The 144,150-nt window shown below is 31.8% G+C and overlaps 1 protein-coding gene and 2 non-coding genes across 3 annotated transcripts; 1 reads left to right on the top strand and 2 right to left on the bottom strand.

Annotated features, from left to right (window-relative positions):
- The first annotated feature begins 24,597 nt into the window (after nt 1–24,597).
- On the top strand, nt 24,598–110,172 carry LOC123658458. Its single transcript, XM_045593879.1, has 5 exons — nt 24,598–24,701; nt 82,734–82,779; nt 90,082–90,208; nt 109,616–109,725; nt 109,813–110,172. The coding sequence occupies exons 1-5, from the start codon at nt 24,598–24,600 to the stop codon at nt 110,170–110,172; spliced, it is 747 nt and encodes a 248-aa protein (XP_045449835.1).
- A 27,825-nt stretch (nt 110,173–137,997) lies between these two features.
- Trnaf-gaa lies at nt 137,998–138,070 on the bottom strand. The gene has a single exon. It is a non-coding gene; the product is annotated as a tRNA-Phe (tRNA).
- Nucleotides 138,071–144,013: 5,943 nt separating this feature from the next.
- Nucleotides 144,014–144,086, bottom strand: Trnam-cau. Its single transcript has one exon. It is a non-coding gene; the product is annotated as a tRNA-Met (tRNA).
- Between the last annotated feature and the right edge of the window lie 64 nt (nt 144,087–144,150).

The raw sequence follows: 144,150 nt of genomic DNA, 5'->3' as shown, positions 1-144,150 counted from the left end.
ATGTGAAGTAAAAAGTTTGTACTCCTTTTACCGAAAATTGCGCGGACGGAGGAGTATGAAATTTCGCACACATATAGTATATAGAGAAGGAGTGCAGAATGCTAATCTATATTACATATAATAAAATTCAAAACAGTACATTACATATTTTTTTAAAAGAATATTTGGGGTGTGATCTACAATCGATACCGAAGCCAAAATATAGTTTTTAGAATTTTTGTCTGTTCGTCTGTATGTATGTCCGGGATAAACTCAAAAAGTACTGCATGGATTTACTTCAAATTTGGCACGAATATTATTAAGAAGTCGGGTCAACATATAGGCTACATAATATCACGCTATCACCTATGGGGAACGAGCACTGAACCTTTATTTCTTCAACGCTATTATGTTAATAACCATGCTATAAGTTAGCTTCACACTATAAATAAAGACATTCTGTAGTATATTTAGTATCAGCATTGCACCCGTGCGAAGCCGGGGAGGGTCGCTAGTATGTTTTTAAAATTATGCATAAAAATACATTAAATCAATGAAAAAAACATTACACATACTACCATGTATCTGACACACACACGGATATAAACACTTATGATTATTATTATAGAAGTATAGTTTTTGTCAACAGAACCTTAATAATGTTCAAACTTATAATTTAAATAAATTATAGTCGAATTTTGACTACAAGGCGACCACTGTAGTGAGTATAAATATACATACGTTATGTATCCTTATAAAATAGTAGGTTATCATACCGTTATGAATTATGTAAGTTATTTTACGTCACGTTAACATCAGAATATGTTTATATTACAATTCATACAATTTAATACAAGTTGAGCATATTTAACGTATCCTGGAGGCGACAAGTGGCGTGACTGGCGAAATAGAAGCACTCTCGTGTCGACGTAACGTGTTTTTAGATACAATTGCCATTACTTGTCAGTGCTGCTTTAAACCTGAGTGAGTGCATTTATTTTAACTGTTGATAATTTTAATAGTATTGATGTTCGTACTGTAGTGGTTGCGGTAACCGTTACAGAAAATATTAACTTGAATGAATAAGTCAATTATATTTATACGTTGAGCTGAATTGTACCGTGACAGCCTATAAATGTCTTATTATTAGGATTGGAACTTATGATGGCGGAACGTTTGAATGGACATCAGAACGATAAAAAAGAGATGGTTTTCCCTGGATATCTGGTTGATTAATTATTAAATCACCGTAGTTAACCTTATATTGATAAAACTTACAGATATAATCATCACTACGCGACTCATCAGACCGGAACAGTAGCCAAAAATGTACATGCTGTAAATGTAAGTTGTGCACTACAGCCGAATAAAATGTCTTTTATAGAAATATGCAATTGTTTTCATTTGACAATAGGTATCCAAGATAAAAAAAAAGAAGTTAAATAAAGTACTCAAATCATCTCTGAAATACGTGGTACATATACATCACTTTAAATTTATGTCATGTTCTCAGGTTTATAATTAAAATATCTTTATTAACGAAAGAAGAGAAGACTTCTTATTAATGCCTTATTAGAGTGAAAATTGCGACAAATATGTTTAGTTATAATTTATGTACGTTCATATTTATTTATTATGGTATTGATGTGTTCTAGTAATACACATAATAACATGCTGTTAAGGCATAATTAAAGTGTCTGTCTGCACTATTTCTCGCTTTCACTTATACCTTATCTCGACAACGTAATAAGCAAATAAATATACATTTACTATACGATACGAAAAATTCATAATAATGTATTGTGATTGTGATTACATAGTCGAGATGGTCTAATTAACAAAATACGCGGTTACTTTCCGTCGTGGTTCATATCTGATATAGTAGTGGTACCTAAATTTTTAAAAGTAAACTTATTTAATACTATTATGTATCGTGAATAATTATTAATTATAATATTGGGAGTAGAATGACGGATATCATCATCATCATCATCATTCCAGCCTATTGCAGTCCACCGCTGGACATAGGCCTCCACAAGTTCGCAATAAAAATGCGTGAACTCAAGTGTGTTGCCCATAGTCACCACGCTGAGCAGGCGGGTTGGTTACCGCAGGGCTGGCTTTGTCGCATCGAAGACGCTGCTTCCCGTCTTTGGCCTGTGTGTTTCAAAGCCAGCGGTTAGATGGTTATCCCGCCATCGGTCGGCTTCTTAAGTTACAAGGTGGTAGTGGAACCTTGTTATCCCTTAGTCGCCTCTTACGACACCCACGGGATGAGAGGGGGTAGCTATATTCTTTGGTGCCGTAGCCACACAGCACTGACGACGGATAACAATACACATTTTCATATCAGTGAAAGTGGCCTCTACCTAACAATGGTGGGGTGGTAGGTATATGAAAATTTAGTCATTTGCAGTAAATAAAACCTAATAATATGCTATAAATATAATAAGGTTTTTACTGTGTAGATGATTTATAGGTTTTATTTAAAAGCCGTATTGTATAAACATAGTACGCGGTTCATTTGTGGTTTAATACGAATGTGTACTGGTTTTTAAACTTCTATACAAAGTAATGAATGGTAATGAAGTATTACTGTAATTGCAGTGAGTATATTTATGTAAAATAAAAATAATAGTAGGAACTTTAAGTATATATAAAAATTATTATATAAATTATAATCTACCTGGATAACGAAATTCCCACGTTATTTACTTATTTAATACTTTTAAATTACGAATTTTCTTGATTAATGTATATATGTAGTAAAAATTAAACGATGATAGTGATTTTATATAAGAGATATAATTCAACATTTCGGCTGTGCGACATTCAGTCTGCGAGATAAGGTTTTTCCAGACACAACTTCACCGCTATATTACTGATAACAGTTGTACGGAAAAGTTTTAATTGTGATAGATGTTATCAGCGGTCTAAAATTTACTGTTAAAATAAAAAAAAATAATTTGTAAGTATTTAAAACTTCAAAAAATTAAAAATACTTGTATGATTTTGTAGCGTTTATGACAGATTACAAATCAACGAATTATTTAATTGTAAATTTGGCTAAAATGAAATGTATCCAAATATTATAAACAAATAAAAGAGACTAGTGTTGATAATAGTTTTTATTTACATTAAATTATTTGGGTAAAAATCTAAACTTTATTTAACACAACCCATTTTTCCGTTATTTTCCGTTCTAGGCGCATACGAGTGCACCCATGTATGTTTATATTATGCTTGCTTGTTTTACGTGTCGGCTATGGCCTCTGAGTAAAGCTACAAGTACACTAGTGATCTTTTTGACTTAAAAAAGGGAATATTTGTACTGAAATTAAATGTATAGTTCATTCATAAAAGAAACATCCATTATTGTCTTATTTTAATAATAAAGCGAATCTCAAAATATTCGCAGATAAAACGTACCAAAGTTATGAAAAAAAGACATTATCGGCTTTCTAAGTAATTCGAATTTAAATGAGTATGCCGTATAAGTGTTAAAGTACAGGACTATAACAGTTTTTGATTACTGCTGAGCGTGAGATGAATTTCAATTCAATCATTTGAAAACATCGATGACAAATTGAAATATACTTATTGTTCAGTCTAAAAAACCATTTTGGCTTACAATGAGTTTATTATTTATTATTTTACATTTACTAGGCGAAGGGAGTGTATACCTATCTTTAATCACCAAACAACCGTGATTGCGAAGTAAGGAAGTTTGCGTTTACAATTAGGGACATGACAATGAAAATATTTGACGACAAATAATGCTCTTTAATTTATTACAGAAAAACTGTTTCAGCCGACAACTATCTACTGTGTTTATGATTGTATATTATTTATTCCGACCCTCGTATTTTATATACTGTGATACATTGACATTTTTATTACCCTACATTTATGATGCAATTGAAATTTGTAAGCACATATATACATATATGTATATATATACATACTAGCTGACCCCGCAAACATTGTTTTGCCATATATGTTATTAACCCCCTTAAACCCCCCCATTATAAATTAGGGGTATGAAAAATAGATGACCTACCCGATATGCACACAAAATTTCATAAAAATCGGTCCAGCTATTTCGGAGGAGTATTGTAATAAACATTGTGACACGAGAATTTTATATATAAGATTAGCACATGACTTTACATAAGTTATATCTAAGAAAATAAAAATAAGACACAAAAATCTCGCACGAAAGCAATATTAAAAAAATAAAAATTAGTAGACTGCTATACCTATAAGAAATTAATATAAAACATATAGATTTTTATCTATATCTATTTAGGAAGGGAGCTAACAATGTAATTAATTAGCTACATGACTCCAGATTTTAATTACATGGATAGCCAGAGAAAAGCCAGTATTTTAATGAAATTTCTATTTTTTTTCTAGCTTTAAGGGAAAATAACAGCAAAATAAACTAACGAATGTTAATATAAAGTTATTTATTAGCAAATTTAGGAAATTTAAAATTATACAATTACTGATTGATAATTTATATCTTTGAATATGTAGTTGTTGTTGTGTTATTTAATTTATGCATATTTAATTAAATCGATTTAACAATTTAGTAACTTTCACATAATTCGTTAACTCTGGTGCAGTGACGTTATTTTGTAATAATTGTGTTTGCTCGCAAACGAAAAAAAACCGACTTCAATTACATCGACAAGTAATACAACGTAGATCGACGAAAAAATAGCCAAGCAACTACGCGTTATCAAAGATTACTCAAAAAGTAGTTATCAAATCTCGATAAAATTTATATGTGACCATATGATAAACATCAGCTTTCGATTAAATTAAAAATTATCAAAATCGGTACACCCAGTAAAAAGTTATTACGGATTTTCGAGAGTTTCCCTCGATTTCTCTGGGGGAAAAAAAAGAATTATCAAAATCGATACATCCAGTAGAAAGTTATGCGGTATAATACAACGTAGGTCGACGAAAAAAGCGTCAAGTAAAAACGCATTATTAGATATAACTCGAAAAGTAGTTGTTAGATCTCAAATAAATTTAAATGGAACCAATTGGCACACACCACCTTTCGATTAAAACAAAATTTGTCGAAATCGGTCTACCCGGTCAAAAGTTCTGATGTAACATACATAAAAAAAAATACAGTCGAATTGAGAACCTCCTCCTTTTTTGGAAGTCGGTTAAAAATTGAGAGTATTACTAACTGAGTGCCTTATTAAAAGAAGATTGTCTGTAAGAAGTTGTTAATTACTTATTTACTTTATAAACAAGAGATAGACATACATTAAAAAAAATAAGAGAAATACGTAACTGTGTCGTATCTTATGTATTCTACGTGACATTGGCGAAATCATCCGTAATATTTTAGCGCTATTGACTCGGAGCTATTAATCTAAATGAGACAAGATAATATAAGTGTTACTATTTTTTCTACAAATGACGGGCTAAATTTAGTTTTTGTGACTGAACCATTAAAATTTATAGGAAAAAAACAATAATTGCAAACTTTTCATACCTCAGCAGGCAGGCAGTATGTAAAGAAGATATGTTTGTGTGTAATTAGTCTGTGCAACTGTTGTTTGTCGAGGAGAATAAACAATCGAGTGTCAACACTTGAAGGAGCGATGACTCGCTGCGCGGCGCAATGTATGTACGGGTCGCCGCCTTGAACTGAACGTGGAAACGCATTTTTGTTTACTTATATTCAAGTTTAATTTTTAATATATGTATGTGAATTTGAAATCTATATTTTGATATTCGTATATGAAAAAAAACCATGGATTTTATTTATATACTTTTTTAAGTATTATAAAACCAACAGTTTTTTACAAAAGTGTGGAATATGAAAGCTATGTCATTAAAAAGTCACAAGCAGTAAATGATAATAATTGATATGAGATTAATTCAAATCAAGCTCTATAAAAGTCACTAAAAGCGACATTATTTCTTGACGCATACATATATTTCACACGATAAGCGTTGAACAAACAAACTTTTATTGAAATTTTCTACCAAATTGTGTATTTATATAAAAATTATGTGCGCTTCTATGATTCGTCGGATGATAATTCCGTTGTAATCACTAGATTATCACCGCCCACTAGGTTTCCTATAGAGTTCGATTGTAAGCGCCGTAAGCAAGCTATATACACGCATGAAAAAAAAAGATTTGTTCGAAATTCATTAGAATATGGAAAGTATACTCAGTATAAAGGAATGTGCGTGAGGTATTCGAAAGTGGCATGCTTTCGACCGAATTGATTAATTTTAATATCGGCTAAGTTCGAAATTAAGAAAAGGTGCGAGAGTCTTGATTGTATCCCTAAAAATTATTGAATCTATTAATTTTGTTGTTTTATTGCTTATCTAATATGTGAATCGTATATTAAACTAATAAATTCGTTTACTATGTGTTCACTGCATTCGATATCGTCTCCGCGTTACATCGGGCGCTTGTATTGAATAAATTATTGTCAATACGTTTTTATATTGTTTTATTGGTTTGAGAGTTCGAGTTATCTGTATTAACATTGTATCAGTGAGCTGCGACGCTTACGCTTATGACGTAACATAGCGTGTTCAGTGATACTATTTTTATTATATTTTATTTCTGTTGATTATTATCTCTCGCAACTAAAAAAAATGGAGATTAAACATTCATTTATATGATAAGAGTAAATTTAGTCATCATCATCATCATCATCATCATTTCAGCCGATCACAGTCCGAGTACGAGTTCACGCCATTTTTGGCGTGTTTTGCCCATAGTCACCACACTGGGCAGGCGGGTTGGTGACCGCAGGGCTGGCTTTGTCGCACCGAAGACGCTGCTGCAAGTCTTCGGCCTGTGTATTTAAAAGCCAGCAGTTAGATTGTTATCCCGCCATCGGTCGGCTATTATTTCACATGTTGTTCCATATTATGTGTTAGTAAAGTTAAAGTCATAGGTAATAGATAGATATACATAGGTAGATAAGAGAAAAAGCGAATTTCTCCGTTTCTGTATTTATATGTGTATGTTATCTATGTATCTACCTTTATATAGGTATGTATTTTTTCATTTGACACATTTACATTAATTTGATTCATAATCTTCGAGGTTATTGTTGTTGATCAACATCCCTGCAACCCTCTTGGTGTTGCTAATAACATACAGATATTTGGTTAATAAAAGTTCAGATAGAAATTTTTTGTCATCCAAATACTTCATATAAATAAATAAACTTCTTTAACGTACACACACGAATGTATGTTCCTAAAGTAAGCAACTCAATGCTTGTGTTTTAGGTAAGAGCTTACTGTTGTAGCTACATTTTTTTTCGATAGAAATACATATAGAAATTACATAAATATAAATAAATATATATATTACACTCAGACTCGAGGTGGATATCGAACCCACAACCCCCGGAGATGAAAGCAATTTACGAACGGAGCCAACGGTTTAGTCAATATGCTATCTAATGAAACAACTTTTTTCGGATTTTATCGCGGTTTATTTTTAACTTTTGATTCCCGACGTTTCGGATACTTTACAGCAACCATGGTGTAAAGTATCCGAAACGTCGGGAATCAAAAGTTAAAAATAAACCGCGATAAAATCCGAAAAAAAAAGTTGTTTCATTAAATGAGTAAAATTCGCGTAAACATTAGAAAACAATATGCTATCTGTTAAGGGTTAATAACTAGATTTAGATTTTTGATTCAAATTTTAATGCATTCGTCCACAGACAAAAAACGGAAAACAAAGATTTTAGTTAACCAAAGTAAAGCATTCGTACTATAGAATAATTAAGTAATTTTGTAAAAACTACCACACTCATATAAACAATTTTTCTTTTTATATTGTTATACACAATAGGTATCATATTCTTCAATGAAATAATATATAAGATATCTATATTAATTAACTTCGCGTATCATTTGTATAATTAAAATACTTACAAAAAACCTGCTACCATGTTTTTCATTTTATAAATAACAAAGATTTAAATAACATTTTGAGAACTATGGATGTGTCTCTTGATCTACCCATTGTCGAATCTTAAGCTCTGTTGTTATTTCACAATACATTTTATAGCGTTACGGCCTGTACGTTTATTGAGATTTTACTGATCTTTAATATTTACTATAAATGTTTAATTTATCTCTCAGTCACTAATGTACCATTTCATTCATTTTATGGTTGAACGTAGAAAATTTATATTTTAAGATTCGTCTGTAATTTGATTTCGTTGAATATGAAATCATAGAATGATTACATTTTTATTGTGTTTTGCATAATCTATAGAAACGGAGGGGAAATTGAAATGAATGTGTGAATACCGTATTTAAAATTTACAGTCCATTTTATTTATAAGGCCATGTAATAAATAATTTCGTATACAAAAAAAAAAAAAAAAATGTTTGAAGCAGAAGCCGAGAATTCCGGTCAAGTGAGTGTCAAGTCATGCGTCTAAGTAGCTTGTTATAGAGTGAAAATGTAAGCTTTTTTCTTTTCGTATTTTTTTTGATAGCTAAATTTCCAGTAAAATTTTAAACAAATAATAATTTATACTGATTAGAATGTACATAGTACATACTTACAATTAACTAGCTGACCTGACGAACTTCGTATCACCTTATTTTTTCTGAAATATAATAATAACATAATATATCAAAATAAAATATAGCCTATCTTTTAAGTTGGATCGAACTGCACATGGTGTGCGAATTTTATTATAATCGGTTAAGTGGTTTAGGAGTCCATTGAGGACAAACATTGTGACACGAGATTTATATATATTAAGATGTGTGACTTTAATGATAAAAATTTAAAATCGAGTCTCTATACATAAGTACATCAATGGTATTGATTATGTGCTCAAATATGAATACATTCTAAAAACTTACTATGGCGGTTTGTTCTATGTATTAGTTTGAATAGCACTAGTATTTAACTGTAATTTCTATCTTTCTGTTATCTGCGACAATATTTTTAATTCAGGGAGCTGTTTATTCATATCGTTGTGACCCTTGCCTTATGGTAATTCTACTTATGCCAATTAAAATGTTAACAATAGCTCGCTAAAGCCACTGTTCCATTGAATCGGACCGGTTCGGCACAAGCTTATTGCATCCTACATCTCTATCCAATTCAATACGATGCCTATTTAAACAGAAACCTTTTATAGTTTTTGTTTAACAATCTTAACACATTGTAATAAGCACTAAAATTGATTAATGTATTTTGAACTTTGCGTAGTTTTGCAGTTGTGACGCGTACGACACAATAAATATTTAAATATGCATTGCCTGTATGAAACCGAAAACTTTACTTACTGATACTATTGTCAAAAATATTATCTAATAATAATAGAAATATTATCTTACAGTTAGGACAATAAGGAACGTAAATTAAATTCGTTAACGATATTTGAAATCAAAGAAATTATGTTTAGGACCCGTGACAGTAAAGTGAAGTTAAAACTTTTGCACGTTTACAATGGAGGCGCGTCAATAAAATTTAATCTTTACAAAACCGTTTCGTTAACAAGTAACGATGAACATCAATCAAAAAAGTTTCAAAGTAAGACCCCGTTGTGGTGACAATGGGGAGTCGATACAAGATAGTGTGGGGAGGAAATAAAAACCAGTATCGCTTCCGATTTCACCCCTGGGCTTCCGAACGAATGCGATAATTTAGTATTAAAATCGATGATTTTTGGACCGTGACTATATGGAGCTGATTTGTGAAACCGTTATATGAACGAGTATTCGAATTGTCACATCTAAATTTATCGCTCCATTTTCTTTATAGATGTTTTTTGATTTCAACTTTATATTATTTGGATTATTGGAGCAAAAAAATATTCAATTATATGATCTTTTTATTTATTGTGACAACATTTATAAAATCATTAAGAAAAACTAATCAATATCATATATGATAATTAAACTTAACAATACACTAAAAACCATATTTAATCTATAAAATGAAAATATATATAGAATCGAACAGATGGTATTTAGAACTATAGAAGTATGTAGCTTAAATATTTCTTGAAAACAATATAAAAAACAAACGTTATTGCTTTCGCTTGACTTAATCGATTGCGCACTTTTAATTGACATTCTCGCCTTCATTAACGAGAGGTGGAAAAAAGATAAACATCACTGTTCAAGTGGCATAATGAACGCCATTAATTTGGCTGCTTTTTCTAAACCATCCATTCACCGAAACTTCTTAGCAATGCACATCATGATTACAAGTAATCGTTATATTATTGGTAAAAATATATTTGGATAACATTGTAAAGACTCTTTCGATTTAAATAATGTTGATGTAATGACGCGTGTGGTCCGTTGTAGTAACAAATCGTACGTGTTCGCAAATCAATTTGTTTTGCGTCAGCGAAATGATGAATCGAGCGCACGCGGCGCAACCCTTCACCATCGAGGGATTTGGGGCGTGAAGGGTAAATGAATAAATTAATAAAGGTTCCAAAATACTGCAGCTGTGTGCTTGCATCTGTAATGTGATTCTATATTGGTATTCCGCATTTGCAATTCAAGAGCAAATATTTTCTCGAACTTCTGTTAACAAGGAGTTGATATTGTAGTTGTAGTTTTTGTAACAAATACGTAGAACGTTTAAAAAAAGTAACTATACTTAAATAAACAAGAAAGTGTGTTTTCCATTTATAATTTGGTTTAAATATTCAATACAGTCGTCTTCGCACTGGCGGTAATATTTCAGGTAACCAAAGTCTCTACAAGAACAAGTAATACTACAAATAAATAAAAAGCGCAGTTGTTTTGGCGTAAGAGCCGCGAAGCGGGTAGTAAATAATAAAGCGAACGATCGTCTTATCAGAGATCTGTTTAAATGGTTGTCGTAGGCCAGGATATCGGATTTCTGTTTATTGCTGCAGACGGTAGCTAAGCTTGCCGGACGAGTGAGATGTTCGCGAGATCGTCTGATAACTGATCGTTTAGCTGTTGAATCGATGCGATGTTTGTCCGCAACGTGTTTTCGGGTTTCCTTAACATATTCAGTGCGAGGCGAATGTACTACTACTGGGTAATACTGTGAAATGTAGATGTAAAAGGTAATTTTGTTTCATTGTTAAATTCGTTTGGTTCTATTGATTTATTAGGAAATAGTTACTGGTGAAAGGAATAAGCTCCAACCCTTCCTCTATACTATATGCAGTTTGACCTTTATAAGGTATTTCAAATCGGTTAATTTCAGAAAAATTTCGAAGTTAAAACGTGTACCCGTTATAAAATTAAAACATCTATAAATCTATAAATGTCATAATTTTTAGTAATATTTCGTTAGAAGATAACTTGAGTTTTTAACGTTTGAATGATATTTATCATAATTTACATCAATACTAGCTGTGTATGCGATGATCGAGTCACATATCACGCGGAACAGACTTGCTGTCTAGTATGAAGTTAATAATCGTAAAGTTTTAAAATAATGTTTCGATATTGAATGCTTATAACTTGTCCGTATTTATGAAATTTCTGCGAGCGACTTTTACCTTATGTTTTTAAAATATTCTGTAGTGTAGTATATCTAAATGTCTCTTAGAGTGTGGGAAATATTTATATTACTGTGAAACATAATCATGGAATGGTTTTAGTAAAGTTGATAGAATTTTCATCAGTGAATCCCTAAAGAAAAACTAAAAAAAACATTTGTTAATTTGAGACAAATACATTTTTGGATTTTGATGAAGGAACTCCGTGATTGCAATATGAAAAAACAACAAAAAAAAATTCGTTTATTAAACTGACGGCGTCGCATAGCGGTCTGCACTGTTCAGTGGCTAAAATCTGAATCCCGATTGATTTCAGCATAATAAGTGTGGCAAACTTCATTGCATACACATTGTTAAGTATTTCAATCAAACAACGCGAATCAAAATTAGATGCTTTAAATAAAGGTAATAATTTTGATATTGAAATATATATAAATATAAATATATCGAACTTAAATACTACTAGCCCGTTGGCGCAGTTTGTAGTGACCCTGCTTTCTGCTCCGGGGGTTGTGGGTTCGATTCCCACCCCGAGTCTGGGTGTAATGTATATATTTATTTATATATTTATATATGTATTATTTATAAGTATGTTTATCAAAAAAAATGTAGCTATACCAGTCGGCTGTTACCTATAACACAAGCATTAAGTTGCTTACTTTAGGGACAGACGACCGTGTGTGTATTGTGTAGATATTTATTATTATTTATTTATTTAAATATAAACTTAAGTTTGATTTATGATTTTTTTATTTTCCCTTTTTTGGTGTTTTTATTCAATGCTAAATGTAACGTATGTAATGTAATTTTTTGTTACGTGAACGTGAATGTGAAATTGTAATCGTAATCTCGAGAACTATAAATGTTATTGTGTCACATCATCATATTTTATACTTAGATACTACTACCACAATGTTACTATTATTATGTAACATTTTATTGAATATTTGAAATTATATAAGGAAATACAATATTATAACTTTAAAGGTGTATAGACTATAGTGATCTCCTACAGACAACCTCCGAAAATAGAGAAACTTTTGTTAATTTAAACAATAATATATAGTACTAAAGAAATTAAATTCAAATAACTCAATATGTAATATGAATAAAATATAAAAGCGCTGGATGTCCAAAGTTCGATGATGTGTCCACAACTCCACGGTATCGCGACAGCAACATAGCTGGTTCCTGCGACCGGCGCAACATCCTGCCGTTTCCTACGGATCCTTGTTCTCGAACTAGGTTACCACAGTTGATACTAACTACATTTTGTAGCTTTTGTAACTATGTCAGCCACTATATATTGTTTTAAATACACCCTATCTATTTTTAATTTTGCTTAAAATAATATTTATTGTTCTAACGTATGGCGAACTTAGTTTATGCAAGATTTAATGAAGTCTTCAGTAGGTTAATCGATTAAAGATATGTATCATTTATTAAATTTTATTAATGTTATCTAACATATAATATTACACAGCGTTAACGTCTAAAACCTTTCCCAAGATTTAATATAAATATATGTATATTTGTATGTATGGCATTACGGTAATATACTGCATAAATCGTTAAAAAATTCTTATTCTATACATATAACATCTTTCATCTTAGACACAAATCTCTATGTGTTATATATATTTAATGTACTACTTTGTTCCCATAGCTGGTAGATAAAATATTTTAATTTAATGTTATAATGATATTAAAATTACATTGTACCTATTTGCTATTTGTACAAATATTATATAAATGTTCCAGCTATTGTTACATTGTTGACTGCTGACGCAAGTAATATCAATAGATGTACCAAGAATAACCAAAACGTTTTTCCTAATTTTATTACAGTCTCTACAAGAATAACAAGGAAATAAATAAATTAAGTTACAATAATTTCAATGATTCAGATTTTCGTAGTATGCAACGGAATTCTATCAATTTATCAATTGAATTGTTCGCATTTCGTGTAATTATTTATTGATTTAAAATGTCCTTGTACACGAATAGTATTATTATGATAGAAAATTATCCTTGTTTTTATTGATGTTGCGTTTACTATGTTCTAATTATACATACAGGTATGTATAATTAGAACTACTAAAGCGATATATTTTAATACATTTCATTTTTTGTTGTTATTTTTTTAAATTTATCATAACACGAGAATAATAAAAATAATCAGTTTGATAATAATTCAAATAAATATAGTACAAATTGACTACTCTATCATTAACACATCGTATTTCTTTTACTGTATATTAAATAGTAACAAAAAGGTCTCAGTACAATTACAATAATTTAACAAAAAGTATTCATTTCCATTCGGTCTTTATTAAGTTTATTTTTAATACTGACAATGCACTTCCTTTTGAAAAAGTAAATGATCTACATAACAATGTGCTTATTTAATTTCACACCAAAACAATGGTGCGTTCATGCAAAAATCCCTGCGTTAACAATATGCATTTATTGCTACGTAAGCAACCCCTTACGTAGTATCGATTCGTATTCAGATTGCAGTAAGCATATAATTCTACTTTAATTCGTTTAGATTATTAACCCTAGAGTGCTCGTGCTATGTCCATTTTGCCGCCCGTGGCAAAAAAATCGTGCTATTTTTTACACTGTGCATTTGTCAAGGTCAAGCGTGCCAGTAGCTGCCTCTTCGTATCACATCTTATTATTATTAAAATTAAAAAAAGGTTAGTGCACGTGTGACTGCAGGAGGGAACGATTGTTGTTAGTGTGTCGCGTTTGGCAGTTGCTCACCACGCGACTACTCATGTAAGTAATATTCGTTTAGTATATTAGTTTTTATTGCTTGAAACGTCTTTTTTATGTTTACATATCGTAATAACATTGAGTTATATTTGTTTTACATGACTTTTAGGTAAGCAATTCACGGTTTATAAAGAGTTAAGACAAAGGGTGAAAAATATCTGCGTGGTTGAAAGAGAACTCTGATTTTGAAAAAGCTGCTGAGCACAATTGATTGAAAGGGGCAACTAAAAGTACTAGAAAAAGTGAACATAGTGATCATAATATTCATATAGAACAATGAGCAGTAGAAATTAACTAGGCAGTGCCAAAAACGTCTCGAATCGACGTCGTAAAGTGAAAGGCCATAGCCATTCCAGAGTTCATCCCGATGTAACCGCGGACAAGGCAGTATCAAAAAATGCTATTGTTGATTCAACATCATTTTATACCAGCAATTTGGATTTGTATGTTAGTAAACAATTAGAAGAAGAGTTTAGCGTTTAGTCCAAGTGCATCGATGAAAAGATTATTGGAAAGTATTTTGAATACTGCCCCAAATATATAATGTATTTTACATCAATTCGTCTAGCTGATGATCACGTTACTAATCACCGAAACTCGAAATACTATAGAAACTATCGAAGAACTATAGAAACTAGAAATATACCATTAGGCAGAAAAAGTATATGCGCAGTGTGCCCGTACAAGAAAAATGAAAAGACAAAAAAAGAGTGCAATAGATGTGCAAAATTATTGTGCAACGAATATTGTATAAACATGAATCGGTACTTTTTTGATGCTAACATGTTTTACTGTTTTAAATGTCTTAGATGATGAAAACGTTTAATTCGGTAAAAAATTGTATTTTTTTACTTTTTATGTTGGTTTAGATAAAGATGTTAACATTGTTAAAATTCAGAAAAAAATACCCAAAATTTTTCAAATCATTTTTTTTTCTAATACTAGGTGATAAACTTTAATATAATGTGATGTGATTTCCGCCTAGTTTATCTTTTATTCTTTCCTATCAAAGTCATACTGTGTTATGTAAAAAATGGTATGGTATTTATAAAAAAAAATCATTTATTACATGGGCGACAATGTTCCATGCGCGATCACTCAGATTTTACGGAAAGACGCGACTACTCTAGGGTTAAAAAACTTAAAAATGGCAATTTATTCAACAAATCTTTTATAAGATTTGTTTAAATTCAAATATTTTAAAGAAAACAGTTATGCATTTATTTACACGTTTTTGTTAATACTAGGTTCGGATTTAAATAAACGATGTTATGGAAATATGAACTGAAAACAACCCTTGGTTACGAAAATCGTTTTGGGGTACATGAGCGAAAAATAAGTGCTAAGAGTGATGAATTAAACGTTCCTGGATGCGTCACCGATCGCTGGAGCTGTAGGGCGACCGGTCGGGGCGAAAGTCGGCTTCGGCCACACTGAACGAACGCGGTAATACTACAGTCTCATCTAAGCCACAGCTATGCGCACATCCTCCCCATCATAGCCGAAAATTCCCCGTTCAAGTTCCCGAGACGCGTGACGCGGCGCGAAAAACATCGCAAAGCACGATTTTTTTACTAAAATTTTTTTCTTCGAACTTTACGCGAACTGATTCAGAAGGTCCTGTTGGCGGCAAGCGGGTAAAGTTGAGTGTTTGTGTATGTAAAGTGCATTTCGCATACTGCTTCTAAGATTATTTTCATTTATGTGCAGTGTAACATTATGTTGATGTGAAGTGTTATTTTTTATTTGTGCATATTTTCATTTGGATTTTTTTGCTCCGGAATTTTTTGGTTTGTTTCTATTCATGTTATTTTTTTATATAATGTATTTTCTAATTCCTTAAATTTATATTATTAGTTATCACTTTATATATTACGTTTGCGTAACTATATACTATTCAAATTCAAAGTTTTTGTATCATAAAGCCTAACAAGAACGAAATTTTCTTTATAATATTATGCAAACTTATGTAAAACCATTGCTTCACTTTCAATTCAGTGCAAATAAGTAAAATAAGCACTGAATGATTGTGTATAATCAATCAGGAGTCCATTAATTTTCTTCGACAAATGCTATCATTTTGTATTAACGGGTTTCTGACGAGTTGGAAAATATTCATTGCGGGCGGTGAGCGGCGATACCTTGATTAATTTACTATGTAAAATTATCAAGGCGCCACTATTGTAAGTGTGGTTTATTTGCGTTTAACTTCTTAAGCCCTTATCTTATAATCGTTCCTGAATTTTAATATTTAAAATTAATATTAACTTTAGTACAAATAAATAATTATAATTACAAATAGTCCCATGCTCACTTTTCTGTACAATTTGCTTTCATATTTTACATTGTATGTATTTTAAAGTTTAATTTTATTTGCTATTTCGTTATAAAACCTGTAAAGATCATAGTCGATTTCTCGTGAATACAATTTAATATTCCTAATTGTGTAATATGATTCTACTATGAGATTACGATAAATATTAAAAGTATATATTATGTGTGTATAAATGAACCAAAATAATATGGAATAATGTTTCGTCATAAATTTAAAACAGACATTTAGAAATAAAAAAATTGCATTTTAAAACGTGACAATTTTAATTAGTCCATGATGATATTGTCGTAATATTTAAATTATCAATACTATGCTATTACTACATTTCGTAATTATTAATGAAAACCAAAGTATCAACAATTTCAAAGTGACTGTACATAAATAATACTCTTCATAAATAATATTTAATGAAATAACATTTTTTCTCATATTATTATATAGATATTTTATAAGTACCTATTTGTATTTACCTTATGATAATTGTAACTATTTGTAAAATTTAAATGTTTACTAGTATTACTTATTGTTTTATATTAAACATTTCTGAATTCTAGCATTCTAGAGTGTTCTAAAAGTTCATCCGAATGTAATCTATTGAATATTAGAAGCATGTGATTTTTTTTTTGTTTTTATACAAACGCGTTCCAACTTAAACATGAAAAATAACGAGATTGAGAAATTCGTTTATTGCTTATTATCGTATTGCAACTCTTAGCCCTTAAATATTTTGCTTTAAGAACTAATTGGCTTAATATTTTGAAACACTTCATCATTTATTAGTTTAAGAGAATCCATAATAACATCTACGTTACAGTAGAAATATTTTTTTTCAAGTAAATAGAATTATGAATTAAGTTTTCAAAATAATATTTTTAAGGATAAATTCTATTATAAACAACTTACGTAATTTTATCTAAATACTGAGTAGATTTTATGATTATTTGAATCAAGACATAATCGTTTTATATTTTACTTTAAATTATATACTCCTCTTGAATTGAGCCGTCGCTCGCGTCGGTTTCTATGAATACTTATTTAGTTCGACGGCGGTAACAGCGAGTGAATCAAATTCTTTCGTTCAGGATTTCTTTCCATCAGCTCAGTAGCTCTTCATCCAGGCATAAAATTATACGAAAATCCATACGGGTTTGCTCTTGCTAAGTTTAAATTATACTAAGCGATTGTTGTTATTTCTGTGAATTATAACGTCAATTTTTTTGTTAATAACCATTTATATACAAGTTCACAAATTCGTTTTATTTCATCTAATAGTTATTAGGATTGGTTTTGTCCAAAGGAATCGAAAAGAAAATTCTATAGCTTTACAATACTGTAGTTTGTTTAATATTTTATTTCTTACTTTCATTTATTAGAAATGACCAAACGTTGTAGCTGTGTGGCTACGGTACCAAAGAATATAGCCACCCCTTCTCTTCCTGTGGGTGTCGTAAGAGGCGACTAAGGGATAACAAGGTTCCACTACCACCTTGGAACTTAAGAAGCCGACCGATGGCGGAATAACCATCTAACCGCTGGCTTTGAAACACACAGGCCGAAGACGCCCGTCTTCGGCTTGTGTGTTTAGGCAGCGTCTTAGGTGCGACAAAGTCAGCCCTGCGGTCACCAACCCGCCTGCCCAGCGTGGTGACTATGGGCAACACACATGAGTTCGCGCATTTTTGGCGCAAACTTGTGGAGGCCTATGTCCAGCAGTGGACAGCAATAGGCTGGAATGATGATGATGATGAAAAGTTGTAGCTAATGCTCTTAATTTATAAAAAAATTAACAACTATTTTGAAATCAAGTAAGAAATTTACTGTTAACGGGTAGCAACGTCTCTTACGTAAGAATTCAATTTGTGTAGAAATGACTTTGTCGAGCCTAGGACTTATATACGATAAAGGCCGACTACGAAAATTGAAAATCTTGTATGCCAGAATTTAAATTCACGGCTTAGACGATATTTGATGATATGCTTATATAAAATTTTAATACGTATTATTTTAGGTGATTTTATAGCTATATTGTTAAGTAGGCATATTATACCTTTGTTTCACCAAATACTTTTAATGACTTTTAGTAAAAATTATTTCATTTTTGTCGAGAATTATTCAAAGTCGATTACTTTGGATAAAAAAATTGTGTCGATTAAGTGTTAAGATTTTAGTTGCTATTGTGATTTACAGATTTTTATCGTAGTTCGTATTTTTGTAGAATTTCTATTAAATAAACATTTCTTGTAAAACGCCACCGCAAAACGTAATTACATATAAATAAGTTATCTATACAAATAAATAAAATTGGAGTCTGTTTGTAATATTAAAATAACCACTTTTTACTAAATACATATGGATGTATACACGACACATATAGTAAAATATTATTTTTTACATTTTTTGTCTGACTGTCGGTCTGTCTTTTGGCTCCGGCTAATCTCTGAAACGGCTGGACCGATTTTGACGACTCTTACTGGCAGATAGCTGAAATAAAAAGGAGTAATTTAGGCTACTTTCATTTTAGAAATTTAATTTTTTTATAACTATGCGAACAGAAAAATAACTTTTTTGTTAAATTCCACGCGGACGAAGTCGCGGGCACAGCTAGTATCTAATAATGCGTATCTAGTTGACGGTTTTTTCGTCACTCTACGTTTTATTATACATACCTAATAAACAAATATTTGGTACATAATTCGTTAATTTGTTACCTACGTATTACTTATAATTACTTATATAAATGAGTATGTGCTTAACTATGCCGAGCCGTCTATCATTATTTAAACGTCATAATATGTAACACTAATAGAACAGATCTATAAATTTAGTTCTATTTGAAAATTGAATTTAAAATTTCTCCCCCATATATCCCGCGGAATGGTGTTATTGACTCGTAGAGAATAACTTTGTGAAACTGTCGCCATAGTTCTGGAGCGGATCTTCCGAACTGCGTTTGTTTGGAAACTTTAAAACTTACTGTACCTGCCCGTAAAATAAACATTCATACGCGTCACAGATAACTTAAAAGATATAGGTGCTATTGTGAGAAAGTTTCGACGGAGTGGAATGTAATTTTTAGTTTTGGTTATATGCATTTAATAAATAGCATTTTAATGGATGTTTCGCACTATTTTATTTGTATAAATACAAAATGTCTTTGCAGTTATTTTACGTGTTTTATTATTTCTAAACTTTACTATGGTGGTTTTACTGGGACTTGGAAAGCAAAAAATATATATTATTAAATAAATTATACCGCAAGTAGTTACAACGTGTGACAAGAATGCAACATATTTCCGGTGTACAACTAGTAAATCTATACTGTAAATTGTATGTAAAATGTACGTAATAGTTAAGGAGAGGAGGATTATACGCAGATTATACGCTAAACGATATTTTAAATATAGCAGTATGTCGAAGAATTTGATATTAGTGATATATATGTACGATTATAACTTATACTTCATGATAGAAAAAGTCACACTCTACTTAGTATATTTTTCAAAGTATTATGTATAAATCGCTTATAATCTACCTTCAAATCGTAAGTCATAATACATTATAAACATTCTTTTACGTATACGATGATATTTTTCTTTCGAATTTAAAATCGTTATTTTTAATCCGACGTTTTTGAAAATGTAATAATATGATTTGCTAAATATTTATTTTAAATTCATTCGGTTTACAGATTAAAAAATCGTCATACTTATACTATTGTAACTATATTTTGTGTAATATGCGAAAAAAAAATGTGTGCTCGTGTAAACAGCTACTTATCTATGTCAGAAATTTCGATTGTTTTGCCTATGAATATATCTTTAGCAATTAGCCTAGAACATTGCGGCTTGCCCGTCTACTGAATTAACACGTCTTTATAGGTATTTTCTAAATAGGCTTTCGTTCGTTTAGGCGGTTTTCGCACATAGTCCGACCGTCAGTTCGCAACAGCCTGCCAGACATTACACAGTATAATGTTGTACTAACATTTATAATTTCATACTTCGCTCAGCACTATATTAAGATCTTACTGCGATGTTCGGTACATAATTACTACTTGCTAGAGTGTGAAGTCGTATTGGGCCCAGAGGTATTTACATTTGCTTCTAGCAGGTAATTGATATGTGGGTTACAAAACATTTGATATAAATAAATAAGCTTTTGTATTATTGCCCACATAAAAAACTTTATTAAATTAATTATATAAATATATTTTTTTTTTACAACTCTTTTGCTGTAGAAGCGCGTGTGTCATGTGCGCGTCTAAACACCAGCGCTTTGTACGTTCAATTCCAGCTCGGCCAAAAAGAGGCCTATGCCCAGGAATGGGATGTTACAGGCTGAATCGTGTGATCGTTATTATCTTTTATTTTAAACATAAATCTATGTATGGAGTCCATTGAAGCTGAGTAGGAATAAAATCGAAATAAATAACTAGTTTACAACAAATTGTATTTATGGCTATTTTTCTATCGTTACAAGATTTTCTATTATCTATGATATTACTTTTAAATGTGAAATAAAAAAAGATTAACTATTAACCATTTTATCTCACATTAAAATTATGGAATTTCGCACGATTAGCATTTTAAATATTCCACAGAGTTGTAAGTTCTAACAATCCTCTCACATAGTAAAACAGCGTAATGGTCTATAAAGCACATAAAGGATCTAAAAATCATAAATATTTCAGGGTAAATTGTCCGCGTGTAGTGCACGGCGTTCGTTGCACCGTTTATGCGTTCAGAAACTTTCCGACGTCGGTATATATCAGACTTGCGAGTACGCAACTTTTCACAGTTCCAAAATAAAATGTCAGTTAAAACTTCAGTGATTTATGATTGGTTTGGATATTTTTACGGAAATGGCAAAGGTTGTTTTCGATGTTGAAGATGACTCGCTTCTTTGTGTAACTGTGTCATTGATTGATTTTGTATGCTCTTATAAATGTGTTGTTTGATGCTGAAATATTGGGATGGGATATTTGTAATTCGTTCCATGAAATAAAAAGTTGATAAATAAACGTGTTTCGGATAAAAGAATATATTAATAGTCGTTACATAGATAATAGACAATTAAAATATAGGTTATACTTTTATATTGTATATAAAGAAATATGTATTATGTTATATTTTATATTTATCAGCCGGTAGAAAATATGGTAGCACTTAGCTGCATTTCTTTTAGGTTCATACATATGTACCACAAAGCTTACTGAGCATAAGGCTTAGGAATAGGGTTTCATAAGAAGGGTAGGCCGCGCTGTTTCATTGAATATTGATTTATACATATATCTATCTCAAAATCTTTCACATTATAGGCCGGACTAGGACTAGCGAGTATACGGTTTTTTTTTATTACACCATCTTAGAGAAATTAATGTGTTTAAATTATAACCTAAAAAACTATATTTCTGAATAATTCTTGGTTTTCCTTATTATTTGAAACCTATAATTGGGTTGAGAAAAATAGAGAATTTTAAAATTGAATCAATAGTAAATGAGGTCTAGTTTACTTTTATTTTCGAGTATCGCGTTCGTTTCGAATGCATATTTTCTTTTGCATTCCAGTAATTAACAGGTCAAGTGGTTTTGAATCGTATTTCATTGAAAATTAAATCTTATAACCTGAAGTTAGGTTTGTTTTTCACTTAAAAGAGTATACATATGTACTATAGTTACTAAGAGAATCAACTCGTCTATGGTGCGTTGACGATAGAGTCACGGTCTTTAGAAGTGCAAGGTTTTCAGGTGCAATGTCGCCGCTTTTTTTATTTGACCTCTTTATATAACGATCATAAGTGTACCACGTAAAAAGGGTAGAAATTTTTATTTGAATTTCATTTAGATAGATTGTTTTGATTAATTATTAAAAATAGAATGTTTTAATTAATTATTTACTATTATTGAAAAATACTTTCATTTACTGTTATATTCTATATTGTATTTTTATATTAGTTAGCATGGTTTTTTTTGTGAACGTCTCATATGTATTTTCTTATATGATTGTGTGGTAATAAAAAAGAAAAAAAATGTAATTCAGCGATATTAAGAACATAGATATGAGATTATTAATTTAGTTTCTAGGTGTTTAAATTATGTGTAGATCGATACGTTCTTACGAATTTTTCTTACGTACATTTTCAGTAGGAAAATTCAGTCGAGTATAACTTTTCACGAAACACTACGACCGCCGCCGTTTCGTCTAATCGCTTGCTAACTTTGAATTACGTGTGGTCGGAACCACAACGATAATAACCATAAGAAGTGATGATGTGCTTCATAGAAGTGGCATAAACCTATAAACATTTTTATTTACAAAATAATGTTTAATTACAGATACAGTTGAAACCAGCATCGTCACTTATATTACAGAATTGAAATTGTACCATCCTTTTATTTGTTTACGCTTATATTAAATAATTCTAGTTATTGTATTAAATTTAAAGTAATCTTTCTTAACTTAATTTCAAATGCAAAAAATTATCATGTACCAACTCGTAATGTAGAGTTAGCGTATTTTACAAATGTGTCTTTCACCTTGCAAATTCTTTTAATCTTTATTTTAAATCAAACGTACCTGAGGTCTGTACAAAACCTTTATTTATGTATACTCAGACAGAAATCACCCTTTGCGTCGCCCGCTCGACGCATGGGAACCAAGAAAGCATTCAAAATGATTTATTGTAAATGGTTTTCTACTTTGTTGGCTAAAATAATAAGACCCGCGCCTGGATCGCTGTTCTAAATTCGATATTTTATTGTTACTTTTTTCCCTTGCCGCATACCGATACGCGCCACGAAATTTAATTTGCAATCCCTTTGTTGGCCCATTAGCTCAGCGATTGAATGAGTCAGCGATATGGCAATCAACCGCTAAAACGAAAGAGAAAAGTTAATTAGTGCCAATAGATTAAGTTAGGACCATAATACGATACAGAAGTGCGAACTGCGAACTGAATGAGACATCAGACACAACTACAAAAAAAATTGAAGCACAGTAGGAATTGCCGATCGCTTTGTGTGGCACGAACAATACAATTCGACGTCCGGCACATTGATGGTTTGACTTCTAAGGTGTCATAAGAATTAGTGGACTATTATTGCTCCATGGACTCTTTGGTCAGGTGAATAGGAGATAACAATAATTAGCTGGACGCAACAAAAAGTGACATAAATTCCGCATAATAAGTTCTCAGTAATGCAAAAAACGTCGTCCGTGTTTACCTGAAGTTCTACTTTTTTGCATGACTCGGAACGACCGTGGACCGATATAATAAACACCTCAATTCCTGGCAGAGGCACTATTTAATGATTTTCTGTTGTGATCTTGCACAATCCTCGATAGCTTGATTTTTTTACGTCAGGATTGCCAGAAAATAAAGGTTTTTGTATATCTTAGTAGCGATTAAACAAAGGGACAGGGGCTCGTGTAAAGGTGTGATTTATTTATTTTGCTTTAACAGTTCCCGCTTGACCGCCTTAAACTTTTTTACTGTGACGATAAAATCAGATTTCAATATGAGGCGTAAAGCAAATATTAATTTTATTCTTTATTGTTTCAGGTGCATAATGGAATGAAATTGGACATTATAATAGGATATTTGTAATTGATTTTTATGTCCAAAATTTTTATTTTTATTTCGCGATAAAATAAAGATGCTGGGGTGTGCTTTAAGGAAAGTGACTTCGATCTTCCTCTTTGCTATACAAATCCATTTGAGCTCGGCCGACAGCCGGTGCTTAGACAAGTAGACAAGTAAATGAATAGTTAATATTAATAATAATTCTATTATACATAACATTGACAATATTTGGCCTTATATAAGAAATACATTTAACTCAAAATTTAATAAAAATCTATCGCAAGTTAATTAAGCTAGTCAGTCACAATAGTAGCAATAGTAAGTTACCAATAGAGGAAGTTAAACTAAGGGGTAGTGTTCATTGGAAAGGCCACCACGGTGGTATGCTTTATATTGCACCTTGTATCGACTGCGCGCTGACTGGTCGCTACGTCACGTGGCTTCCCGGCGCGCGACTGCAGTGCTGGATGATACTAACTGTATACACGTGAGTACTGTTTTATTATATTTCTGTTTTGTTTTATGTAAATTTTAAATACATTTGTAATGTACTATTACCGTGACCCATGGTGACGAATTCGAAAGAAAATGTGAGTTTAAGGGCCTGTATCAAACACAAAGTATATGTTTATATTATTGTTATTATTATTGAATTCCATTTTATTTATGAGATAATTCTGAAGTTATTAATTGAGGACAGATAAAGTCCCAATGGACTGTTCTACTTCTTGGTCTTAAAGTATATTCGTAACTTATGTGCAGGATAAACGTTATCCATAACAGATGAAATCGGCACTTTAGAATTCATGAACTCCTAAAACTTAATGTATAAGTCTAGATAGCATCGCTTAAGTTTGAAGTGTTCATGATTCTCTATTATTTTTAAACTCTATAGCAAAGAAAAATATCGTAATTTAATTTATTTTAACATATCTGAAGAAAATCTATGACATGTATTTGTTTATTTTTGCCTTAGAACTTGGGTTATTTTAACTTAATTAGGGTCAGTAACATGCTTGTGACATTCCTGATGAAACTGGCGTCCATGGGCTATGATTGACACTTATCATCAGGCTGACCGTTGCTTTGCCACTGTACTGCCATCAATATGTAAATACTCATGCGCTTTGTATAACGTAGTGGCAGATTTACATTTTTATATGTCTGTTTTGATACGTATAATATCACAACAAATTTCCGATTAAGACAATTATGCGTAAAATATATTTAATAATTGGGCACACATGAGTTCACGCCATTTTTGGCGCGAACTTGTGGAGGCCTATGTCCAGCAGTGGACTGCGATAGGCTGAAGTGATGATGGAAATTTAATAATTACATCATACATATGTTTGATGCTAATCGACCGCCAACCCGCAGTGAAGCAACCCGTCAACCCGTTGTGGATCAGCGATCCATCTCCTACATGAAGATTAGATCCATGCCCAGTAGCGGGATGTTACTGACTGTGTGGCTATCGTAATACATGTTTTTAATTATCCTGTTACATTTTTGATTATAAAATTAGTAATATTATTCTAATAAATTACTTGTGTAATGGATTGGCTCATTTTTAAGCGCAAAAATTACTTTGAAAGCTTAACAATAAGCGTAATTTAGTTGTCATCACAATCTGTAAACATTTGATAATACAAGTAAGTGTTAACTATAACTGAAAAAATATACTGGATGTGATATGCAAAGGGTGAAATTTGTTTAAAGGTCATGTGATATTTTGTTAAGCGGTTTATAGCTTCAGTTTTATTGATTGTTATTCAAGGCCTTGGTAGGTATTTTTTACATTTAATTAGATTTTCTAATTTAGTGTGTATAATATAGGTTATTTTACATATACACACGTAAATATGTATACTGGTTAGTTGCCATAAATTAATTTTAATTTAAATTCTCGGTAATACAGTAAACTGAGGATCTTCTATTTTCTTCAAGAAAATTGCGTTTCATTTTGATTTTTTTCTCTTTTATAGTATTTTAACTTATTTATTGTTACTAAAGATATATATATATATATATATATATATATATATATATATATATATATATATATAAACAGATGATTGAGTACTCTTTAAGATAAAATCTTGTAATAAATATAATTAAAAATATATATTAAAGAACATATACAGGAAGGTTATTAATCATTGCAACAGTTTACTTTATATATTAATTCCATCAAAATAATTCATTGATAAATAAGACGACACCCCCTTCAGTAATTTTTATACATAATTATGCGCTTAGGTTATGCGTTAAACAAACAGTCATTGAAAATTTGACAACAACATAAAATGTTTGCGTTCTTGGTTTGTTTCAAAAATCGCGATTATGTGTTAAATTGTCTCGAATTTAACATTACTTGATAACAAACATTATTTTAGACGTCGTTAGATAGGATGAATTGTAATCGTTCGTTGTGCGCTTAAACGCGAGAACAGTAATTCTTGTTATGACTTTCTGCTTGTACATCACTTTGTTTCATACGTTTTGCATAAACCTATCAAAAATCGATGGAAATAGTTAGCGCACTTATACCTATAAAGTTGTTAAAAAAATGTATCATACATTATTTTTCATCGTTCATTTTTCATCACAAGACATTTTTCAAGTTATATATAAGAAAAAAATTGAAAGTTTGAGGTACATAATATAACTTGTCACATTTACATCTATGCCATAGAAATATTTATACCATAAAAATAAAATTTTATTGTTTTTCATAGATAGAATGAACACCTGTGTCTGTAATCTATAGCCGGTTACCTTATAGAGAATTTTTCTAACTTATGCTCCTGTCATAACACACATTTGAAAGGTCAAAATATAATTTTTTGGAGACTTTACATAAATATATTATAACCTTAACTAATAAGATCAGCCCACTCACTTTATTCAATTTGTACCAAATCAGGTCACAATGGCGGAATTTAATAACAACGATATCTGAGACGAAATATGATATTTTAGTTAATTTTACGACATTGAATACAAAGAGTCGTGCTAGATCAATCTACAAATATCTAATAATCGCAGCAGGAGTTTTTGTTAGAAGAAAAATACTCGAACGTCTGTACTTTGTCATGTAAATCATACATTTGCATATATAGTGGTTTTTTTTTTGCTACAGAATAAATATTCTTATTCAATTAGTCTAAAAGTCGAAGAAATGTTTTATAAATAAAAAAGAAGGGTCACGAAGCCGGGAAATTTATAAAACTGTCTCCAACTTAGAAGGGTCTTTAAGTTAAGCTAGCGAACATATAAAAAATATCAGTCAGAATATAACCAATTCTTAAACCATTGTTTTCTTTAAACTTTTCAATTTCAATATCACATTATTATTTTTCTTCGTTCCTACGCCTACTTTATACTAAGTAATAGACAAATCTACGGACTCTAATAGTTTCAACCTAATAAGTAGCAATATTTTAGCGTGGTGTCTTTAATAATAATAAAAATAATATATATATATATATATATATATGTATATGTATGTGTGTGTGTGTGTGTGTGTGTTTGTATACCGTACGTTTAACTATGTATGTATAAATCTCTTTGGAATATTTCGAAGTAATTTAAATCCTGTTTGCATCTTATTGCGAAGCAAATAATAATATGTTTGTATTTAGTTGCACTAAAGGATTGACTTCTGTTAAAATATAATAATACTATAGTAATAACATAGCGCGGTAACACGGTGTAGTGTATGATTACGTAATTCTAATCATAAATCGTCTGTGGTTCGTTTAAAACGAAATCGTGACCAACGATACGTATAAAGTATTTAAATGAAGATGCCTCGAAAACCAAATTAAATTAGCCAAAAAAATCAATTACAATTGTTGAGCAGTCGGTCGTGTTTCCTTACGTATTGTTTGAGATTTAAGTCACGTTTTATTATTTGATCTGTATATATAATAAAACTTTAGCGTTTACATATTTTTCATAACACACCAACTATGTGACTGTTGCTTATACAACCGTCAAAACAAAAACAAAGATAATTGTCAGTCAACGTAAGAGATACTTTAATGTATGTTTAACTAGATTTCTTTTGCAGTTTTATTCAAGTCGACTTTTAAAGCTGTGATCTTTTAAGATCACGCTACTACTGGATTATGTAGCTTTTGAATGGAAAGAATTATTAAAATCTGTTCAGTTGTTACGGAGCTAATCCATTACTAATGGTAAGACACGTGTTTTTACTCTTTGTAAGTGATCTACAGTAGGTATAAAGTCAAGCGGCTCATTAAAATTGTAACAAAATCTAAATATAAAAAAACCAAAGTGAGTCGCCTCACACCTCTACCACCTAGCTCGCCATTCGCGGATTAAGAAACGTCGTCGGCTCGAGACAATAATAAAACGAGTGGGCACTATTGTTTGAACGTACATGAGGTTTCATATTACTTATTACAACATAACCATGTAGACATTTTTTACTACTGTACTATACTTACTGTGTAGGTGTGTATTAAAAACGTATTAATCACTATTGGAATGCTTCCAGACACGTTATGCAACGGAATCAAATATTGATACTGGAAGTGACATTAACAGACGATCGTCTGGCTCAATACTTAGGTAGATACAGGGGACATCTCGTGTAGGGTCGAAGGTTCTTTTGATATTTACTATTTAAAAAATTAAAAATAGCACATACGTATAGAGAAATCTTTTATTAAACTTAATTAAATTTATTACATCGCATTTTATTTTATTAGTTATTAAAATAATCATTCAATATAAATACTAGATAATTTAATAAATACATATAAATAAATATGTCTTGCTTTCTTATTAATTAAATTCAATTATAAAACTTAGAAACTTCTTTAGATTAAATGAAATTGGTTAATTGATTAAATGCAAACCGCGGTAATTGTGATTAAATTTATTTATTATTGATAATTACTATAGTTATCATATTACTCGTATTTAGGTTTATAGTAAAAGTGTAAGTCATAATTATTATAAAACTAGCTGACCCGGCGAACTTCGTATCGCCTAACACAAACTTTATCGTATGATATTAAAGTTCAAATTGACTTTTAAGTATTATCACAAATCTTTTGTATGGGAGTATAGAAAAGTGTTGTTTTTAGACTTTTTCAGGAAATTAAATTTTTTTTTAGAATTTTTCTCCCCGTAAGAACCATCCTCGTACTTCAAGGAATATTTTAAAAAAATAATTAGCGAAATCGGTCCAACCGTTCTCAAGTTTTGCGCTTAGCAACACATTCAGCGACTCATTTTTATATTATAGTGATTAAATTTATTTATTATTGATAATTACTATAGTTATCATATTACTCGTATTTAGGTTTATAGTAAAAGTGTAAGTCATAATTATTATAAAATTCATTTTGGTACCAATTTTTTTGTAGTAATTGTTATACGTCAGTAATAAATATTCCTTTTCCATATTTGTTCATTGCCTTATAGGTGAATTTTTTTTATTCTTGCAAGTTGTTTTAAATATTGAAATTATTAAGTAATTAGTGTCAAATTATAATTACAACTATCATATAATACGAGACGCAATCATATAATTGATGCCAACACTATTTATTGGCGTTCAGGGTCAGTTTCTTATTACGACGGGAACTCGACTAAATAAATTTAAGAAAAAGTATAATATTTGAATTTACTAACTACAGAATCTACCAGTACGGTCTTCTCTAATATATTTTAATTATAATTATATACGAACGTTATAACTAATAAATACATAATAGTAATGCTATCTTTTGATACATTTAGATTAAAAAATGAATATTGTAACTGAAAATTTTTACTGTTAAATTTGTCTAACATTAACTTCAGCTTGTTTAGTGATTTTGATTCCGTGTAACAAATACCACACCCATTTTTATTGATTAAATTTAATTCATTGTTAACTAATTGGTAGAGCAATGATACTAAAACAATTTAATTCATATGTCATTCATATCAACACGTACTGACCATAGGTCTTATTAATTATTATTGAGTCTATTTAAGAGGAAGTTTCTTTTTAGTTAACTGTGTTTAAAGTGTGAACGTATTTTTTTGGAATAAATAATTTTTTTAATGTATGTTCGGGGGATAGCTTTGTCGTTTATGAACCGATTTTGATAATTCTTTTTTTGTTGGAAAGGAGATATCCCAGGTGTGGTACCATGATTAGAAAACCAGGATCTGATGATGGGATCTCAGAGAAATCGAGGGAAAGAGGGAAACCCTTGAAAATCCACATAACTTTTTACTGGGAGTACCAGTTTTGAAGACTTTTAGTTTAATCGAAAGCCGATGTTTATCATGTGGTTACATTTAAATTTTATCGAGATTTAATTAAAACTTTTGGAGTAATCTTTGATAATGCGTATTAACTTGACAATTTTTTCGTCTACCTACGTTGTACATACATTATTATTTTAAATTAAATAATATTTTGAAATTAGTAGTGCACTAACGGCAATTATTTGACTCAAAATTTTCATCTAGGAAGTTAAACTATTATTAATGATTTTAGTCGTTGAGGTATTCTAAATCTTTGAGGTAGGTTGGTTGACCTAAATCTGACTTAGATGTAGACGTCAGCTGATTTGTCTTTACGTCAAAATCACATTTTTTATGTTTGAATCTATACTTACCTTTAAAAAAGTAGAATGAATATTCCTAAGTCGTTAATAAATTTAAATTAAGCTTTCAAAATATATAATAGCGTGTTTGCCTATACACTTGGCCTTAATAAGTTTTATTGAATGTTAGAGAGGCGCGACGTGACGGTTGTCCAATATTAATTGACGGATTAGTTTTTTTAACTGATTGTGACCAGAGATGAATGGCTATCGTTACACAGTAATGCTTTGCTGTAATAATTTTAAATTGACCCTAACAATTTAAAATTATTAAAGTGAAGTAGCCGTGATTTCAACGATTATAAATTAGTAATACATGATGTGTTTATGTAACTTTTAAGTTGTGATATTAACTTCTCTATTTGTATCTATCATACTAATATAGTAAATGGAATTGATTGTTTGTTTGGTGGAACGCGTCAAACTATTCATCTATTGGAAGGATTTTAATTATTCTTTTTGTTTTACAAAGGCTGTCTATCAAGAAGTATATATTCTAATGCACAGGTCACTTGTACTGTTTTTTTTTTTTTTATTGTAATGAAAGCTAACAATTGATTTGCTTAGTAATAATTTAAATTTCTTGACCAATTTGAAACATTATTAATTTTTATGCAGGAAAAGTAGGGTTTCAGAGTAATAGCGAATGCGTTGCTAATACACTGTAAGCCAAAAAAGGCTTTAAATATATTACACTCATTTAAATAAAATCTAAAAGCTAGTACGAAACCGAAAACTTGACATTAGTTCAAAGATAATTAAATAATCTAAGGAATATATAATTATGCTTGTGCTTACCAGCTGAGGTGGATTGTTTAATTTCCGTATTCATAAATGTAACAAATTAATTTGTACGATATAATAAAACCGATTTGTTTGTTTTTGCACTACCAGTGCTAAAACTTCAAAAGCTAGATGTATTTTAAAATTTAAATCATATTGGATGATTTTAGAAAATATCGAAAAAAACGGAACATCGGAGGAAAAGCTGTATTCGCCTATCCGCAGCAGATAACGCAAGAGGTCGAGCAGATATGTACTTAGTAAAAGATTTCGTTGCCCAACAGTCGAATATCAAAAGGCATATAGGTACATACAAGTACTGTAAAATAATGGAAAATATTATAAAGCATTAGTTACAAAGTACAAAAACGTATCGTAAATATGTGTCAGGAAACATTCATAAACTGTTTCTAAGTTTAATATTATAATGCGTGAAAAGAAGTTACATTATTCGTTGAATTGTCACTTTATGGTCGCAGTACAATTGGAAAGCTACTTTTGCTCCACCGGGTGTGTAGGTGGGCGGCTTTATTTGGGACGACAAGGACAGTTGAACTTTTTCTTACGAATTTTAGTATTTTGTGATCTATAGCTTTACGCCTAATTTTTATGTAAATTATTTGTTTAGATATAATTTATAGCAGACGTTGTAGAATAATTTACCTTGATTTATTTTCTAAAGCGTGGTACATATTAAATTAAAGATGCTGATAATATTCTACATTCTCACAAAACTATTATTACAAAACTAGTTTTTTACTTATGAGATATATTACATAAATAAATAAAATGAGGGGTTAAAAATACTTTATTCTCAAAAAGAATACAATATCCACTTAAAAATAAAACACACGTTTTGTTCAGATATGAAGATCGAAAAAAATTAATTAATTAGCGTAACACTTTTAAAAGCAGCTGGGCATGACTGATGTCAGGTGGGCATCTCGAGATAAGAGGGATGCTGCTTTAAAGATGAAAGGGTATGATGATTGTTATCGCAAGATCATAGGAAATATTAATATGACAGCGGTTTACATCCTTTGTCATGTTTTATTGTTCCTTTGAATGATAAAATAATTTATGTATTGTATTAGAGAAAATTATTACAAATTATATTTTAAAAATATAATAAATACTAGCTCCCGGCCCCTGCTTTCGCCCGGGTTGATTTGAGGAAAAAATAGCCTGAAATTGAACAAAAAAATTACCTACCGTCAATCATGTTGACATTGTTTCAAAATTAAAGCTGTCATATATATAATTTTAATAATTAATTAATTTACAAAAACAAAAGCTATAATATTTTTTAACTTGTGTATACCGGTAGAGCAAGCAGTTATCTATAAAATGATATATAATTTATGTGGAGTAATAGTGAGGTTTTTTCTAGAAAGGGAGGCAAACATCTTAACCTTAGCGTATTAATATATATGATGTTAAATTAATTTCAATAGCAAAAGCGTGTACATCTAGCTCTAAAATATTTTGTTATATATTATTACACTACACGATTACAGTACACTACAGTAAATCTAATAATATGAAAGCAAATATTCTTTTGCAAATTAAAACATACCTAATCTATTTCAAAACTATCTTCGATCCTCTTTGATGTATCTACGAGTATATATCCATATCTATTCTTTTTACAATTGTGTTTTAATGCCATGGCGTCATGAGATCGAGTCACAGCTGAAGAAGTTATTCCACACGAGAAAAATTAAAATAAAGATTGAGAACTATATTTTTCCCGATTTCGGTTAAAAATCACAAATTTCTGATACGATATATTTGAAATCATCAAAATAAACAGAATTGAATTAATCGAAGCAGCCTCTACAGTAGACACCTTTTCAATTTATTAATTCGATATTGCGATCAGATTACAGGATTAATTAACATTGAAATGAAATTCTACGTTATTAAGAAATTAATTCTGAGGATAATAATGGAATCGAAATTATTTTAATTAAATAGAACGTATCCTCGAGCCTGACACCTCGTAATAAAGTTTCCAAGTAAAATTAAACGTTCATATTGATTTCGTGTACTTATAATAGCTGAGCGCCGGTCCTTTTGATGTGATCCTCCAATATGCGTAATTGTGGGTTTAGTGTTCATACACCGGCGCAAGTGACCAGTGGTGGCGTTGTTTGAAGATTCAGCGAAAATGTCCGCCCACCGGAGCCGACCTTAATAGCAGAGGTGCGGCCGTTAACATTTTAACATGCAAGGCTGTTTCTAAGTAAACAAAAATACTGTTAGTGAAGTTTGTACTAGCTTTGTTTTAATTATTTTGAAATTAAACATACGGGTATATCTCTATCTGTTTATATTGGTGTATAACAACAGAAGAGTGTCCTTGGGCATTTAAATAAGAAAAGAAGAACTGACTATTTGTACGACTTAAAATTGTTTGAAACCATAGATTTATATTCATGAAAGATGTATAAATATCTTATCAATTCAATTTGTAGACTCCTATTTTGAATTTGATATTGAGTCATAATTTATTTTTTTATTTTTTATTATTTTATAATTAATTTCAATGTCCAACCTATTTGGCTGAGTTTAGAGAGGGCACGAAATGTAACCGTCTAATAGTGGACCATGGTAATGGTGCCACGTCTATCGGGTGCAAGCGAAGTAGTTCTCATCGGAGATGTTAACAAATTGCATTTTAGACCTTACCTAACAACCAACATTTCACACGAGTTGTCCTGCACATACCAGAGCCCCATGGATCTTGTATATGCCACCTGCGAGGTTTACACAAATATGCTCATCCAACTCCACCACCCACTTCCTAAGAATGAATATCTATTCTATCATTGAATGGTGATTCTTGGTATTACCAAGATTTTTGCTGAAAACCCTATACTTGGTCTATACGCAGAAAAAAAAACCTAATGGACTGGGGATACAGGATCGGCGAAAGAACGCGCGTCATGATCATCCATGAACAAAAGGTGCCCTTTACTTTCGGCGAGGTCGTTATCATCCAGACGAAGACCGAGAGACTCCAAATACAAAACAGTATACCTTATGGGGTAGTAGTGGTGACAAGACACTAACACCTATGTCTACTATGCTGAAGACAGTGATGACGCAATCGGCAGGTTCCCGAATATGATCTTCTTGCACAACCTGAAAAAATTCTGAAGCACCTACAAGTGCGACATGTCGCTGGCACGGGCATTGCTCAAGATACAAAGGGCAAGCATAGGGAGAACATTAACCTATAGGTATAGTAAAAAGTGTGTATGTAAAGAAATAAATAATTATATATTGTAATAGAATAATTCCAACAGTTTTGGACAACGTCCTATCTTTACTAGCCCGTGGATGTCAATTTAAAGTAAATAAATAAAAAATCTATGAGGCTAAATATAATGGAACTATGTGGAGAATTGTAATCAGATCTTCGAAAATGGAACCAACTTAATATGGATAGACGATTAAGCAAAATCGACACATTTGATGGTGTGTGAGTACAAGACAACTTTTCCTTTCTTTCTCTTTTAATATTTAAACTATTGTAGCATAACACTTTGATTCACTAACGCTTCGCCTCTAACTTGAACGGTGTTATCACTACTCTCATTTTTCCGTGGCGCAAGTGTTTTTAATGAATAGACATTATATTTAATCGGGGGCTGAATTTTTCCGATAAACCTTTGATGTCTTATTAATGATGCCCATCCAACAGGCTACGATTAATCATAAGATATATTTAATCGTTAAACTTTTAATTACGTATAAAAAATGAATCTCACCTCTACTATAAACAGGCTAATGTACCTTTCGTCCTACTTATTTTGCAAGCTTTTTAATATTAACGAAAGTAAAGACTACACAATATTCATAATCATGTACAAAAAAAAAACAAAATTGTGAAAAGTCTTCACTGTTTAATAATTATATATTGATACTTATTACGGTTGAGACTGCAAAACAAAATAAAACCGAAAAAAAATAAGAAGTGATCCCGAAATGGGTTTTTGTGTATGTTTATATTACGTTGAATAACTTTCACACAATACCTCTGTCGAACCAATAAAAACTGGTGATTGATTGAGCATCCGTGTTTAACAGAAACGAATGAACATTATGAATATTAAAAAGACTATCGTTTTTTAATCGTGTAGGGCGTTAAGAATTTAGTTTATAAATTAACTATCGATTATAGTATAACGTTATAAGTTGTGTCGGAATACTTTAGTTGCCGCAACGGTTTTGAACCAAGCCGGGGCGTAAACGAAATACATTTCTCTATTCGATAGTACGAGAGTACTATCAATTTCATAGAGCAACTTGACATAAAATTTACAATAATTAAACATATTTTATTACTATTCACAAACATTAAAAAGATTTTTTATAGTTTGTCGTTTTAACCATATGCGTAAAGTCACGATAGTCGTAAACGCACTCAGTTAAAATTTAAAGATTAAGAATCATTCGAGTTTAACCGAAAGACTATAAAAACACGTAATATCTGCATATTGATGATATGTAGCACACGCTTCAAGTACTCTATCTGTGTGTTTATTTTATGATTATATATTACTCGAAGTTTCACTAGTGTTGAGTTTTGATATAATTGCATGCTTTTCCGTTTCGATGACTCGTGGCTTACTTTAGGGCCTTATATATTAGGACCTTTACGAAACTAGTTAAAAAAAAAAGTGCGCGTCAGTTCCGACGCATGACTGGAATTTACTGCTTCAGATCGAGTGTCTAAATAGGCACAAAAAAGGCTTACTAGTCTAAGAAAAAGATTAATACCATATCAAATGGTAAATAAACTAATCAAATAACGCCATATTAACGTCATATTATAATTAATTGGAGATTACTTGTCCAATTTTAACTATTACGCAAACAAAATTTTTATTATCAAATATAAAATGTACGTATTGAAACATATTGAACCGGAAACTTTAATTAAAATTATATTTAATGAATATTATTTAAGTGTTGAGAATACGATATTGTCCTAAAATAAAATTTCATATTCATATTCTAGCAAGTGAGGAGTTATAAAGAGCGTGCAAATAATATAGTAGGCAATAACATAAATGTAGTAGGAATATAATATGTAAGATTATGAATGTTTGATTTCATTTTGCGAGGAACGACAAAACACAAATGGGCGTATTTAGGCGGAGTTCGCTTCAAAGCGTAAGCGTAAAGGTAGACAATACCCACACGAGAAACTCCTTTGTTGATCCCGTATATATAGTTTTTTTTTTACAACTAGGTCGGTAAATAAGCGTACGGCTCACTTGATGATAAGCGCTTGCCATAGCTGGCATTTGCTTATAGACGCCTGCAACACTAGAATCATCGCAAGCATGTAGCCGACCCTACATAGTATTACATTTTTTGATTTTATTTCGTCACTAAGCAGCAAGATTTATTATCTACCGTTAAATAAATATGACCAACTCTCAAAAGTTGTCCTCCAAAAAGTTTCTGTAAGTATATATACAATACTGGACGTGGACACTGACGAAGGGACTGATCCACAAGTTCGCTCACCGTGCAATGGAACGGGCTATGCTTGGGGTTTCTCTCAAAGATAGGATTAGAAAAGAGACTATCCGCGAGAGAACGAAAGTATTCGACATAGCCCACAGAAGTAGGAAGTTGAAGTGGCAGTGAGTTGGTCATCTGTGTCACAGGACCGATGGCCGTTGGAGCAGACGTATCCTGGAGTGGAGACTGCGTCTTGGCAAACGCAGTGTAGGACGTCTTCCGGCCCGCTGGACCGATGATCTACGTAAGATTGTCGGTGTAGCCTGGATGAGGATTGCGGAAAACAGGAACGTCTGTCTCGAACTTGGGAAGACCTATGCCCCGCAGTGGACTGCAATAGGCTGAACTGATATATTCAATATATAGATAATCCAACCAAATCAAACTAACTAGATATTTATAGGCAGTCTTAGTGCTGTTGATCTTATAGTCTAGTATAAAGCGCACGTAGAGATAAGTGGAATAATAACTAAGAGTCGGTTGACTAACTTAATAAAAAACACAAGTCTAATGAAGAAAAGTTATATTATTATTATTATTTTTTTAATTTACGATATAATAGCACCGAGTTGCATTTTGTTCCATCGATCTATTAAGGAGAAATTTCGAGTATATCAAAAACACTTTTACGATTATTAAACCCTTCGATTGACAACCGGGAAGGCATTCTCGTCGTTCCCATATTTTTATTGCGTGTAAACTCGTCGGCGCGTTTTTATATCATCTCTTTTAAGTGACATAAATTCTAATACAAAGTCCATTTGTGTATCTGGGACGTCTTAAAAGGTATACGGATAATCGTTTTTCTGCTTTTTACAAGGAACAGATTTCAATTATCGGGTGATTTGATGGGTATAAAACGCGCTGGTATGTGTCGGATGGTGGCGCCCAACGGCGGCTGGTGGGACGCCGAACTTTTTAATTTTTAATTCGTAGATGCTAATTTAATTATAGAATCCCTGTTTTAATGTTATACGCAGCTGTATCCTGCCGCCTCGTAATTTTTGGTCAACGGTGGTTTTGACTGCATTTTATAGTTTCGGCATTTCTTTAGTTATTTTCTTACTGCGTTTTATTAAGGATTTACTTTCGTATTTTAATTAGTAAATTCATACAGAATACATATTTACTGAAAACGAATACATATAAAAGCATCAGATTTAAATTTTATGATTCTGTGAGTTTTTTATTAAACGTGTAAATAAAAATGTTAACTTTTTATTGCCGATATTTATTTTTGTAAACTGTGTGTAGATTTATCTCGTTGATTTGACGCGGGATGTGAGATTAATATTAAATAACTCCAAATGGACTTTGATGTAATGCGACATATTATTTACTATAGAAACGGATTTTGAAGTTGTACAAAGAAATAGACACGGCAATGCGTTTTTGGACTTATGCTTGCTTTTGTACTGTACAAAATTAGCTTATAATTAATTATATATAATTATGTACAAACAACCAACCCGCATGCCCAGCGTGGTGACTATGGGCAAAGCACATGAGTTCACGTTATTTTTGGCGTAAACTTGTGGAGGCCTATGTCCAGCAGTGGACTGTATAGGCTGTAATGATGATGATGATGATGTACAATGTTATATACCTAGGATTGAAATCTATAATGTACATAGAAATAATAAACATATATTTATAATAAATTTTCAATATAGCTCCTTGTTTCGGGATGATGCAGAAATTATAATTGAATAAAAATTGTGTTAATTTTTTTTTTAAATTTAATATATCGAAGTAAATACACCATTAGTGTTTTCTAACTAATATTTATTACGTTGTCATATCTGTGCTTTACTGTGCCTTTACTAATTGAGTATCTTGAAAGGTCGTGACAAGGGAAGAATAATTCCAAGCGACGAGTGTTACTGATACAAAACTGGAAATAAATTAATTGTCTTTTTCTTTTTTAATCCTTAGGAATGTTTAGATTGTACCGTTAAAAGCTTCTATATTATACGTTCGACTATCGAATGGATTTAATAACCGAACATATTACAGCTTACCCTTTCTAAATGTTGGCACCATTTGACTTAACTATAAATTTGTGTTTAATGCTATTTGGTTGGTTTAGTTTGTAAGGTTGGGTACCCAAACCCAAGGTTAATCTCCACTGCCGCAGCGTCGTGCTGTAAGGTTATTCCACTAAGGAAACGAACTAGTACGGTCCGTCTGGCGCCCGATGGTAAGCGAATGTACCATGGAAGTCTCCAACGCCAGGAGAATCGCAAGTGCGTTGCCGACCCCACTCTTGCTGCCAATACAGCGTGTCTCCAGGATCTTTTGCTAATTTACTCACAACAGTAAGTAACACAACAATACTTGAGAACAGCATTGTTTTGCCTTGATGTTCTTAGGTTAAAGTACTTACCTAAGCGGATTGTAGTAAACTTTGAGCAAGATATTTATTAAATTTTTGCATACGCTCCATTTATATTCTTTTTATAAATATGCTTTCTAATAGTAACTAATATTTGAGATTTATAATTAGAAAAATATAATTAAAATAAAGTTTTCGCGAACCAAGCAAGCAATAAATTAATGTCAACTTTTTAAACTATTCTCACGCTCTTCGACTTATTTATGCTGTAAACAAACATCAAAGCCTAAAAAAAGAAAGTAAAAACAAAACAATATATCACTCACACGCTTTATATCAAATTAAGCTTTCCACTGTCCACTGTGGACCACCGAAAGATAGATGGGACCTAGTTATATTATAACAAGGTAGAACAAGGCTACAGTGCGTGGATTCAACGCATTATCGTTTCTATTGCTAATGTGTTAAAGGTATTCGGAAATATTACATACAGGTGCACAGTACAGCGATTCATCAAGAAGTTGTCAATTATTATTCTGGTAGACGCGGTCATCTTGAGAATGTTCGCTTTAATTAAAATTTATTCGATAGCAGTGGTCAAGCTCGAATGTTCATAGCTTCAAGTGCAATGAGACAAATATTCCGGATTCGCTGTAAATTTTTAACATATATTTTTGAAGAGAAGAAAAAAAAAGAATAAAGGAAAAAAAAAACATATAATTTACATACTTACAATTGGCGTTTTATGGGAAGATTCAACTGATATACTGATATAACTGATATATTACGTGCTCTATATTTTAAATAAAGTTGTTAAGTAAAGTTAAATATTTATTTAAAAATAAGAGATTTCAGAAAGTGAATAACGTTATTAAAACTTTATTATAATATTTTTCAATAGATTAAGAAATTTCTATTTCACTAAATACATTTCCTACGTTAACAGTATTTTTTTTAATGAATTACTCAAGATGTCCGTATCACACACATAACATGTCTACCTTGTGGTAATTTATTTCTATCATTAAAATATTAGACCAATTAATTAATACCGATCACGAATTTATCTACTTACATAGAAGATTAGTACGTTTATAGGTTTCAGTAACAAAACGCCTTCGAGAAGGGTATTAATCATCCGGCCTTTAATGTAAGCCTATCAATTAGCCCCAATGACTGGTAATTAACACCAAACTGTATAATTTTCTTCGCTCAACGTCTAACTTTCAAAATTTATCAGTGGCTTATGTTCGTAACACGAGGAAGATCGATTTAATGTTATCACGTTTAGTTTATACCTTAAATCTAACAAAGTTACATAATTACCCTTTTCATTTGGTCTGTGCATGAATTTACCTACCCTTCTTTTTGAAAAAGTAATATTAAATACGCAATAAAAATAATATTTTCGATTATTCAAGATTTTATTATAAACACATATTACACATACAAGTTTATATACACCATAGAAATATATCCATTCATTTCATGTACATTTTCAAAAATATTTGTTGGATGTTGCTCAGTAGGGGTGACAACTGACAATAATCATTATCATGTGTCAGTTGATAATTTCTTAACATAGCTTTCTCCTTAAATATACAGTATTAACTGTACTGTATGTGTGTGTGTGTCTTTGTATACCACTATATTGGTATATATAACGTATATTTTATAAATTTAGTGTGAATTGTTTTAACAAAAATAATTATAAATTAGAGGCACGCAAGGCCGATAAAAAAGTTCTTTACTTTACTATATGCATATTTCATTAAAGCCCTGACCCGATTCAAGTGCTCAGGCCACTCTATCTAGGCACCTATCTGAGCTAGATTTTTATCGTATTCGTCGAGTCTGGGACTTTATGTAACTACTTCAAGTTCAGACCGATCTTTATCGGTTTCAATATCTGTTATTAACCCATTTTAATTTCGTTTTAGACGAAAAGTATCTAACCATTTACGAAATTGCTTTCTTCGTTGCCTTGGTATAAAAATTTAGCTGAAATGTTGATAATAAATTTGAATTAGCACAATTAGCTATAGGTTTCAATCTGGAATCTCATCGATTAAATTTTTATGTGATAAAAATGTCGAGGTTGCCTGGCAGAGATCGCTGTACGATAATTAGCGATAAGGATGCCGGTTGCTAGTTGTATTTTCCTAACGTCATGTATAGTTGCAACTTTGTAATGATATGCGAAAGTATAAATAAATAAATTATGACATTAAGGCTCGTGTCCGAAAAAATCTGAACGTTTCAGATGAAATTCTGAGACATTAACTATTTTCGTAAGTCTAGTGGGGTGTAGCGCTGTAGAATAAGTGCTGTGAAATGGGTTTCTCATTTACACAGAATGAGTGTGTATTGCAAGTTATCAGGTTGTTACAAAGGTACAGTACATTTAACCTCAAGACACATTGTGTATAAATACGTAAATATCACCACAAATAATTCTCTGTATCTGTTCGTAGGCAATAACCTATCTGAAGTGAGATAAAACGAGTAAAATCCTATCTTATACTTGACTCGTAATACCAGTAACCAATTAGCAATCTGAATTTTATTTTGATAAAGTTGTACAGTAGCTTTGTAAGCATATGTTATCCGTGTTTAAGATAAGAATACGAAGTCGTAATTGGCATTAAGTAGGCATGAGATACGATGAAAGAAAAATTCTTTCGGATTCATTTACATCGACCATTGGTTTAATCTTTTTGACGCGCTTGGATTAAAGAAGTATTGATTTAATTATAGTAAACCGTTAGTTTGATAGCGTTGAGGTAATTTAAATACGACGAATCGATTTAAATGGATTTTAAATTCCTAAATGCAAAATGATTAGTCTACACATTTTATAACAAACTAGTTAACCTGACGAACTTTGACCGCCATATTTTTTTTTCGTAAAAATTTCAATTTTTTTTTTATTTTATACAAACTTTGACATTAGAATAACGAACATAACAATAAAATTATTATTTAGTTTCATGCAGTCGCTAAGAAGTTATGCAGACACGCATATTTTGGCGAATCATCTTTATATTATACTAACTACTCTGCGCGCATTGCTACGCTACTTACTATATTTATTTTTTGGTTGTACCAACTCAGAAACTTTTGTGGGCTCATACACAACACTTTGCAGAAGATCATGAAATGATCAAATGCATAGTTTACGACTCTATAAAGAACATACAGACAAACATGTATATATATATATATATATATTAAAACTGAAATATCATAGCTTATATGTAGAAAAAAAGTTTTTAGAAATCTTATAGAAATATAACAATAACTACGTGCTCATTCTAGGTAAAGCTTAAAATAAATGTTATTACAGAAAAAACTTTTAAATGTCTCTTTATAAATAGCGCCAGCTCACTCTATAACAAATGATATATTATGGACATGAATTAATTCGCAATCAATTTGTAAATGTTGATTCAATGAAACAAGTATTCGATTAAATGATAATAAAAAGGAATATTTATGTCCATATAGGTTACAATTAAAACGAATAATGATGGGATTATAAAATAAGGTTTTTAATAACATTTTTATTGCTGAATTATTTGTAGTTGGTTAATTGAAAAGGTTTTATTGTTACATTAGCTGTTCTCGGCAGTTTTGTTCGCGTAACAAATTAAAAAAAAAAAAAAACTGAAATTCTTTTATCCCAGAGTTTTTAATTTTTTTCTTTTTAAATTTTAGTAATGCTTTGTCTGGGTGTTGATGATTATTTGGTCGTTAAGGGGTTGTTATTTTATAAAAAAATGTTTTCTGTTTCTAAAAGGAAGTTAAATGTGATTCAGTATTCAGCGAAGGAATAATGTGTATTCATTAACAATAACAAATTAAATCTCAGTCAATACTTTGTCGAACCATTCAACTAAAGTGGGCCAGACAGTTCGTAGCTCGAATCAAATTTAAGCTGAAGACAGTAAATTGATAACGCCTCGTCTTTGGTTAAATGCGTGTTTTGTAATGTTAATGTGAATCTGCATAGTAATAGATGCTCGAGATATTAATAATTAAAACTCATTCAGCAAATGTAAACGTTTTAAATGTAATTTTAATTGAATATTAATTGAATTAAAATGAAAATTGTTACTTTTTCAATGTTATGATATTTTTAATAGAAAAATGTTTGTGAATGCAAATTAGTATAACTATAAACAAACTGAAATCATTTTTACGAGATTGTTGTTATTTATTATTCAGACGCAAACCGCTTTTGTCGTGAGCTTTTATAATCAGAATGACTAAATAAATCTTTGTATTTATTAGAATTAATAGCGAATAAACCAAATTGCTGTTTTAATTTGTGGTTAAGATAATATTCAAATTTTATTACGTCATGCGTGGCATTCTTTGTATTTCGTTTGTAATAAAGTAAACTTAATGCTTTATTTAAAATATCTATTAATGATTAAAATACGGGATTTTTCCTACTACCCAAACACTTTTTTATATTACTGTGTTTTTATTTTACTACAATATTGATGTAGTTTTTATTAGACTATACTAAATATGTAATTAGATATTGTCCTAATTTAAATGTTATATGTGTGTACATTACAACTTTTCTTTGATAATAACTTGCGCACAGCATTCGACTAAATTATCGACATCATGCTGAAAAAAATCATAAAAGAGATTATTACAATCGAATAATCTTAAGTGGTACAAAGCAATAATCATTGATCATTATCGAATCGGTTTGTTGAAAACAAAAAAACAAGTGTTCAAAGTCAATATCGACCGAACATGAACAGGTAATGCGGAAGTGGGCAATCAATATCAGAGTCAATCTGTAATTCTGTAGTAATGACCGCGTGTCAAACAAATGATTTTGAAACTAATATTAAGGATTCCTGTACAAGTTAAGGTAGTTTTGTCTGAGAAATGATATCAGGTTATCAAGTAATTAACATATAATTTTTTTAACGTAATTTTATGAATTTGTTACTAAATGCTCATTAAAGATATTCGACTAAAATACATGTTTTATTTTCAGTTCAAACATTTGAACGTTTGTATATCAAATTGATATCGAAGAGAAAAATTCCCTTAAACTATTTATATACATTGGTATTGATTTCATAAAGTTTTCTTATATTTGTGTCATTATAATAACAAACGTTTAATATAGTGTATGCCGTTGCGTTTAAGCAGCGCGTCTGTTTTGTCTTGACGTTGAAAGAATATGTCTAGCGTCGAGATTATCTCGACTGTTTCTCGGTATACAAGCTTTAGATGCAAGTTTAGCGGTGCAGTCACGGTTTGACAGACAACACTCATTAGCATTGTTTATTTTGAAGACATTCTATACATTTATATTTAAGATGTTGTGTAATTGTTTGTTACAAATATCGATTGCATACTTTTGTAACCTTAAAGATATATCGTCGTATTTAATTTTTTTGTTCAACACAGAAAAAGACAGCTTGTCTCAGTAGTAGAACCAGTATTTAGCAGTTATTTTTAACTGACTTCAAAAAAAGAAAAAGGTTTTCAATTCGACTGTATTTTTTTACATATCAGAATAGAACCTTAGAATGTTTAACTGGGTGGACAGATTTCGATTTTTTTATCGAAAGGTGGTGCATGCTATGTGGTCCAATTTAAATTTAATTGAGATCCATTTACTTGACTATTTTTCGCCGACCTACGTTGTATTATACCGCATTGCTTTTCATTGGGTTTACCGATTTTGATGATTCTTATTTTAATCGAAAGCTAATTAGCATTTGATCGAGATCTGATGACTAGTGACTACATTTTAAGTAATCTTTTGATAACGCGTATTTACTTGACTATTTTGTCGTCTACTTACGTTGATTTACTTGTCGATGTAATTGAAGTCCGTTTTATTTATAATTTGCGAGCAAACATAATTATTTTTCTTTTTGTTATTGTAATTATCTATTGTGTTCTATTGTGACACATACATTTCACATAAAAGTCGTATAGCTTTAGGTATTTTGTAGAGAAAATAAAACGCTTAGTTTTAACCCACTCAGTAAACATAAAATTAACTGAACAAAGAGTCTTTAATCTTTAACAATACATATTTTGTTATTAACTGTGTGCAAAAACATATAAGCAGTAAATATTTTATAGCACATTTATAAACATGCAAAATTCCACCTTTTACATAAAGATGTCAGGTCTGTTTGTTTCTAATTTCATCGATATACTATTGGCTTTTGAGATTAAACTAAACGTTGATAGTACATAAAATGGCCTATCGAAAATATCCTCATCCAGTTAAATATCTTTAAGATGCATGTACAATACGTAAAGGCGTATTTGAACGTTACTACTCAAGTTTAAGGACCAACCAACGGTATGGTCGAGATGTTTGGTAGTAACAATAATACTCTTGATAGTCAGGCATATACTTACATTTCTTAGAAAGCTATCAATTTTATGGTACCTATCCTATTTATACAGTGACAATGGAAGCTTAAGAATGGTAAATGAATATTGGGTATTCTCTCTTTAATGGAAAACGAAAATTGCCACTTCTGCCGAGACCCGTCATTATACTTATCCGTTTTACAACTTTAAAATTTTTACGTTCGTCCAATCCAGTGCGGTTTATTGGCGCGGTTATTTATAACTTAATTTTGTAAAGTACCCCCTTTCTTTTATTACCGTCGGTTACAATACGGGCAGATATTTTATCACATTCGTGATTTTTTGTCACGTTCAATTTGGTAATACTTTTGCAAGACTTATATCGTATTAAGTTTGGTGGGCGTGCTTTCCAATACAAATTCTGGATCGTAAATCCATGGTTGTAAAGTCGTTGTTGAGTGCAACTAAACACAGTTACATGCTTGACCTTTACTCGATTTCTTTATAACTGTTTGGGACATTTTTTTTAGTAAAAATTGCTTAATAATTTTTTTATTTCTTATTAAATCTTTACACTAATTAATACGTAATTTTTGCAAGTTCTAAATATCATGTAGAGCATGATTTTTATATGTATCTCATGTTTGCATCATGATTTGATCGGTAAAATATTTTATAGTCTTAGCAGGTTCCATAAATTAAGTAGGTAACTAGTCTTATATCGTTATGAAGCTTAATGACATAGATCTCAAAGGTGGCACGTCTTATCAGAATTAAATCTTAATCGATCCCACTATGAATTCATAAAACACTTTAATTGTTATATTTTGCATAAAAAGCATTGAAAATAAATTATATTCGATGAGAGAATGCAGTGAGATGACGTGGGATGTGGCCAGCATCCGTCCGCGCAATGAAATGTCACTTGGCAACTTGTTAAACAATATTTATTCAATAGCACACCGACTTAAAAAGATGACCACTCGAAACCCTTGTGCGGGAAACGTTAATGACATTCAGTTCTTGGGTACACAACGTGCCAAGTAATCGTCGAGTGTGTTAATATTTCCTCAATATGCTCCATCGCGTCGAGTCATTGGTTACCGTGATCAATTAATTTAATAAAAAGTTTGACAAATTATGCGAGTCGGAACGGCGGTCTCGGAAAAAGCTGCGACGGCGAGAAAAAACTTGATACAGTTAAAATGTGATTGATGGATTCGGTCTTGATTGCACACTTGCCAACGAGCGGCAATTGAATTATAAGACAAAAACCGTTTCCCCATTATCCATTGTCACATTTTAGTTATACGATATAGAGTTGAAATTAGGACGCAATGTCTCGTCAGGTAAATTCGTTCGGCATCCTTTTGAATGTCGGCGAGTGTTTAATTAAGGCGGGTGTTTCAGTAGAGAGTTTGATCATTAATTTGTAACGACTTTGCAAAAGCTTGTGCATGATATGCAAAACAATCGAGATACGGTGAATTAAGAACGCACAATGTTAGGATGGTGACACACATGGTGTCATAAGTTTAAAACAATCAAAACTGTTATTTATTCAAAATACACCTGTAGTTTCAAACTCTTATACACAAGAAGACTGTAACTTGTACTTAGGTTCCGTTAAAGATTAATCCGCCACAACAGAACTCCATATTTTTTCTACGTCGAGTTAGAACCAATAGTTTTTTTTAAGTTTTTCTTAAAATACTTCTCTTTTAAGACAAACTCAAGGCTTTAACATTTAGATCATTATAACCTGAATTGATCTTACGACCGCTGGTATCAGGTGAATTTATTTCCGATTGCGACTCTTCTGAAGTCTCTTATTAATGTGTTATGTTATATATATTAATAAAATGTTAATCATACGTTTATGGTTATAAACAGACAGTACAATAAACAATATACAATCTTGTTAGTTATAAAACAGTTTTCGAAGTATGAAATACTTTATTTACCTTTAGTGTGTCCACGTCTACGCAGAGTCCGCGGTGATGGTCAAAGCCTCTGGTATAACAAGTTAGTGGCGTTGAGTGCTCTACGAAGTTTATATCTCGTAATTTTGTCGTGTTTATTGAAGGTATTGTGTATCATATTTATTTTACTTATTTACTTAATTTTAGTTATAACATTCATGCATACATATTATATATAATATGTATACACATACAAAAATACATTGTACAGACAGTACGTATACAATAGTCTAATATATAATTTTCAAATTTTTAGTAATACAATAAAGTTTAATATTATCTATACAATTAAATAAAATTTGAGTGTCTGTTTGTTATATTTAAATAAACACTTTTTACTAAATGCATATGGTTGTATACACACCAAAATAATAATTTATATAATTTTTGTCTGTCTGTCTGTCTGTTTGTTCCGGCTAATCTCTGAAACGCCTGGACCGATTTTGACGGGACTTTCACTAGCAGGTAGCTGATGTATTAAGGAGTAACTTAGGCTAATTTTGTTTTAGAAATTTATTTATTTTATAACTGCAAACTGAACAATATTTATTTGTTAAATACCACGGTGACAAAGTCGCGGTTACAGCTAGTTTAAAATATAAATAGCAACATCGACACTATTGTATTAAAATAAATAATTCTATACCACGTAACTGGAGCTTCATCTATAGTATTTAATTTTTTTTAATATCATTACTTTAGGTTGAATGAAATATTTCACAATGCGATCGCTATTTTTATAAAAAAAAAAAAAAACAAATATTGAAACTTTCGAGAAGGGAATCGAGGGAGTATTGTAGAAGAAGTAAAAAGCAAAATTTTTTCGAATATGAAAGTATTAATACTTTTAATTATATTACTTATGTCGTATAATTTATTTTTAAATTTATGTATTAGCACCTCACTTAACGATCATCACTAGGATGTGAATTTTGTTTCGGGGACCCGGAAACGCCTTGGCCATAACAACAAAAATTTGTTACATATGACCTAAACAAATATTTGTTTTGTGTTTGGATCTAACCCGTGACCACGTGCACATTAGCCAAAAGCTATGTGTATGATTACTGTATCAAAGTTTCAATTATAATTCCAGATTTACAATTTCAAGTATTTTCTATGTAGTATACAACACTTCACAAGTATTTAAATTATATTCTATTTTTGACTAGCCCGTTGGCGCAGTTTGTAGTGACACTGCTTTCTTCTTCGAGGTTTGTGGGTTCGATTCCCACCCCGAGTCTGGGTGTAATATAAATATTTATTTACTTATACTTTATTACACAATACATTAAAGAATTGTACAAAAGGAGGGCTTAATATTAAAAGCTTCTCTACCAGCTAACCTTAGGACGTACAAGAGCATACGTTTGTAGGTGTGCAAAATTGAGTATTAGTAAAATTCACATTAAGAAGAAAAAAAGGGAGGAAATATAAGGTAATGGTAATGGCAATCGTCATATTATATACACGAGCAAATAATTCATATATATACCATAAAAATATATACATTTATTTATATATTTATATATGTATTGTTTATAAGTATGTTTATCGAAAAAAAATGTAGCTATATATATATGTCGGTTGTTACCTATAACACAAGCATTAAGTTGCTTACTTTAGGAACAGACGACCGTGTGTGTATTGTGTAGATATTTATTTATTTATTTGGCATTAAAACATGAGGTTGAAATACTTTGTGGCATTGATAATTAATCGTTATATTGATTGAAAAATCATTGGCATTTGATTTTATAGGGTGAATGAATATTGACATCATTAGTATTCAAAGCGTAGATGTAACTACAATTTGATATCGGTACTAAATCGATACGAGTGTTAAACGCATACTAATTCGAACACACCAGGTGTTGCCTCTTCATGAATACAAATAGACGGGATTTTCGAAACAGTTTATTGTTACTGTGAAGTTTGGTAATTATTTTTTATTTGTGTACACATATACATTGATTTTTTTAGTTATTGAAATTGTTTGCGTTATTTTTTATATTAAATATACAAACTTTACACCAATTAAAGTTATCGAACTAATCAGTATTTTTTTAAACTTGCATTTGTACATTAAAAATAATGCTTGGCAGTATTTTTTTATTATAAAAAAGTATTATATGGTGAAGAAGTCATAGCGTTTGTCTATTAACTACAAAATGGTGTCCTACAATAAAATTAATACCATTTCAATATTAAAGCAACATAGCAATTCGTTTTATTTCAAGTCTATAAAATTAATCAAATATTAATATTATAAACATTTATATGATATTAATTAAACATTAAAAAAGTAAACAAGCTTTAAAAGACCAATAAGACACATATACGGCTATAACATATGAATATTAATGTTTAAAATCCATCAATCCATTTTAATATGATATATAGCGACAGCTATATTAAAATCTGTTGCAAATTTAAATAGTTAATTATGTCTTATGTCTTAATAATATTTGATAATAAAGACACGGATATAATGTAAAGTCAAATGCTATATTACCAATAGAGGAGTAAAATCGATAAAAAAAGAAATTAAGAAAAAGCAACACGAAAAAATTTAGCTATTATTGTTACTTACAAAAAAGAAACATCGATACAGTAATATTGTTGCCATGTCCACGGAAGCTTACGTTCCATATATGAACATTCCTGTCACGCGAAATACAATCTGAATGTAATAAAATCACAATAATTGACTAAAACGAGTAACGTATTGATTGTAAATTTGCCAATTTGCATGTCATTTATAAGTACAATTGAATTTTCCATATTTATTGTATCAGCCACACGCGTCTCAATAATTTAACGTGGAAAATACGTCATTCGAATTTAGGAAATTTGAATATGAATTGATTTTTTTGTCTGTTGGTGTTTTGTGATTGACGAATTGATAAATTATATTCACTTACTAATTGAGTTGTTTAATTATCACATCAGTCTTTTAAAGTAATAAAAGTTAAAGATGTTTATGTGAAAAATGATAAATTACGTTGTATGTTATTTATGATATATTCTGCTGTCTTGTTTCATTGTTTCATAAAACATAACTATACAAATTTATGAAAATTGTTATGTCAACATAATAGAAATTAGTACCTACAGTGAAATATCTCTCCAGTAGTTTATATTATAATTGTTTTTATAATTAATGTTACAGTAATTGGTTATTTATTACGTTTATGTATGTATGTACACAGAGTGTCTAAAGCAATGAAGTCATGAACGATAACTAGTTAATATTTATAAGAATGTATGATACCGAATGGAATTTAAAATTTAAACAATAAAAATACTAATGAAAATTCCATAAAACCAGCTCATGTCGCCTACTAGTCTTCGCATTAACATAAATAGGTAATAAATTATCATTTCGACAAATAGTTATTGAGTAACATAGTCTCAGATTAAAATCTATGGAATTTGCAGTAATATGTCAACCGTAATTAATTATTAACATCTTTGTTTCGCTTCGATCCATAAGATAAAATGGACTGCGCACACTTACAGCAGACTACTTAAATATATTAGCGGCAAAACTTTTGTGTATTATCAACCTGTCTATTGAAGTTAAACGAATGCGAAATGGTAGAAGTAGCTCATCAGTCATGTTAGTCGTATGTCTGCGTATGCTTTTATGTTTCTAAAATACTCGAACCTGATTCCGGATATTAAATTTATGACACAGTGATAAATTTTAATTTTTGTTTAAACATTTTATTAATTCTTTTATTTGTATTGTTTGTCTATAAAGCTTTGTGCTGAGGGAATTTTATTATAATAGTATTTTTGCTTTTATATTTGAATTGATGTTGTTTTTGTATTGTTATTGTCACTATTAAGTGGGAATTATAATAAAACAAACATAATTCACAACAAAAGGTGCTATTAAATTACCGAATATATAATAAATACGAATACATTTTTAACAGTATAAAATCGTGTGGATGCTTTTTTTTAAATTACTTGCTGTTTCAACCAACTTTAAAAAAGGAAGTTATCAATTCGACTGTATTTTTTATTTTTATTTTATGTGTGCTACCTAATAACTTCGTAATGGCTGTACCAATTTCGATTATTCTTTTTTAAAACGATAGCTGGTACTTTTCACATAGTCACATTTAAATTTGATTGAAACCTGACGAGAACTTATTGACTTATCTCTAATAATGTTTTTTTATATATTATACTCGTATACAGGTCGATGCAGCAAACACAATTATTATCAAATTAAATTTGCACATAACTTTTTGCGCTTATATTAAGCTTAAGCCTTAATAACGGCGTGTGCCTATTTGATAAAACTGGTGTATCATGTTTAATAGTCAAAGAAAGTGAACTCTGTTCTTGAAAAGTAGTTGTAACTTTAGAGATCCTAAGCCATATTAGAGTTATTTTAATAGTATTTCGTTAATTTGTTTTTAACGCACGCGTATCGATTACCAACTGTTATATGACTTTAGTTTACATTTGGTCGACAATATTTATTTTCATCAATATTTTATACGTGGCAACGTAATGAGATGTAATTTCACAGTGGGATCTAATCTGGAAAGTATTTATTGACTTCTTAGACTCGTATGTTATTAAAAATATTTTGAGTGTTATTAAAATAATAGTCATTTATTTTTTCTAAAAATATTAATTGAAATATTATACATATTTCAATTCACAACTTAAAAAATAAATATTTACAGATAGTTGTGGTGCAAATTATGGTCATTTATTAAACTTAAAAGTTTTGTTAATATTTTAATATAGATATGTCGTGTAATAATGAATAAAAGTAAATATTTTTTAATTAGTTACATTTGTTGATATAGATGATCGAAGCAAACGTGCAAGACAAATATTTTCCTCGAATCTTTTCAATCTTTTCCATCCTAATATTTTTCCATTGAATTTTCGCATAATATTACACCGCTAATAATATGGGTAAAATATTTAAAATGTTAATTCCTAAGAATGTATTTTCATACAGAGATATGGCGAATATACAGCATTGTAGTAAAATCTATTGGACAAGACCTACAATTTTAACTTTTTATCATCTTTAATTTGAACATAATTCAGTTCGAAAATTAAAAAATAATAATAAAACTAGTTTAAACAAAAATAAAAATAAGAAAAGGGTAGTAAGTAGTAAGTAAGTAAAACATGCAACAAAAATGTTACTTTGTAATTAAATTACTGTAGTAAAATAATAAATATAATATAAATATCTTGTAACATACACACACGGTCGTCTGTTCCTATGTACTGTTATAGCTAAAGACATTTTTTTTTTAATAATTATACATATAAATATATAAATACACATAATAATAATACAAGAGTACGTACATACAACGCTATACAAGCAAAAAAACTCTGGTTTTATTTTATTATATTTTGAGTTAAGTTTTTATAATGTCGAAAACAATAATTTAAAAAAATATGTTTACATCGGCTATTACAGAATGTCTCAAAATGCACCAAGATTAAAAGTAAAGTTAAAAGATTAAAAGTAAGTAAGTTCCATAAGTCGTAAGTTTTGTTATTTCAAAAATTTGCTCACTTACGGTCGTCAACGTAAAATATATTTTCATATCGCATGATCTCAGAATTTTTAGGTGATAACTCATTAATTACATCTACTATCACATCTTTAAAGATTTTCTCAGATTAGTTTTATTACGTTTTCTACGAAGATTAAAATTAATCAAGATAATCTTGTTTATAATGATGATTAATATTTAAAATATTTTTGACTAAGTCTTTCAAATAAGATTATTTACCTTATGAATGAGGTTATTAAATATTTTAGATAACCGTGTTATATAAAATCCAGTATAAAACAATCAATTATTATCAAGCTCTCTAGAATTATCAATCAATATAATTAAATAATTAATTATTTTATATTTTAATTGTTATCATTATCAACATCATCATCATCATTTCAGCCTAATACAGTCCACAGATATAGGCTTCCACAAGTTGGCGCCAAAAATGGCGTGAACTCATGTGTTTTGCCCATAGTCATTACGCTGGGCAGGCGGGTTGGAGGCCGCAGGGCTGGCTTTGTCGAAGACGTTGCTGCCTGTCTTCGGCCCGTGTATTCAAAGCCAGCTGTTGGGTGGTTATCCTGCCATTTAATTGTTATACTAACTATTTACATTGTTAAACTAACTGTGATTTTCAAGTACATATATTTATTTATACGACACTGAAACACAATCAATTGATTTTAATTTTTTTGTCTTTCTCTTTGTCTGTCTTTTTGTTTTGTCCGGGCTAATCTTAAAAACGGCTTAGGAAATTTTAGCTGAATGTTGGTTAATCCATCAGGTAGCTAATAATTCAAGCTTACAAACGAAACTGCGAACATCGCAAGTTAATATTAAAACTACAGTTTTTCAATTGAAGTAGTAAGGAATGCATTCATTGGCTTGAAATAATACAATAAGTTTTTCAGTACGTATGATGGATATGAGCTTGGTAATTGTGAAATGGTAAAACTAAGCGGTATTACGGTCGGCGTTACTGAATAAATCCAATTGATACATGAAGCCTGTTAAAGTTTACCTACTGAATTGCTGCCGTTCAAAGTAATACATGTTCGTTACTTGTTCATGGATTGAATTGATTTGAGAACGTAATGTCATGTAACTTGTAACTGAAACTAGTAACTTTTTGGGTGTAACCTACTTGTTATATTTTGACATCCGACTATTGTAATTTTATGAAACAAAACATTTTTTTTTAAATTTTAAATGGCTATCAAATAACGTTTAAAATCGAAAATGCTCTTGTGGTGCCGTACCGTGCACTCTTTTGATTCTAACGTTCCTAGCGGTTTTATCGGCACCGTAAGTCTGAATAAGCGTATAATTATAAAATATAGAGTCTTAGAAAGTTAACATTGTTTTAAAATATTAAGATATAAAATTAATTTTTAAGTTTCAAATGATTCAATGCACTTGCGCTCCGCTATCGACCTATATAGAAAGAGGCTGGCGTTAATTAATGTCTTCTCTTCGAGTTATCTTTGAATTGAGACGTATCTAAGAAAAGCATTAGTCTGGCCACTACGGTCAGTTACGAATATTTTAGTACAAGTATGTTTTTGTTAATTTTTAACAATTCAAAATATTTTATAATAATGAGTTGGGTGATTTTGTATATTTTAAATATTTTTAAACATTTATCGTAGTTTTAGTTAGTAACTACTGTTCCGGTTTTTCTGTATCTCATGAAAAAAAAAATGTTAATTGCCTTTCAGTAGTCGTCAGGTTTATTGATTGGAAACGAAAAAATCTTCCACAGTGGGCTGTGAAATCGATGGAATTGCATCAAATTGTGTGATAGGGAGGTGTAATCTACCCAAAGCTGTCTATCGCTGCGTCGGAAGCCATCTTTAATCTTTTAGATTAAAACAGATTTGGCGAAAACGTCATCTGCAACGTAACCTTTGGTGTGGTGACGAAAGTCATTTCAGAGATGACTTGGTCAATCCCAACGTAATGCTAAACTGACTGACTTTGACAAATAATGTCAATAGGTGGTTCTATAAATGAACAAAACCAAAACCTAATCTAAGACTGTGTCTGATGCTCGTATTTCGCTAGGTTTATAATCTTTAACTTACCTACACTCGAACATCAGTTTTACAGGACATATAGTCACGAATCTCGAGTTTGGTCAGATCTAATTTGTAAGCGATGTGAGCCGCTTGATTTAGTACTACTGGTTCGAGACTTATACTTACTAATAGGTCTTTCCGCTTAGCTGTCCTAATCGCTTGAACAGAAACAGTACATGTTACCAGTAATGAATATCATTCTGAAAGAACTGTAGATAGGTTTTTAATATAACTATACCGTATAAAAAAGCTTAAGGTCTACTCAGAGGATGATAAGGACAGTTGTGGTGTCGTCGTAGCCACGTTGTACTGTCTCTATATCGTCAAAATAACGGAGAAGAACTGTGGTATCCGATTGTAGATTTAACCGTTATGAAGCTGAAATGGTAATAGCTGTCGGCTTCTGTTCGGATTGAAGCCACGAAAGTTACATATATCTATGTAGGCGACCTATGTCCAGTAACAGTCAATTGGGATGAAGATTAAGGATTAAAGTGTGAGAGAGAGAGGGAGAGAGATAGAGAGAGAGAGAAAGATAAAAGTGTTTACTCTTTATTCCAATATCAGCTTTTATTCTTAAAGATATTGTTGGTAACACTAGCCAAAGGAAAAATATATAAAAAAGTCTCAATACTTGTACATTCAAATGTTTTTATTAGTTATTAATAGTTGTAATTCTTTAAGCACTAATTATAAATATACATTTTTTATAAATTTCTGTACAGTAAGATGTCGAAAATTGTTTTGGTTAATTTCTTATTTGCTTTTTTTATGTCGATTGTACTTTATTTGAACAATGCCTTGTATATAGTAAGATAAAGTGACTATGTTGTAATCGTTTTCTGAAAAACAGCGCATAACTAGGTATGTTCCATGAAGTGACTTATCGGTGACGACTATCGAGACTGATGAACATTCATTTAAAAACATTCGTATTATTACTACACAATATTTATTTAGAATGTTTCTTAATGTTTCAGTTCTTATTTTAATTTATTTTGACAAAGCGGCAAAGATTTAATCAATATTTTAGTACGTATATATTAATGTATGTGAAAAAATTCCCATATTTAGAACGTATTATTAAAATCTAAATGATATACGAATGTATTAAGCAATTTAAAATTAGCGTTTACATTTTTGTTATAAAAGATAATATAACTTGTATCATGCAATAAGTTAATGTAAACTAACCCACTTACCTATGACAGTTAAAGGCAATATTTATAAGGAAGCTTTAAAACTTACATATACAAGACAATTAATAGAATAATTATTTTAAAACACGATTTTCGAAGAAGCGAAGTTTTAATCTGAGTAAATTTAAATTTGTCAAGATTTTCTCTTTTTATATTCTTAGTTTTATATCTGGCATTGAAGTAATCTTATATATAAAATTCTCGTGTCACAATGTTAGTTAAGATACTCCCCCAAAACGGTTGGACCGATTTTTATGAAATTTTGTGTGCATATTGGGTAGGTCTGAGAATCGGCCAGTATCTATTTTACATACCCCTAAGTTATAAGTGGACGGAGTTAAGGCGGTTAATAACATATATGACAAAACAATGTTTGCGGGGTTAGCTACTAATACTATAGGTAATAATTATCGTTTCTTGTTTCCACAATGGATAATTTAGTTTAATAACAAAAATCTGGAATAAAAATTTATATGTCTATCAATTTTCAAACAAATATTTGTTGGAATTTTATTAACTACAAAGAAATTAACTTATAATCTTTAAATTTTTCAAACATGAATATGTGATATAACGCATAACATTAAACGCCTACAATTCTAATCGATACTAAATGTTTATGTTTTATTTGACTTTTGATCGCACCCACGGTTATAATGGAATTCTAATGGAATTAATTTTCACTTTTATTAGTATTTGTAGAAAGAAATGTGTTTTAAGTTATGTTCTTTTCGACAATGTTACACGCATTTATTATTAGTTTAGGCTTTATTTGCTATTACTATCCAATCTATATTGAAATATTCCAAGATGCAATGAAATCTCTTCCATAAAATAGTTACCTTTTTTAAGTATATTTTATCACAAAAAAAAGACAAAGTATGATTTATCTTATACATAAAATTCTCGTGTCACAATGTTAGTTACGAGTACAATACTCCTCCGAAACAGCTGCACCGATTTTTATGAAATTTTGTGTGCATATCGGGTAGGTGTGAGAATCGGCCAACATCTATTTTTCATACCCCTAATTTATAATGGGGGGGGGGGGTTTAAGGGGGTTAATAACATATATGGCAAAACAACGTTTGCGGGGTAGCTACTATATTTTACATAAACCTTTGTTTGAGACGGATAAAGTATTGTTATAAGTTAAATAATGTTATAAGTAAGAGAATAAACATGTAGTTAGATAGAAATATAGTGTGTTTAAATTTAAATTGGAGATTATCAATTGCTACATTAAAATATCTTTGTAAGGAAACTTGCGAGTGTGATATGGATTAATGTGATACGATTTCTGGCCTGTTACTATTCACTATCGACATAGACACTGGAAATATAATTTTTGGGATGTGAAAGTAGTTTTTAATTTTCTATAAATTAAAAAGTAAGAACATATTTCTAACAGTTAGTTGATAAATGAACTATTTTGAATTTGTAATGTGGATACATAATTAGTTTAGTTATTTCATATAACGCTATGAGTTTATATCATACATTTACGAGCTTTTTGGATTACCCTTTGAATTATATCGATTGGGTAATTGTACCATTGAAGGTTACCAAGCGAATAAATAGGTGAATAATCTTAATTAAAATGTGTATTTAAGAGGCTCCTAATTATTTTGCCTGTTAGTGGACTGGAAGAATAACACATGAGTGAAATGAGTCTATGAAATTATTTTACTAAAGAATCACTGTTGTGATTTCATAGGGAAATTATGAAGAATACGGAAAATACGGATAATTCTTTACTACCATCTCACAGGAATAATTCATATCATAAATGTCAAACAATTATTTAAGTTTTAAACTGTATGTATAATTTTGTATTTTTCATTGAATCAAATGTTAATATAATGTTGTCCTTTGTTTTTGTCCTTCTCCGACATGAAAGGCCTATGCTTAATAGTGGGATATTATAGGGTGAAGTGTATAATGTTGTCGTAGAATTCTATTTTAATAAAAATAGTTATTAAATTATACAAGATCACTGATTCATACAAAGATTTCAAAATCTTATATTAGCTTCTCGAAACAGTGAATGTTAGAATTATGAAACATAGAAAAACCCTCCGACGTAAACGTATATAATTTCATACAGAGTTTTATAACTCCGCAATAATTCCATATTAGTGTAGATTGCTTAGTGACTCAAAATTAAATACTTATTGCATACATAGAAATTGTATTCTATTTTCTTGAAAATATAAAATGTCACGGAAAATAAAATTCTGAATATTTATCATTACAATAGTACTTAGCTTAGTAATTTTCCGTTGTGTATGTTTTTATTGAATTTTGAACGCGTGGGTGGTCCTTTACTGAAGGTTAAATATGTCACTGTATAATACAACCTCAGGCGGCGTGAATAAATTTAACACTCCGTGAAAAAATTTAGTTTAGTTTAGTCGCTTTAGATACTTCAATACTGACGAATATTTAATTTTAAAACTGCAAAAATGAGATTCAAAATCTCAATAAATACTATTGGTAATAATACAGTTGAATAAGAAGCAAATGGGGCATTTTATTTTGGTATCACATACCCGCCTCGTACGAGATGGGAGTTTTAGTCACTTCGTATCTGGAGGGTTAAATCGTTAAAAATGTGGAACGATGATTGTGTTTTTATTTTTAAGAATACGCGTCTTATACTGAAATGTTTCCGAAGTTCAAAAATGAGCACTATTTATATTGTAGTATATAATTTTCTTTACTTTAATTAGGTTCAAAAAATATTAAGAAAACATCGGACAGAATTTGCAGGAAAATACATGCTATCGGCGAAGCCTTCAGCTAGCCATCACTTTTGAGTTGGCAAGGTTCCTATTAACTGATTCGCGAGTAATTTTATGTGAATATACACTGTAGTGTTGACTCGTATCATGTTCGTATTACCTCACACATGCATCCATGTTTATAAATCTCGGAATCCAAGCTAGAGTTTGCGGTTTTTGCTTAAAACCTAGAAGTAATTGTTCTGGCGTGCGGTTGCGCGGTGCCATCCTAATAATCATATTTTCTTCCTCAGATACTTGAGCCTTGATTGTGTCGGGTAAATGGCACGTTTTATTGCGCAATAGCATTACTGCGATTAGCATGTTTGAACTTACAACACTAAATTCTCTCTTAATCAAATCCAAGAGGAGGATTACTTGCGGAATTCCGTGTTTATAGCTTGACATTTTTTTTCGAAAGACAAAGTTTCTTCTATTTGCCCGCCATCACGGAATATTTGACTCGAGTTTTCTGCAAATTGGATTTAAAGTATACGTAATGATACACTTCAGTGGCGCTACATCCGGAAGGATCTAGTAGGAATACTAAAAATTTAGTCATGATTTTATCTGTTTTGAAAATTCCAATTAACATCAAGTGACAAACAATATGTGTATAGAAACATATTGTATAGTCAAGTTTCTGGTAAATGAGATTGACATAAATAAATGGCTTGTTTAAACATGTTAAACATAATTGGGAAAATATTTCTTATGTACTAATTGACATCACATAATGTAGATTTCGCTTATCGTAATATTTGCATAGCAATTACAAAAACAAATTCTACATAGGTGGCGTACGAAAATTGTATATTATGAGCATTTTAACGTTGCGAGCGTGCGTTCGCATTAATTAGATGGCTAAGGTCTAACAACAAATACTTGTAAATAGCCGGGAAAATTCCAGATCACTGTTGAAATGAACGACGAATATCACTCGACACACAAAGCTATGATGTATGTGTTTATAGAAAAAATAAGAATTATAATCCGTCATTCTTAATGAAACTCTGTTGCGTAGGAACCACTCGATCGTGCCTCTTTTATAGCTAAAGCTCGCAATATCCCTCAATAACGCGTATAATAATCAATACCTGGAATCTATTATCGGAAGAGTTTATAATGACTACGACGACAAAAAACAAGGAACTCTTCAAGTGTTTGTTTATTAAAGTGTATGTATAATTAATTTATATAATATTATACCGAGAAAACATTTATAATTTCTATGTAAATTGTTTACGTACTTATGACATCTCCGTGAATTTTATTAATATCTGTATGTATCAATTAAAATACATATAAAAATAACACAAAAAGTAATTGAATATTGTTAATATCCATTATTTTAGGGGAAAGTAAATATTTCAAGAGCGATTGCGCAAACAGCTTTTTACTTATTAACATAACTTGATTATTCCATTATTCATTCATACAAAAATGCATTTCTGAATTTACGTCAATTTCAATTTTTCGTGTAGATATTATGATGATTTTAAATTAGTAGAACATTCTTTTGAATTATTTATTTTATTTTTATTTGTTGTAGGTAGTATAAATGTATATTATAAAAAATTATTAATCATTTCATAGTGTCAATATCAGGCCTATTTATCTATAATTGATAAATGTGGTGCTGTGTGGCTACGGGATCAAAGAATATAGCCACCCCCTCTCTTCCCGTAGGTGTCGTAAGAGGCGACTATGGGATAGCATAGTTCCTCTACCACCTTGGAATTTATAAAGCCGACCGATGGCGGGATAACCATCTAACTGCTGGCTTTGAAATAAACACAAAGACAGACAGAGAAAAAGACAAAAAAATTAAAATCAATTGATTGTGTTTCAGTGTCGTATAAATATAAATATGTACTTGAAAATCACAGTTAGTTTAACAATATAAATAGTTAGTATAACAATTAAATGGCGGGATAACCACCCAACAGCTGGCTTTGAAATACACAGGCCGAAGACGGGCAGCACCGTCTTAGGTGCGACAAAGCCAGCCCTGCGGTCACCAACCCGCCTGCCCAGCTTGGTGACTATGGGCAAAACACCTAGGAGGCCTATGTCCAGCAGTGGACTGCAATAGGCTGAAATGATAATGATGATGATGATGATAAATGTGACTTTAGTATAAAGCTAGTCCACCTATAGCATTTTATAGTCAACTGCTAGACATAGGCTCCCCCTAATGTTCATTACTCCATCCGATCTTGTGTCATCTGAATCCGGCAATATAAAATTAGTTTTCCATAATTTTTACCAGCAAAAGTGAATGAATTAGAATGATATCTCCAACCCAGCTTTTATAAGTAGTCTGAGACTGCTGGTTTTTAAATTTAATGTAGCCGTCTAGGCAAGTACTTCAAACTTACAGAAGATCACAGCTAAATAATTCTCTCGAGTAGTGTGTTCCTGTGTTGAGTAAGTTGGCCAGAGCTCCCGGGGAGGGTCAGGGGTAGGGATGACAACGCGCTTGCAATGCTTTTGGTGTTGCAGGCGCCTATAGGGTACGGTAACCGCTTACAATCAGGTGGGCCGTACACGTATTCACCTTAGACTTAGTCGTATAAAAAACAATTAAAGAGTTATGTATTTTTTTGTACGTAAAATCTCATACTTCTAGACCTCTCTACTTAGTTAGTCAGGCATTAGATTTTTTTTAATAAGTCGCATGTGTATATAGGGACATGAGTTCACGCCATTTTCTAAGTGAACTTGTGGAGGCCTATGTCCTACAAAAGGCTGATGTGATGTTTATAGGGACATATAAATAAAATAAATACCTATAACATACACACATGGTCGTTTGTTACTAAGGTAAGCAACTTAATGCTCCTGTTATGGATAATAGCCGACTGATTTAGCTGCATTTTTTTTCGATACACATACTTACTAATAATACACACACACACACACACACACACACACACACACATATATATATATATATATTACATCCAGACTCGAAGTAGGAACCAACAAATGGACCGAGGAGACCAGAGAGCATGGTTGATGTAGATTATAGTAATAACTGCACCAACGGAGTACGCTGATAAATTAATGACATTCTAAGACATAAATAAAAACAGTACCTCTTAATTTTAAAACATACACATAGAACGAAAAGATGCATTTATGTATGTCAGTCATTGAACGGTTTGTTTGTATGTCTGTGAGTTTGCAGAGTGGTTTTGCAGCGTTGCCAAGGCACGCACTTTGCAAACAATCTTTAAGTATGACTTATATACATATTGAGTTTTTTGTCCAAGTTTGTATAAATGTGTAAAAATAATATTCTGAATGACACTCATAATATGGGTACGATACATTTTTAATATAAATATATCGTCTTTAATAAATTATAGATAAAATTGTAATAGAAATAGTTACGATATGGGATTATTTCGTAATTGTGAACATTATTTAGTATTTAATATGATTTTTAAAATAAAGAAAATATTATAATTTTTCTCGGATTGAGCTCGAACAACATAAGAGATTAATTAAGAATCGTATTTGTTAAATTATTGTTTTAAGCAAATGAAAACAAATCATCGAAGTTCCGTTGTATTATATTTTTTTACAAACAAACTCCTAGACCTCCAGCACGCTGCAGCGGTCCGCTCTTGACCTCATAACAAGCAAAACACTTCAGCATTGATCAGGCCCACATGCTAATAAGATTACAGTTTTCCGATCAACACTGAGCAATTGCTATGACTAAGCAATGTTGATATGGAATTTTGCTTCCTTATAGGCTAAATTATTAAACGTTTCAAATGTATTCAGGTTCCATAATTTGTGTGAGAATTGTACAAAATATAATTAATACAATAAGTCAAGATTTTTTTTTAATTTTGACAAAAATTTGCCGTTTTTTTTAAATTCGAGGCTTAGGAAGTACTTACCCATTTCTGATAATAAAGTAGGGTAAGACGTGTAATAAATTAAAATAATATCTTAAAACTTACTTCTAAGAATTGATTACTATGTATTTGGTTTTATACATCTAATACGTAATCGGTTTCTCTTAAAAAAAAGTTTATTAAGAATTTAAATCTTATAAGGTTTTTATAAAACGATTCCATCAATTTGTACATCAACAATATTGACATTTATCAAAGACTTTTCCTTATTCACAGTTTACATTCATTTAATTATACAAAGTATTTTATTTGTTTGTATAAATTTTGTTACAATACGAAGTCAAACAGTAAATTTGTTTTTATAGGTTCGTCCTCATCAACGTTTAAGGAAAATTTATGATAATCGTAACTTTATTGCTATACTAAATCAACAATAGAATAAAAATAATATATCTTGATAATGACAATACAGAATTTTTAAATCTTTACTAAATATAATGTACTCATATTTAATCGCTGTGTGGTTACGACAGTAAAGAATATATCCACCCCCTCGCTTCCTGTGGGTGTTGTAAGACGCGACTAAGCCGACCGATGGCGGGATAACTATCTAACTGTTGGCTTTAAAATACACAGGCCGTAGACGGGTAGCAGCGTCTTCGTTGCGACAAAGCCAGCCCCGCTGTCACTAAACCGTCTGCTCCGCGTGGTCAAAACACATGACTTCACGCCATAATTTCTGGCGCGAACTTGGGAGGGCCTATGTTCAGCAGTGGACTGCTGTACTTATATATGTATATATTGTATAGCATTGGTTAGGCAGCAATTTTGATAAAATAATTTTATTTTATTAATGACTAAAACTGAAGCAGTAAAGTTCGGTTTTAGTTATCGATATCGATATGGTTTTAAATCAAAAGTTATTAAATGTGTAACCCGATCAAAATATATTTTCTTTACTATAATACCAACAAAATTAGTACTAGCTAAAACCAACACGTGCGAATTGTCAATAGGCGACAGACGTATCATATCTAAGCTTACGATTTAGCGGTCGTTCTAAAATCCACTTGGTTAAAATAAGTAGGGTTTCGTACAACTGTAATATTAAACGTTTGTTTGTTCAAATCGAGTTTTAAAATTTACTAACTACCAACGGAAACATGTTTTTTGTATTGAACTTCTTAATTTTAAGTTTACTTTTTTTATTGCTGCCGCCGTCGAAAATTTTTTAAAGTCTATTTAACGACGACGAGTACGAGTGTTAAATATCTTTCGTGTTACGTATGTATTACCCTGTGTCCTGTTCATTTTTTTCAGCAGAGAAACTGATGAATATATATCAAAGTATCAAGTATAGTCTTTTCTTGGAACCCTTTGTATACGGAACCCTAAAAACGATTAGATACGTTAAGTAACGTTTTAAAATATACAGTGACTTAACGCAATTAGCTAACGCATTCGTCAATTTTCAATGACTGTTGGATCTTTCTAATGACTCACTAATTTATAAATGGAAATAAGAAATTACTCAAGTTTGTTCTGATACAAATATTTATGGCGCAATATTTATATGTATACTGTACACGTGCGTAAAATATTTAAAGAAAGTCTGGTAAGATTGTAACTATTTTTCTTTTTATAAATTGCAAGTACAAATAGCACTCACAAGTGTAAGCGCAAATTTTCCCATCCTTGAATTCAGAATTACGTAAATTAAAAATTCTATAATTATTCGTGACCTATTAATATTTTTTTTTTATAAATGTCAAAATGTAACCTAAGTTATGGCTAATATGAAATTTTACCAACTTTTCATTATTATAAGCTTGATCATATATTTTGACTTACCACCCAACCAGTTAGTAAATACATAATATATTTGGTATATTGGCGTTTTAAATATCTTCTTTATTTCATTGGATTTCATTATAATTATACATTTGCAAATTGCTGAAAAAAATTTAATATTCTTTAGTTCAAGTCTTGACTTACTTTCTCAATTTATTGTTTTGTTTTTTAAAGAAAATAAAAAAAATGGATTTTCCTATTTTGGACTATAGTTGCCTACTTACAAAACGGTGTGACTATTCGATATTTTAATCTCAAACGTCCTACTTACGCGTTATCAGGCACTCTTTTGATTGAATATTAATATGCAATCATTTAATCTTTACTTCAGTGAAATATATATTTAATATTTCCGTTTCATTTTAATATTTAGGTATTCCTCCCAGGAGCTCTAGTCATCTTACTCACCAACAGGAATATCACACCGCTTGAAAGCAGTATTATTTAGTGTGATCTTCTGTAAGGTCGAGTACTACCCCGCAAACCTACCTACCTACTAAACCTACCGCCGAAATTTCCCGCTTTGCCCTACCTCAGTTATCAGTCAGTGTATCAGCGTTTTTGATATAATACTAAAAAAGAAAATTAAACGTCATCTGGTTACCAAGCAGGTCCTCGTCATTGCTATAGACATAAAAAAGGTAAGGAGTCAAAACTTTTGCATTTGCCTTCCCAATAATTACAAAAATAAAAAAAAAATCTCAATGTCAAAAAAAATGTATTTCCCTTAGCACATATAATTGTGCCTAAGTATACATTTCAAATTATACTACTTGTTTCCTCTTCCTACTAATATTAATAATATAGCACACTCAAAATTAGGATAACTGTAAAAGGTCGTTGACTTTTTAATGGTTGATTACATGTCTGTCAATGTCGTCATACAGTGTATGGTTTTCTTAATGAGTATTACATTGCAATTACATGTATAAATAATTGTCGAACCTAATATCGTATGAGATACATAATAGTTCTCTTTTTTAATATGTATCAATTTTAAAAATTATTAAATTGACATAAATAAAAATAGTAAGAAGAACAATTATAATTTTTATTTGCTTACCATTGAATTGCGTATATAATATGAGTATGTTATTCAGTAGAAGCTACTCCGGCGCTTGAAACGTCCGTTGGTTGGTGGTAACATAATATGACCCCTCTACCCATCTATTGATTATTAGTTTTAAAAAGTAAAAAAATGGAAAGATTAACGATGTGTGGTCGTGGTTGCAGTGTTGATATTGCGAAGTGGCGCCATGCATGATAAAATGCGTATCGATTTATGTCGGGTGATAAAAATGATAACAAGCCGTGTTACAATGCTTTAATTATATTAACGACTTAAGCAATAAACATTGTCATAGAATATTTTGAATCGTAATTTAGTTTTTTTTTTAATTATAAAAACTAGATTCTATTTTTATTATATGTTGCAACAACAGTCTTAAATATTTTTTGGGTGAATTCTTCCTCTATGTTAAAAATAAATATATAAGAACTAGCTGTGCCCGCGACTTTGTTCGCGTGGAATTTAACTAAAAAATTATTGTTCAGTTCGCAATTAAACAATAAATAAATTTCTAAAATAAGAGTAGCCTAAGTTTTTCCTGGGTTAGGTTTCTTCTAGGTCTCCTTTCTAGTTTTCTCCAAAGTTAGCCGGAACAAACAGACAGAAGAGAGTCAAAAATTGTAAAAAACGTAATTTTTTTTATATGTACCGTGTATAATGCATTGCATACGCATTTAGTAAAAAAAACGGTTATTTTAATATTACAAACATACACTCCAATTTTATTTATTTGTATTGATCTATAAGGGTGTTATTAATTAAATTAGTTATTAATATTTTTAATATTTTTTTCTCCCTAAATTACATATTATTTTTGTTTCTTTATTGCCACGTTTAATTAATTACAATATTCATGACAATTTCTTACTAATTATTGAATTATTGCTACCAAAACATAAGTAATAGGTTTGTTGCCTCCCGTCCAGTAAGTAGAGTTTTTCAAGAAAGGCAGCAATAAGTTATCACTTCGTTGCCATAAATGTATTGATTCCATGGGTAATTACTTTGAATAATAAAAATAAAAAATATAGAATAAAAGTGTGTTAATTTATTTTATGAAAAACGGCAATTTCATAGGTAAACTAAAATACTGATATAATAACTCTTGCGAGAAATGAATGCTTTTGTTATATTTCTCCAGTGTCCGGGGCTGGAAACACACACAATACACAAGCACAAACGACCAGACCACAACAACATCTATGTATGTATGGCCTATACAAATGTTTTTCATGTGCGGGGATCGAAGTAGCGACCACTAGCGCAACAACCAGCGCTGTGTTCTGTGCACAATGCTTTGTATACGCTTCAGACTGTAATATCCCACTACTGGGCATAGGCCTCTTTCCCCATGTAGGAGAATGATCAGAGCTTAATCCACGCTGCTCCAATGCGGGTTGGCGGATATATTCCCTACTATGAGTAACGATCGCTATCAGGTGTACATGATAACAACCGGGACCGACGAATTAACGTGCTCTCCGAGGCACGGTGGGGAGACCCAGAAGGACTGCATGCTTTGTATACATGATATGATTTTATTAGTATCTGTACAAAATCGTTGTTCCGCAGGATTTAATTTTAGGTCCTACGTTGTTATTATTATATTTAAATAGGTATTATTCTGATTTATGTAATAAGTAACTTACACATTGTCAGATATTTAAATTGTCAGATAATTAATACAGACAAAAAAATTATAATTACGAAAACAACACATTATCCTGAATAAGTGATTGATTTACCGTAAAGAAATAACAAAAAATCGTATAAATTTAATTTATTGTGTGTATAAATTATATCTTAATACTAAATACAAAAGAAGAATTTCATTATTAGTATTAGAATAGTTTCCTTAGGAATAACGGTAAATTCTATTATTAGTGGAATTCTTGTATCTACTAAAAAACTCAGTTTCAAGTTGCTAAGAACATTTACAATTACGACGACATAGAAAACATTATTGTAATTATTTTTACAAAATCGTTATTTATTATATGAGGTTATATGATTTTAAAATAAATATTAATTTTAAAAAATATATTATAATGTGTACATGTAATTTATTTTCATTAATTATATAAAGCTGTTATCAGTATTTTAATATTGGAGCTTGAGATTCTTTACGCATACAATAAAACTGCGACGCGCGATTATGCTAAGCAATCAAAAGTTTTTACAAAAGTAATTAAAAAAAAAAAAAAAACAAGAAATACTTGTAGTTGCAGTCTGAGGCGAAAGTATTAAAAGTTTTCTGTTTATACTAACATAAGTATCATACTTACATTCAGGTCATCTCTACCCGTAGAGTTCCTTAAAACGTTATATACGATCTTGTACACCCATTATCGGCTTTTAACTTTTAAGGTTCGATACACACGTAGAGATTAATCTCTGTCCATTTTTTAATTAATTTTTTTTTTGTATTTCATGTATCTTAAATAACAATCATACGAATTTATTAAAACATCAGTAACTTAGTTGATAATAAACTACGCATTCATTTACTTCACAATTGTATTTATGGATTCATAGAATACTTCACTCATTTTATGTACAATTTATTTTTTTCTTTTACACGTGTAAATATTTACGTCACTCTTTAATATGTCTGTATATTTTTAAAATAAATAAATAAAATATCTATTTGTGTACGTCAAAATATTAACTACAAGATTAAATTAATTTGAAATCAACTTATGGATGTGTAGAACCACAGGCAGTAACGTGTTAATAATAATTGCTCGTTATTATTATTGATAGCACCTACATGTAATAATTAATAACCATTTTATTGCTATATCAATATTGCGTCTAGTGCCTTGCACTTCAAAGTGGTTTTAGTTTCATTAACAACTACGAGACGTGATAAAACGCCAATCATATATTCATAGCTATGGTTTATATCGGTAATATTGTCACGTTCTCTGATAAGATATATCACTTAACATAAATAAGCATCAACAGAAAACATATTTCTGTTGCGACAGTAACGTAGCATTCAATATGTCATTTTTTTTAAGTTTCAATTAAAACGCTTTGTGAGTAGACACCCTAATCAAATCATACAACCAGTTCAACGTAGTCTTTAGTAAGGGACAACATGCTTCATCAATACATATATAAGTTTACCGTAGTTATATTTGTCGACTGGCGCCTCGTATATGTAATTGTTCGTACAAACAGATATAAGCGTCGGGACGCCTGATTTACTAATGTATCAAGTTTTAGCACTTACACAATGTCGGATAATCTATGAAAACATTCAAAGCCTAGTTTATTCACGCTACTCACGAAAATTGCTTTATTTTTTTATTTTAGTACATTAGTGAATGAAAAAAAATATGTTGGTAATGGATTAGCGTTTTCATTACATATTACACATAATGAGGCGTATTTTTTCCTATTTACGTTATTGCTAGTAAAACTGGAAAAATTTATTTTTTAATACATTTAGTTATGTTCTTACCCGAATTTTTGTAACGAATACGTAAGCACCGCATCACATTTCTTCTTACCAATAAAAACTTATGAAAAATATACTCTCTAAAATATATTTATGTTTTATGTAAATAGAATGAATCTCAGTATCCGTTTATAATACAAATATTTATTTTATCGAATATGTAAAATAGATAAAAATTCTATACGTTTGTAGTGTTATTTCTTCGACGCAGATATTCGAAGAGGAAAACGCGTATTGAAGAGCTAACGGTGTGGATTGGGTTGGGTACAGTGGTTTGTAGGTCTTGTTGACGCGTGCGTCATAGGTGAAGTTTGCTTTGACGTACAATATTACTTAAAATGTGTCTGTTCATATGTTTATGGACAACTTTATATTTTTTTTATATGTACAATGCAAAAAAATATTCATGTGTTAGAATAGAGCAATTATTTTTACGCCAACTAAGATAATGTCAATGTGATTTGTTTCAAAATAATTTTAATATGAAACGTCGAAAAAAGTCGGCTACGCCGATATTCTGCAAATTGGCAGGAAACTAGTAAAAATTTGCTGACAAAATTTGAAATACAAATTTGACACGAGGTACTTATTACTTGTTACTATTATTACAAAGATCCAGTTGAAATAAAAGCCTTTAAATTTAATGAAAGTTCTCCTGAAATAATTACGCGTAATTTTTAAGGTTATCTATTACAGCTGTTAGTCCCGAGTGCGTAACTTTAGGCACTAAGTGTGACATCTGATTGTAGTTCAAGACCTAAGTGGGTAACGTTTTGATAACGGCTAGCCAAGGCTAAGCAAATGTGGACCAGATGGAGTTTAATGACTTTCAAGAATGTATGTACGAGTCATACATATATTGCTAGAAGTCTCTCGTGGTTTCATCTCTGTCGAATGTCGAAATGATACTAAATTAAAAAATTCATATTCAAGTCAGTTTTGTTTTGGGGGTAGACTTAAAAACGACTTCAACTTCAGATGGTGAAAAGACTTAAATGAAATTCAGTTACTCTAAGTAACGATTTATGTCTAATATTACTCTTAGTTACGTTGATTATGAATATTATATAAATTTTCTAGAACGAAAAGGTGCAGTAGTGATCTTTATAAACTGATTACAAGAGTCAGTGACATCATTGTATGTGACAAAATCTAATCCTTGATAATTTATTTTATATATAAAATTCGTAGAAACATAATGAGGGTAAAACATAATCTGATGATATAATTTAGAATTTTTATGATTATTAAAGATCATTTTCCTTAATGATTCATTTGTAATATGAATAATGAAACATTTTATAATTTTTTCAGTGTATAATAAAAGCACGGTACAATGCATTTTAGACGTAATCTAAAGCTAATAATTTAATATTTAAATTGATTTATGGTTAGTTGACAAATTTGGAAATTTATTTTTTGTTACGTAAATAGATTGAGTTAACGACGTTAAAAAAACTTTTAAACACCTTTCTGCGAATTTTTCATGAAAAATAATTTATTTCTATAAAACTGTAATTATTTGTAATTAACAGGGTACACGCTGCACGCGTTGCACTTTACTTACTGCGCTTTACTTTTTGGGGTCGTACCAACTCAGAAACATTTGTGGGCTCACGCACAATACTTCGCTGAAGACCATGACATGATAAAATGCATAGTTTACGATTCTACAAAGGACATACAGACAAAAAATTATTAATATATATATATAAATAATATATAAATTATTAATATATATATATAGATTAATAATAAATATCTATAATATACACAAACGATTGTCTGTTCCTAAGGTAAGCAACTTAAGGCTTGTGTTATAGGTAACAGTCGACTGATATAGCTACATATATTTTTTTTATAAATACATTTAAATAATACTTACATAAATAAATACATAGATCACAGGCAGACTCGAGGCGGGAATCGAACTCATAACCCCCATAGCAGAAAGGAAAGTCACTGCATATTGTGCCAACGGGCTAGTCAAAAATTTAAAAATTTAGATATATCAAGGATACCTACCTATATGAGAATTGAAAAAACCTAAATATTTATTGAAACATTGTTAAACTCAGTGTAGATAACAAGATAGTGATGACGAACCCTCGTATATTTATTTGTTTTTAAATTTATAAATGTGAGGTTCTTTTTTTCAATTTGACAAGTATGAGAAGAATAAGACACAAGAATTGATTTTAAATAGCACAGTATCTTAAAGTGATTTGGTTACTTATATTTATGACGTTATGTTTACAAAAACTGCTTGACATCATGTTTTAAAGTTTCTTTTTAAATCATTTTACGCTTATGACATATTCTGTTAAAGTAAAATAGTATATAATTCAAAGATATAAAATTGAAAGTGAATATCGATAGGATTTAAGAATACAATTTTAGTGAAGATCTTGACCTAAGCTGGGATGGGCGTGATCAAATCAATCACATGTTTGCGTCACTATTTCGTTAATATTGCAATGTTATTGAAGAATAACCATTTCCGTATATTGTTAGTGTGTCCTCAATAATTTGTTACAGCCATGCTTTATTGATATAAGCAAAACAAGAACTTAAGAACAATTGACTAACAATAAGAAACTCATTCCGTATCTTAAAAGTGACAAATATTTTTTCATACATATTGATAGAATATTTATCGGGTATTTTCAATGAATAAATTCTACGGTCTGCTCACAATACTAGTCTTAACAATGGCGCCAGAATAATGAAAAATAGGAAAAACTGTAAATATTTAAATTTGGCGATAAGTTAGTTAAAGTTGCTAAAAATGGGATCGATTTAATCTTAAAATGATTATTAGCGGTAATGCATGCAACTTCTATTTTTTTTTCCTATCATTTGTCAAATTAAAACCCCGTATTGGTGTGCGAAAGTGTAAATAAATAAATAAATAAATAAAGTAAATAATCATGATAAACAAGTAATGGAAGTTAATATACAATTAATTGTTGCAATAAACATGTTAAAAATATTGAAATAATAAGAAAAATATATAACATAAATCACCATGACATTAAGAAAATGTAATAACGAGAGTCAGTCATCAAGATGATATGTTAAAATGAATGTCGCCGACATGGCAAAAAAACCTCGGGGATGTACTGATATTTAATCAAATCCGATTGATCTGAAATCTGAAATGCTATTTTTCTAACAAATATGTGTTTAAAATAATAGCTTAGAATTTTAAAGTAATACTGACACTACACCATTGAAATAATTTTATAATCGATACTCACATAAATAAATTATTTAAGAAATAGAAGGATTAACAGCCGGGATTCATTTAAATTTTATCGTTTTCTTTGATGATATTTGATTGGTTTAAGAGTGGCTACATATAAACAGATAGAGTAATAAATACATTAACCTCCTTTGCGTTGCGCAGTCGGGTAAAAAGAAGACTTGACGAGTAAAAGTATAAGTTTAAGAACGTCGTATGAATTGTCCTTGTACAATTTCTTTATATATTCTATTTTGGAATTCTTAATAGTAATTTGCACTTATAAGTTTATGCTCGAACACTTACGAGTGTGATATAGTCATGTGGTAATGTCATATGATCATTTGTACGTGGAATAAAAATCAACGAATGAGTAGTAAAAATATCAATATTTTAGAAAGTGCTTCTCATAATAGATTTTAAATATTTAGCTTACGTCGAAGTTAGTAAAACTAGTTACTACATGAATAAGTATCCAACTTAAGGAGAAAATCATCCTCAAAATTCTTTGTACCAAAGGAACATTGTTTAAGTGAGAGTACCTACTTTAAGTTGTCTCTTTGCGCGTGAGCATAAATTATCAGAATAGTTGACTGTTCTTTAGACTTTGTTGTAGGTAATAAACCTGGAGTAAGATGTCAGTGTTGAAGGCTCCTTTTATTAATGTTGTAAGTAAAGGTTAGGATAAGCACTTACTCTTTTAAGTGTACGGCGTCGTATTCATTCTTCTTTACGTCCCCTTATTATTTTGTTGAAATAATATATATAATGTAGTTACAGTGACATGTATATTTTTAATATAATGATGAATATTGACAAATACAGTATCGGATCGCTATCTTAAAAAAATACATCATTGATGACAGACATCAAATATTATTGAGTACTTTATTGAAATTTAAAAAATATTAAATATTAGGAACCTTTCGTTTATTTAATTCATTCTATTAACAGAGATTCGTGTCATAATTTTCTGCATATGCTGAAACACTTTGTACATGATTTTTCAACTGCTTAAATTAAAAAAGACAATATACATAAAATGAAAGGTCAAGCGATCGACGGTCGGAATCAAGGAGGTCAAGGTGAAGTCCGAATCATATTTCTTGAAAAACATTTAACCATACACTAAACAAGGAAGAACAAAAAAAAAAACGTTACACCGACTCCGGAAAAAGGAAATGTCAATTTCGTTCAGTTAGAACCGATTGAATCTACACTATTTATATTGTGTATGTGTGTGGAATGTATTATAATACTTTTTACGTTTTACATAATGTATATTCTATACGATAAAAAAAATTGTCTTTTATTTATGTTATTGTTTTGTTTCCAAATAGAACTACTTTCTCGTCGAAATGTTTGCTTTTACGAATTTGTTTTTAGATACAAAATTCGATTTAATAGATCGATTATGAAACTCCTTATTAAGTTGAAGGACCGTTTTATTAAGGAGGACTAAAACAGTCATATCAATAAAATATAAGAGTTTAGTTACGATAGAGCTAAAACCTTAAATAAATATAAACAAATACTTGGCGTGGGTGGAGACTGTACTCATGTATGCTTCAAGCATAAAAATTCAAACTATTAAGCATTCAAACAAGCCTTGTTTTCTAAATACACATTATAAACAAAAAATAAACGACGATACGACATAGACATCTGAAAAACTTAAGACAGCACGCGCACTTATCTATCGTGCAAATAAAAACTCGTACACATCTTAATGGCAAAACTGTTTTCAAAGCAATTACCCATCTAATTGGTATTTGTTACAACGTGCAAGTTACTATGAGTCGTATGTTGTATAATCAAGTGTCTGTGGAGTCTCTTACCATACTCCACACACGCCCCGAACAAGAAAGTTTGCGGATGTGACAAGATCATTTCTAAGACTGTTAAGATGTGAGCTAAAAATTTAAATACTTGAAATGTGAAATATGTGTATATACTGTAACGTGAATATAATGTCTTTATTAAGAAATCATTTTGTTTCAGTTTGTGAAATAATATTAATCGAAATTAACATTAAGAATATAACTTGAATATAATATTCGTTAAGTGAAGTTGATTTAAAAAAAAAAAAATAGAATAAAACAAAAATTGGTTGATTTCAACACAATAATGATTAAAATCTTCACAATTGATTATATCTAAAAATGCTACTGTGATACCAAACACATAAATTTTTAACTTTACTAGTAATAATGATTAAATTAATGCTTTATCTCATAATCTATCCCTTAATCATGATTATAATCTTGTCTCTAGCAGAAACCTCTGTTTTTTTCAATTGACTATATCTTCCTCACGGTCTCACCAGCGAATTATGATAATTTTACAATAAATTGATATTAGCGGCGTAAGAGTATAATTTTATATTTTCTTTTTTACAATGAATAAAAGAATGCAAAACAAGCAACGGTGAAGACTTTTAAATAAGAAAACAAACTCTTATGAGCTTATTCTATTAATATAAATAAAAGGTAGTTATAATTTGAATAACTAATTGGAAAATACTAATAAAAACGTTGTTGTATTGTGGCAGAATAATTAGTTACTCCTCCCCGGTGTACAATGGACCCCGAAGTTAATAAAAACTTCAATAGAAGTTGAACTATTCGCTCATAATTTTGTTGTCTGTAATATTAAAGTGTCAAGGACATTTAGCTAATTAGCAACTATTGTAAAGTCGTGGCAAGTTGTCACATATTGTAGTCAAAAAAGACATTCAGACTATTCTTCGAATAATGACAAACGCTGTATTATCAGCATTTTCTTAACTGGATAAACAACGCAAACTATCTTTTATTTTATTTATTTTTCAAATTTCTATGATTTCACGGAAGTACAAAAAAATAAAAAATAAAAATTATTTCTTATTACATTACATTTATAAAACGAAGACGGTAATGTATAATGAGCAGTAATATCACAACTAACAACTATCTATCGAAATGAATACAGTTGAAACAGCGATGGAGTCTAATATCGAGATATTTGTTCAAATACAAGAACCAGATTTCGGTAGTATTTCTGTTTAAGTTTGATTTATGAACAGTTGCAGTTGCATATTCTAAAACTGTGTTTAAAAAGCGTGGGATTGCAACTGAACAAACTAACGAATAGGCGTGCAATATTTACTGTAGAAATAATTGGTTCTCAATGAGCAGAAGTAAAAGATATGCTTACTTTTTAAAATAACTACAGTAAATCGTAAATTAAATATTAAAATTAGCTATTTTTAATACTAATGTAACAATTGAATGTACAGTTTTGAAAATACATAGAATATGGGATTAAAAAATATGGGAATTAAGTATTACTTGTGCGATATGTGTGTGTTTTTAACCGACTACCTACATCGAAGGAGGATCTCAATTCATTTCTTTAATTTTTTTATGTATGTTACCTCAGAACTTTAGATTGTGTGGCCCGCTTTCGATGATTTTTGTTTTAATCAAAAGATGGTTTGTGTCATGTGGTCGCATTTAAATTTAATTGCGATCTAACAAATAATTTTCAAGTTGAATCTAATAATGCGTATTTACTTGACTATTTTTTCGTTGACTTACGTTGTATTATACCGCATAACTTTTCACTCGGTGTACCGATTTTTATGATTCTTATTTTAATCAAAAGCTGATGTGATTTTTTTTTGTGGTACTAATTAAATTTGATTAAGATCTGATTACCACTTTTTGGGTAATATTTGATATCGCGTATTTACTTGACTATGTTTTTGTCTTCCTACGTTGTGTTACTTGTCGATGTATTTAAAGTCGTTTTTTCTTCGTTTGCGAGCAAACACAATTATATAATATTTGCCAGTTAATCAATATGCGTAACTTCTACACGTGTACAATTTATTTTCGCTGTCCTTGAGAGAAGTTCATACCTAATTTACACTGCTGTACAGTACTAATAATGTCACCTCCACATAGAACATAAAAAAGTAATTTATTTAAAACAAAACGGTGTTATCGCACGGGTGAAGGATTTCTCAGCGAAATAAAAAGGATTGAAGTACGAGTAGTTACGCGTATTGTGGCCCATTTTGATAAAGCCGGACAGAGATTACGTCCACTCAAGCACTCAGGTGCATATATCGTATTTTGTGACCGTAAAGAACTTCACCTTTGTTTGTTTTGCATTCTTTTAACGTCTCATAGATAGTTTTACTAATATAAAAATAGCTTATAGGCTTTTTACTTACTAAGTATTTGCGATAAGACTTTTTTTATTTCTTTTTAATTATTACTCAAAGGAAAAATTTTCAATAAAACATTCCAGGGAAAACTCCAAAGGGTCAAAAACAAAAGTCTCGGCTACACACATCTCAAACGCACGCACACAAATAAAAAAGTTTAGCTTATAAGTTTATAATCAAGCGACGTTTTTATCTCGTAGTCGTTGGCCGCCCGCCGAGCAGCGCGCATGTTACCCGTCAGCGCTGAAGCCTTATAGTCATAAATACGCGCGTGAAAATACCTAGGCGTATATAATATTAAAAAATAAAAAAATACTTCCCCTATTAGTCAAAGGCGTCTCGAGCGTCAAAGGCGTCAGACGAGCGTAAAGTATAGCGCTAAAAACCGCGTACGATTATTCGGGAAAATATGAAAGTGGTGTGGAACATTGCGGTGTTTCCCTTCAGTTGCGTTCAGCGGTTAACTTAGTTTTTTTTTGTGACTACAAAGCCTATTGTTTGAACGCTTATTAAAACGTGTAAATATGATATTTTGAGTGTTTTGCCATTGAATGCGAGTTGTGTTTAATTGTTACATAAAAGTGGATTGTTCAGTTTTAGTAAAGGAAAAGCGGCAGAGAAATTCAGTTAGATGTATGTTCAACATAATATACAACGGGACAAAACATGACGGCAAAGTTCGGCTATGTAAGTGCGAGTTAAAAATTTTAATTTTCTTTTTATATCATCATGAAACATTTTCATTTCCGCCGTTTGTTATCGCATGCCTTAATCTCGGATAGATTATATTTATAGTAAGGTTTTCTGAACATGAATGAAAAGAAATTATTAGTGACGTACGTACGTATATTATTGATATTCACGTGGAATGTATTAAGTATATATTTGCATCAATGGACACTAGAGTGTAATATATAATATAAACACTTAAATTAGGAAATAATTAAATAATTGTTTTATCTTTTAAGTACGTATACTCGATTTTAAACTATCATTACGATCGACGTATGTGAAATAATATTATTAAATGGAATTTCTAGCGAATGAAGTGCTATTTATTTTCAATGTACAAAATGATTTAGGGTCCTAGCACAGTGTATGTCAGCCTTCATTAAGTTTTCTTCTAGGAAATCTACAGGATGTGAAACCCTTACTATCGCATTACGATTGACCGATACGTGCGGTTACTCACGAGGAAATGGTATTGTATTAGAAATTGATACGTAAATGTTATTTTATATAAGAAGCCTTTCTTTATAACCGCCTGATAGCTATTGAATTCGTTAGTATATCAACTTTGATAATTAAATTTTTCGTTCAGTTCAATACAAATATAAAGCTTCTATAAATAATATTGAAAATTACACAAATCTTAGAATCGAAGAGAACGACTGGATTTTAAATATATATATAGACTATAGATTATAATCAACAGTCTTCAACAATTGTTAAGTTCAATAATTGTTATTGAATTTAAATTAATTATTATAATTACAACGTTACGATAATATACGAGGAGATAAAATACGTCGATTTTAACCTTACTTCGTACTTCGTGGGTTCAAGTTCGGACGAACACCTCGTATTTCTTCACGTGTTGTACTTGTGATAACTAATTATTGAAAACCTATAAAGAAATAACACTAAAAAAAAATTGAAAAAAATAAATTAGTTCTTGATTTCACCATATTACAGACTAATTTTCAGCCATGGAGTGTGGTTGAACCTAATTTCCGGTTACTAAAACTGCTATAAATTATAACCTATACTAAGAATTGAAACCTTATGATTCCTTATAAAAGTACACCCGTTCCTAAATGTAATTTCGAATTAGGTAACGTGAGATTATACTGAAAATAAGAATGTAAAATAATTACATAATAACAATATATTATAAGATTACAACATTTAAGTCGATTTATGACGATCATAATTTTAATGATAGAGTTGTATGAAAATAATCATCGACATCATTAATGTATATTAAAATCGTGTACGTATTAACATAAGACACGATCCTAGTAATTACACTTCCATTTTCTCCTGTAAATAAAGGGTTCTTGACACTACAAACACAACGATGTGCCACCTCGCAGGCAACACAAGTGTTTGTATTAACGTCATTTACAAAATGCAATAGATATATTTAGGTACAAGATTGTTAATTTTTGTGTAACTGAAAAAGGTTTTATTTTTTATTTCCCTAAAAATCGAATAAAATTTATTTTACGAAAAAATAAAATAATAAATGACTACATTTATTATTAGGGACGAATATATATGACACATAAAAATTACGAATAAAGTTTGAAAAACTTTAAAATATACCGTGTTACCGGGCAATATATTCGCTATTTTAATAGATAATGTTAGTGTATGTACGTTTTGACTGTCAATTTACGATCATAATTTAGAACTTATTATATTTATTCCAGTTCGACTTAAGTAAATTTAGAATAAAAATGTAGAGCAATAGAGTGTTGAAGCGTGTGTAGCACTCAACTCAGTGTTGCAGTTATAATAAAATAAGCGCTGAACATTAATGCTTAGATGCTATACTGTAACGTAGCTAAATGTCCCATTGTTGGAAAAAAAGTCTCTTTTCCAATTAAAGATAAATATTGTAATTCGCCTCACTTTTCCACAAAAGTTTAGCTCTTACGACATAAAATATATGTATTTCTCGAGTCATGTACGTTTAGTACTAGTATTTTTCTTTACCACCAAATACTTAAAAACTATAAATGCTGATCTGAATTTAACTCAGTCCTTTGATTACGATCTACCTGTCCTATCTACTGGAATCCACTTAGGACCATGTCTTGTTCAACCAGACGAGTGTATATCTATTGACGTTATAAATAATATATAATCGATAAATATTGATAAAGGAGTGTCTAAAACCTAATATTTAAATATCACATTTATGTTTTAAATACTTGTCCAGTCTATATAAACCAGACCTTTGAACAATTGTGGAGTGCATATTTCAAGAACATCTCGTAGTATTTACGTTACGCTCGTCTAGGCGTTTCCGACGTAAATATGACATACAAGTCACGCAAGTGTTGATATAGTGCATAGTAGGTTACATCCACTCGGGTTAACCATAATAATTATTTATTACAGGTGAATTTTAATACCCCTATAATCACGATACGGATTTAAGATACTCCTCTCATAGAGTGAATAAAAAATAGCGCACAATTCGCTCCGAAGTTTTATATGCAAATGAATCTATCATCCGCCTCTGTATCTCAAGGAATATCGTAAAATGCACGATAGCGCATAAAAATATCAATTTATGCGTCATTATATAATAAAATTGATACATAATATTATTTAAACATTGAAGTATAAATACGCTATATACAATGCTAAATATGCAAAAAACAAAGATAATCAAATAAATAATAATATTTACTGGTGTCCGATGAAACTCATTAACATGTTTTATGTAAATAATATCCATTTTTTATTTGATAATAAATCAAAATCATTAAAGACCGTTTATTATAGTCATAATAATTCTAGTTTAAAAGAGGTGACATTTTTATTATAATTTATTTATTGCGCAATATTAATATTTAAAATACGAAATTAAATATTTCATCTTTGATTTTTATGTAAAACAATTAAGATTAGGTAAATTTTATCATTTATAAGAATAAAATAATAGTGTACAAAAAAAGTAATGAAAAATTGGTTTACAAAAGTAATGATTTTTTGTCGAAAGACAAATTAGTAAATACAAGTTAGTAAGGAGTAGAGTTAAGCACGTAGAAGCACCGTATAGCAAGGCTATTAATTCGTAAATAAATATACACGTCTGTGTTTAATTAGTCTGATCATCACAGCGGGCTCAAGTATTTAATTTTATTATATTTCTCGTATACTGGGCTATGTTATAAGTGGCACTTGTAATTCTGCATTAATGAGTATTCGAAAAGAATGTTTTTCGTAAAGGACATGTTCAGTTTATTTATTTTTCGATTCGGTTTCAAGTTAACAGTCTAATAATTAAATTCTATATTCTGGTTACGATCTGTGAGATAATAGATAAAAATTATATGATATTAAAGTAAGACAACATTTCTCAGGCACAGTTAAAAGACATACCTATACTGAATCAATTTCATCATAGGTTCAATCACCGTCTATTACCATTGGGTCTTCACAACTGAAATTTATTTAAAATTATTTTAGGTAGTGCAATATTGGAAAGAAAATGACAAGCATGTGCTTCTTTTCTCTGCAACATCATTGCTAATTATACTCCAATGCGCTTTAATAAGATCTATTCATCATTAGGGTCATAAAATAAAATTTCCTGCAAAAAGTTTTTATCTTGAAGCCACTTAATTTACTACATACGATATCGGTGACGTTTATAAAATAAATTTATACAATTAATGGTCACGTCATTAATCGTCGATTAATACGACGGGATAATATTATACTTTAAACGCCGCGTTGGCGCAACGGTCTCTAGCTATGGATTGTGCCGGTTGCGTTGGCGGTTGCGGGTTCGAACCCCGCACGTGACATACATTTGTATTAACCATAAAGGTGTTTGCCATGGTCTGGGTGTTTGTGCAGTCCTTGTGGGTCTCCCCACCGTGCCTCGGAGAGCACGTTAAGCCGTCGGTCCCGGTTGTTATCATGTACACCTGATAGCGATCGTTACTCATAGTAGGGAATATATCCGCCAACCCGCATTGGATCAGTGTGGTGGATTAAGCTCTGATCCTTCTCCTACATGGGGAAAGAGGCCTATGCCCAACAGTGGGATATTACATGCTGAAGCGATACTTTATAGCAAGGTGTTAAAGAAAAATAATATTTGTACTATAGTTATTACGCTATCAGCTAAAGAACTGGATATAAAAAAGGCTTAACCTACATTCTATCTAGAGAATCATTTTTTTCAAAACATGAAGGCAAAATTTCTGATTTGCAAACTTTTTAGATTATGCAATGGTGGTATTTTTCATCCCCTGTTTAATTAAATAAACGTTTCACAGAAAGCAGTTTACCCCTGCAAAGACTTTAATCAAATTACCTAGCTATAATTATAAAGTTAACGAGGGTGAATTTTAAATGTTTGATTCTACTAGATTATGTAGGCAAAATTGTAATACCTTGATTCTAAAATAACCCTTACTTTAAACAAGTAATGACTATATTCGCATACTTAAATATAGAGTAATGTCACGCGGAGCGATGTATTTTAGAATTCCTAAGTAATTTCAATTTCTTATTCATGTTGTACCCTTACATAGCTGTTGATAGTTTTATGGCTTAACTAAATTTAAGTTACCTTTTACTTCATTTACTTGAAATAATTTATTAATTTTTGTAAAGGATTAATAAATAAAAAATTAATTTCTTAATACGTTGCGATGATATTCAAAATATAACTAGGAAAAAAGTGTATAAAAATAAAAATAAAAAAACACTAAGATGACAAATCGACTCTTTAGATTTAAGTGCAAAAACAATTCATACCTAAAAATTGTTATTTTTTTTCAGGTTACCACAGCTTGCCGTCTCTGCGAAGATATTGTGCCTCCTGATGGTAAGTAACGCTATCTTATTTTTATACAACTAGGTCGGCAATTAAGTGTACGGCTCACCTGATGATAAGCGATTACCGTAGCTCATAGACGCTTGCAACACTACAATCATCTTCAGCGCGTTGCTGACCTTAACCCTAATCCCTCCCAGGAGCTCTGGTCACCTTAGTCACCTTTACCACAGGAACACGATATTGCTTGAAAAAGCAGTATTATTTAGTTGTGATCTTCTGTAAGGTCGAGGTATTTCCCCAGTCGGGCTGCTCTAGATTTTGACTAAGATATTTCTTGCTGTGCCCTACCTTCAGTTCAATACTGATATTACAAAATTGTCGAGTTTATTTGCAAAAAAATAAACTGTATAAAATTGCTTGTAAGATGTTATTAGCAGCAAAATATGTCTACAATATAGAAAGTGTAAGGTAATTCTGTACGGGACAATCTAGTCTATCATAATTCTATTCTTTCTTTAACCTTAATTTTATTTATTATTTCAATTTTAATTAAAAATAATTTCTCTGAAATGGTAATTATTATGATAACAATCACACTATTAATTTTAGTTTATTTAATATTTTCTTTGTCGCAAGTTACGTTTTTAATTTTATCATAATTAGTAATCATGATTGTTTAGTAAATATTGCTTTTCTTTGACTACTTTCGGATATGTGTGCCGGAAGGCGTAATATCCTCAAGATTGAGATATATTTATTAAAATGTAGGTATTTTTTTAACAATAAAACAGAATTTCTGTTCAATTATATAATTGTTCTATTTAATCTCATAAGTATACCGTAATTAATTTAGAAATGAAATTTTCAAACACAATATACAAAGGATATTAAAAATAAATGTAACGTTTGTGGATATTACTATAATTTACATTTTATTTTTGTACGGTCTTTTCTATCACTTCAAACAAGGCAATTTTTCTTCACAAATTAAGATAATCAAAAATTCAATATTATCATTTGAAATAATATTTCAACAAATTATTTTTAGTTCATTTACTGAGATTTCATAACCTGTACTGCCTGACCTGCATTTTTAAATTTATTAGTACAATTTACAGCAGTATAGGTTGAAAATTAAGTAGTAAGGTATTTGTTGTTAAAGTATTTAATAGAGCCAGTAATGATTCATTATAAACTAGAAGATATCGCAAGATCTTAATAAAACAATTTACGTAACAAGTAAAAAAGGTCACTTAACCGGTATAAAAGGATTAGTAATTTCAATTGCGACTATCATTTTATTCGCATTAACCAAGTTTAATAGGAAAACGTCTGCGTCGTCTACTCACGGCACTTATCAATGTAGAGAGTGCATACTCACATATATTTTTGACATTCAATATATTTATAGTATAATATAATATTATAAATAATTTTTATTTGCACGTATTGTTTATATAGTTGTGTGAATTAAAATAGAGTAATTATACTCTCTAGTACTTTTACTCGTATAAAAAGATCGTAGCGAGAATTGCTTAGGGGTATAAATTATAATAATATTAAATTCATTCAGTACTATTGTCTTGTATCACTAATATGTTATATTTCATTATTAAATTGCACTATAGTTTCGTGAACAGAGAATGCAACGCAAGGCGCAAATAACTACTATGTTAATAAAACAAAATATCACTGGTCTTTAGCGACCACCTATCATTTGCAATGATTACCCCTCATTTCCACGGTCGATGAAGAAATTTGCTTTTAGAAATCAAGACATGCCACTCATGTTAATAACATATGATTTTTCTAAATAAACATCTCTTTTACGTTTATTATATTTTACCTTAATTTAAAAAAAAATAACGTATTAGTACGTGCTTAAGAATTATTTTTAACGAAGGCGTTCTACTAGCTTGATAAGTAAATGAGATTTTTCTCAGAATTCACGTCATTCTACGTCAGCATTACTCTGTACTGAATAAGCATTGCGTTACGCTATTACAATTACACCTTTAAACATTTCTGATTATACGTCTTTGACAAAACACGGTACAAAATAATACAAGCTTAGAATTAAATATTTTGATTCATTGATTCAGCTTGTAACATCCCATTGCTGGACATAGTCTTTCATTCTCATGCCAGTCAGTCAGTCAGTCAGTGAGTCAGTTCAGCCTATTGTTGTCCACTGCTGGATATAGGCCTCCCCAAGTTCGTCCCAGAAATCGCGCTTTTCCGCAATCCTGTGTAGGCTAGATGACCAGCCTACACCTGCAATCTTACGTAGATCGTCGGTCGTAGACGTCCCACACTGCGTTTGCTAAGGCGGGGTCTCCACTCCAGGGCACGTCTGCTCCAAGAGTCCTGCCACACAGGTGACCATCCCACTGCTACTTTAATTTGCTAATGTTGTGGTCTACTTCGGTACTTTCGTTTTCTCGCGCACAGTTTCGTTTCTAATTGTATAATAATCATCAAAAGAAACATCAAAAATAGCCCTTTCCATTACACTGTGAGTGACTTTAAGCTTCTGGAACAGTTTCTTCGTCAGTTTCCACGTCTCGGCTCCGTATGTTGACAGAGGCAGGACGCATAGCTCGAAGACTTTGTCTTCAAGCATCGCGGAATCTTCGAAGCGAAGACTCGACGAAGCCTACCAAACGCCACCTAGACCAACCAATTTCTCCTATTGGTCTTCTTCTCGAAATTGTTTTCGGCTTAGTTGGATGGTATGGCCTAGGTAAACATAATTCTGAACAACTTCGAGAAGGGTACCATCGACCGATACCGGTCTCGGTTTGACTTGGTAGTTAAAAATAACTTACGCTTTGTACAAGTTCATACCGAGATCGACTCGTCGGGAGGTCTCGTTAAGGCCGCCCAGCATTTGGCCTAGCTAATCAAAAGTCCTCCACAAAGATGAAGATATCGTCGGCGAAACGAAGGTGAGAGATTTATTCGCCGTTGACGTTGATGACTCGTCTCCCCCAATCCAACATCTTGAAGATATTATTTATTTATTTATTTATGTCTTTCATATTATGTAATATGCTAATAAATATTTGAGAACAATAATAGTATAATCACATTTTGAAAACGATTTCATATATATGCTGTACAGTATATATGTCATAGAAGTGACGTTTGAACCTCATAATGTAAAACAAATTAAACTGACTCATTTGAATTTACTATCGATATGTGGAATGTTATTAACAAATTGAGGGAAATCGGATAAGGCAAAACGATGTTGGCGCCGGCGCTACGTATATACATATTTTAACAAAATTTCCTAGAAATCGAATTCTAAACGAAATAAAAGTCTCGTTTTTCCTGACAACATCACACCGTTGTTAGAGACAAACAACATTATTATGCTTACGAACGTGGGCATAATAAGGTTGTCCTTTAAAAATATCTGTCTCAGTCGACTTGAGTTCTACGTCCAAATATTTCATCTAGGTCAATATAGTGTGAAAAATAAGTAGTATGTACTGTATGTATATAAAGAAAAAGTGAGACAACGATTTGTCTTTTTACTTTTATACATATATCGCTTTTTTAACTAAGTTTTTGTTATAAGTAAAATAAAACGTTTACGTTCAACTTTTTACTTTTGATTTTTTTTTCGAGAATTTGTACTGTTATTATAGAAGCATTTACAATATATAAACATAGTAATTTATATATTATAAAATTTTTTCGTTTAAACTTTTTTTCATAAATTCTTAGTTAATGTTAATTTTTTTATCTCTCTTCATATATCTTTTTTAATAAAATAATCGTAAACTATTCATAGCCAACTTTCTAAAGTCCGAAATCCAATTTTATGGATTCTATCGTCGCCTATTACGTGATCGATCGTTTAGCACTCAACAATATATTTGCCTTCGATCTATTGTTGAAAGGCCTGCAAACTCAAGTCTAAGAAGTTGTTGGTTGTGAATTGAGTCAAAAATGTATGATAATCCGACCGGTCAATATTGATAACTATTTTAACCTTGTATCAAGGATAGGTTGTTTGATGTAGAGACTGAACTTACGCATTGTTAGGCGAGAGTCTTTCGCCTGCTTTTGTATGAAGTTTGACTAATACTTGATGGATACGCATATTATACAATATGAACAAATTATTCTTAAATCTAAGTAATAACTTTAGCAGTGCTTACTATGAGGACAAGCTAATATTTCTAACATAGACTTTTAGACCATTGTCGATTTAAAGTCTGCATTTTTTTATTTCACCTGTAATGTTAATAGTCGGTCAAACAATAAAAATTTGCTGAATTTCATTTTTATGTAGACAAAAAACGAAGTATGAAGACAGTTTAAAATCTTTAAAAACAAACTTGTGCATACCATTGCGTTCAAATTTTATTGACGCGTTATGATTCATATGGTACAGAGGTTGAAGTGTGTTATGTCAATTACGTTTTACGATCCAGATGGTAATTATTATCTTTCTAAAATACATGCCGCGTAAATACAATAAATAAAACAAGGACAGCTGTAATAAACCGTAACTGCAAAAAAAACCAACTACCTCTTAATGTTAGCAGTTCTCAAGAGTGACAAAATATAAATCAACCCAAAGTTGTTATTTAACATGACATTTCCTAGTAGTTTTGTCTCTATTATCTTTTCAAAACAATTATTACGTTTATGTTATCATGCGCGTGTGTGGCCAAACTAATCCTTCGAATAAGGTAGTCTAAAGATAAGGAGTTAATATGCTACGAAACTGGACGTCACGAACGTTTAGCTCAATTTCAGGCTATCGCAGCATTTATCAAATGGAAAAAGGATAACGTCGGTATCCAATTACATGTTATTGAGTTCTTCGAATTGAAGTAATTTGATTGCTTTGCTTTGTGTGCTACTAGTAATAGTAAAACTATTTGAAATATTCTTACTAAATTTCTATGGTCTACCAAATACCATAAATATTTGCGCAGTCAATAATTTAAATTATGAAATTCTGATGTATGAGACTTCAATGTCAAAATTTATCTTAAAAATAATAGCATCATTATCGAAAGACTTAAGTTCAACGTCCAATTAATATGAAAATTTCCAATACAAAAGTGTATTCTAGATAGGTTTAAGCTACTACACAATGGTTATATGTGTGTAGCTTTGGTGAGATAAGCTCCGTCACACTAATCGCGTTGACCTCCTGTGATCATATTGGGCTGAATGATTTCTAGGGCAGTGTTGTATTGGAATTAATGAAATATACAAGAGTTGCTTGCAACTGAACTGAACCTGTAACTGCTATGCTCTGTAGTTAATTCTTGAGCTTGGATATCGTGTAGAGAGATATTACACGCTTTTTTGTTTTATTTTTTTATAAATAAAATTATATATTTTCGAAAAATTATAAATCTATTAACTTATAATATGAGAATATTGTGATAATAATGATCTCTCAATAACTTTACGTAATTTAATAAAGTTGTTATGAAAACAAATCATTTAGATTTGTAATATTGCTGCTATTGCTAATTGAAACAAGAATATTATGTTAATTTCAAATGTTATTAATTGTTATGATTCGAATTAGCTTTACTAACTATACTAGTACAAGATATTTGTTGTCTTTTGTTAATTATTAATATAAAGCGCAATTTATTTACTGATATTATAAAGGTATGAATTATATAATTAATAATTTTAATTTCGTTTTTTAATACGAGCGACTATTTAAAATATTACTTGTTTTGACGTGTTAACGGTTATAGCGCTGGTTTGTACCCACCCATTTTTAACTAATGAATGTGTCATAATAATGATACTTAAAATTATTAAAGCTTGTATTAGCATAAACTTTTTAGCTATTTCTTAATCTCATATACAAAATTCTCGTGTCACAATGTTAGTTACAATACTCCTCCGAAACAGCTAGAACGATTTTTATGAAATTTTGTGTGCCTATCGGGTAGGTCTGAGAATCAACCAACATCTATTTTTCATACCCCTAGGTTATAAGGAGTTAGAAGTTATAGAGATATTAATGGGGTTAATAGCATATTTATGGCAAAACAACGTTTGCGGGATCAGCTAGTAAACTATAAAACTTAAGCTGATGAAATATGAATTCGCATTTTGTTGAACTCTTATTTAAATTCAGTCCTAAATAGTAATACTTAAAACTTTCGTTTCACAAAAGCCCTCTTGAAACGCAATATGGCTGAATGGTGACCGCTGCGCGGTAGCCTAAGCTTTCCCACCTGAATATGACACCGAGTTTCTACAACTTAAGGTCTTAGAACAAATACAGATAGGAATGAGAAAAGAACTCAAACATACTCTAAATAGAACTTAAAATTGCCTAAACAGATTTGATTTGAACCCCCAGTTAGACGGATTAGCTGAGCACGGTTGACCTATTAAAACGATCGATTGTTTCCTTATTGTAGCAATCGTAATAGTTGGTTGTAGTAATTATTATAAAATTGTATTTCAAAAATTTCAGTACATTATTTATATTATTATATAAGCATAATTAAGATACACCGCATGTTGAAAAATAAAACAGATCCATCTCGGTAGCAACAAGTCATTGTTATCAAATAGATGAAAATGAAAAATTTATATTCAGATAAAATTAATCAATACTATTCCTTGGTATCAAAATTTAATCAGACAACTTCGATAACAATGTTTTTAACATATCTGTTTAAAAAAATAGTAATTAATGCCGTATTGTTAAGGTGATATGTGCTGTTAGTGAAGATCAATTATTACATAATGACGCCTTGATGCAGGTTATAATTAATATAACGTCAGTGAAAGTTCTGTTTAACAAGGAAACTCATTTAAATTGTTCGACATATGCCCACTAATCCATTATAGAATGAAAACAGACAACACGTACTAGCGTAACGAAATAATTAAGCACATTATAAGTCATTCCTTCTACAGTGACTTAACATTTAAAATGTTCCAAGCAGAAAACATTTCAGATTTTATTTTTTATATTTTTAAACTATTTTATTAATTTTCCGTCGAAACCGGTAGTCGGCAGAAGTTATCACAGTGTCATATAAATATAAACATTTATCGTAGGTAATTGAATTGAAAGGTCAAATAAGTTTTACGATAATACGATTTTGTCAATAGGCAAGATAAGCTAAAAAATATAATAACAAAAAATACTGTATTATTAAAATATCTTACAAAAATAAATATAGCTTTATTTTTATAGGTTCATGATCAACAAACTTTTATTAAATTTTGGAGATATTTTCGATATTGTGTATTTAATTGTTGAATGATGTAAATATATGAAAGTAACACACATTTAGTCACATTATAGTCATTAAGTAAGTCGTATAACGTTTTCAGGTGGTGATCTGCGGTGCGGTGCCGTCGATGGTTCGGTCGGTTCGCCTCTACAGCCAATGCTCTCACATGTACGTCAACGTGTTCCCAAACGGCACTGTTATGGCCCGCTCCGGTGGAAACGACCAGCGTAAGTAATTGATCCGTCTCTATGCCTATTTAAAATTAAAACATTTGTGTTCTCTATTATTTATTAATTTTCTAGATGTTTCTAATTTGAAAGGCCTTGATAAAAATAATATTTTAAGCATATAGGCTCACGGTGGTCACGTCATTAGTACATAATTATGGTGAAATGGTCTAGCAACATTGATAAAGTTTAGGACGTAATTTTATTGTTAAAGCAATTAAATAATAAATATACATATAAAAAATAAAGTGTTAAGTATTGTTTAATGGAATAAATACTGACTAATTAATTCGTTTATAATTAACGAGTTCTTAGCGTCAGATGAAATAAACGAAGGAATTTCGAAGGCATACGTTTGTAAAGGCATAGCAAACTCACTGTAATCATGGCGGGAGCTAGACGTGAGAAACTATAGGAATATGTCAATACTTGAAGGGTCATTGGCCAGGTGCTGCAAGGTAAAGTCCGCTTTGCAATACAGTTACGGTTAATGTTGTTTTTTAATTATTTAAAAAAGTCAAGGGTTGTAAATTTTTCATTATATTTTTTTAACATTACAAAACTTGAAAAATTTTAATTATTTTTTATATTATAGTATTTACATAATCTTGAAATAAAAACTCATTTAGGTACTAGACAGTGTACGTACTTAGTAGAAGATAAATATTTATCTCGTATTAGTTTTTGTTATTACATTAGTAAGGCATCATAAAAATCTTTGGAATCTCGACTTTTATTACTTGTCTAACGAGCATTAAGTTTGAGGAGACAAAAGCGGAGTAACTGTACATTGTCTTGTCCAGTGAAAGAATTCCAAGCATTGGCAAATATGTAATATATTGTCATCATTACTCAATGTTTGCTGTAAATACGCGCAACTTTTTAGCATAGTCTACTCTCTAAATAAAAAGTACTTTCACCTCGCATTATTTCGTGAGCGCTTTGTGGTTTGCACAAGAATTATCGCAGGCTCTTTTACTGGCACCGGGCGGTAGACGCGAAGGACCTTTTTATTTGAAAATAAATAAAGGAATTCGCCTTTGTCCTTTTCGTTGTAATCTTAAAAGCAAGACATGGAATGTTTACGTTAGGGTCATGTAATTGTAAGCCTTGATACTTCAAAGAGTTTTAAGATTCACTCTTAAAATACGTTTTGTTTTAGAATTCATTTTGTTTAACTCTTTTAAAAAACATAGAAAAAGTTACGTAGGTACAAGTATTTTAACGTTTTACTTTTTCATACATGAAACATCTTCTTCTTCTTTACTGTAAATTGCTTTCATTATTCTCAAATTAGCACAGATGATTTCGCCAATGTCACGTAGAAATGAAACACGTTAACAATTCATTTCTATTTGTCATATCTTGTCAGTAAACATATTGACGAAAAAGTCGATTAAACGGTTAGACTGGGGCGTAATTGTTCATTAATAAATATCACAAAATTTATGCCTCTAAATGTTTTAATTAATGCTTGTGATACATACATTAATCATAAATTATTTTGTGATAATATTCAAAAGACATAAATGTAGGTCTGACCTAATAGGTGTAGGTCTGATACCGCATTCCATTAGACATTAGACGCTAAATTAGATGTTAGCAGAAATTTGATTTGTTTGTATCGGAATATTACATCAACTGAATTTGAACTCTGTAAACAGGTTCAGATCGCTTCGCTTTATCGGCAAATTTATTGAAATATCATTCGTCGCTAAATTTCAAAGATTAATACTACGTCGAGACAATTATGATATTGGAACTATTTCAATTATTAAATGTAGATTATATTTTCCGATCGTTGACTTTATTTTAAGTGTTTGTATTATTCGCTGACTTATATTCTTTTTAATTAGATTTATTTTCTAACGTGTTGAAAAGTGTTGTTACACCGAAAAAGTAATATTTATGAAAAAAAAAAAAAAAAACGTTTTATATAATGTGAAATACTAAAATTGCTTCAATAAACTTGAACTGAGTTGAGTTTTGAAGTTTTTTGATATTATAAGATAAGACACCTGAAACTTTTAATTTAAAAGTAAATTAAATAAAGTTTACGTAACGACATATTTCGTTTCGTTCGCCTTTTTTATACTATTATAAAATTTTATATTTTGATCGTGATAAATTAATCGCGTGAGAATAATCATTAATACTATAAAAACACTTGAGTACAGTGTGCGTCAGTAAGGAGGCAATAAAAGAAACCACGGCCAATATTAAAGTTAACGAAATAATATTAAATTGCCACTATCAGAAGGTCCGTTCTTGTCATACCTCATACGTATAATTCATCTCAGGTGGGAGATCACGCCGCGTTGGTCGGTTAGCATCGCCGGACGCGTTGCACCGCCCCCCGCCGAATATCGCATAATATATGTGACGCTTTTTAATTAAAATTAGATTTGAATGCGCTGATAAAGAAATTCAATAATTCATAAACAGTTAGGAAGAGTTAAACAGTGCAAGTGTTTGAAGTGCCGACGCCTCGGGGTAATAAAAATAACTACTTGGATTTAAGTACCTTTGCTTACATAATATAAATTGTATAAATATCAAAATACTCAAGAGTCATCAAAGCTTTATATGTTTTTTAAATATAAATACTTAATGATAATTGAGTTTTTTAGCTGGTATACCGCGTTGAAAATATTTTCGATGTATATTTTAACAATACACATTTTACACTTATAAATTAATCTCGAATTTATAAAGATAAAACAGATGAGTTCGTACATTACTAATGACATTAAAGTTATATGCAAATTTTATTAGGCGTATTTTGTTGAAATACAAAATATCAATTATCGTGTTTTGACAAAATATCTTGTTTAACTTAAAAAACAAAAAATATCTTAAAAAGTTGAAATATACTTTAACCACTTAATCAAAAGCCGACCCAAAGGGGTGTAAAAAATATTTGAAAAACCAAAATAAAATTATAACTTTTAGGCTTTACGCTTCTTAAATATTTTTTGTGCTGATTCTTCGAAACATGATTGTCGGTCCGCAAATTATACGAAATCAATCGACGGAGGCGGTGCGGCGCCTTCTCAAATTAAGTCGTTACACTTAAAAAGTATAATAATAAAATGCCCTTAATACCCTCAGTTTCGCAAAAAACCATACCACACGCATTCAAACCTATTACGTCTTTAATCTAATAAAAGACGCAATATGTGCGCGAGAGAAACTAATGGGGTTACGATTTTGATTTTATTTCAGAGTTCCCAGAAATTTATTGTTCGTGTTAGGGAGCACTCTTAAGTAACGAAATAGAATTCAAGTTGTTTGTGTTCGAACTTTGGATAACTTCAATAATTGGTCGATAAAAAATGTTTACCGTATTCCAATTATTTATCGTTTTTGTTTATGTTTTGTAACTCTGGCTTCGTGCTAAATATGTTTTGTTAGGTTATTGTGATACAAACGCGACTGGTATTTTTAAGTAATTCGTGGCTATGAGTTTATTTAAATACACGACAAAAATTTATTTAGTAAATATTATAATGAATACTACAAGCACTTAATCCACCAAATATTTAAAAAAAATGTTTAGCACCTATAAGTGACTACAGGATATTCTCGATGGATTATGTACATTCTAATATATAAAATTCTCGTGTCATGGTGTTAAACATTGAACTCCTCCGAAACGGCTCGACCGATTTTATATTTTGTGGGCATATCGGGTAGGTCTGAGAATCGGCCAACATCTATTTTTCATACCCCTAAGTTATAAGGGGGAGGGGGATTAAGCGGGTTAATAACATATATGTCAAAGAAACGTTTGCGGGGTCAGCTAGTATGAAATAAAATTTAAAATATTGTGATACACGACGCAGTATATTTATTTATTTATTTAGTAAATATTTTTATCGTTTATCATTTGATAAAACAAATAAAATTGTCGATAAAACATTATTTATTTAAATTTCTATCATACTTATCAATGTTATTGCTTTATAGTATAACATCTGTTAGTAACAATTACACGTTGGGTGGTCGTCTGTCGATCCAGACTGTTGTCGCGGATAAAAAATAACACACGTTGTTTAGTAAACACATTACATTGTAATAAAAATCGAAATTAGGTTGTTTAATGAACGACTGGTGCGATATTTTTAAGTTTTAATAAGCGTTTGCTTTCTCTGAAGTGCTTGCACGTTGCTTTTACGTGTTTATATTTTAAATAAATTCCTTTATTACACATTTAAATTTTATTCTAAAACAATTTTGCCGTTGTATATTTTAGATTTCAAACGAGGCTAAATGTTGGGGATCTTTTTAAATGTATTCTTTAGAGGACTTAAAAGAATTTTAGTTAAAAAAAATTAACAAATACACAGTGATTGAATGAGTGATGTAATAATAAAAACTTTAACATTAACTAGAAGGTAATTCGACGGCGGGTAATTTAAATCAAAAGTATAATGTATCGAAATCATTCATTACATTTTTTTATAATCACATCTTTTATATCTAAATCACCAAAAGAAAAGGATACCTTACAATTTTCTGTTAGTTTTAAAGTCAGTCAGAAATCCAAGGTATATAAAACAGTCTAAGTAATCTATCCCTTGAGAAATAGAAGGCAGCAGTCTCGATTTATATTATCGATTGTGATGTCTGCACGTAGTTATCGAAATATATATTGACCCGATTTCCGATGTTGTGACAATTCCTATTCAATCATATCATTCGATAAGAGCAGCGCCGTGTTTCACTCTTTCGACTATCAAAATAAAAATGTTCGGTCAGATTATCATTGCAACTCCGTGTAAGTAACAGAGTGACACATTTTAGGTTCGACATGTTAGGTTCACCGACTTTTTGTTAAGTAGGTACTTAGATTACAAAAGATGTGACTAAATGATCGAATCAAGTGTCAAGTTAGTTCTGAATGTATTGGAAGGTCGATGTTCTCAAGATACACAATTAACTTATTTTAGAAATAGTGAAATAATTTAAGCGCAAAGTTTTTGTTTTGTACACTGTTTCAATTTTATATTGTATTTTTTTCAAGTAATGCTAGCATTGTTAAAAACGTTTAATTTTTTCTTAATTACATCATCCTTTTTATGCTAAGCGATTTTATTTTTTCGTCTTTATTGAACAAATAAACCTAAACTAATATTATGAAGCTGAAGAATTCGTTTGTTTGTTTCAACGCGCTAATTTCAGCAACTACTGGTCCGATTTGAAAAATTCTTTCAGTGTTAGATAGCCCATTTATCGAGGAAGGCTATAGTTTATATATCATAGCGCTAAGACCAATAGGAGCGGAGCACCAATTAAGAACGTTCCATAATCGGATTTTTTTTCCTTTTGAGAGCTTCCGCTGCGTGCCCTGCGTAAACAGTAAAAGTTTTGCAAAAATCATGTGTGATAGAATTCTTCCTATTCCTCGCGGACGAAGTTGCAGGCAGAAACTAGTTATTAAATACTTTTCAACTTAGTCATGATTTTAAATATTATTGGGAAGGAACGAATGTCATCTTATAACATCTTCACTAAGGCTGGACATGTGCTGTTAAAAACAAGTTGTTATATGTGTTAAGTAACAATTTTAAATCGCCATCTCCATGCAGTTAGACGTCGATCGTTTTATACAACATTCCATGAATGCATTATTTCAAATAATTTCGCAGATTCGCACGATGACCTTTACTTAATTTGCAATGATATAGAATATATTTGCATTCAGTAATATGTTCGGATAGCAGAATAGTGTGTATTAGTGTCAATGCCACATTGTTTGTGGTCACATGTCTGGTCTGACTAGACAGCTATCCGATATAGTAGGCTAATGCATTTATTGATACCGTAGAAAAAGATTAGATACAGGAGAACGACACGAATTCCACGACAAACTTTTATCACTTGTGGACTTTCAAAAGCAACTTAGAATTTCAGATAATTCTATATCCTTAAAAAAATAATAAAATGGGTTGGGTTGTCTGGATAAAATCGCTAATTAGTCATAAGTCCACCCATTGTACTTCACTGTCTGTAACTATCTTTATGCTTTGTTTTTAATATATTTGTTGTGTACAATAAAGTACAAAATCAATAAATAATAAAAAACGCCGTTGACAAAAAAATCAATATTTGATCTTTAAAGAAAGCTTTCTAGGAATAAATTTATTTATACACTGACATTGTATGAATAAAAAAATGTATATATTTTTCACTATTATAAATAATATATTTTTGTGTCACAAAATTTTTCATTGAAACAATTTTAAAGATACACAGAAATCTATAACAGTCGATCAGTGATTAAAATGCTGATAAACATATAATTAATATGTACTACATTATGATTGAACTGAGATTAGTAAGAATTTGTTATAATTTATCACCATCACATTTTTGGTATATTGTAATGTAATTATTTAATACATATATGTATTTACACACTAATAACAAAAAAATATATCCCAGTTGTGAAGTTATCGTTTGTTTTTTCTTATAAAAAGTGTTTTTGAGGAATACCATATACATGTAAAAAGTTGAAGAACATTTTTAGGTCCATTAAATTAAAATAAATAATTTCATAAACATATTTTTTATTATTAGAATTTTATATAGTAATTTGAAGAAACTATTTACTAAAGTTACTTTTCTGGTAATTTTATGAATAAGCAACGGCAAAATTTAGCAGTTTCATCATGATTACATCTTCAAATTATTGGTAGATTTTTTTATTAGCGTATGAATTTTATAAAACCACGTAAATATAAGACTCAAAAACTGTTCTCAACGCTTACATTACTATTAGTTCAATAGTGTTTTAACTCTACTTAATGTAGTTTGGTATCAACGCCCGATTTCTTCTGTTCTAAAATTCTAAGTGATAAATCAACGGCACTTCCACAACCCAACAGAAAAACGATTATCATTGTAACAAGTGCGTGTACGCAATTAATTATCTGTAACGAATATTTTACATAGATCGAAAGTAACACATTTGAAAGATGGCTGGTAACTTTCGTAGCTTGTCGGTTGTAACTGGTTGTTGGAAGTGGATAGACGCTCGATTATAATTTCATAATGCTAATGAGTAAGACATCTAATAATATAACTTTTATATAACCGATATGAGAAATAATTTACATTGCTCGTACTTTACAAGTGAAATGCTTGTTTTATTTATAATGATTAAAATATTTATTGTAATTTATAGTACGATATAACTTGTTTTTTTTTATAAGTAAAGATACTAATCGTATGATATACTATTTGATATTTTCTTTAATTGCTCAACATAAAAATAAATCGTGAAACAAGTATGTGTTATGTAATAATGTTACCAAATATACATTTTATATATCATTTGTTTAATAGAGCGATATAATAGAAATATCAAGTGAAGATTTGTCTCGTTGCTTAAGGATTAACTTCAAACCAGAATTAATGATAAAACTTTGACGATTGTTATCTCGGATTAAGACTGTACTAACAGCTTTAATGTATAACACGGTGTTTCGACTCCACCTTTTTGTTTTATAGTAGCGAAAGTGCGTTTTCATTTCCTTATGACATAAAATGTAATAAAATAGTGATTAGTGGTTTTTAAAGCAAATTTTAACTTTAATTTTGTACTATGTTACAATATAGAAAATATATCTTTTTAATATAACGTTATAAAAACGAGTACACTGAAAAATGTTTGTCAACCAACTTCATATGATACGTAAACGCTACGATATTTAAAGTTAAAATTAATATTTTTTTAAAATTTCAAATTAGTTATATTTTTAGGCAAAAAGCGACTTTATATGATATTATATTTAAAAAAAACTCTAATGTATTTATTTAAAATGAGTATTTTTGGTATACCTACATTTAAAAGCTTTATTTAATGAGTCATTAAAATCAACTATACATTAAATTCTCCACCTTTTTTGGAATCAGCTAATATAAAAAATTACAAAAATCGCTTAGTAACGTTATTAAATAACGGAAACAAACCCTCAGCGGTTAAGAGAGCAAAGGAATTCATCACAGGATACTCTTCAGATGCCTACCTACCGCAGTTGAACCCGGGATTATCCATCGTTAGTCTAATCTCTGGCTAAGTAGTCTAAGCGTGTTTGTCCTCCGGCTTAGATATCTGTTACCTACTCTGACGCCATGTACGCAGTATCAACGTCTCTCGTCTTTAAGCAAATAAATTAAAAAAAAAAAATTAAACTGCAGTTATAAAAAGGTTCTAAGAATATACAGATCGTAGTTTTTTTTTTGTTTTTTTTTTTGTGGTTTTTTTTTAATGTCAGTAGGTCGGCAAACAAGCGTACGGCTCACCTGATGGTAAGCGATTACCGTAGCTTATAGACACCTGCAACACCAGAAGCATCACAAGCGCGTTGCCGAACCAATCTCACCTTACTCACCAACAGGAACACAATACTGCTTGAAAACAGTATTATTTTGCTGTGATCTAGTTTAGTAAACTAGATCTTAGTCGAGTAGAAAATAAAATATTGAATATATTTTTTACTATCTTTTACTATACACGACTATTTTTTACTTCGTGAAAACTAAATTAGGCAGGTAAAACTGCTTGACTACACTTGAACTATGTTTTTAGATATGTTAATTAGCTTAAATTGAAAGTTGATATTATAGCAGTATTTTATAGTATTACAGTTAAAAATGTTAAGTTTTATTATGTCTAAAGTATTTTATTTCGATACATAGAGGTATTACGTCTTGTAGTTAGTTGAAATGTATTTCTCTTAAACGTATAGGAATGTATGACAGCTCGGAGCACGAAACAGGAAAGCACTTTAAAAGTGTCAAACTGTATGTCAAACACAGGGAACGAGAAAATTGCAATTCCATGTTTTAGTTGACAACTAGTTTGGAACTCTGGATTTTTAATCGTATCAATCGCACGAGTCTCTCGAAAATAGAAACTGAATTGAAAAAAAGAACGTTAAATTGTTTAAGTACAATCCCAACTAATTTTTGTTTTTGTTTTATATTATTTCGAATTTCGATTATTTTTAAATACTCTGGTTTTAACGCATATGTAGCAACATTCATAGTAAACGTATTCTAAAAAGTATATAGTGTACTTATAAGTAAAAGTACTTCTTGAAAACTCTTTAACTAGACAGAATAACAGCAAGCTTGTTTCGAAGAAAAAAAAATGATTTTGAGTTTCTAAACTTTTTTTAAAATCTTTTTCTGCTAAAAATCTATCTTCTGACAGTAATGAGAAGACACTTGAATTTTTTACAAGTACGGCTTCACTGTTCCCACTGCAGTATTGATTTCTGAAAGTGGACCTGGACCTGGGTGGAGCGCCAGAGGGTCACGGGAAATTAGAAGAGATTATGGAGGCTATAATTTAGCCACTACCTCTCTTCCAGTGGGTGTCGTAAGAGGCGACTGAGGTATAGCAAAGTTCCACTACCACCTTGGAACTATTGAAGCCGACCGATGGCTTATACAAAAGACTGAGAGTATAATCAGTGCCTTTATATGGCATTTGTGGACTACGAGAAAGCCTTTGACACTGTCGAGACACGGGCTGTCCTAAACCTGACTGCCGATATATCAAAGTACTGAGATGTATGTACGATGCGGCGACGATGATCGTTCATATCCGAGACCAGAGAACGAGTCCCATTTTCCTTCGTCGCGGGGTAAGAAAGGGGGATGTAAAGCTTACCACTGCGCTTTAGAATGTCTTTGTGGCCTTAGATTAAGGGGGATTATGCATCGACAATGTGTCCTGCCTGTGGACACTGACGAAGGGATTTTTTTCCACAAGCTTAAAGTCGCTCAACGTTTAATGAAACGTGACTCTCCGCGAGAGACCGAAAGTATCTGACATAGTCCACACAGAATTAGCAAGTTGAAGAGGCAGGGGCTGGTTACCCGTGTCCAAGGATCAATGGACTTGGGATCAGACGTGGCTTGGAGTGGGGGCCGCGTGTTGACAAACGAAGTGTGGGATTTCCGCCGGCCCGCAGGACCGACGATCTACGTAGGATTTCCCGGTGTAGGCAGAATACGAAAAACCGGGATGTCTGGCGCAAACTTGGGACGGTTCCACCAGCAGTGGACTGCAATAGGTTCAACTGAATTTTTCATATATAGTACAGTTTCACACTAACATATAAACTTTTCTTAAATATCGTTTCTTTGGAATAAAAACGTGTTTTTCTACTACGCGCGACATTGTCTTGACCCTTTATCACGAGTTATTTTGAGATGACGTGATTTAAACATATGTATAAAAAATATTTGACATCACGTATTAAACATAAGGTCCTAATAGATAACGTTATTGTAATTAAAATATTATAACTGTAATTATTCAAGACAATTATGCCAGTTTTACGTTTATAAATTTTATTGAAAGATAAATAATATTAAAATTCATCAATCGATACTAATATTTTATCCAGGAAAGATTTGATTTATTGTTTGTGTGTAATGAATGAATTAAAAAGTCTTTTAATAACTAGTAGTCACTAGTCCGAGTTCTAAAATCTTTCCTTAGTGGAATTCTATGTAATCACTGAGTGACACAGGCTATTTCGACCAAAAATAAATGGAACTGCCAAGGTCGTGTATTCTATACGGACGAAACCGCGTGTGAAATGCAAGTTTTCAGTAACGTATGAAGTAAATATTTGAGGTTTCGGTTACATGCAATTAAAGTCAAATTTATAAAATGTTACCAATTATACTTTAAATTTTAATTTATTTTATCATTACCGCATAGTTCCCGTTACGCTAGTAAATTAATTACACGTAGGAGTATTGTATATTAAAAGTTGCATTGAGTTAACCATTGATTTTGATTTTTGATTTCCAATAAATTTAATGCAGACTCTTGAAGTGTGTTTAACCATCGGCTATTCGCTGTAAAGAAAATGCAGGTTACAAATAAGATTATGTCGATAGAACATTATCAGGACGATAGGCGGTCATTGGCCGCTGATCCGTCGACCAATTACAAATGTAGACTATAATATTTACAGAAGTTTACATTAAGTTTTATGTACGCTTGGAAAAATATTGAAAATTTATAATAAAAGTCGCTTGTTATTATTACCCAATTTACGTTGACACTTATCTATTGACGTAAACACTTAACATCTCAAATACATATTTTTTTTATTGTTATGACATAACTCATATTATTTAATATTTGACACGTGACCTCATGTTGTAGATTAAAATAAAGTGAGTTGATAAACGCATCAAATAATCCTATTTATTTTATGTAAATAACTTAAATTAATTTTTAGTAGTAGACGAGTTTTTGAAGTTTTTCTTAATTATTAAATATCATTGATATTTTAAAAACTAGTTACACTATTTTATATTAACATAGAATGAACGCTAAAATTTAATCCTTAGTGTTTTTACACTATTATTATTAATATTATTACTTAAATTAATAGAAGAATGATCTGAGTTAAAAGTACAAATAAATTATCGTCGTGTACGTTTCTGACAGTAGTTATGGTTAACACGGAACATTTGATGAGTCTTTGACTGATAAAACACAGAAATAGAGCGTAACAAATCACGTTTTAACCGCGCATCGAATCAAGAATTCTATAGAATAGGAGAAAATTATGTACTGAAGATGTCTATGAATATACGAGAGGAAGAGAAACTCTCGTTTCCATAAACCCTTTTCAGTACTAAAAAGGTACGCTATTGTCCATTGTTATACTATTTACAAACATAATAAGACATATTTCGTGTTGTACACGGTCATATATAGTTCTTTTTTGCAGCTATATGTAATTTTAACGATTAAGCTTAGACATGTAACTATATGGGTCAAAATTTTTTCTTAAATATATCTACCAAATTTCTTCAATAAATGTAGGCATGGCGTCGGCACGATCAAAGTGTTATGTTTGACTTGTAAAGTGGAGATTACGTTGTCTTTTCAAAAATTAGCCTATGTCTATTACGATGGTTGGGCAATGTTTACGTTTTTCTTGTTACGAAAGAAATATGGCCCATTGGCCGACCGGGTTATGTTTGTACACCTTCGAATAAGTGTTTGTCGGACTGTTTGTGAGACCCATACACGTTTTAACTTGAAACATAAAGAACGAACGTCATAAAGGGACTATTACTTTTTTATCAAATAATTTATTGTAATATAATGTACTAAACGAACAGTAAAAAATTATCACAAAGTTCTTCATAATGATTAAATATGTAATACAGAATTATATTTCATAGTTTTATTTCAATTTCACTCCATTTGTTTATTTTATAAATAAGTTGTGGTATTATGATAGCGGAATGTTTCTTCTACGTAACAAAGACATATTCAAACAAAAAATATGAAACATAGTTAATTTAGTGGATTAAATTGTAAGCCCCTTTGTAACCTTAGCTGTTATCAAAGTTTACAACTCTTTTATCTTTTTATAAACAAATTTTGTGACTTTAATTAAATTATCTCAAATATATAATATTTAAGTAAAAGCCGATTCGCAGACATAGCACCTCTGGTTTGCGACAAAAAAATCTGTAATATGGAGTTTTTATGCTAAACTCTAATATGATGACAAATAAAATTATTTACCTTGTGGTGTTAAGGCCAATCTGTTTTATATAAAATCGGTTACAATGAAATAGGTCAAAAGAACGGGTGAAAGATAACAGAATCTGTCGTACTATTAAACCGTAAACTGTGTTATCACTTTCACACACTCCGGTACTATCGAAATTATAACAAATTTATGTTCTTGATGCAATGGCTGGAAGGGTTTTATTTCTTTGAATGTTAATTGAAATGACATGGTCGGTGTCACAGGCGGTCGTCTGTACATTTTATTTTTATTAATTCTTTTTATTAGCGTCCCATCGCGTTTGGTCATCGAATTCCATACTCAAACTTTCCTCTCTTATGTTATCTAATCGATAACCAGGGGTAGACTTACATGTCACTGGTTTTGATTACTCGGGAACTTCCTCTTAGCATCTCTTACAGTCAGTCGTATTAAATTTATTTTGTTATACACTCACGATATCTAGGTTCATTTGTGTGACTTTGATATTACATTTACTTCACGTTAAAAATAAACATTGTGATTATTTATATTTTTTATTCATTTTCTATTTCATAAAATGAATAGTAAATTTTTAGTATTTTAGATTACCTCACGTTAAGCCGATCTACGAATCCTTTTTACCTGTTCATACTTATCGTTACTTGCTTAAGCCTATCATTTCTGATAATTTAAAAAATTCTTTATAGACGTATGTAATCCGATCTTAGTCCGCATATTCGTAGTCCGGCAATAGATTAATATTTAGTGACGTTTTCTTATTTATACTTTGTAAGTGTTTAAATATCAATAACGATTAGGTTGTGTTGCACTAAGACTGTCGGCTATATATTCCTATGGGTAATTGAATTTATGATGTGACCACTGTCGGCATGATCTTTACCATCTTACTATAATTTACATTTACAGCGTCTCTATTTATTACACTATAATTACATTATTAAATATTTTTAGATACATTGTATTTGTGTTATAAATACCACAGTAAATAAGTGGTTTATGTAAAACATTAGCACATACAGGGCGTATATTTTTTTTTTTTTTTTTTTTTTTTTATAACGATATATATCCACGGGCTTATAATGCCCGTGCTCTTGTTATTCCAATTATTTGTTTGTTACTCTCGATACCTTGGCACCTACATATGCAACTTAGAGACTAATTAAACTAAGCTTAGTATCACTAATCCTACGTGAGTCCACCGACCAAAATTTAAAGTTATGCTAACTTAATTTACTTATATATATAATTACTACTATTTATTATTACTTTTCCTTTTCTTCACTTTTATCTTACAATTGTCCAGGGGTAGAAGCTGCGTACATTTCTTGAAATTTTTGTATTTATACTGTTATTTTTATTATCTAAGTTTATATTTACACTTATATGCTAGTTATCATATATGTACACTTATTTCCTAGTTACCTTATATATACACTTATGGCCTACTGGCCTACTTACAATATACACTTAGCCTAGGTTACTGTTAGTAAGTTTTTTTTTTTTGTTCGTTTTTTGTTTCTTTTTTATATATATTCTTATATATTTATCACCATATATGTATTTTTTTTTAAATTAATATTATATAATTAATCTTAATTAATTTGTTACACATGTTAAGTATAAATAATTTGTACACGTTATGTTATATGTAATTAATCCTATTTAATTTAGTAATTATTATTTATATTTATATAATTAATCGTATTTAATTTAGCACTTAGTACTTATGTTTATATACACACTATTTTTTTTATTCAACAAGTGTCTTCACACGTCAATAGTTTTCAACATGTCGAGCACACTCTCAGTGACGGCGGCATCTCTGTGATGAATCGCCATCTTGAGACTGTGCTCGAGTATTTTCTTATCCGCGGTCTCCGCTGCCCTCGCCACAAAGCGACCAATTGCGTCGTCACGGTCGTCGGTGTAATAGACACAGGTGTTGGTGTGTCTAGTCACCGCGACTACAGCGTGCGAAACGCTGTCGTGGATCCTGAGCCTCCTCGCCTTCGTCTGGAGGACAATGACGTCCTCGTAGGTCTGGCCCTGCGCCTCGTGAATGGTTAAGACGCGCGATCCCTCCCCGGATCCGTATCCCTGGTCAGTCAGCAACCTCTTCTCCTCTTGCGTAAAGACCAGGTATAAGGTTCGGTCTCTTCTTGCAGGAATACGCGCGCCCGTGAGGCTCTCCACTCGCAAAGATCGGATCTTTGGGCTTGAGCTGTATACGTCTTTATAAACTTCGCTGATGGCAAGGGCTACGTCTTTGGGATTTCGATGCGTGCATGACAACTCGCACGAGATGGTTGTTATCCGGGTTGGTCTGCAGTACCGCATTTCGAACAGGTTGTCCCTGTCGATGTACGGCAGCTGGTTTATGTCTCCGATAAGGACTACCTTCTGAGCTCCCGATAGTCGGGCGGCCATTACTATGGCTCCGAAGTGGTTCATGAGGGCCTCGTCCACCGTTAGGCGGTTGATTTTTGAGCCCTCGTTGAACCCATTAACTAGAACGGAGGCCATAGTGCGCACCTTTTGCTTGGCTTTGTTGCCGTAGCGGTGCGCCAGTTTTTCTTTTAAGTCTTTGGCCGCCTCGACTGTGGTCGTAATCACGACCTCCGTGTCCTCATCGAAGTCCCCGACTATGCGAGTTGTCTTGCCGCATCCCGGTACCCCGTTTATCCACTCCAGTGATGGTAGTTCCCAGGGCACGGTCGGTAAGCCGTCCTGGTCGCCCGAGATGGTTTTCGCCATCCGTAGCATCCGGTCCCCCAGCATTACTTTCGTGCATCTGGCCACTACCACCACTGGGTCCCCTTCAGGTGTTTCGAAGGTTTGTGGCTCCTCGTCATTCCCCTCCGACTCGACTGCGCTCACGAAGCCTGCTGTGCTGTTATATGCTGCCATATACCTACCCGACATCTTGCCCTTGAGTATTTGTCGGGTTTCACTGTTGTATATGGCCGCTTCGGCTTCCTCGAGTTCCACCTCCAGTAATCTTTGGTGATCGTACTGGTAGGCCTGCATGATCTTTTTGCAGGTGGCCAGGCTTACCTCGCGGTTTGCCTTTATTATCGCCAGGAACTCGATTAGGGCGTTCTCCGCATGTTGTAGCGGTGTGGAGGCAGGTCGAAGTCTCGGCGGTGTTACATGTCCCATGTCGGCCTTAGTACGAGCGGCCGGTGACGCCTCCGGGTGCCTCGGACTATTGTCTCTGGTGAACCTGCTCAGCGCCGCCGATTGCCGCTCACCCTGTCCAGCCTTTTTGGGAGAGAGGTGATGCGGGAGCTTGCCTGGTTTTGGGGAGATGGTTGCGTGGATAAAGGTCGCCAATGGCATCGAGCTCGGCTTAGGTTCAGGTGTGGCCTTTGCCTTAATTCGCTCTGCCTTCTGGGTCTCGATCCGTTGTTGTAGGCGCTCCGAGCCGCAGAGCGCGGACTCGGCGTCGGCCGGAGATGCAGGAGGTGTTGGTGTTATGGATTTCGGTCTTAGATATCCGAGATCCTCCCCCCTGTCTTCGTAGACTATGACCTCACTGTACTTGGAGGCCATTAGGCAACCGTACCTATCAGATACGTCACCTCTATCATATCCGACCCTGATCGAATCCACGCTCATTCTTTTGGGGATTCCACCGGGGGTCTCGCTCAACCGGCGTAGCCACACACTAGACTGCGTAAAGGGGGACGTCTCTCCCCACTCGAACAGCACGATGGATTTGTTATTCAAACGCACCAGATGGTAGGTCAAGTCGCCCTTCTGTTCTTGCGATAGCGCTGTGATTTTAGTGCGCTTTATACTTGTCTTTTGCGTGCTACCCTTTAACAGTAAAGCGAGCCCCGGCGAAATCGCCAGCCTATCGCGTCCTTCGGAACGACAGAAACTTATTCCCATCCTCTCTACTTCGCTGTCCATGAACAGAGCCACGCATCTGGTTTTAATTCCCACTACTTCGCTTCCGTTCCCTTCGCTAAGCGAGGATTGTGTCATCCCGCTGTGGGTCGGTTGCGGAGGTGCGTTTTGGTCGGCTCTATTCCTGAACAGTTTCTGCAGCGAGGAGGGCATGACCTTTGTTATTTGACCCAGAAGGGTGCGGCCAGGAGAAATCCGCGGAGCCGTTGAGCTGTTTCTCTGAGTGGCTTGTTGGACACAGTTTTGTTGTGTTTGTAGTTGTGCGTTGTGTGTTTGGGTGTGTGTTGCGTGGACGACGGTGTTAGCGCTCTGCGTGGGTATTACAGCAGGTGGTGGAGCGGTCGTGCTGTTCCTTTTTGCGGCTATATTGACGGCCTTTCTCGCGAATGTGAGGAAGGCAGTTCTGTTTTTTTCACTCTCCAGGATGGTATGGAGCGATGTCCGCTCAAGTTTGATCTGGAGTTTGAGTTCTAGATCTAGCCTATCCTTACTGAATCTCGGGCAGTCCAGTATAACATGCAGAACTGTCTCCTCACAATTCGGATCGCAGATACATGAAGGACTGTCAGTGAGGTGGAATCTGTGGAGATACGCCGCAAATCCTCCGTGGCCGGTCAGAATTTTTGTGTCGACAGCTGTTGGTGCCGATTTCCTTACCAGCCTGCAAGCGGTCTTTACATCCGGTAGGAATATTTTCGTGACCGAGCCCGTCTCCGAAGAATTATATCTTTCCTGCCACATCCTGACAGTCTCTTCCCTGATCCGCCTTCTGACATACGAGATGGGTACTCTGTCGTAGTCAGGTGCCGTCTTTTTTGTTAAGGCCGCCTTTTTGGCCAACCCGTCCGCTCTCTCATTGCCCGGTGTTCCAACATGGGCCCTCAACCAAAAGAACCGCACTGTCTTATTCTCCTCCCGGAGCTGTCTGATTCGACTCTTCATTTCCAGGGCCAGAGGGTGAGTCACTGAGGGGCTCCTCAGCAGATCTAAAGATGACCTCGAGTCGCTCAAGATGTTAATGGAGCATGACTTTGAGGTTTTTGCCATGTCCACGGCTCTGAAGAGTGCGTACATCTCCGATTGAAAGACAGTGTTGTGCGGCTCTAACCGGAAAGTAGAGTATCTTACTTCCCTGCCTTGGTCCCAGCATGTGAGGGCGGCTCCTACTTTACCCTCTATTTTGCTTCCGTCGGTAAAGATGAAAGGCCCGACGATGTTGTGTTCTTCAAGGACTTCGGGGTTCAGATTCTCTAAGCGCTCGTACTCTGTTGTCATGAGTAGGGAAGGGTGGGGATTTTGCATTGGTCCCACCCTGCGCTCTAGCTCTCTTCCCGGTGGAAGAAGATCCGTGCTGTGACCTTTTTTGGTTTTGAATAGTATGGCCGCCTCTCGGACGCGAAGGTCTAACGGGAGCAAGCCAGTGAGGACTAGTGCCGATGTCAGAGACACCGTTCTGTACGCCCTGCACATTTTTTGTGCAAATCCTCTCTGCAGTGAGTCTAGCTGCTTTCTTATCGACAGTTTCTCTGCTGCAGGGGACCATACGCTCGCTGCGTACAGAACGATGGGCTCTATCACCGCCACATATATGATCCGTACGATCTCCCCATTCAGACCCCAACTCACTCTCGCCGCGCGCGCGAGCTGTTTATAGATGTCCGCCGCTTTTTTACACACGGCGGATACGTGCGCGTTGAGTGAGCTTCGAGTCCAAAATGAGCCCCAGCAGTTTTATTTCATCTACAAGCCTCAGTCGAGTGCCGGACATATGGATTATGGGGGTGTCGTATTTGAGTTTTTTAGTGAGCACCATCGCGTTGGTTTTGTGCGCGGCGAAGCTCAGCTTGTTACGTATACCCCACTCTTGTACGGCCGCTAAGGTGGTTTCGGCTGAGGTCTGTAGGTTGCTGGTTTTTTGGCTGGAGAAAACGAGGACAACGTCGTCCGCAAAGGCCTGGCAGTATACCCCCATCGCGCTGATCTTTCTCAGAAGCGAATCCAGTATGAGGTTCCAGAAGGTCGGCCCGCCAATGGATCCTTGGACACAACCCTTCGTGGTCTCCTTTTCACTGGTCGCTCTGGCGTAATTTACGATGACCTTTCGGTCCTGGAGGTATGAGGCGACCATAGCGTATAGGTTTCTCGGGCAATGCTTGTCCACTAGCTGTTTTTTGAGAGCCGGCCACCATGCATTGTCGAAAGCGCCCTCTATGTCAAGCGATACCAGAAGTACTATCTTCTTGGACTTAATTTCCTGCCTGATATGCTCGACGAGATCGTAGAGGGCGTCTTCCGTTCCCCTCTGTGGCATGAATCCGTACTGGCTTCGGTGCAGCGTGGGGAAGAGTCTCCACTGAAGTCTACCTATAAGCATTTTCTCAACTGTCTTTCCTAGGATTGACAGGGCGTATATTTGATTTAAATATAATAAACTGTATTTTTTACGCCTTATGTTGTTACTCAGTTTATATATTTTTTATTTTTATACAAATGGGTCGGCAAACGAGCGTACGGGTCACCTGATGGTGGATGGTGGATTGCCGTAGCTAATTCATTCGCAAGCGCGTTGCCGACGCTATCCCTAATTTCCCTAACGAGCTCTGGTCACCTTACTCAGAACATGAACACAACACTGCCTGAAACTATTATTATTTAGTTGTGATCTTCTGTAAGGCCGAGGTACTTCTCTAGTCAGACTGCTCCACATTTTGAGCAGGATATTTCCTACTGTGCCCTATCTCAGTATTATAATTTTAGTGGTAATTTTTAACTTTTTCTAAGACTAGAACGATAAAAAAAAATACGAATATCAATCCTGATTCTGAGACTTTCATATTATTAATAATGAGTATAAAGATATTTAAGGTATAGTAATAAAGGTTTAAAATTAAAATGAATACTAAAACCCCGTGTTTTGTTACAGCGAATCTCACTATCAGCACACGCGGTTTAAGCTTAGACCTGCTCATTCACTCTCCCGTTCAGGATATGTACCTGTGTTTCAACCGCTCTCGGCTTGTCGGCAGGCGGCTGGTGAGAAACTAAACAAGTTTATTATGTATTATCTTTTATTTTTTATTTTTGTTGAATAAATTTAATCGTATAATATTTTATTAACAGACACGGTTTCAAGCAGAGAGACAACCGAATTGTCTGTTCAAAGAAGAATTTGTGGACGGCTGGAACAGATATCACTTAGTGAAGAACGAAGATCGATACATAGGGTTCAACAGGCGGGGGCTCCAAGTGAAGCGCGGGAAGAGTCACGTACCAGAGCATCTGCACAAGTGCTTTTCCTTCATGAAGAAGGCGCACGACTTCGATATAAACAGGCACAATACTATGATTGCGGGCGAACTGCCGAAATTTCGCCCACAGCGTAGACTTCGGCCGCCATCGCAAAACTCCATAAAGCCACCCTGTCACGTCCGCCATCATCACAACAGGCATCAGAGGCGAAGGAACTGTGAGGGCACGTAGACGTCTCGTCTCATCATTTGCAGCTCATTTACGCTTCAACGCTTCGCGCGTTTCGTTGCCAGCTGTCGATGGACCTTGTGAGTGGACAGAGTATTAGTCAACTACCGCAGTATTATTACAGTGACGAGGACTGGATAGCGTTAGGTTAGCACACTGCCGCGATGGCCGCGGCGTTTCAAACGTCGCATGAATGGTAGCTGAAGCGAGGGAGAGAGCAAACATTTGAATGAGGAGAAAAAGCCGAGCCGAGAGACGACGTTTGGAGCTGTGAAATTCCTTAAGGTCGTGTAACATCGTGGCGCTCGTTTGCTCATGTGCCTGCGCTCGGACTCGTGCTCTAAAAGGAAAAAAGGGTTTCTGTAGAAAGAGCAAATAGTAGTCTCGCTAGTCACGAGTCTTCCGACAGACCACCGCTGAACTTTGTTGCCTGTACGCGACGTCGAAACTATGTGGCGCGTCGTCATTCATATGTGTCGAAACAAATTGTCCGTTCCTTGCAACGTACCTCTAGGACAACGTATTAGTTTACGAAGCTCGATTGCTCCGGCTGGCTCGCCATAATGTAGTTACAGCGCCTTTACGTCAATTCTCAGTGTATTATTATTTAATGCTTTACTGTTAATTTAGTACGGATCATGTTATCTGCTTGTAAATAATATTAAATATGTTTACTTATTTATCAAAAAAAAGTTTATCAAAAATTTGTAAGCTTAGATGTTAGTGTAAAATTGTATTAAAATGTTTTGTATTTAAAAAGGGGTATTTAATCCAACCAATTGCTCTCTTGTGATTAGCTACAGTTTATAATGTATGCATGACCTAGACATCTTTCTGTCTCCACCAAAAATGTCCTTACTTACCTTGTCTATTATAATTTCATGTTTTAGTTGAATTAATTGTATGACTTGTGCGTTTTGTATATATTATTTTTAAGTGTTTGCCTGTGAGTGATAGGTTTCGAATCTCTTCTGGTCCTATATCCGACTAATCGACATGAAATTGTATCTTTTTTAATGAAAACAATATAAGTTAGATTAGTTCATGTTACTTACAAACTACATTCCATAACCTAACTAAATAAAAGACACCACTGATCACCGTGGTGTAGCACGCACCGATAAAGTCGCAAAACCGTTTCTACATGATAAAGGACATTGTAATATTTAATATTTTATTAAGATCTGTGCCATAGTGTATGACCTTGTGTTTACATTGTATCTAGTGTGTAAAGTTTATGTATGTAAACTATGAGTAGATAAAAATTGTTTAACATAAGACGAATTACTGAATTAAATTATAGTGTATCCTATGCCCAGTGTCTATCTAAAATCCAGTATTTGCTAATGTTTCAATGTTGCTTCGGACGCTTTGTGTGAACGTCACGTTAGATACCATGACTTCATCGATGTTCTTGTAATCGACAATACTATATAAAAGACATAGATACATTCCAAACGAAAAAATGAAAAAATAGTTTACGATATATGCGCTTACATACACCACAAATTTGTTATATGACACTGTTTGTAATGTCGTGTCTATATTCATAATTATTGAGATGCTGAAAACGAAATCATACAATTGCTAAGAAAAATTATGAAATTAAATCATATTTAACTCGAAATTCGTTTTTATTATTATATCCCAAAAAATGTTTTAAATTCTTCTTATGATGCGTTGTAAAGATGTTATGATATATTTATTAAATAAATAGATAATTTAGATTTGTTTATATTAAAGGTTTAATTTATGTCACTGCCTCAGTTCGTTTAGTTTCATGGAACAAGCTTGAGATTCCTTTTTATTGGTGGCACCTTGCAACAAAATTCCAAATAAATGAAATTTATATTTCAATGTATTTGACAGGGTCATTTGGATTGCATTTTATGCCAACGTTGTTTGTAAGGATTAGGCAAATTACTTGCTTTTTATTATGGGATTAAGTCCATAACTTTAAAATCGACGCAAGTTCGTAAAGAATCGAAATATTTGACGATTTTTTAAACTGGCATTTTTACTAAGCCGCATATCTTACAATATTACTGAGAAGGCCAGAATACAATTCGTTAACATCAAAACGGATTCAATTTATATTCAATAAAGAAAATCTTGAAAACTAACCTGTCGACAAGTTTAGCTTTTATCGATTAGGTGCCCGTCGGTAACCAAAAGGTGATTCCAATAATCTGGCCGGAAGAAGCCGTTTACGGGTGAAACGTAACACGAAGAATAAATAGGGTTGAGTATGTTTAACAGGTATGATGCCGCATGCGTGAGTTCTGCGATTAGCACCTAGTCGGCTCCGAGAGTACAGTGAAAACAGAGGCAGGCAGCTTAAACACATTTACTGGTACTGCGCGTGTGTGTTCCTTAAAATCGTTTTGGAGTTATGTGGTCAGATGAATTCAGCGAATAACTGCATTTGAAAAAGTGTCTAACGCGCTTTCCTTAGAGTAGTTGTTAACAATGATTTGATCGATTTGCCAATTTTATTTATAATTATATTTTATTTCCCTATTTTAGTTTGATACGATTAAAGTTATGTTATGTAGTAAAGGAAACTATTCGATCGACTTTCCTATTTTATATTATTAATCGTAGTAATTAGGTTTTAAGGAACTTTAAAAACTAAGAAACTGTAATCGCATAAACTTTAAATTAACACAAGCAATAAAAATAACACCCCAACTAACAAAATGTTCGTTCGGTAGATAATTATAAAAAGAAGCCCGTACAAATCAAAAAATAAATAAATAAAAGTACATCAAGTTAAAAATTTATTAAATATGTTAACGACATTGGTTTGAAGGCTTTATACGTTAAATTTATAGCACACAATTCCTTATAATTATGTAAATTAATTTTAAATGATATAAATTAATTCATAACTTACATTTACTATAGTTATAGTTTACCCATTAAATAAATTTATAGGATTTTAAAAGGCTGGATGATCGTATATAGAAGCAAAATTTGACATTTACATAGTTATAAAAAAATATTCTGATCTTTATTGCGATCGTAACAAGACCTATAATATTTACAACACTATACAAAAGTATTGTGCAATGTAGATATATTAAGGTTTCATATAAACCGTAAATTGTAGGGCGATCGTAAAACGTCTAAAGTCTTTGTGTTTGTACCATTAACCTTATCAAGGACCTCAACGATGTAATATTATCCTACAACGTTTAAAATAACCTTGAAACACCTTGGATTATACTTGATTATTCAATGACAAAATTTATGTGTAAGCACGTAACAAAACATATTATTGTTACTTTTTTGTTTTCACAATTTCAACTAAACTACGAGTACAACACGGAACGTATTATAGGCTTTTCTCAACTGGGCTATACAGAAAAATATGTAAAGTATGTACTACAATAGTGTATATTGCTAAACCTGAAATCTAGTTTTCAGTCTATTTATAATCAAATAGAAGTTAAATAACTTGCCCATTAGACATTTAAAATCTATTTAAGATCAAAAAATTAGGTTACATTACATTTTAATTTATTCACGATACATAAATAAAAGAGACGCGTATTATTTGCATACTTAGGTTTCAGTTGTTTGACGTATCTATTTATTTACAAAAATTAACATAGTAATATATACATAATTACATAATACCGGTCTTTAGTTATAAAGTAATGACAAAAGTACAAAAAGATTGATAGCGTAAAGAATGTAACAACAATGAGATTGTTACAATAGTATGAATTTTTATCAATTTCTTGTTAACATTTGTTTTACTCATTACGTATGTAAGTACTGTGTATTATTTTCGAACGCTCGTATTAGTAACATTAGATTTGTTTTGTGTTACTTGTGTTTGAGGTAATATTACAGTACTGTATTCTTTTTTTATTTTTAATACGGAATAAATTCTTATAAGACCAAAATTTGTCTAAGTAATTAAAAAAAAAATTTAAAAAACAAAATACTGTTTTTATATATAAACATTTTATGATGCAAAAAAAAAATATCATTCATTACAGAAATTGTTTCCTCATACTTCATCACATACCTTAAGAGATAGGAGCATTGGTTCTTGCTTGTCAATCTTTATTTTCTGTTAATTTGAAACAACAATCAATGAGGAACCGTGGGGAGGCCACTGACAGGTAACGCACAGGTTCTCCTAAAGCTGCAGACGCTTTACCTACTTGGAGACATATCCATGAAAACCATTATTTGGAAAACTAATTGTTGTACAAATTTTATTTATGAAAATAAAGAATTATTATTCATATTATTCATTTATTATATTTCATTATTATATAACTAACTTTTTTGTGCATTTTTAAAATTCAATAAGCTAGGTTATCTACTACGCCAATTTTTATAACTATTTAGTGAAAGGATATATATGTGAAGAAGGCTATAAAGCATCACACTACGCGAAATGAAGCAGTAGAGATAAAGGAGATTGAAACCATTCGAATCGTCACGTATCTCTATGCTCTATATATTAGAAAAATCTTTATGGTGCTAAAATGCCTTGATTGTCAAATTAAAAAAATCTCAATTTCAATTATTTTTCTATTATTTTCGTGAATTATCTTAAATCCTTTTATTTAATACTATCAGCGATACTAATTGCATCGTAACTTACGACATAATATACCGTGTACTAATTTATGACCGATACTGGTTTTAGTGTAAATAGGTACTATGTAATAACGAACATGTGTTACATACAATATATTCAATTTGAGTTTTTTTTACATGTATGAACACATTAAATATACAAAAAGTATTTTAATGAATGTATGTTCATACAAGAAATGTAAACATTATGATATATCTTTCGCGATCTAGCGTCGCTTGCATCCAGTGGCCGCTAGCAACCCTTTTGATGACTGTCATCTGTCCACCTAGTGGGGGGTCTTCCGATGCTATGCTTACCGGTGCGAGACTGCCACTCCAACACCTCGGGACCTCAACATCCATCAGTTATTCTAACTATGTGTCCCTGCCATGGCTACTTCAACTTTGCAATCCGTTGGGCTATGACGGTTACTTTAGTTCTTCTACGTATCTACTCATTCTTTATTTGATCGCACAGAGATACTCCAAGCAAAGCTCTCTCCATCACCCAATCCTGAGTCTTCTTATGAGGCTCATCGTTTATGGTCATGTCTCTACTCCGTATGTTATCACTAGCAATACACGCTGTTTAAATACCTTAGTATTCAGGCACTGAGGAAGACTAGACGAAAAGACATCCCGGAGTTCCCCGAACGCTGCTCAACCAAGTTGGGTTTGGCAGCTGATCTCTTTTCGAAATTGGACCAACCTAGTTGGGGGTATGTCCGACTTAAATATACTCATCTACAATTTCGAGTGCAGGGTTCTCAATAACCACCGGCTGAATATAAGCTGAATAAGATGTCCAATGACATGACTTTTGTTTTGCTCATGTTCAGTTTTAGACAAACATGACAACAGACATGTGTAACACAAAAATAAATCATACGAATAATTTATTAAATTATATTTAAAAACTCTAGACCAAATATACTCGTAAAAGAACTATATGAAGAAAATGATGATCACGACCTTCAAACATTCCATAAGAGTATTCCATCAAAACAATGAAAGCTAAAAGTGGATATAGTTAGAAAAATTCCTAGTAAACAGACAGTGAATAGGCTCGCCAAACGTATTTAAATAATAATAATAAAAAAAAAAAACTAAAAAGTAAAGAAATGTTAAAAGAACTATATAAAAAAAAAGCAAAGCAAAGAATTGGAAAAAATGGAGTAAGCTGGAGGAGGCCTATATCCAATGTAGAGTTCCAATGTTAGAATAAAATGTATATATTTATTTATTATCATTAAAATAAATCGTAAATAAAACAAAAACCTAACTAAGCAATATTTTTTTAATACGAATAAACCATGTCAGAACTTCAAATTCAACTTGGACTCATCTGCTTTTAATCACTATGTCATGAAACAACTCTGTAATGTGTCTACTCTGTTGGCTCTGAAGGCTTCGTAGCCTTTTTATCGACGCTGACGCGCAGTGATGGAGGCGCTAACTAACTCAAGCCACAGGTACAGCTGTGTTTGCAGTGGAAGATGTTATGGGACGTGAGAGGCGTTATATCGATGCTCTTGTCCACGTAAAACGTATTCAAACATATAGTTAACCTTTTTAACTCATTATGTAATTTGGTTCTTTATAAAGAGGTCTATTAGGGATTACAAATATTTTCTATATTAGAAATTATGGTATATATCTAACTATTTCATACGAATTGTATTAAAAATATTGCAATATCTCAGTCGTTTGTGAGTATCTGTTTATCGAATTTTTGATTTATCTTATTTTAAATAAACTTAATATATAATATTTAAACTTAATAATTTAAGTAATTTGTGTTAATCTATTAGATTTTTACATAAATCTCCAGTTCTATCAGGATATAAAAAAAATGCGATACTAGGAATTGAAGAAAAAAATAAGTAGCAATATATTTAGTGTAGCTATAACTACTCACTTCATATAATATTTCAGTGATAAAAAAATTTCGAGCTAATTAAACGAACAATGAAACAATATAATATTGTTTAATTATCGTTACAATGAGAATAACACGATTTTATTTAATGGTCATTAAGCCTCGAATTAAATTCGTAGATAGTAAAAAATATTGAATATGAAAAATTAAAATATTTTTATACAAAAATCTCAATATATTCATAAAATGGCATAAAATAATTTTTCGAAAAACCTCTTATCTAAGTGGTAATAATGAAAGGTCTATTACGAAATACACAAACTGTTTGCTTCGTCGTTCGTTAAGTTTCTTAACCGAATGTTAATCGAAGCTCATGATAAAGGGACAAACTAGTTAAGGTTCTTGCTAACAGTTAGTTCAAATATGAAGCCGGTCTTCCACTACCTGGTATTAACTAAGAGACTATTTTTAAACGCTCGTGTACATTAATAACTAGTATAATAAGAAACGAAATAAAAACGCCTAATGGTTTTCAAGTTCTCAAAATAAAAATTCAGCTTAATAAGTACATAATTCATAAATTAACATATTACTTTTTTTATTATATGTCGATAGTAAATAATTGTGTTTGCCGGCAAACGAAAAAAACCGACTTCAATTACATCGACAAGTAATACAACGTAGGTAGAAGAAAAAATAGTCAAGTAAATACGCATTATCAAAGATTACTCCAAAAGTTGTAATCAGATCTCGAAATTTAAATCATCAAAATCGGTATAACCAGTAAAAAGTCATGCGGATTTTCAAGGGCTTCCCTTGATTTCTCTGGGATCCCATTATCAGATCCTAGTTTCCTTATCATGGTACCTACCACACCTGAGATATCTCCTTTCCAACAAAAAAAAAAAAAAGAATTATCAAAATCAGTTCATAAACGGCGGAGTTATCCCCGAACATACATAATATATATATGTATATATACGGTCGAATTGAGTAACCTCCTCCTTTTTTGAAGTCGGTTAAAAAGCTATAAAAAAAATTACAACAAGGTTTTATTATTTTACAAATTAAGTAGAAAATTCTGAAAAACCGAAATATTATTGTGTTAAAAACGTAATTTATCATTGCTCTAAAGATATACTTGTACTTAGTATTAAAACCTTTAATAAGATGTATCTGTCTCCGTCTTAAATTTTTGGACAATATCTCAAATATTTCCTACGTTGAACATTTGAGAAGAAAGTCAAATAATAAACCCCCTATTGGCGGCCTATTACAATCGAAATGAAGAGTTCGGCAAATATTATATCGGTCTGAGCCTCTCAAATAGAAACCTCGAGAAAAGCACTGGCGAATGTTATTTGCTGTCGGTTTCCTGGTGACATTTTACATTTTATTATAAGACTAGACGAGCCATGTCGTGAGTTTTATAATTACCTTTATGGCTACTTCTCTCTCACGAATAACGCTGATTTCAATAAAATTTTCAAATCTCTCGAACGTCTTATAATCTACTATCAACGTGCAAAATATAAATAATCATCAAGCATATATTAGAACTGCAACTCTTCATATTAACATTGTACTAAACAATAAGTCAAAATTATTAAAATCTTGTTACAATGATTTAAAACTAAAGTATATTTCTGAACATAACTAATCTTATCACAGGTTGTAATGTCCTTCAATACGAATTAGATGCGTGAGCGCATTTACAATAACTGGCGTACAAATTGAATGGTGCACTTGTAACACAAAAGAAGGCCCATTATCATGGTGTGTTGCGGCACAATTTCCAAATTCCACCGTGAAGGTTGCCGTCTCCAAACACCCTCAGCCATTCAACCCTTCCACTCGAGCTTGACAAAAAATACTCCACACTTGGTAAATATTGGCGTCCACTGTGAGTTCGAGAGGTACGAAATAAAGGCTTAAGCGGTTATTAGATGTCTTGACAATGACGTTTATTGTTCTCAAATATCTTGATATTGTTTTTTAATATTTTTTCGTAGTAGTCATTTAAATAATACCGATTCAAAACCTTTAAAATAATATATGCAAAAATTTTCCTTTACTCTATAAAGAAAATAAGTTCCGCTGTTTTCTTTACTCCATACCATAAAACTAAATGTATTATGTTGGCTCTTCGTCCTTTTAACGCCACTAGAATGTTTGAAGTCGTCGGGTATTACAAGTCCATTAGGTTCGCTTGCGGATATGTTATAAGCCCAGCCCATGCCTTACAAAGAAAATAGAAGAGATCTGCGATTTTTTAAATTAACTTTCACTCAAGCATGTAACAAAAGATATTTAAAAACAGGTAATTAAACATTGTAAGTAATATAAATGGTTTCATATTTTTAGAGTTGATAAGTTATACAATAGGATCATTATATTTCGTTAGCAAAAAGAAAAAATTACTTTGCAGACACAAATTTTTTCTTCATTTAATCATTAAGAAATATATCCAAATTATTCTACTACAAAAACGTTGCGATAGAATATTCTAATCATTCATTCGATTCGCCAAAAACGTAATATTTATTTTTACACGTAGTAACAAGCTCTATCTACATATCTCTGTAGCGCCGTGCCACTTCTCGTATTTTTGTTTATTTATCCCCATTACATTTTCGGACAAAAGGCGTCGAGTGTTTAGTCGTGGCGGACAAATACTCCAAGTTCCCACGCTGAAACTCGTTTCGCTTTTGACGTGACCCGTTGTCCCTTCACCACAATATATTAAATATTAATGTTAATATTTTTAATTAGTTTGAAAATATAATGCTATAAATAATGCCATTGTAACTTTGCATATAGTTATCCGAGTGTATTGTCGTATTCTGTATAAAATGTATGTTATTATGTTGTGTAAGCATCTGACCGAAAATTATATATATGAAAAATGTAAAGCCTGCTGATAAATGAAGATTTCTCACAAATAATAAGGAGTGTCAGTGTGTCTCTCATTTAAATTAGTATATGAGGAAACATAACACTACTTATAAAGTTTATTTAAGAAAAATCTAAAAGCAAAATTATGTCTACACAAGAAAAGTTCTCAGCATCGTGGTATGCCATTATGGATCACTTCATATGAGATTCCGGCTCACTCATGACCTGATTAAAAATAATAATAACGCTTAAATAAATTATGTTTTCTCTTTATTTTTACCAGATATTTTTTTTATTAAATCGTAAGAGGAGTATGATAGCGATAGCTTTCCTAAAAATAATACGTATTAAAGTGATCGATAAGCATAATTCATGTAACGTGGATAAACTAATCCTACTTGTCTATCTCTATGCCTCACAAGACTATTCTAATTAGTGGAATGAATTATTTATTGGACTTTCCGAAACGAACCTACCGCGTTCGTCTAATGCTGACCACGTTAATAACAAATAAAGGAGTTGTACTTATTAAGTTTTGATGACGAGATGGATGCAATGTTTAATTTTTTAAATAATTTTTTAGAAATAATTGTGTTTATGTTTATTTTTATTTAAATAGTCCGACAAAAACAGATAAAATGTATTTTTGGTGTTAGCTTCATATATACAGAAGTATTTATAACGTCAAGTCAATCTTAGTCTTTAACTCTAAACCAGGACAAACGATATCCATATGCACTTTTAGTGTCTAAATTTATTGGGTATATAAAATCCTAACAATACGATTTAGCACTGCAATAACGGTCAGATGCAATATGTTTCACGAATGATGCGTCAAATATTTCGTAATGCAATCATCACGTGACTCAATCCAAGTGTCGAGATAAAGTAAACGGTTACGAGGTCGATTTAAAGTCTGGAATTTCACCAGCAGCTCTCGAGAATCAAATCAAAATCTCCAAATGTAGATAAACGCTAAAAGTCAATCGTTCATCCGATAACATACTAATGAGTGTTCGTTGAAAACAAACTTATCTTGATGAGACAGTTGAAGCGAAGCAACACCATTAATAATTCCCCATAAATAATAACATCATTACTTTCGAGTCGGACCACCCAAAATCATCACCTCGATTGTACGTACATTATACAACGATCGTAAACTAGGTAGATAAGAAAGAAAATGAAGGGAAAGAAGAATCTAAAAATTAAGAGAAATCGCCGGCAGGCCGACGTAATTGTGGGTTCCGACTTGTCGGCAATTTGCATATGATATAAGGCGTTAATGGTAGCAAGATAGATTTATTCTGAATATTTTGTACATGAGCACAAGACCCATTAGCATACGACTAGATAACGACTAATGATCAGATGTAAGATGTGTCATGATATTATACGTGACGATATGATGCGAAATGTATAGAGTATATATAGTATAGAGCTTAAATTTTCACATTAGAAAAGTACTTTTAACAGTTAGTTTAATTACTCGTAAATAAACTTAAATCAGAGACATTTTTATATACAATGCTATTTTAAAACATAACAAAAAATTACAATTTTAAATTCGGTAAAATTAAAAAATATTAAATCGAAATCAAATTTATTTGAAATTGAAATGGGAATAATGAAACTAAATTTAATAATTACATTGAGATTCTAGCATTATCTTGAGGTTGCGAATTAGTTAATTATAATTAAGATATGGCCTAACACTTATAGTATATATTTTTGTTTTCAGCTTCTGTCTTTGGACTATGTTAACTGAGAATATATTATTATTTACTATTTTATACTTTATTGTACCCCACAAATATATTACAAATAAAGCATAAAGATAGTTACAGATAGTGAAGTACAATGGGCGGACTTATGGCTAATTAGCCATTTCTTCCAGACAACCCAGACATAAAAAGGAAACTTATTATCTAAATTTGGTAGGTGGTGTAGATGTATAATAAACTTACCTACAAATGTCTACATTCTAATACTTATAATAAAATAAAGAATTTATTTTATTTATTATTATTATTAGTATTATTATAAAAATATAATTAATACAATATAGTAAATATATAATTTATTTATTTTTTCATACTAGACTAGGGCGGCAAAAAAGCTTGCGGCCCACCTGATGGCAAGCAGCATCACAAGAGCTTTACCAACTTTACCCCTGACCACCCCCAGGAGCTCTGGCCACCTTACTCACCAAAGCACACAATACTTCTTGAGCGCAGTATTATTTAGCTGTAATCTTGTGTAATGCCGAGGTACTTTCCAAGATGGGATGCTTCCAATTTTGAGAAGGATATTTCCTACTTTCCCCTACCTACATGAAATTAATTTAATATACATCTAATTTACATAGAAGTTAAACATAACTAAAAGGCAATTATGAATTTTATACAATAGATGGTCTTATGGCTATTTATTCTATCTTTGTAATTCTGTCTCAATCAACATTTTAATAACGATAATCTAGATTCTTGACTAGGTAGGCCGTATTATATGTAGGTACATGTGGCCATACCATGGTATGACTTGGTAAATATTTTTTTTAATCATTTAGGAAAATATTGTTGAAATGAGATAAACAAATTATTTTTGCACCGAAGAATAATTTTTTGAATAGTCTATCCCACCAAAAACATTTTCATGTAAAATGTTGCCAAGACGAGATCATATGGCTCGCACTGTCAAAAAGTTATCAGATCTCATGTAGAGCCAAGCTTCTAACTCTACACGCCCTAACTCTACAAGCCCTAACTTCACAAACTCTACACCTTAGTCAAAATATGTGGCTTGGCCGTTTCGCTACCGTCACGTGGGCGTAAGGTGAAAATTTTTTTCACTGTTTTTTACTTTTCTGTCATACAACAGTTCTATTAAAAAAAAAAGAAGAAGAATAATTGATATACATATAATACAAATAAAAATAAAAAGAGAAAATATATTTATATAAATGAGACAGGAAATTCGTCAACTACAACATCGGCAGCCGGTAGTAACGAAACGGCCAAGCCGCATATTTTGACTAAGGTGTAGAGTTTGCGAAGTTAGGGCTTGTAGAGTTAGGGCGTGTAGAGTTAGAAGCTTGGCTCTACATGAGATCTGATAACTTTTTGACAGTGCGAGCCATATGATCTCGTCTTGGCAACATTTTACATGAAAATGTTTTTGGTGGGATTTCACTTCTTTTTGTAAGTTGCTTATGACAATATTATAGTTGCATTATACCTCCGACACATTTTATACTATAAATATCATCCAATCTTCACCATATTCGGTTTAAGCACGCTGTTTTTGAGTTTATGTTGAACTGATATGCAAACGGTGATCTCCGCCAAAACGTAAATACCAAAATTACAAAATGTAAATATTCGACATAAACTAATAACCGATTATTATTTTTTATGTACTTTATTATTATTGTTAATAACAAGGAGTCCCTATATCAATTTTCAGACCTCTAGTATCAAAATTTGCGGAAGTCTCATACAAACTTCCATCCCCTAGTTTAAGGGGTTGGGGGGTAAAAGTTCCAAGTTTTAGAATTTTTTTGTTGTTTGTGTACTAATACTAGCTTACATACCAAATTTCAGCTTTCTGGGACTTCAGGAAGTACTCTAAGAATTTTGATGATCATCAGTGAGTGACGAAATCGGGGTTTTTTAGATATCAATAAAATCTAAAGTATAAAAGCTATGCAATTGAAACTTTACATGTTTAATAAGTTCACTATTGACATCATATCCCCAGAATTTTGTTTATCTGGTATAATCCAAACCCAAGTTATGAGGGTTCAAAAAAACGACGAAGCACTTCGAGAAAAGATAGGTAGTGCTTTTCGTTTTTTTTTTTTTTTTTTTTTGTTCGTCTTTTCGTTATTTTTTTTTTTTGGTTCGTCTTGGCGGGGGCACTACCGTGCCCCCAGATAATGTGAGAAAAATCTCTGGAATTTATGAACATATAAATGAATCATCCATCAGCCTTTAGAAGTCCACTGCTGGATGTAGGCCTCCTCTAATTTTGCCTCTAAATCCAGCGGCTTCCTGCTGTTTTCTTTAAATAATTATATCACCGTGTGATTTCCGGCGTTAGAATAAAGCACCGCTCCCGTTCTCCCCGTAAAGGTCATAAGAGGCAATTGAGGGAAAATTCCAGCAGCTTCTCCTGAGTATCATAACATCTACTGCGGTCACCAACACGCAGTACTAAGCACGGTGACTTTCGCTAAAAACCCTTAATTATAGGCTACTAATATATCCTGGCGCCCACTCCCCGGCGGCCTCGCTATAAATGAACAGAATGGTAAAACTGGGACAAAAGAATACTAGAAATATAAATACACATTTAAAAAAGTAACTGTTTAGCAAATAAAGTTTCTTACAGCTCTGAAGATTTTAAAAAGTAGATTGCATTTCGTATTATAATAACTTTTTAAAACCTACACAATTTCATTATATTTTAATTTGATTTTATTTAATGTAAATATATAAAAAACCGATATCATCACTTACTGTATGTAGTTAAACTTTAAAAAAAAAAGTCTTAATTGGTGCCTTTCACTTCTAATACAAGAAGAATATTATTTAACAGTATTTATATGTAATCCTATAGTATGTATGAATCAAAATTCCTTCTGCGTAATGTTAGAATTTTACTAACGGTAACTTTTTTTAATCAGTATAAAATAAAAATTCTTATAGGTCTTGTACACACTATGTACATATACGTAGATATATTCCAATTATGTTACTCGTAATAATCTTGCCAAATTTAGCAAGAAACATAATTGTACTCATAAATACCTTATGTAAGTAACTGTATTTAATGGCGCTAATAAAACATTCATTGACAGTTTCGGTAGGCGTTCCGACGTGTAATAAGCGTATTAACATATCTACATTATTTGTAATTGATTTATAATACTGTATCATTATATTCTAAAGATGTGTGTAAGAGTACAGCATTTATACCTAAAACAAAAAAATAAAATAAATTCCATTTTATTACAAATACAATTTCCAAGTTTGAACTAGGGAGGAGCGACGGATATTAATTCAATTGATACGATACGATTCAGCTTGTGCTGCAGCCCAGTAGTGGGATATTACAGGCTGAAGCGATTCAGCTTGTAGCGTCCCATTGCTGGACGCAGGCTTCTTCCTCCATGTAGGGGCAGAATCAGAGCTTAACACACCACGCTGCTCCATTGCGGGTTGGCGAATAATATATCCCTATTATAAGTAGCGATCGCTATCAGGTGTATATGATAACAATCGGATACGATAACTCAATGTGCTCAAGGCACGGTGCGGAGACCCACAAGGATAGACATCCAATCCAGAAAGTAATATTTGCACAAAAATATATTCATAAAAAGCGGCAATCGAACCCGTAAACCGCCATTGTTTAAGCGCGTACAGGACACACGCACTACACCTGAGTGGTTGTTAATTCAATCATTGTCACTAAATATCTATATTAATATTATAAAGCTGAAGAGTTCGTTTGTTTGTTTGTTTCTTTGTTTGAACGCGCTAATCTCCGAAACTACTGGTTCAATTTGAAAAATTATTTTTGTGATACATAGCCTATTTATCGAGGAAGGTTATAGGCTATATATCATCACGCTAAAACCAAAAGGAGCGGAGCACCAATGAAGAATGTTTCAAAATCGGGGGTTCTTTCTTCCTTTTGAGTGCTTCCGCTGCGTGCGCTGTGAAAACAGTCAAAGTTTCGCAAAAATCATGTATGACAGAATTGATCCTCTTTAAAAGTTCTAAAAAAAGTCCGAGACAGCATATATCTATCTTTTAAGGTTGGCTCACTATAACCTTTTTTATGCTAACCAAGTTTGTTCTAAAATAATGCATTATTTGCAAAGATGTTTTTATAAACATGATATTAATCCTTATCTAAATAAATGCTTTATTCATCACAAGTATTTAATTTAAAACATAACAGCCTTTACACAATTCGATTTCAATGAGTATCTCAGGAGATATCGCAGTTTTAAAATAACATCGCAGCAAAATAATGATCAAGAATTGCGCGTGCCTCTGTTCCACGCGGACGAAGTTGCGCGCAGAAGCTAGTAATAAAATAAAAACCCAGCGTCTATCTGTTCATCTGTCAGAGATAAATTCAAATATTACTGTATGGATACCCATTTAAAATTTCAGAAATAAAGACAGTAATTCATGAGAAAGATTTATGTGCATAACTTGTTAAGGTTTTTTGTAAATTGGCGGAAATGTAACGATAATTATTTCAACGTTCGAAAAAAATCAAGTCACCTACGATGTGACTAATCCCTTTGAGATGTAACAAAACTGTATGAAGTAAAATTGTTTAGTTTTAGAGGCCTACAAAATCAGCAGACATATATACTTATATGTATTGATAGTTTACTATAACATTTCTAATTTTTAAATAAATGATCACGTATACAGTAATTGTAAAACTATTAAGAGAGATACAGTATTTATTCTTATGAATATATAGTCAATAGTTTAAATAAATTTAATATCTTAGGAGTTATCGGCAAATATAAAAAAAAAAAAAAAAAAAACGAAAATAAATCCAAGTGGGGGCTCACGCCTATATGCAACACGAGACTCCCTGAATTCGACAGTTCCTACGCCGAATTTTTTATTTGGTTTATTTATTTATCAAAATAAAGTTGTAAAATGTCTGCCTATCCAAAACGTTATAAAATTGAAAGTTTGTAATTTGAAATCACTCTCACCTTCACGTGTAAAACTACTTTATTGTCTAGCGCAGTCAGTCAATTTTAATTGAAAACAAAAAATAATTTAAGTAAAAATAAGTTTGTAAGGTATGGCTTTATCAAAACGCAGCTTTATTAATGACGATGGTGTGTGTTAATTTAATTGTTTATAAAAAACTGTCGATCATATTTTAAACTGCAGTTTTTTGACGTGTGCCAATTCCAATAACCTATAAACATCGATCAATGATATTGAAAAAAAAATACCTCTTGAAATATTTTTATAACGTGAAATAAAAATCAAAAACGTGATCTTCAATAAATGTGATAATAAAAATAAGATTTTATTTCTTTGTGCTCTAAATGTTGTTATAGGAAAAAATGTAAAGTCATTCCTCACAGATATTTATTTAAAGAAAGATATTGTTATTTCGACTAACGACAGAATTAGAAAATTTTATAAAAAAAAAAATTCAATCAAGTCCGATCAGCCAACATCAAGTTTTCTAGATTAATTTATGAAAAGTTGAAATGATTTTTTTATTTACATAACTAATCTCCAAATTAAGATGTGCTGTATCTAGTGTAGCATATATTTTTAATAGCACGTAGTTTCGTTCCTGCTGATGTATAATAGCACAGTTATGCATTAGCGTTGCTATTTACTTTTTCTAGGCGACTGATTTAATTTTGGAATACCCTCGTATTGTATTACGTCGCGGTTCACCTTAGGGGGTAGTTGTGTCGCGACGCGCGGGGTATGCTAGGGTATATAAGCCTCAGGGCGAGTGTTTGCGGCTTTTTGCCTCTTTGCTCTTTTTGCCTCTTTTTTTTGGATTGGATTCTCTCGCCGTCTTGGGATCTAGCTGCGATTTGTTGTGGGTGAGTCATTGTAGTTCTTAGGTATAGGCTTTGCTTTAGTGTGGTTGATTTTGTGAGTTTTAAAAAAAAATTAATTAAGATTCTGTAGGATTTTTTATACTCTCTCTCTTGTTGTCTCGTGTTAGGAATTGTGGGTGACTCTCTAACCCAGCAAGCAATTTTTTAACACGTAGCACTGGCGCCCAACGTAAATTCTCTAATATTTAAAATTATTTGTTTGTCGGTGAATTATTTTAATTATTTTATTTTGTAGGGTATCGCATTGGCACTCAATTTTTTTTCTTATTCCTGGCAAGTGGTATTCTCTGGGTATAGTAAGGGTCTTGTCCTTGTGTCTTTGTGTGTTTTGTGTTTTGTGAATTGTGTTAAATTATTATTTTTCATTTTTATTAATTAAATTTGATTACTGTTTCGTTTAGGTTGTGTATTTATATTAGTATGTTTAAAATTTAAAGTTAATATTTAAAAGTTTTTATTTGAATTTAAAAGTTTTGTCCGAGCGTAGTCACGGTTTTTGCATTGTTAATCGTTCCTTGCTAAAAATTTTCAGTTACCTACTTTTTGTATTAATTATTTCTTGCTCAATAATTTTTGCCGTAACTAAATTTTTTTGACTACCCTCTATAAACGAATATTTTTGCTTACTTTTTACTTCTTTGTTACATTTTAACATTAATTTAAATCGAACTTTTTTTGTACTTTTTGTTTCGTTTAAATTTTATTATTGTGCTACGATGACTCACTTAATAAAATTCGTATCCCTGCCTAAGGCTGAGTTAGAATATGAGGTGGTTGTTCGGAATGAGGAGCCAGCTGCCACAGTTTTAGCTTTACGTAAACAAATATTACAATTGTCGGAATTGTTACCGTCAGAGGAGATTTTGGTCAGTCCGTTGGATATTATAACCGATTTGGCAGGTATTAGTGACACTTTGATAAAAGTGAAATCAATTATTAATATATTTTAGTTATAATAAATTTTAGTTTTCGGTAGGGAGTTAGTGTCGTGTGGTTCGCATTATTTGGACTCTGATAGTATAGAAAATATGATTTTTACTCCTCGTGACTGTTATGCGGAGAACTTAGGTCAGTTGGCGAGTATTTTCGATAAAGTTCAATTTCGGTTGTATGCCGCTCATTTAAAAATACTTCAAGTTATAATTTGCGTCGTAGGACTGCGGAATTTAATGTTGGTGATCTTGTTTATAAGAAAACTTACTTCTTGAGTGATAAAGATAAATACTTTTCTAAGAAATTAGCGCCTAAATTTATCAAATGTCGAGTTGTTGGTAAAAGATCTCCTCTGGTATACGTATTACAGGATATGAATGGTAAAGATCTTGGGGTTTGGCATATTAAAGATTTGAAGTTAACAGGAAGTTCTGGTAGTAAGGGTAATTGATATTGTGTTTTCTTTTTGTTTTAAATCTATATTACGTATTCCATTTTTGAGACGGGTGATGATCTCATTTTTTTATTTTGTGCTTATACAAGTACATGACTTATGATAGTTGTGTGTTGGGTACATCTCTAATGTACTTTTGGTGTTTATTTTTGTTGAGTTATTCCACTGAGCAATAACTTAATTTGTGTGTGTTGGGTGCATCTCTAACGTATCTACCCACTCATATTATTTTGTTTAAAGCCTACGCCATAAGTTGTTGTTGTTGTGTTACAACTTAATTCTGGAACGGGTGGCGATTCCACATATTATTTTATTCTATTGAATATATATTCGATTCTAATTGTGTTATGCACATTCTAAAGCCTACATCGGGAATACGGTATTAAATATGGATTAAAAAAAAAAAAAAAAAAATTGTTAAATTAAAAATTTTAAGTAGCTGCTGAGTGGTGCTCATTTATAGACCGTCACTCTGTGTGTCAGGGCGTTAATTGTCTAGGTCGGTTAACGCACATTGATAGTTGAATTTCAGGATGTTGTATGTTAGTGACGTATGATTGGGTCGTAAGACAGTGTTGCAGTGAATTCAAAATTATATGTGGTGTTTTGGTAATTCGATTATCTCTTATGATTAATCTATCAAAAAAATTTTTTTTTCTCTTAGTATGGAGTTAAATTTTATAATCCCTTCCTGAGCTTACCAGATTCTCTCCTTACATTAGTTTTTTTTAGAATTTTGCCAGAGATGCAAAATTCTTCTCTGTCGGGGGGGGTATTGTAGCATATATTTTTAATAGCACGTAGTTTCGTTCCTGCTGATGTATAATAGCACAGTTATGCATTAGCGTTGCTATTTACTTTTTCTAGGCGACTGATTTAATTTTGGAATACCCTCGTATTGTATTACGTCGCGGTTCACCTTAGGGGGTAGTTGTGTCGCGACGCGCGGGGTATGCTAGGGTATATAAGCCTCAGGGCGAGTGTTTGCGGCTTTTTGCCTCTTTGCTCTTTTTGCCTCTTTTTTTTGGATTGGATTCTCTCGCCGTCTTGGGATCTAGCTGCGATTTGTTGTGGGTGAGTCATTGTAGTTCTTAGGTATAGGCTTTGCTTTAGTGTGGTTGATTTTGTGAGTTTTAAAAAAAAATTAATTAAGATTCTGTAGGATTTTTTATACTCTCTCTCTTGTTGTCTCGTGTTAGGAATTGTGGGTGACTCTCTAACCCAGCAAGCAATTTTTTAACACGTAGTAGTCAAGTAATGCATGGATGATGACGAAATTTATAACTAAATAGACATTTTCGACTCATCAGAGGTGCTAGTAGTAGTCGAACGCGAGTACAACCACCCAGCTGCCCCATCCTCAGCTGATTATCGGTTTCTACTAGATTTTCAACACACAGCTTAAGGTCATCTATCTAACTTATACACTTTCGGTAATATATCTACGTTTCAGTAGATATAAAACGAGAAATAATAAACATACATACGAATAAAAACGTATTCAAAGAAATAAAAACGTATATAGTTTGACAACTGGCGTCATAACGGAACCGAACAGAAAATTGATAGTGGGAATATACAGACATAAAAAAAAAAACAACGAAATCGATCATTTATGTTTTAATACGATTTTACACAAATGTTTTATGAATAATTCATTCATATTTCACGGTGTTTTATCATCTTGTCAGATATCGATGCTTTAAATATAGAAGAGATCAAAAGATTATATATTTAGATAGAATGTATAATATTTTATTGTCGTTACATTATATATACCTATAGATTTGGTTATCGTATAAAGTCTGGTTATCATACAATAAATGTTAAAAGGACAGAATTGTAACACTACTTATATAATTAAAAGAAATGCAACTTTAATAAAATCCACAGGGACCCAGATTTGGAAGACAACATACGGAGCTGTCAACGGTTACAGCACTAATTTGTCAACGGTCACAGCAATGGTTTGTTGCTGTTGCGCTAGCGGTTGCGGGTTCGATCCATACCGATGTTTGCTGTGGTCTGGGTGTTTGTGCAGTCCTTGTGGTGTCCCCATCGTGCCTCGGAGAGCACGTTTAGCCGTCGGTCCCGGATGTTATCATGTACACCTGATAGCGAACGTTACTCATAGTAGGGAATATATCCCCTAACCCACAGTTGAGCAACGTGGTGGATTAAGCTCTTACTCCTTTTCCTACATGAAGAAAGAGGCCTATTGCCAGCAGCGGGATGTTACAGGTTAAATGCGTAAGTAACAATTATTTTTTTTATGATTAAGAGATTTTAAACAATTATACAAACAATTTATATTACTTCTTTTTATAATATTAATAAAAAAAATGTCAAGATAATAATTTTTGTATATCTAAACCTGCTAATATTTTGGCGATAAAAAAGATACATTTTTGTTTATGAGCGGCAATACGAAACGAATAGCTCTACCGATTCATGTAACTACACTGGATCGCAAAGAAAAAGGGTTGGTTAAAAGATTTTCAATATCTTCAAAAGCCTAACTCAGCTTTGTTAAATAAAGACTAAATGAAAAAAAAAATAATGCCATATAGAATAATATATAAAATCACTTAATTTATTTTTGATAATAATTGCAAAAAATTGAAAATATAAAATTTTGTTTTAGTTTTGCAATAAAAAAGTTTTAAATATGGTGCCTATGCCATATAAATTTTATTATTCTGATGTCATCATGTCTTTAATCCCTGAAGAATGTATCAGGATCCTGACAATGCTTGAAGATGGGCACAGTCAACGAAATACAGCAAGAACGGTTGGTGTGATCCAATCTTCAAAGACCAGGAATAGGTCGAACAAGGTACATGACGGCACGGGAGGATCACTGTATTTTGTCGATAATTTTGAAAAAACGCTTTCTCACGGCTATTGAAGTAAATAATCATTATGTATAAGCTATGTGACTATGGCATTAAAGAATATAGCCTCCTCCTCTCTTCCCGTGAGTGTCGTAAGAGGCGACTAAGGGATAACACAATTCCACTATCACCTTGGAACTTAAAAACCGACCGATGGCGAGATAACCATCCAAGTACTGGCTTTGAAATGCGGAAAACGGGCAGCAGCGTCTTCGGTTCGACAAAGCGAGCCCTGCGGTCACCAACCCGTCTGCCCAGCGTGGTGACTATGGGCAACACATATGAGTTCACGCCATTTTTGGCGCGAACTTGTGGAGGCCTAAGTCCAGCAGTGGACTGCAATAGGCTGAAGTAATGAGATGGTGAAAAAAATGTGAGTACGAAAACAGTAAGGCGGCATCTGGCTGGAGCACATTTAAAGCCAATTATGACTTGCTTTATAACTGAGGTAGGACACAGCAGGAAATACCCTGCTCAAAATATGGAGTAGCCCGACTGGGGAAGTACCTCAACCTTACAGAAGAAAAAGATATATATATATATGTTAATAATGTTGAGGTACTTCCCCAGATATATAAAGATATATATATATATATATATATATATATATATATATATTTATGTTTGACCATACATAACTTTTTACAGAGTAGTCTGAATATGATAATCTCTTCTTTTTATCTCTTTTTTTTTATTGGATAGGCTATACCCTAAAGTTGATCGTCGCTTAGAAGGCGAGGAAAAAGCGCACCTCTCAGCTTGTTTGGCATAGGCATAGGAAAGAGCAATGTGGACACATTTTTTAAACTTTCTTATTGTATTTTTTATTAGTATTACAGTAATAATAAGTATGCTATACTTTTTTGAAACCCTTGTATTAAGCTCTGTAATTTGATACCCATATTGTAGTATTCGAAAAAAAATTTATTCATTAACTACAATATCTTCGCACAGCCGCCATGTTTGATTTTTTTTAACGTCACCTATCTAAAAACACATGGGTTGCTAAGACAAATCTAACGATACCTGAATTATGTAAATCATTTCAGAGGTTCTGAAGATATGAGGTAATAAAGAATATTACATACATACATACAATATATGCGCGAAAAACATAACCCTTCCTTTGAAGTCGGTTAATAAGACTCTGTCTAACTCTCTACTCAGCATTGGAATCTAATCGCGATGCAAGTGTTTCTTATCTTACTTATTGTCAATTTCATGTGAGTGAAATGAAAATTGTTACGAGTGTACACTGTGATTACTTCAAGCACTACTAGATAGTTAGACGACGCGTTGGCGCAGCGGTCACATTGCTGGTTGTTGCACTAGCGGTAGCGGTCAGATGTAAGTCGTGGTCTGGGCGTTTGTGCTTGCGTATTGTGTGTGTTTCCGGACCCCCGACACACGAGATAATCCTACTGGGGGCCGTTGAGTGTGCAGTGTTTATTTATTTACTTATAAAATAATTATAAAATTTGTGTCATTATATGACGTCGTAACTGTTTACCATTTTGGGGTTTAAATGACCGAAGATTACAATAAGATTTTCAAGTAACGAAAAAATTATTATAATTGCATATCATTGACTCAGTGTGTGTCATACCTAATACAGACAAGGGAATCAAAGTAAATTGTTTTTATTGAGTCAACTAAATAACAAGTGCCCACTATTAAATTATATTAAATAATTGTGAGTTATCAATCAGTTAATTTTGTTTTAATAAGCATCTTTCATAAATTTTTTATCATTAAATTATATACACGTCTACTTAGATGAGTTTTGAGTTTTTTTTTCTATTTAAACAGTAATAATAATAATAATAATAAAAATCTTTATTTCTATAATCTCTAGTACAAAGCATCACCGAGTCTTCCCAGTAAGTAGTCAGGGTATTGGGAATGACTCGCTACCTCCCTTACGGATGACTTAGATAACTATTTATTTATTTTACTTTTACAACCTAATCGTGAAAAGGTTCCAGCGACGCTGAACGTATCTGATAAATTAATAATAGAACAGTATCTTTCATTGTGAGTTATGAATTAATTTAAATGTTAATCGTGTGATATAAATAACATTTTAAAATAATAAGATTACTGTTATGACGTCACTTATCATCACAATTCGTATCGTAAATTGTTTGTGTTAATGAAATTGATATATGCTTGTTTATTTAGATTTTTATGCCGTCGCCAAATCGGAGAAAGTTCGTTAAGCCAAGTTAAGTTAGTTAGTATTATTAACTGAAAATAAGTTTACATAATTGCTCTAAATCAGTAGATGTTTTTTATTTATTGTAGTGTCTAGACACTCATTTGAATGACTTAATGTATTGTTTGTTGAAACTAACACAAAAGTGTAGGCATTCAGGAATGATTACGTTGTTCTACAACGGTACCCTGTCGTATGGGCCAGTTACAAGTTTAACATATGATAACCGGTATAAAATAAAAGACATTAATAATAGACGAAACCATTATGAGCAAACCTGTCCGCGTTTATCAAAGCCTATTCCAAATTATTTTCTGTATTAATTATTATTCGAAATCGTGTGAAATTAGCATACAATATGACTTCTACGATGCGGTGGCGCCGACACGCCCACGCGGCTTCATCTTGTAATTTGAGACACCTTGTCAAACTAATTTACAATGGGTGTTTAAGTATCAACCAACTATTTTTAATATGGTGCTACTTCGAGAAAGTTCTATCTCTATAATGAAAAAGATTCGATGATAATTAATGACATTAAAAACTAGTCGCGGGCAATTTAACGTCGTGTTTGCATGTTATCATTTGTTACTGACAAATTGAATGTAAGCTTTTATTACAATAATTCAATGATTATAAGAAAACAGCCGGGTGATCGATTTACTAAATAGATTTAAAATAAAGTTATCGCTATAAATTTCTGAAGAAACAAGAGTTATCTTTCGATTTTCGACATAATTTACCGAATGTAATGTTTCGAATTCCCCTTGCAAAGCTAATCGATCGCTTAGCCCTTAATAAGTAAAAGTACCTACGTAACTTACACGCAGCGTTGTTATTATATTTAAGTCGTCTCAATTACAAGACGCCCAGTAATTAGTGGGTCTGTAGTTATACTTAATTTACGACGTTTATAGGCGGATAATCGTACACTTTCGTGAATAAAGTGGGTAGAACTTTTGACTAGAATATTTATGACAGAATCAATAAATAATTTGATTGAATAATGATTTATTTGGCCTAAATTATCAACTTAACTAGATATCTTGGAATTTCATTCAACAACGCTTTACTATGAAAAGCCTAACAATCTTTTTGCAGATATTTGTAAAACAAATACTGAAGAAGATACAAAAATTTTATGAAATATATTAACCGTATATTAAGTGTACAGACTCACACTACACGCCAATACATGAATTATAAAGATAGGTTAAAAAAATGTATATTTTTTATTTTAATAAATAAATAATTTTAATATCTCATCTTTCACCTTATCCAATATTCATTTGTTAGATGTTCTTTTTAGCCTGTGTAGTTTATAAAAGCCGCAGAGAAGTAATGAAGAGTTTTAAATTCTTAACAATGAAGTATTAATACTTATAGGCCTTACATTCTCATATTTCTATTAGAGGTAGATTTGCTTGTTTGAGGGTGAATACACTGATCTCATTGCTGTACCTAAGTTTACTGCACTTTCTTTTTCAGAGGACTCTTTCTTGTTCCTTGCTCCGGGTACACATACGTAGAAAATGAGCAGAAACTGGTTAACATAGAGTTTCATACAAAAAGGGAGTCGCAACCAACATTCAAACCGTTTTCTTTTCATTTCATTAGAAACGGCTTTGTGCCTCCTATAACCTCAAATATTTATATTTAGCTGTAATTACTATCAAACACGTGACCAGTTATTTTATTTCAATAAAACAACAGCTAATGTATTCAAAGAAAATAGAAGTAAGAATTTTTCATAATTAATACGATTACAGTCTGATCCTTACCGTGAAAACTGGTAACAGAGACTTTCTTGGTCTGTTATTATATCGGATGTGTTATCATCTCATATAAATCGATCGGGATGATCAGTTCCTGCTGTTATTAGCCCTAATCTATCCGCAATCTGCAACACCTCTCCCTCGAACATCGAATCTTTGCTTTAACTTAACTATTCAATCCTATGGTTTTGTTCCCGAAATTTTTGGTTATTTTTCTACCATTAAAATATGATAATAAAACTGCCTTTTTACATAAAAATTATCGTACATGCCTCATTTAGTATCTACGCAATAATGGTTTTTCAGCGAACATTACTTCTAACTAATTTCCTACTCATTTTGCGTATTAATGTGGATGGTATAGAGATGGTTGTTTTGACGTATCTCAGTATTCTTTATATTTTTTGAATCTTATTATGTAGATAGCTGGATTTTTAGAAAAATAAATTAATTTTTAATCTCGAAATATCCACGCGATCGAGAAATACTCGGCAACAATTACTTACGACTCTCTGCAGAATACTTATCTAGTACTCTACAGAATATTACCTACTTGCAAATATATCACACAGTTGCAAAAGTGTATTTATACTATTAATCTTATTTTAATATAAGAGTTTCTCGTATTTTTGTATTAGATAAATCCACAGGTTATATTGTTAGTCAGTCTATACCACATTTTACATATGTAATTTTAATAATGCGTATGTACCGATGATTTTCTATCCTAAGGAAGATAATTGTTATGTAACACTTATATATAAACAGACGAATAAAACATGTACATAAATTTTGAAATAAATAACGGATGAAAGCGAGGGTAATGGTAGTGTTCGCGAGGTGCTCAATTGATATCAGTTACAATAAACGGTCGGGAGGGCCGTAATTACAAAACCTATTTAGTTCTTGATTCATTGGCGGCTTAATGTACGAGAACGTGATTTAAAAAAGATTCGATTTATGTGCCGCAATTATTAATTAAAAGAGTAATAATAATTGTGTTTGCAGGCAAACGAAAAAAAAAAACTGACTTTAATTATATTGATAAGTAAAAACAACGTAGGTAGACGAAAAAAAAGTCAATAAAATACGCATTATCAAAGATTATTCTAAAAGTTGTAATCAGATCTCGATGAAACTTAAATGTTACCACATAATAAACATCGCCTTTCGATTAAATTAAAAATCATTAAAATCGGTACACCCAGTAAAAAGTTATGCGGATTTTCGAGAGTTTCCCTCGATTTCTCTGGGATCCCATCATCAGATCCTGGTTTCCTTTGCATGGTATCACACTAGGGATATCTCCTTTCCAACAATAAAAAGAATTATCAAAATCGGTTCATAAGCGATGAAGTTATCCCCGAATATATAATATATATATTAAAAAGAATAAAAAATATATATATATATATAAGGTCGAATTGAGTAACCTCCTCCTTTTTTGAAGCCAATTTTTTGAAGATATATACATATTACCTACTATTTAATAAGTTTAGTATTAAATTTAATAATTAGGTATAATTGTTCATGTCTTACTTTAAATTTTTACGAAAATTGCACGATTTAGTTTTTGTGTGATAAAAATAAAAGCGTGTGTGTGTGTGTGTGTGTGTGTGTGTGTGGGTCTTCCTGACAGGCCCGAGGGTCTGTTCGGGTACGGGCCTCGAGGTTACCCTCTTTACCCAGGCTTTCTTCACCGGGGCTTTCGCCTCCGGGGTCAGATCCTTTCGGCCCTATTGGGCCAGGGTCACAATGCCCTTGGGGTCTTCGCCTTAATTACTTTCATCTTCTTCTGTCCGTTGGTCAGTCCTGGTCTAAATGGGTCTTTCCTTTGGTCTGGCTATGTCGAGATGTCCTCCCCGCGTCGTCCGGATCGTCGCCACCACTGTCCGCGCTGGGTCGGCCCGGTGGTGGTTGCAGGAGCTCGCGAGGTAGAGGACGCCCTTCCGGCGGTCTCGCGTGTAGCGGGGCAATCCCGCAAGTCCAAAAATAAAAGCAATAATGCATCTTTAGGCTTTAGGTATTGTAATTTATAAGTGGGGCTAAAGGTTACAATACGTAATCAATTACTATCGGCAATTAAAAAATACATTTTACAATCGTTCTAATTTCTAAAGCGGAGTAATTGACATATTTCGGATTTTAGGACTTGTTTCAATGCTTACCAATAAAGTTTTTATCACATATAATAAGCTACATCAGCCGGAGGTAAAGTTCCTAACGCATGTAAACTTCAACTTATAGTCTCAGCCAATAAAAATATTTGACAGATGAAACAGAAAATAATGTAAAAAACTTTTATCTTATGGATAATGACTGTCTCAAATTTATATGACTGTACATGGGTACTTCAATCAGAATTGTCAATACGTGACAAAGTAATTTAATTCTAAGAAATTGTACCACATGCGCGTATAATAGCTAATACAAAAACATATTTTTAGCTTATTTTGTTTAAAAAAAATGTATGAAAATACTTAAAAATAAATATAATTTAATTACATATAATATTTTTTTATTGAAAAGAAAAATATAAAAAGTCTGCCGAAACCCGGGATTGAACCGGGGACCTTTAGATCTTCAGTCTAACGCTCTCCCAACTGAGCTATTTCGGCTGATGAAGAATAGGTTGAAATTATCGATTTTGTTCATACGCAGATTATTTATATATATATATTGTATTAAAAATTTAGGTGTAATATTAATTTTTTAATACAATATATGTAGAGTTATATACATACACGTGTTTCATTACTAATTATTTATTAAAAATGTTTTTTGTTTGTTGTGGTTTTGTAACGGGCCCCTCGTATCTAATATGAGGTAAAAGCTTTTGTTAGTACCTACATATTTTCATAATTAAAAAAACTGCAAAAGTTAAACACAGTAAAAATAAATACAATATAACAATAAAGTAATTATTCGCCAGTAGCATTCCTAAAAGTTGATGTAAGTTATGATAAAAGAAAGTGTTTCTTTAAATTAATTTCCGCAATGACATTAAATCCGAACTCAGACCACAGTGAGTGGCGATAACTTTAAACTCGGGACGGGTACAGCAGGCTCAGGTAGCTTCATTAATTAACTATTAAACGCGTATCGGCACAAAAAGGTATAAACGTTTAAAGACAATGAATTTCACCCAAGTTGATAACTCAATTTGGAGAAACTTCGGTCGAACATAAGCTGTTGTGGAGTCTCCGGCAAAATTTTATGATTTTTTTTCTTACTGGTTGTTCTAAAAGCTTACAGACGCCGTTGTAGGTCTCGCTATTGAGCCTCGGAGAGCACGTTTACCTGACGGTTACGGTTGTTATCCTAGACACTTGAAAGCGATTGTTACTCATAGTAAGTAGATCCGCGAACCCGCAGTGGAGTAACATGATGGATTAAGCTCCGTCCCTTCTCCTACATCTAGGAAGTGGCCTGTGCCTGGCAGTGGAATGTTACAGGCTGGGGCCTAAAAAAATGTGCCACGGATTACTAAGATAACTGTCGTAACTCACAAAAACTCACGGTATCAGCCTGAGAATCGAGATTGCACTTAGTTCCAGTTAAGAATTGGGCACAGGAAAGATATTCACTTTGGGTTTTCTCAGTCAGTATAATAAAAGTTCTTTACAAAGATTTTCTGTGACATGGTAATACAGTTAAGTAAACTATTTATATCTATCATTACAGCCTATACAGTCCACTGCTGGATATAGGCCTCCACAAGTTTACGCCAAAAATAACGTGAACTTATGTGTTTTGCCCATAGTCACCACGCTATCAATTTATATTTATAGTGAATAATAAAACTAATACAGGTATACAATATAGATCATACCACAGAAAAAATTCTAAAGGAAAGTCAAACACTACAATAATTTAATAACTATTCCCAAGAGTTTCTATTCTGGAAACAGTATATCATTGGCGGTGTCGTTTGTGATCAAAACGTCAGAATAATAACAGTGATTGTATGTTAATGTTGATCACATTACCCACATTATTGATACCAGATAAGCGATTTATTGCAAAATAAATTCATAATTTTTTTTACTTCTTGTCAATCAATTAAGTTACGTAGTTTATCATCTGCATTCTTTTGTCATTTTTATTAAGAAAGCAATAATAAAGTTATTAAATTTCCTTGAGTGAAATTATATTTTAAATACGCTTCAATATTAAATGTAATTAAAATGCGAACTTACTTAATTTTTTTATTCTTTATTTTTTATTTTTTAAAAGTCATAAAAAGTTGTATTGACTTTAAAACTTTGAGTAAAAACTCATTAATTTGAGATAATTAATAAAACTTAAAGAGCAATTTGAGGTATTTCTTTTTTTACAAAAGAGTTTAGTTATTAAACGTACCTACAGTTATTGTTTGAAATGGACAAAATTTTGGTCTGGATTACAAATTTCGTTTCTTACGAAAATACGCAATAGCGGTTCACTGAAGTTTTATGGTTCACTTAAAAAATAATAGCATAAATTTCTCCAAAACAAAGTAGCCAGAACATTAGCCTAATTTTTTTATGGCAACGTGTTAAATATCTCGGAACGGAATCCAAAGCTAATCAATGGTCTTAATGACTTGATATAAATCTTCGCTTAATAACATTTTAGGGCGGCGCCCTTAAAGGGGTATAATTAGGCCGTTTTAAGGGTGCATCGTCACCATGCGTGGTTAAGGGGCAGCTATAATGATTATAATAGACGAAATTTGATGAGATTGATCGATATTGTAATCAATTTTGTTCTTGGAATTTCAAAGATCATTTATATATTTGACGCGTGGAGTGATGTGTTGTTTTTAGGGTTCTGTGTTTCTAGTTCGTGAATTGGAACGGATTTAAGTTCCACTATCTTCCTGTCATAGTTACACGAATATGCAAATTTGAACCATACTTGATAGGTACTCGAAAATTTCTTAGTGCCTAGTATGTAGGCGCATAGTGCTTTTAAGGCTTGCTATAAACATGGTTAAACTTTAACTAAGTATAAAACATCCATATAGTAAAATTAATTTTATATTTTGGTAAGAAATCCTTTGTGGTCGAGTACGAGTCACACCTAGCCTGTTTTAGGTGTTTATTTATTTTTATTTAACAATTTTATTATACGTACAAAACTATTCATAATATGTATATTTATATTTATAATGGAGACTCACGTATAATGGGTGTGCTTATCCCTATAATGGATTTCTTCCAGCACACTCAAAAAGGGATTATTATTTTCTATTCTATATTTTGAATATAATTATTTATTATTCTCTAATAGCTCCGAAGTAAAAATCAACATCATCCTATTCCGTCGTAAATTTATGGTGATTTTAACCGATTTCAAAAAACAGGAGGTTCTCAATTCGACTGTATCTTTTCATGTGTGTTACTTACCTCATGGCTTTTCACTGGACGTACCGATCAAGTTTTTTTTAAGTTATAGAGATAATGCGTTAAATACAACTTGACAATTTTTTGTCTCATCGATGTAATTGAAGTAGATTTTTTTAAGTTCTGCTAAAAATGTCTTCCTAATCGCGCTATTTCTGAAATTAATAGAGTACTTATACATATACATAAACGGTATAATAAAATAACAATCGTTTTCAAATTCGGAATTTACTACGCCTCCCATTAACAACAGAACCGTAACATCTACGATGTCCAGAAACGATTAAGTTTTTGATTTATCTGTACCACCCTGTGCCCCTTTTAAGGGTAAAGCGATGAATATACCAAAATTGAAGGAGCTGTTAACAAAAGGAAACTGTTTGAAATACCTATTATACAAATTTGCTATAAAAAAACAATACTATTGCGAATTCAATTATAACAAGTAGTACCAATGTAAATGTATATGTAAAAATAAAAATACTGAAATTAATAAATGAAAAATATATATTACACAAGAATTCGGTCTTAGTAGTAAATTTTATGTCGGTTGGACGCCGAACAGAGGCCTTAACCGGCTTAACCCTAGCCAGCTAACACGTGACGGAATTCGAAACAATACTCCATCAACTCGGTTGTTTCGCTCTCCTAACTGTCAAGTGGTAGTATTTGTTAGTATTTTGCATTAGTTACATTTAGTGTTATTGAGAGTTGAGTCTAAGGACAATTTTACATCTAGTGTTTATTAGGAGTAACTAACGATATGTAACATTAAATTAATAGACTTCAAAATTCAGTGTAAGATTTTTTTTATTATTATTAATTAGACTAACTTTAAGTATGGACGTCAAATTATTATTATTTATTAGTAATGCGGAAATGGAGTCTCTCATGACATCAGTCATAGTAAAGCTAAATTACTGGCAATCAGCGCACGAAGGACGAGAACATTCAAATATCAAGCAATTTTCAATATTTGATCTGATTGATCCGTAACAAACAACTCTAAAAATGTACCATCTAATCGTATTTTTTTTCCTCAGAGGTGTTTGACGTTATACTTCTTTTGGCATGTTATTGAAAAATGTTGTGAGTAAAATTTTTACGATGTACGCGCACAGCCGTCACAAATAATAAACATAATTGTGTTTGCTCGCAAACGAAAAAAAAAAACCGACTTCAATTACATCGACAAGTAATACAACGTAGATCGACGAAAAAATAGTCAAGCAAATACGCGTTATCAAAGATTACTCAAAAAGTAGTTATCAGATCTCGATAAAATTTATATGTGACCACATGACAAACATCAGCTTTCGATTAAATTAAAAATTATTAAAATCGGTACACCCAGTAAAAAGTTATTGCGGATTTTCAAGAGTTTCCCTCGATTTCTCTGGGATCCCATCATCATTTCCTAGTTTCCTTATCATGGTACTAAACTAGGGATATCTTCTTTCCAACAAAAAAAGAATTATCAAAATCAGTACATCCAGTAGAAAGTTATGCGGTATAATACAACGTAGGTCGACGAAAAAAACGTCAAGTAAAAACGCATTATTAGATATAACTCGAAAAGTAGTTGTTAGATCTCAAATAAATTTAAATGGGACCAATTGGCACACACCACCTTTCGATTAAAACAAAATTTGTCGAAATCAGTCTACCCGGTCAAAAGTTCTGATGTAACATACATTAAAAAAAAAACAGTCGAATTGAGAACCTCCTCCTTTTTTGGAAGTCGGTTATCATTACAGCCTATACAGTCCACTGCTGGACATAGGCCTCCACAAGTTTACGCCAAAAATAACGTGAACTCATGTGTTTTGCCCATAGTCACCACGCTGGGCAGGCGGGTTGGTGACCGCAGTACTGGCTTTGTCGCACCGAAGACGCTGCTGCACGTCTTCGGCCTGTGTATTTCAAAGCCAGCAGTTGGATGGTTATCCCGCCATAGGTCGGCTTCTGAAGTTCCAAGGTGGTTGTGGAACTTTGTTATCCCTTAGTCGCCTCTTACGACACCCACGGGAAGAGAGGGGGTGGCTAAATTCTTTAGTGCCGTAGCCACACAGCACGTTTTGGAAGTCGGTTAAAAAATGCTATACCCTGAAGTTAGCTTGTAAGGGAAGAAGTTAGCTAGCCAATGGAGTATAACTTCTTACGTGTGTACATAAGTTAACACACACTTCTTTGAATTAGACCGACTCGCTTTACTACTTTCTGATATTTTACGTAAAAAATATAAGACTAACATAAAGACTATATCATACAGATATGTTTATACAGAACCTGTGAGAGTCCACGTCCATACTCAAATGTTAAAATCTCTACTATGTAACCAAATTGCAGTATGTTTATAGTTATAGTTTTAAAAAGGCTGATATCGGGGTTATCTTAAAAATTGCGTGAAATGGCTTGTTATTGTTGTAAAGTTTCCTTAACTTGCAAATTGTTTTAAAGGTTTGTCTAATTGTGTCGACATACAGCACTGACAACATGACCCTGCTGAAGAATCTCAGCAATATTGGGCTTGAAAAATATTTAAAAAAGAAATCTGCTAACAGTGGCATCTATTGTTGAGTATACGAACTACAATGGTATAAATGTTTTAAATTCCACGAATAATATGAAACTACGCAGATTTCTCGAGTTAGTTTACAACTTATACAGTAGATGGCGCTATATACAGTGTAATAATATTGTTAATAGATGGCGGTACAAGTTTGTAAACTTTCGTGCTATTCAAGCTCGTGCCACCGTGGTTCCTTCTAATTTTTGGCACTAATGAAAAACATTAAATCCAATTATAATTAATTAATAATAATATTTCGTGTCAATCTTCTAGCTTGTCGCGTGTTGCGGAAATCTGTAATTAAATGAGCAAGTTGTGTTAAATGTTTTAAGTCGTACCTAAACATTAACACATTTTAATAAATTTGAAACACAGCAGTTGTCTTTTTTATATAAATTTGTTAATTCGATAATACCTATATAATTATATACAAAATAATTTGGTTGCAAATTGTTGTCAAATATGTTCTTTTAAAATTTGTTAAAATACATTATGAAAATTTTAAACGCTTGCATACTAATAAATCAATAATAAATGTATACAAAATATTATTTATTATATAAAATTAAAAAAACAAAAAAGGTTATTATAGTAAAAACATATGCCCCGGGTGAGGATCGAACTCACGACCTTAAGATTATGAGACTTACGCGCTGCCTACTGCGCTACCGAGGCTTGATAATGTGGTACTAAAATAAAGAACTATTTCTACTATCTGTATCTGTACTATTATGTGCAT

The sequence above is a fragment of the Melitaea cinxia genome, chromosome 12 (genome assembly GCF_905220565.1).
Source record: "Melitaea cinxia chromosome 12, ilMelCinx1.1, whole genome shotgun sequence".
Taxonomy (NCBI): domain Eukaryota; kingdom Metazoa; phylum Arthropoda; class Insecta; order Lepidoptera; family Nymphalidae; genus Melitaea; species Melitaea cinxia.
Note: the sequence above shows the minus strand (reverse complement) of the source record. Positions and strands in the feature narration are given on the sequence as shown.

Coding starts and splice junctions, on each gene's coding strand:
- LOC123658458 (XM_045593879.1), top strand. CDS start 24,598: ATGCTTTATATTGCACCTTGTATCGACTGCGCGCTGACTGGTCGCTAC. Junction 82,780..90,081: donor AGATATTGTGCCTCCTGATG/GTAAGTAACGCT, acceptor TAACGTTTTCAG/GTGGTGATCTGCGGTGCGGT. Junction 109,726..109,812: donor GGCTTGTCGGCAGGCGGCTG/GTGAGAAACTAA, acceptor TTTTATTAACAG/ACACGGTTTCAAGCAGAGAG.